Consider the following 144,179-nt stretch of genomic DNA (forward strand, 5'->3'; position numbering starts at 1 on the left):
AACATATTGGGGACAAATATGGACACTATATTTGTATATGACACATGCAGAAAATGGTAAATTGAATACGCATATTTGATACATAAACTATTTTTTTTTAGAAATCAACCAAATTATTCAGTAACTGGAAATACCCACGGTCTTCCGTTTTATGATTAAACCAAAAATTAAATGTACAATATAATGTATATTCAATATTGATCTAACAATTTAAAACGCGTGATGCCTTCGGCATATAATTTAAATGCATCGTAAGCTGTACACGACGTCTTTTAAACATCGTATGGCCATCGCGCCATCATCGTAATCCATCGTGTAGCCTTCGTGATCCGTCTTGTAGGCTTCGGCTGAGATATGAAGCTTAAATACCGTCTTCGGTTAACATTCGTATGTCCATCTTTTGCTATCGCATATACTTTCGGCACAATCGTATACACTTCGTTATTCATCGTACTTGCTTCGGTCACTTTGGGGTATTTTAACAAGATCGGGACCAACTTCGTACGAACTTACAATTTTCGCATTCGGGTGTCCATCGTATATAAAAAACGGGACAGTGCGACGCGGGCATAATAATTGTAATATAATCAACAAAAAGTAAGAAAACAATAGAAATAAAACAAAAATTCGGAACTTCAAGGTAAAATCAATAAAAGACCAAATTTCCAATGTTATCCTGCTTTACACGTTTTTTATCAAAATTTAAAGTTTGTCGAAGAAAGTGCTGATGTTAACCTTAAAATAAATTTTATGCATAATGGGAAAGGACTGTAGAATGTGCCAGTGCTCACAATGCAATTTTATAAAGAGTTTACATGGACATAACTCCTTGATCTGCGCTGATTTTTTACCCATCCTAAGTTAGCAACCTAATGTTCAGTAGTTGTCGTTTGTTGATGTGGTTTATAAATATTTCTCGTTTCTCACTTTTATATAGATTTGAGTCATCAGTAGACCGTTGGTTTTCCCGTTTGAATGGTTTTACACTTGTAATTTTCAAGCCATTATAAATTGCTGTTTGGTGTGAGCCAAGCCTCAGAGTTGAAGACCGTACTTTGATCTATAATTGTTCACTTTTACAAATTGTGACTTGGATGGAGAGTTTTCTCATTGTCATGCATACCACATACTCTTCTTACAACTAGTGTCTATCTGTTATCAGATTAACAAATACTTAAGTAGACGTTTTAGTCCAAAGCGTTACTACAGTTGCTCCGTACTGTTCGGATGGGCAGTTTACTTATTGTGATCAAGCACAGGCGGTTTAATTAAGTGCGGTTGCTACATATTCATATTACCAACAATAATTTGGAGAATGAATATCATAATATAGTAAATGATCAGTTTCAATTAACATGCTAATATTAAACAAACCCATATGTGATCAAATGGGGTTTATTTCAAGGGAAAGAGCAATTTGTTTATTACAGTAGAGATACATAGAGTGAAAAATAGCATACATGGAATACATATCATACATCATCGACCAATGTGTGAAAATTAATATAGTTGTAAGCAGCTGCATCTTCAATAATTACCTGTTTCGGGATTTATTATAGACAGAAATGTAGGCTCATCTGGAGTGGTTCTATAAGGAACAGGAAGTGCCGCCATGGGACCCTATTGTATAATAACTTATTCATTTTAGTTTGGTTAAGTTCAGTATTTTTGTGATTTTACCTTCTATTGTTAATGTAATCTTTAATATATGATAAGATGTTAAACTTTATTAACGTTTTTGATATTTTGTACAAACAGGTTACACATCTACAGAACTTAAACCTCCTAAAAAATATTTTAGCATCACTGATGAATACAATTATTGTAGAATTCATTATTACACATTAAATATATTTTAGCCTTGTTTAATATACCTTGTAAGTTTTTCTAATTTCCCCAATCAAAGACAACATGGTAGTAGGTCCTCTTCCACAGTTTAACCCTACAATATCAGCGCCTGCAGCGTACAACTTGTTCATCGCCTCACCAAACATTAATCCGTCTACTGTTTTGTCTTCGGCATGTGCTATCATTGTAACAACAGCAGGAACTATAAAATGTACAACGATCACGCTTTTATAAAAGGGTTTGACGTCGAACTTATGAATAAAAAAGATAGACAGCATACTTTCAAAATCTGGACATTTAGCAGTTTTAATATGCGGTAAAATAATGTTCATGGAGCATAACTACAATATAATTTCGTGAATGATTTTGTAATTTTGCGCATTGCTCACAAACTTTTACTGTGACAATGCGTTATCTACTGACGACGTAAAATTGTAATCGGTTGATGATACTTATACTTCAGAAAACAATATACACGAATACGCATCATATAAGTCACTCTTGTCGAGGAAGCTACTGATCAAAGATGTTTTGGAGGATGCCATTTATTTGTTTGACTGTTCAGGAATATATATGTCATAGTTGACTATGTTCCACACTTCGTAGTTAAGATCCCGTCCTCTTTTATGTGGTTGTAACACTACCGATGTTTACTCGCCATGAGCATACAGTGGTGTGTCACATGTGGATCAGAACTACTTTTCCTTTCCTTATTTTATTTTGTTAATTTCATGTTGTTTCTGTGTAGTATTTTGTGGGCTATTGTTTCCTCTTTTTCTTTTTGTGTTGTCCATGGTGATTTTTCTGTCTACGGTTTACGGTTTTTGATTGAACACTTCAGTATCCTTTTGCCCCTTTTTCGTTTACGATTGTATGAAAATACTATAACAGAATTTAGTACGGACAATCATAATCAACATTTCAAACAGTTACCTTTTCCGTATTCCTTTATACATTCTAGTGCTAAAGCTGCTTCCCCATATTCACTAAAACTTTCTGCCACAATGTAATCCACTCCTTCAGCTATAGCCCATTCTATTTGCTCCTTTAAGATACGAAGACAAATCGAAACACTTAAGAAAATCTATATGACAACTCGTGATGAGACACAACACAATAATGATTAAGGACCTGGTCATGTTTTTAGAAAAAGGTCAAATATACCAAAGAAATTTTCAAACTCATAAGTGGAAGACCAACAAGGTAAACTACGGAAAAGGACGAAAAAAACTCGATAACCACTGAAACCCAATTTCATGTTAACAGAAAAGGTTATCAGATCATGCAATTACAAAATCAGTGATACGTGTAAGTATCATTCGAAGAAAAGTTGGACAGTTGGAGCATGTTCGTCACCATCTTTAACGGTCCACGTGATATCTTCTGTACAAGTTAAGAAAGATTGTATTCAACTTGACCACTTATAATCCTAGAATTAGCAGATGCCTGATTTAGAAGCAGCAGTCTTTGAGGGAAATCATGATAGAAGACGCAAGCTCTGGAATATAATATAAACTTGATTGTTTTTATGAAGTTGAAATAATTTATTTGACGTTAAGTTTTGTTCTCAACCAAACATAATTATAGAGGTCAATTTCTACATGTAAGTCAAGATATGATGCAGACTTAGCCGTATCTGTGGTATCCTTTATTTCAAGTTTGATAGGATGGATTCGTTCAACATATTCTACAAACTATTTAGTGAGATAAGATTATCTTTGAGCGGAACGTAGAGTTTCATTCGTCATAATAAATTATAAAATAACAGTAAACACTTAAGTTCAGGCTAAAAAAGATATAACAAAACTCGGTTGGGAAAGGACTATATTTATGCTATTCAGTAGTCCAATGGAATTTACTATAAATCTAATAAACGGCGAAGGAGGGGTTGAGACTCCTTATATTCAATATTAACTCTTTCTGCTGAAGTTTGTCAGTGGTACGATTACTTGCAAGCTTTATATAGTGACACGTTTCAGTGTGATCGCTTCTGATATTTCTTTATTGTTCTATGATGTGTTTTATGTACTCTTGTTTGACTGTTACTTTTAAGAAACGGCGTTGTCAGTTAATTTTTTGATTTATGAGCTTGAATTTTCCTCTGGTTTCTTTTGCCCCTCTTTTATGAATAACTGAAAAAGAAATTTTAATATTTTACCTTAAAAATAGCTCTCGTTTTCTCTATAGCATCAGGACAATCTCTCTTGTATATAGTAGAATTGCAAATATTTCCCGCCAAAAGTGTGTTGGTACGATCTGCTACTTCCTTTGCTAGACGAAGAGCCTTTATATTCAAACTTTTAAGGTCGGCTTCTCTTCCAATAAGCTTGAGCTTCTCTCTGTGACCATAATACTAGAAAAGGATAAACAAAAATGTGAATTTAACAAATGTATTGCTTTCTTAATTCAAATGGTTTAATTCTATTGCTTCTTACGGTTATCAGCGGTTAGCTTCGATGTCATTTGAATTCTGATTGAATAGACTTTCAGTGGAAATGAAGGGTATGATGGGAAATTGGACCTTGTTGTATTAATAAATGGAAAAGTGAAAATTTTGACAGCAACACAACTAACACCTAACAATTATTTTAAGACTTGACAGGTCAACAAACGGTCTTCAATAAGTGTTTTGAAGTATGACTGACATGCTCCAAAATAGTAAGTTTGAATTTTATTTTAATAAATTGAATGGAAACTACATATATTCGTCCATGCTTTCCGAATTATTTTTTTATTGACCTTTATTGACCAGACATAACAACGTATTAAGATATATTTTTTACAATCAAGCGGATACCTTCACAGAACAAGCGCGCTAATTGCTGGAAGAGTACAGTCCATATTTCTAATCCACAGTTAATCCTTTCAAGGAAAGTCTGGCTTATTCTGACGCGATTTTAATTCTAATGCAATGTGATGAGTCTAATGTAGACGAAACGATCGTATTATAAGCCTGGTATCTTTTATCATAAGCTATTCAGGCTTATTGAAATCAGTATTTCTGTTTTAATATGCAATTATTAACTTAGCCCTGCGTATGTCATCTAAATTTATGACAGTACGTTTTCCCAAGATTCAAGAAGGCATGACGATTAATAAATGATTCAGTGGGTTGTGAACAACATTATAGTCACTATATATTGGATTTTTACGCTACAAGAGATCATCCGTGAAATAAAAGTTTTGAATATGTTGAGAAGATCTGCAATCTTCAGATTGTTTTAAAAATTTGTAAACACAATTATGAAAGCAACATTTTACAAATCCTACCAATTTATGTGACGGTAAATAACATGAAACACTATCATTGATTCATATTACAGGTAGTTTTAAATTTCGAACTATTTCATCAGTTTTGTCTTTGGTAACGATTAGTATCCATCTGGTCATCTCCCATTCCATAGTCCAAAAACTGACGTTAAAATTGACGAGCTGTTGAACGTGGCAATGCATTATTAGGGTGTTTCACCAGAAAATAATGATGTTCTTTTAACAATATTTAGTAAAATTATGTTATCGTCAAGGTAGGACAATTCCACATTTGTTTTTCTACCTCGCTCATTTTCTCCGTTTAAAGTACTAGTAATAAAAAGTAATAATAAACATAAATTACATATTGAATATTGACTATAACTTATTTACTGTAAACGCCAGCACAACATCACTCCCGGCATGTACGTATTCTTCATGCACGGCCTTTACTTGTTCTGGATGTTCTAACACAACTTCTGGAACAAAACACCCAGCACGTAAATATCCTCTTCTTTCGAATTCAAAAATATACCCTTCTGCAACTATGATATTATCGCCAGCTTGTATTCTCTCTTTTAACCCTTAAATAAACATGAATAAATGCATATTCAAGCCACTATTTTTGGGAAAACAACGCGATACTTAACAAAGCAAGATTAAGGAACAACAAAATATTGAACTGAATGCCCATATAAGCCTCTCTACTAAACTTGGACACTTGGTTATGAAGACTAAGTTTTATCATTTTGCCATTATAGTTTCAGTATTCAAGATAATAGAATAACCCTAAAAGTTATTACGTCTATGCATAAATAGATCAATGGTTTTGATGTTTTACCTCTTTGAATTTTGTCTTGCTGGTCACTTTTACAGTTCGCATTTTCAAGTTGTGAATAGTTAAAAATGGGGAGATATTTCATTTCATGACAGTTCTCATAAAAAAGGTGCGAAAGAAACCAGAGGGACAGTCAAACTCAAAAATCGAAACAAACTGACAACGCCATGGCTGAAAAATAAAAAAAAAAGACAAATAAGAGTACAAAAGACACAACATAGAAAAACTAAAGACTGCGCAACACGAATCCCATCAAAAACTGGGGGTGATCTCAGGTGCTCACTTTTCGAGCATCAAAACTATAAAAATCAAGTTGTCCTATTTGTAGTTCCGTACTATGAATCTTTTGTGCTTTGTTCAATGTCTGTATACAGACCGTATACCGGAGTTCAAATGATATACATCTATATATATGTTGTTCTTTAGCACACCATAGGAAAAATACCAACGGAAAATGGATAAATATCGTAATTTAAAGGTATTACTACTGAAAGGGGTTCACGATTTAAACAATATGTTTTGTTTGTAGATCTGGCAAAGTGTTGACCATTTTAGCTGTTTATTCTAATTTTCAAGGTAACAAGCGCAAACTCCAAATACAATGTATCATAATATCATTCTAGTTATTGCATGCATATTGTTTCTTTTTTTAAAGACAACTTTTTTTCTACGAAAAGTAAATAGCTTACCCTTTTTCGGCATTGTTCTTTGAAAGTATGCTGATTCTACTTTTTGGTCCTTCTCTATCTGTTTAAAACACGAACGAGTTATTATATACATATATTGAGAGAAAATAGAACAATTATTTTTCGCGGAGAAGGCCCCGTTGTGACTTGGAGACGAAGAACAGCAATTAAAGCATTGTTGTTGTGCGTTTTGTAAGTTATGTTTTTATTGTACTGATGTTATGTCATCGATAGATTCCACATGTCTTTTGTCTTTCTAAGTACTGTGCATCATTAATGTCAGCTTTGAACATTTTATGATTCATCGCTTTAATTATAGTACCATTTTTTGTTGTTGGCGCATGTGCTTTTCTGAACTTAATAGTAAATTTTAATATAATCCCGAATGAATGCAAGACTATTCTTGTAAATTTATATGTATTTCGTACCTTAACAATTTTACTTCCTTTAAAGAAGTAAACTCAACAAATATGATAAATGCGCTTTCTAAAAAATAAATGCACAATTTATTCGACGGATAATGTATTGTCTTTTATTGGTTGATTGATCGTTTTTTGCTTAAGGATGTCGCTCGTCATGCTTTTGAATCTTTGTCAGATTTTTTGGAATCCTCTGGTTTTATCCATTCGAATGCCTTAAAAAAATAAATTATAGTTTTGGAGAACTCAAACTTGTAAATGATAAAGCTATGAAAAGTTAAGAGAGAACATTTTCCCGCCAAAATTTCAATGGCTAATATCTCGAAAACCAGCACATTGACCTATATATTTTTTTTGCTCTTTTGATTCCTTTATTAATACTCTTTCAATACAAACTAGTGTTTTGAAAAGCTTATTATTTTGAAACTGAGAAGCGAACTCCCTTATCGTTAAGTGGTAAATATTTCATGCATATTTAAAATGAGGACAAATTCTACAAGTGTCCTACTACCAAAATAAACGCAATGAAACCTTTTAGACAAGTAAGTTTCGTTGATCTATGTTGTAAATTCACGTTATATTAACTCTACTGCTGTACCTTAGTTTATTTGTTTGTTTTTGTTGCGAATGGTTATAAATTATTTACATGTTATAGATATTTTGTTTTCTATAAATGTACTTACTTTCAGTCGCCTTTACTAGATTTGATTACGGCATGAACACACAAAAACGTGACTACTTTCGCTTAACGCATCAATGCAAATAGGTAGGTCAACCATGGTAAAAGACGATAAAAGTCGTAATATTATACTAATGCATTGTCACGAGTTTAAAGATTTGAAACTAATGAACTAAAATTTAGATCAAGGTGCATATATATATATATGTAATCGAATATGAATATGCATTTAGTGAGAATAAATATTTTTCATCAGCATAGAAAATTGAATTAAAGTAGGTTTCAAAATAACTGGAAATCCAGTTCAATCTTCCTGCCAGTATTGTCATTTAGCGGTTTAATTTTTGCATAAAATATAGTAATTTGTGTGATTTCTACACCGTCAAAGATTTTTTCGAGTGCATTTTATTTAATGGCATTGCCGTTAAAATCTAAAGTGGGCGGGCGTATTTGTAATATCTACCTGCAAGGTGTACATCATGACACTAAGAAATTTAGACGATAAATTATAAAGACATAACTTTACCTGAAGACAATTGTGGAAAGAGTAGTAAAATTGAGAATAGCAATGGGGAATGTGCCAAAGAGACAACAACCCGACCATAGACAAAAACAACAGCAGAAGGTCACCAACAGGTCTTCAGTGTAGCGAGAAATTCCCGCACCCGAAGACGTCCTTCAACTGGCCCCTAAACAATTATATACTAGTTCAGTGATAATGAACACCATACTAATTTCCAAATTGTACACAAGAAACTAAAATTAAAATATTACAAGACTAACAAAGGCCAGAGGCTCCTGACTTGGGACAGGCGCAAAAATGCGGCGGGGTTAAACATGTTTGTGAGATCTCAACCCTCCCCCTATACCTCTAGCCAATGTAGAAAAGTAAACGCATAACAATACGCACATTAAAATTCAGTTCAAGAGAAGTTCGAGTCTGATGTCAGAAGATGTAACCAAAGAAAATAAACAAAATGACAATAATACATAAATAACAACAGACTACTAGCAGTTAACTGACATGCCAGCTCCAGACTTCAATTAAACTGACTACTCTATTCTCACTTTTTTTTTCTGTGTGAACTATTTTAATAAAACACATTTGCATTCAAATTCAAGGTTTAAATTCTATTGAAAATTAATTGAGATATATTATTTCCTCCGGGTATGTTGTTAGAAGTGAAAAAATGAATTATAAAGGAATTTAAAATTGAGAATGGAAATGGGGAATGTGTCAAAGAGACAACAACCAGACCATATAGAAGACAACAGCAGAAGGTCACCAACAGGTCTTCAATGCAGCGAGAAATCCCCGCACTCGGAGGCGTCCCTCAGCTGGCCCCTAAACAAATATATATATACTAGTTCAGTGATAATGAACGCCATACTAAACTCCAAATTGTACACAAGAAACTAAAAATAAAAATAATACAATACTAACAAAGGTAAGAGGCTCCTGGCTTGGGACAGGCGCAAAAATGCGACGGGGTTAAACATGTTTATGAGATCTCAACCTCTAGCCAATGCAGAAGAGTAAACGCATACCAATACGCACATTAAAATTCAGTTCAAGAGAAGTCCGAGTCTGATGTCAGAAGATGTAACCGAAGAAAATAAACAAAATGGCAATAATACATAAATAACATCAGACTACTAGCAGTTAACTGACATGCCACCTCCAGACTTCAATTAAACTGATTGAAAGATTATGTCCCCATCATATGAATATCAGGTACAATCCTCCCCGTGAGGTGTTTAGTATCATACCATCATAACATATATGAGTAGAACATAACCCGTGTCATGCAAACAACTGGTTTTTAAATAGATGTGTTTAGTTCCGATGCAAAGACCCTATAAGTGAATCAATATTAACGCCAAAAATATGCAATCTTTAATGACCTGACAAGAGTATCGTAACTATATCCCTTCTTAATAAGTCTATTTAAAGGTTTTGTTAGCCTCTGAGGTGAATACTGACATTTGTGTGCTTTATAAAGAATATTTCCTAGTTGATGATTTTTTTAAACTTGCTTTGTCTATTTAATACCAATTTCATACTATTATGTTCCTAGTGAATGTTAATGAAAAAGCGATTCGGACGCACGAAAATATATATTAAGTAAAATGTTACATCTATCACTTGTTAGATTATTGTCAGTCCCTGGTGGTTTCTTCAGTTGATTAGTTAGTGCTATATTTTTTCTCTTTCCCCGTTGATAAATTTTACAAAAATTAAGATTCCAGTTGACTCAGATGACTTTGGCTTTTTTGTGTCTCTTTTTGTAATAAAGCTTCTCATGTTTGATATATAAAACAAAATACCGTGTTTGTATACATGTTCATCCAAAACAGCAAAACAAAAACACCATACCTTGCCCCGGGAACACAGTCATTTCGTTGTGCATATATTTTAGAAATCCATATTAAAAAAATCGAACCTGCTCTATCCCAAAGATTGAATTGGTACACACAATTGAAAATAGTAAATATCAAAGAAAACAGACTGAGATTTGAGGAAACATACCTTGTAAATCTCCAGAATTCTCTCTATTAATTTATACACAATTTGAAGAACGAGTTCCTAATAGTTGAAATAGTTGAATAATGTAATATTTTATGGATTCCAATATAGATTTGAATGTTTTCAGTTTGTTTAGTACAAAATAAAAAAGAAGCAAATGCATAATTGAAACCATTTGATATATATTATCAGTGTTAAGTTCAGTTGTTTATTGATTTCGTTCGATTAACGTTAAGCTTCAGGACGGAAAAAATAAACAATAAAATCAAACGGTACGTTCTGCAAAGGGAGTCGATCTACATAGAGAAAGGACAATAAGATTGCCGATTGAAAAAGAGTGAATGTCAGATATGGCGAAACTTTTCCTTGACCATTGATGAGCTGCTGGCCAAATAAGATGTAATTCTAGTCAGTAGTGCTGAATTAATGTTCGACTAACAGTGTCAAGTTAATTCTACCTGCTAAAAACTTGAAAATATTTCGTACCAGAAAATAGGTGTTTATTAGATTCGAAGAATGCTCAAATGGTTCAAGACATTACTTTCAAGCTGCGACCAAATAGGTTGTCATTCTGTTCAAAAGTATTTAAGAAAATGTGACAAAAAACTTTAAGTTCTCGCAACTTTCTGAAAATTCAAAGTTTCGCAACACAAGAATTAGGCGTCTGACAAATATGAAAAGTGCTCATACTATTCATCTCATTTAAATGTGAAACTTGTGAGTTTAAACATTTTATGGTATCTGTTAACTTGTGTTAGCTATTATTCGTGTGTTTCACTGTCCTATATGTTCTCCCATTTATTTATATTGTAGTCCTGTCATGTAATGCTGCCATTTTAATGTTATATTTAACATTTCCATAAAAGCGGGAGGTTTGGCATGCCATAAAACCAGGTTCAACCAACCATTTTTTCTTAAAATGTCCTGTACCAAGTCAGGAAAATGGCCATTGTTATATAATAGTTCGTTTCTGTGTGTGTTATATTGTAATGTTGTGTTTCTGTTGTGTCGTACTTCTCTCCTCTTATATTTGATGTGTTTCCCTCAGTTTTAGTTTGTAACCCGGATTTGTTTTCTCTTAGTCGATTTATGAACTTTGAACAGCGGTATACTACTGTTGCCTTTGTTAATCAATAATTTACGTTTTGATGTTTGAATATTTATTTGACAGCAACAGAATACTACTTCCTAATTTGATATTGTTAACATGTATTAAGTTTCTGTTATTATGGGGCAAACATCAATCTATATTCCAATTGGTAGCTGTCAAAGTTTTTATCACCCAAATAAAATGATGCAACATATCCGGAGAATAATTACGCAATAAAGACCAACAATACTGTTCTCTCAGTTCCTGTAACTCCTCTGCAAACTTCGGGAAAGACTTGTTTACCTAGAAAAAAATTATTGCAAATTTAATAAGCACCATTGTCACGCACAACTCTAAAGATTTTATAATTGAAATTTTGAGTTGCTTGTAGCAGATCGAAGTTTGATAGTCACAGTCGAGTTAATCCTTGATCCTTGATTTGATCCTAAATACGTTATCTAAAAAACAAAACATCTTAAATTCAGATCATCAAGATCTAAAGTTTTTGATTGACATTTTTATTTGTTTCGACTTACTATCGTCTTTCCTGTTCGAAAAAAATGGGCTTTATCGTCTACTTGTTTTTATTCATACAGGGGTTTATCGAAAACATTGAAAAACGTAACATAAACTTCTTAATTCTCCCTATGTTATGATATGCTACTGATTGATATGCTTTTTCATGAAACTAAAGTGCTGAAAAAAGTGTATAAAAATACCGAACTCCTTATATGTATTTTCTGATGACAATGGTTGGTTAAACCTTATTTGTATAGTTAGCTAAACCTACAACTTGTAAGCATTTGTTTATAGTTTCGTTATATTGACAAAAAAATGGAGGCAATTAAAATCATTAGTTGGAAGACAGATATATTTCAGAGTATAAACAAAAAAATGAATCACCACAACTAAAGAAATGACGAATACAAAATCCCATATATATAATCAGACATCATAGTTGTGGGTCCTCTTCCACAATTTAGCCCTACAATATCTGTTATGTTTCTGCAGCGTACAACTTGTTCATCGCATTACCAAACGTTAATCCATGTGAAATCTTATTGAGGGCAGATGCTAGCATTATAAAAATAGCAGGATCTAAAACTTGACAGTGCCATAAAAACCGCATGTTTAAATGATACAATGACCGTTTAATTGTATTATCCTTACTTTTTACTTAAAACATACTCAGCAAACATTATCAACGTTGATCATTTTTATGTTTGAGCTATTTTTCAGACATTTATCTTGTTGTCATTTCCACATTGATTTGCTTTTGTCATGATGACAATCACTTTTTTTATTCAATTTAGTATTTATACATACAAACTATTCATTGCAATTCGACTAACGTCTAATGTACAAAACATACATTTTCCATTTTCGTTATACATTCTAGTTTTAATGCTGCTTCTGCATACTCGCTGAAGTTTCTACCACAATATAATCAACTCTTTTAGATACAGCCCACTCTATTTGCTCCCTGAAATATTATTTTTTAAACTTGAACACTGCTCTGGTCGAGTTGTTGTCTCTTTGACACATTCCTTGTTTTCATTCTCTATTCTATATTTTATCCTCTTTCGTCCTTGTTGCTAACAAATAGTTACGTTCCCACCCTCTGGACATCACCATACTATAATTTGGTTGCTAACTTCGTCTATTCCATCCAAAACTTCTGGGAAAGTTAAAATATTGATCAGAAGCTTAAACAATAGCGCAGACCAGCCTATCACAAAGTGGTGGATAGGGAATGCCCTTGACTCGTATATAGTCAAGATTTATTACAGAAAGCTTTGACGTAGAACATTGATGGAGGATATATTTGCATGTTTTCGATGCAATAAATCTCTTATTTCTATTTTCTATCTCAACTTTAAGATTAAACCTTTTCCTTTTCATGTAGTTTCCCTTTCTTAATAATCGTCACTTCATATTCATTTATATCATTGATTCAAAGTACATCTCCTTTCTTATGGTGCTGGTACTGAAAATAAAAACAATCACTCAATCAGTCAAACAAAAATTTAGATTGGAAACAGGTCACTCTATTGAAAGATATTCGAGCTGTTGTCAAGGTCTTAAATCACTACCGTAGCATTTTCTTAAACTTGTTTTCAATTTATGTCTCGTTGTTTTATTTAGCAAGTGCCGGTCTTATTACATGTTGGAAGGGGTCTAGGTAGACATACTTCTTTGCATCCCATAGTTGAATAAGAATATGTTCTGTTCTATTCCTATCGAAGGTCGGTGGTATTCTCCGGGCACTCCGGCTTCCTCAAACAAAAAAAAAATCAATTTGTTCTAATCAGAATAAAATTTTAAAATGATCTTACACATGTTGCATGTATGTTGTAATAAGAGTTACCAAAGTCGTTGTTTTTTTCATGCGATGACGTAGGTTTTACATACATGTTATCATTCGATTATATGCAGTACATTTGTACAATTATTAAATGGTTGTCTTTGATTTTTGTTATGATATAATAAAGTTTCATATTAAAAGCAGCAGGATTTAATATTTACCTTTGCAGATTACTTAATTCAACATCATAAAATTTGACTTACCTGGTTCAAGTATTTACGTTTTTGTATAAGAGTCTTCGGTTTCATTGGTATACTATAAAGTAAATGCTGTTTGATATTATTTAATGAATAGTATTGTATTGATAATCATATACATGTACTACATGTAAACATCAATTCATTAATATTTCCCCACATCCGTTGTAACAAAGAAAATACATCAACCGATTAAAATATTATTTTGACAAATACTTTAAACAGTATAAAAATGGCGACGTACACTGAAGTCAGTACAGGTCAGTACAAACTATAAGAAAGAATACTTCTTATTTATATTATATCATATATTTCGTATCTTTAATAGAAAATAATATATATCTTATAAAAAGAATAGATACATGGTGATTTTGTTAAATGATGCAATCCATGATTAAAGACGAATCAGTGCATCAGATTAAAAAATATGTTCACTGTTCCATTGCGATAAATAAGAAGTTGAAACAAATTCTTCTGTAAATATTTCAAGTAATGTTGGAATCCAAATGATGCAACAGAACTAAGTTCTCTTCGCATGATTCACACAATTGGATATAAGGAATTTTAGCAATCTCCATATACAATGTGTGGTCTTATAGCTTGGAGTTTTGCAATATTGCTAATCATCACGTTTTTGTTTTTGTATTATCTGCGTTAAAATAAAATGGGGTTATTTTAAGGTTTGGATAAAGGAAATAAAGTAAACAGTAGTGTTTTTTTTATTATTCAACAACAGTTTTACACACGCTGTTAACAATTACTCCACTGACACATAAATCTCAGTGAGGGTCCCTGTTTCGTTAATTTAGGCAACAGTAGCATACTGCTGTTAAAAAAGTCATGAATCGATTGAGAGAAAACAAATCCGGGTTACAGACTAAAACCGAGGGAAACTTTAAGAGGAAAACTATTTATTTTCCATTCATGCTTTCTACATTAAATCCATTCATAATATCTACATTAAAAAATAAAAAGATGTGGTATGGTAACTTATAAGACAGCTATCCACAAAGATGGAAACATTTGAGGGTCACTTTACCGACTATTACAATGGTTTCGTGTAGTAAGCAAGTATGTAGCGTCCTTCTCACAAAATGTGATACAATGCCAATGAGAACCGCACATGGTTTATACTACAGTTATTTTAATATAGATTAATTAGCAACTTTTAATATTACAATGAGTTTTGTAGATGTTTGAGTTTGTCATACTCGAGTGCTCAAACACATATTCATAACATAACTATATGTTACATGTAATTGTAACAAAGCTTACAAATAAATGCATCCGTTCCTTATTTTCATAAAAATGAAATTTAAATGCTTTCCTATTGGAAAACCAAATGTTTGGATAAAATCATGCCATTTGCTACTAAAAAGGATATTTAAATAATTTGATTTATACCCTTATCTGTGGTAAAGGGAGCATTGAGTACAAACTACTTACAGAAGAACTTATGGTCCAACAAACATACGAATTTACTTAAAGATAGACATACAAGGCTGCATCAGTAGACCGGAAATAAATTAAAAAATCATATTCAATAGAGTATAGTGCATTTTCATGATAATATTCGTGAAGTTACACTCTTATCGTTCATTTCAACTGGAAAAATGTAAATGGATTTAAAATGTTAAATCCATGTTTGATTTCAATAGTAAAAAGTGTGTTAAAAAGACAAAACAATTAATATCCAGTTTTACTTTATTGGTTTATTCAAATAGAAAAGCTATTCATGAGGTGTATTTTCTTTCGAATAAACACAGGAACAAATCTTGAGACAGGATTTATATAGCAAACTCAGAAACTCCAATAAAACAAAATCCCATAGAATGTAGATTTTTTATCAAATTATGAACGAATTTACATCACGACTTATAGTGTTCGTCATGTTGAAATTTGCAAAACACTTTGCAAATAAATACTGTACTTGTAGAAAACTTATCTCGAACGGAATAGCACTTCCTTAATTTTACGACGATGTTGTCAACCGAGCCTGGAAATTTAGATACGATCCGGATAAATTTATCAATCCTTTAATCAAACTTATTTTAAAAGGTTACCAATTTAACACTGTAAATAGATCATAGAATATTGTTTAATTGGTATAAATATTGATTTGTTATCAGTTTATACACATGATACTAAATATTTCACATGTACTTTCACGATACGTATATTTTGGCATTGCACAAGTTTGTGTTTTTGTCTGACCGTTAATATCCCCATTGTCCTAAATCCCTTGAATGTTGATGTGTACTGATTGCTTTTTTTTGTTTTAGATCCATGATCTTTTTATTAGTTGATTATGGGTTTGAACTAACTGTGAGTAACTGCGAGTACTCTCAGATCTGTATTTAGTGTATATTCTGTTGTTAGGGATAAGGGGTGGATATATTCCCTGCCACGCCCTGCCTGTGTTTTTGTTTGATGTTTTACATTGTACCGATCATAAGAGTTAAGCTTTTTCAACTGATGTTTATAGTGTGTTCTAATGTTGTGCTGTTACATCACTGTCCCAGATTAGAGGAGGGTTGAGCAGCCACAAACGTGTTTAACCCGCGCCATATTCTCTATGTACCTTTCCCAAGCCAGGAGCCTGTTGTGCAGTGTTTGTCGTTGGTTCATTTTTGTCATATTTGTTTTTCGTTCATTATTTTACTATAAATTATGCTGCTAGTTTTCTCAATTGAATTATTTCATAATGTTCATATCGTTGGTTTTTTAGCCGACTATACGTTATTGGGTTTTCTCATGGTTGTAGGCTTTACGGTTGCCTATACTGAGTTACATCCACTTCATTTTACCTTTTGTGGATAGTTGTCTCATGTGCAAATGTTTTACCGCATCTCTTTTTTTAAAATTTTATTCGATAGTTAAATTTTTCATTGATATGTAAAGAAACAATTTGCCGTGTGTTACAATCATTTCAATTATGATTTTATTGACAAGTGTGCTTATAAGTGTATGTTATGTACTCTTGTACACTTATTTGTATGAAGTTTGAAAATAAGATGGTATCTGTTGGATTCTTTCTTATGTGTTAAAATGAGATAATAATAAAAATATAATAACACTTATTATTATAGTAAGCCCAATAAATTATAAACATGTACACAAAAGAGATTGAGACATGTATTGTCGAAATGCGCATCTGGTGCAAGAAAATTAGTACCGTCAATTTTATTATCCTGCCTAACTGACTTTAAATAAAGCCAATACTAGCAATGAACACTGTCCTGTCCTGGATCTTGATATTTATATCTTAAACTGGAAACCTAATACCAAAATTTATAATAAAAGAGATGTTTTTTCATCTTTTTTTTAGGGAAATTGCAATCCAAATTCCGAGAGTTCTCATTTTTTTTTAATGTCTCACAAGACTCTACACAAAGACATAATAAAACCAAATTCATATTTTTAGTGTAAAGTTATTCAATTAATAATGTTTATGGAGAAACGAATAGATGTATATTTAAAAGAATTAGAAGCATGTTGATTACCTAGAATAATATGTACTTATTGGAAGTCATTCCTCCAATGTTTAAAATTTCTATCTTCGATAATGGTTTTTGTGAACAGCCATTTTTCAATTGAAACTTTGGTAGCTCTTTTAATTTATTTATTAAAAATATTACATCTCTTAAGACTTTAACTTTCAACAGCCCCCGGAACAATTTATTTTTGTGATGCTGTCTCACTGGCTTGTTCCCAAAATCTCTTTTTATGCATGATATAGAAAATCTTAAAATGTTACTAAGGGGACGACCATTTGATATTCTGGAGGGGGAGGAGGATTTTGAAAATAAATAACTCAGCCTTGATAATCACAAAAATAAATGTTTTGTTCTGTGGTAGTTTGAAAATAAATTACCTGACTTGCAATGTATAGAAAATAAATAACTCAGCAGGTCTAATCGAAAGTATGAGATGGCACCAGATTCTTCATAAATTCATCTTTTTTCCCCAAAAAATCGGGAAACACTTCCCAAATTTTTTAATAACAAAATTATAAATATTATTAAAATATACTTTAAATGTCTGAAAATTGGTTTCATTTAACTTGAGGTATATTGTCTCAGGAAACATTACCTCACTTTTATTTTAATAGGGCCGTAACTACATGTAGGAAATTCAAAAACCAAACGCTTGTCTCCATATCAAATTGTGTTCACGGCCTTGCAAGAAGAAAGTTCTGTTTTCCCTCAGACTTATAGCCCTGATTTTTCGGGATCAATGTTTTTTTTTATTTATTTGTCTTTTGTTCATTGATTGCCCTTCTGTATTCTGTTAGTGTTGCATTCCTTTTGTAATCTAGTAATTTAGTTATGAGCCTGATCATGAGTTTAAAAAAAAACCAGCAGCCACAGGCTTAACTATGTGAATTCCATTTTTGCTTTATCATGCACATTGGCCTTTTGATGTTGTCCCTAGAAACTTCAGTCTTACACTGAATTTATACATTTTGCTTTGAGACCAAAATATTGTCAAAAAATTATTAAAACAAAACTTCATTTTCAGATTATGAAAGGGTCTTCGGAACACCCAGAAAGTATGATTTTGCATCATTTGTTCTTAGCTTCTTGGGCTTTCAGTGGCTCCAAAACCCTTCAAAAATATTTTTGCATCGCTCTGCTCGGCGTAGTATGTTTGCCAATAATCACTTGACTATACTATATGTATTATTTATAATAAATAAATCATTTAAAAAATTGTATGTTCGAATATCAAAAATATAGTTGTGAAAATGAATAATCAGTCCCTTGCTTTAATGAAAATGAAAAATCTTGCTTCAATAGTGCAGAAAATGAATAATCTGTCCTCTTAGTTTACAAAAATAAATAACCGTTCAAAAACAAATCCTCCTGTCCCCCCCCCCCCCCCCCCTCAGAATATCAAATGGTCGTCCCCTAAACGAAGTAGATGAAACATCTTTGTAACCTGAAATTAAAAATGGTTCGGGTTACTCAGTCTTTAGCTTTCGGTGTAGTGTTTTGTAGACTGTTGTTTGCTTTTGTCTTCTTTCGTGTTTTTGCTACGGCGTTGCAAGTTTCTTTTCGACTAAATTTTTTTGAACATCCTCTATATATCTCCCTCTTTTTTTACCAAAGCATTTGTTAAATTTTACAAATGTAAGAGATGTTCACTTTGATTTTCTTGATTTTAAGATATGAAAAACGAACATTACTATGGTATAGAGTTGTTTCAATGTAAACATATTGAGTATACATAAAAATATAAACTTGTAATTCAGGATATTTAGCGCTCTCGGTTGAGATTCCTTGATTTTTTAAAGTTTGGATTGGAGTATACGTACAGACGGATGTTATGTGTTCACATTACACTTACCAAATCATTCATTATGAATGAAAAGTTCTACAACAATTCGTAAACATGTTTGACCAAACCTCATCCTTTATATCTCTTTTACCAAGTAAGGATCCCGTTATTCAGTGGTTACCTTGCTCTCTGTAGGTTCTAATTTATACATCATGTGGGCAATACACATGTAGTTATGAAATTGTGTATTAAAGATGGCCATTGAAATTGATACACAATAACAGAACAAGTGAAGGTATAGATAACCCTTAAAATCGATATTTCTGAACAGTGAAATGCGATATAAATCATTATACTGTGATGTGATTGGTTGTAATTGGTGAAATTGCGGACGTAGGAACAGCCAGTAATTCACTATATGTACAATGATATAACCATGAACTTTCCGTTTTTTGAGGTACTGGGAACTATTGAAAGATAATGTAAACAAGCCATCAATTTCAGATAAGAGAAAGCAATTTTGAAAGTTTTCTTTAAACCAGTTCAAAACAAAAAAATAACTCAACAAAGGGTACTGTCAAATGTTGTAACATGTATGAATCTATGGAAGTTACTAGAAAACAACAAAAATGATTTTGACGATATTAATAATCCAAATGAGTAACAACTAAAGCTAAAAGCTATGAAACTGTTAAGATACACAAGATATAAAATATCCCTGCGTTTATGACATGTGTTTATAAAAATAAACAAATACAATAACACACTTATCAATATCGCATACATTTATCAGCAAGTGAAGAATTAATAATTCATTTAAATGAAACATCAGTGATTTAGTCTTATCGATTTAAAAAAAAAAGAAAATATTAAAACTGTTTTGATATGGGCATCTTGTGCACATGATACCACTTTACGTTGAGTCTAGGATTGTGTCTCGTGAATATGTTTTTTTTCCACGTGAAATTACATCGACTTAATCCAACTAATTCTCGTCAATCAGATTACATTTTGGAGTACAAACGAAGCACAATTTCCTTCTTTTTCACTTAAAATTCAGCTTTTATTTGGTCATGGTTAGTTATATATTCCCAAGCAGAAAACCCTAGCCGTATTTGGCACAACCTTTTTGAACTTTTGATCCTCAGTGCTGTACAACTTCGTACTTTTTTTTTACTTTCGAACTTTTATATCTGGGCGTCACTGGTGAGTCTTGTGTTGACTAGGCGCGTTTCTGGCGTATTGAATTTTAAACCTGATGCCTTTTGTAAGCTATTATTCATGTGATTCTTTGTCTAATATGTTCTCCTAATTATTTGTATTGTAGTACTGTAATATTATGTTGTCATTTCAATGTTTATTTAACATTGCCATTAAAGTGCGAGGTTTGGCATGCCACAAACCCAGGTTCAACCCACCATTGTTTTCTTTAAAAATGTCTTGTACCAAGTCAGGAATATGGCTATTGTTATATTATAGTTCGTTTCTGTGTGTGTTACATTTAAACGTAGTGTTTCCGTTGTGTCGCTTGTTTCCTCTTATATTTGAGTGTTTATTCACAGTACTATAAGACGTGTCACGGCACTTTTCTATCCCAAATTCATGTATTTGGTTTTGATGTTATATTTGTTATTCTCATCGGATTTTGTCTAATGCTTAGTCCGTTTCTGTGTGTGTTACATTTTAATGTTGTGTCGTTGTTCTCCTCTTATATTTAATGCGTTTCCCTCAGTTTTAGTTTGTTACCCCGATTTTGTTTTTTGTCCATAGATTTACGAGTTTTGAACAGCGGTATACTACTGTTGCCTTTATTTATATATCAACAGAAATATAGTAGTTAAAACGTCTAACTTTTCAAAATATTTCAAAATTTGTTCGGGCGATACCGTTTAACGAGGCTGTTTTCCTGGTGAGCAAAGCTTTTTAAATACAATTTATTCCGAAAGCTTATAAGATACATATATATAGATGATAATAATTTCAGATGCACTAATTAAAATAAGATATACCAAATCATACTTCAATTCCAGAATATATAACATATAAAGTGTACATGAAATACAATTTACTAGTTATACATCTACAAAATTCGAGCGGAGAAAGATTCACTTTAGTAAACACAATATGTGAGAACAAATATATAATATTGACGAGAAACAACTGGATAAGTTTGTATACGGATATATTTTTTCAATGAATACCTTTTAATATACTTTTGACGGTTTTGTCTGTATTTGTGACAATTTCAAAGTATAAAGTGGTATTCATCTTTAATAGAGTGTATGTAACAGTTTGTACATATTACTCTTTTATCTTTAACAACATGCTTATCGTATATCGTCAGATTATCGGAATTCCAATGGGGACTAACTGTGCACCACTTATTGCGGACCTGTTTTTGTATTGCTATGAGTTACAATGTATGACAAAAATAAGCAAAGACCCATCGAAACAACATCTGATAAACAAATTTAATAATACTTTTAGATATTTTGGCTCTCAATAATGACGACTTCAGTATGTATATTAAAGAAATTTATCCTGTTGAACTTACTTTAAATAAAGCTAATACTAACAATAACCACTGCCCTTTCCTCGATGATATCTATATTATTAACGAAAAGCTGTATACTAAAATTTATGATAAAAGAGATGATTTTTCATTTCCTATCGTTAATTATCAATTTTTAGATGGTGACGTTCCCTTGTCACCATCTTACGGTGTTTATATATCTCAACTTGTACGATTCGCTCGTGTATGTAACAATGTTTTAGATTTTAACGAGAGAAATTTATGTATTACTGAAAAACTATTACACTAGGGTTTTCGATATCACAAACTAGTCAAAACATTTACTAAATTTTATCATCGGGACAACATTCGTAAATATAGCTCAACATGCAGACTTCTTATACATTCAGGTATTTCACATCCGATTTTTTATGGAAATATTCTTTATAAAGCACAAAGGTGTCAGTATTCACCTCAAAAACTAACAAAACCTTTGAATAGGCTTATTAAGAAGGGATATAGTTACGATACTGTTGTCAGGTCATTAAAGATCGCATATTTTGGCGTTAATATTGATTCACTTATAGGGTCTTTGCATCGGAACTAAACACATTTATTCAAAAACCAGTTGTTGGCATGACACGGGTTATGATCTTCTCATATATGTTATGATGGTATGATACTAAACCCCTAACGGGAAGGATTGTGCCTGATGTTCATATGATGAAATCATAATCTTTCAGTCAGTTTAATTGAAGTCTGGAGCTGGCATGTCAGTTAACTGCCAGTAGTCTGTTGTTATTAATGTATTATTGTTATTTTGTTTATTTTCTTTGGTAACATCTTCTGACATCAGACTCGGACTTCTCTTGAACTGAATTTTAATGTGCGTATTGTTATGTGTTTACTTTTCTACATTGGCTAGAGGTATAGGGGGAGGGTTGAGATCTCACAAACATGTTTAACCCCGCCGCATTTTTGCGCCTCTCCTAAGTCAGGAGCCTGTGGCCTTTGTTAGTCTTGTATTATTTTTAATTTTAGTTTCTTGTGTACAATTTGGAAATTAGTATGGCGTTCATTATCACTGAACTAGCATATATGTGTTTAGGGGCCAGCTGAAGGACGCCTCTGGGTGCGGGAATTTCTCGCTACATTGAAGACCTGTTGGTGACCTTCTGCTGTTGTTTTTTTCTATGGTCGGGTTGTTGTCTCTTTGGCATATTCCCCATTTCCATTCTCAATTTTATTTCATGAAACCAAACTCGTAGCAAATAATGTTGACGATGTTAATAGATTCTGTGACCAAAAATTACACGCGAAAAAAAACCTATAGAAAGCACTCTAACAAACAACTAAAAAAACGAATCAATCTGATAACTATACCTTCTGTATTCATTATTATAAAAACTTTATCTTGTTTCTCAATAATGTTTTTAACATGATACATTCCATTTTCTGGATTTCTACACCCGAGGTGTGGACGAGGTCTGGTTAGTATTTTTTCTTTGTTTAATATTGAAGCGACAAAGCAATTCAAAAAAGCGTTCCCTAAAAAGCTTTGACATAGCAATATATACCCAAACATTAACGAGGTATGATACAGCCATAAACATATTAAGGAACCAAATACCCATTGTAGAACGTAACCAGGTATACGTGTTCGGGAAAAAACTGGCATATACTGAGTAGAGAGTACCTGGAAACTCGCCAACTACGAAAATGAACATGATCATCAACAACATGATTGTTGTTCTTGTTTTACTTCGTTGGTCTGATGAGTGCCCTGTTTCTAATTTACGCCGGTTGATTGTTATCAAGATAACAACCATACAAAAAGTTATTATAATTGCGGGTGCCAAACTGAGAACAAATAATCCATATTGATTATACACAATGTAGAATTTAGACATGCTATTTTCACCAAGAACATAATTTGTTTTGCATTTGAAGGCTGTTGTATTTTCTATAGTTGTTATTTCAAAATGTTCAATGTTGCGGATCATCAAATCAGGCAGTGCCGGAATCAGGGCTACGATAAAAAAGGCGATCGCAAATATTTTGGTTGATTTCATTCCGCACATTCGTGGACCAGCGAAAGGAAATGCGCATACCACACATCGTTGTACTGCTAAAAATGTGGTCGACAATATAGACATGGAATGCCATATGAAAGCCAACTCCATCGAAATCCTTGTTAAATAGCAATAGGCTGGTATCAGGGTTTTGCCCCCAAAGTAATCGGAAACTGTGAAGATTGTTCCACAAAAAAAAGTCAGCAAGTCACACACTGCTATTGTAGACAAAACAACTGTTATAGGCGATCTGACTTTCGGAGACATCCATATAGATACCACAAAGGTATTTGAAATAAGAACAGCAACGAATACTGGTACCTTGATAATGACAGATACCACAGGTGTCCCAAGCATCATTTTCTGTAATTTGTAAAATGAAAATACTCTATTAATTAAATGATTTGAGCAAATCAGCCCTAATACGGATAAATCACCATGTACCATACTAGTTACGTTGTCCTGTCGATATAATCAGGAGTTAATATTGCTTTTCGAACAGGACCAATACGGAAAAAGCCGTATTGACCAATGGACTATTCACCTCCTTTTTTACGCCTAAGCTTACTTAACAGTTACCTTAGAAATATTATTATGCATGAACTACATTTGTATTAACTTTAACTTAAAATCATAAAAAAATGATGTTTATTGTTTTGTAACGTCTTGAAACAGCAATATTTCTCAGCCTTTTTTAGTACAACTTCCGAACTACCGTTTCATTTCCGTTAATTCAGAACGCAGACGATTATAGAGCAAGAATGTCAAACTGTCTGATTTATTCTTCCCAGCTTTTTTACATATGCTAGATAAATTGAATTGTATTGTAATAGCATAAAATTAAGAACTTGGACAAGAAATCAGAAATTTCATCTGCCAATGTTCAACTTCAGGCTTTTCTGTTTTAAATTCTAAACTGCGTGATTAAAATATTAAGCTTATGATTCGAGCGTCATAGTCGAATCTTTTATAGACGAAACGCGCGTCAGATGGCAAACCAATGTTTAGCCATGGCGTTGTTAGTTTATTTTCGATGTACGAGTATGACTGTCCCTCTGGTATCTTTCGCCCCTCTTTTATAGATAAACAAGATATCGTGTATTGTTACCTAAATCTAACCGGCAACTAACTTCTTCATGTTAAATTGCCAAAAGAGTGTTACATACTTTCTATAGTATCTGTCTGTGTTACCAATGTGTTTCCCTCAGTTTAGTTTTTAACCCGGATATTTTTTAATCAATCGATTGATGAATTGCAAATAGCGGTATACTACTGTTGCCTTTATTTGCCAAAAGTAAAACGTCACTGTTCCCTATGTCTTTACACATACAAAGAGGGTATAACACACTTTCTATAGTATTTGTCGGTGTTGCCAAAAGTAAAACTGCACCGTACTCAAACTTTTATACATACAAAGAGGGTAAAACTTACCTTGTAATGTATCATATTTTTAAAGCAATAGTCAACGACCCTGCAGCATTTTCGACGTCTCCACACTTGCATATGAGATATAACTTACATTGTACTGTATTCAATCTAGCAATAAAATACTAAGCCTACACAGCCTATGATATTTTACCCATTCCCTACTTACTTTGTACTGTATGTGTTACTTCTTAACACTTCTCTCCTCACAATGAATACAAAGTGAGTTATTAAGGATTAAATGTGTTCAGATATTCGCATTTTGCACCAATCAAAGTGACTTCCGGGAAGAAATTATATAAAAAAATTTGAATGATATGGCTGCTTTTGAAATTTTGTATGTTAGCAAATCAAAGAGTAAGCGTTTAAGTATTATTCCTATGCTTATTATTTTATAACCAACGTCATCAAAGAGATTTCCTGGAAGAAATTATATTAAAATGATTGAATGATAGGTGACTGCTTTTGAATATTAGCAAATCAGAGAGTAAGCGTTTAAGTATTCTTCCTATGTAATGTTAAGTTGCTTATTATCTTATAACCAACGTCATGTATACGAGTATTAATTTATCACAATATTTTTAAAGCATTTGTTTAGAAGGTTACCTCTGCTTGGCAATAATCTAACCTCAGGTTTGTGGTCCTTTTTCAGGTTTAATAATGACTTTATTCAATTTCATAATAAACCATAGTTTAGATAACCTTTTTGTAAATAAATCTTTAAGTTATTTTAAATAGAAACGTTTGATGTTTGCTGTCCTAAGGTATACTAGTTTTTCAAATACGATTTATTTTTACGGACCTTGACAGCTACTTTTTAAAACATTTGAATGCCAACAACAATAATTTGCACAGTTATTGATATAAATAAATATACAATAACATTTGCTACTGCAACAAACGTCTTTATATTAATGATCGATACCAAAATATTTACAAATTAGAAGCTTAAATATGTACAAATAAAAGCAAACAAAGACAAAAGATAGAGAAAGCAATCTTAGTTTTGTATAGGGGAATATGTATTAATAGATTTCTAACATTCAAAATAATAAGAATCAGTGCGCTACTATCAAATCACGATGGCATCATCACTCCTGGTCAACAATAACCAACCCCCATTCGATAGAAAAAGCTATAAGATGCAATAGGGATTACAAAATGATGGGGAAAACAAACGCACTGGTGTATGCGTAATACAATTTGAACAAATATGGCAGACAGCAAACAACGAAAATCACTCCTGGCTTAAGCCATGTACATGGTTTTGCACTCGTTCGTATCTTCTCCATGACCCGTAACAGTGCTTGAAGATTATAGCAACCCGTAAAAGCGCGTCTTGTTTGTGCAAAGTTGTTATTGCAAAATGTTTTGTTTAAATCCTGACACTCTTCAATGATATCTACACCACATAAACGACGCTTGCTCGTCTTTTCGGCATTACAAGCAATAACGTTTCCATTATTATAATTTTCATGCATAGAATTTAAAAAAATTAACGGCAAAAATATATCAATTTAGTTCTAGCAGAATTAAAGTTGATATCCTTTTGAGAAAAAAATAAATCTTTATAAGGTACCATATTAATTAGAGGGTATTACGTAAATCACAGATCAAACGATAAAATGCATAATCATGCATTTATTTGAACAAATGAACACATGTTTCAACGATTTTATTAAAATTATATCAAATTATTCGTCGTTATCATCTTTGAAATTTTCAAATATATGAAATGATCATCATTAGGGAGAAAAGATTAAAGTTTAAAAGTGACTATCGTGAAGTAGTAAATGGTTATGACACCCTTTAATAATCTAAGAAATTAAATTCAGCTGAAAATTACAATTTTGTCTGGCATTTACAGAATAATGCGCAGCACGTAATACTCAAAGCAATTTCATATCTCTAATACAGGTCGGTCAATCAATTATCTTAAGCTAAATGTAGAAAATCATGCACGAATTAAAATAAAATTAAAAATAAAAGTTGTTTTAAAATTTCAGAAATTCAGGGATTGAAAAAAAGAAGGTTTTATTGTATTCATCGGTCATATAAAACATAATCAGGCATTAAATGCACCCAGAGAAAAGATATTGGACATATATCAGATTATATCTTTTTACTAAAAAATCATTTTTATATAGGTAAACACGTTGATAATAAAATTGAGAATAGAAATGAGGAACGTGTCAAAAATACAAAAACCCATCCAAACAGCAGAAAAATATTTCCCGAATGGGATGGATTGTGCTAGATTTTCATATGATGAGGACATAATCTTTAATCAGTTCAATTGTGGTCTGGAGCTGGTATGTCAGTAACTTCCAGTAGTCCTTTGTTAATTTATGCATTGTCTTTTTGCGTAGTTTCTTCTGTTACCTATTCTGACATCGTACTCGGACTTCTTTTAAACTGAGCTTTACTGTGCGTATTGATATGTGCTTCTTTATTCTACATTGGCTATTGGAGTTGAGATCGCACAGAACATGTTTGCGCCTGTTCCAAATCAGCAGCCTCTAGCATTTGTTAGTCTTGTATGTTTTTTTTAAATTTTAGTTCATTTATATGTTTTGGAGTTGGCGTCCATTATCACTAAATTAGTACACATTTTTATTTAAGGGTTAAGCTTAGGCTCACTTCCGGGAGCAGGATTTTCTCGCTGTGCTGGACCTATTTTTCGCCTTCGACTGTTATCTTCTCTTTGGTCGGGTTGTTTGTCCCTTTGACATATTCTCCATTTCCATTCTCAATTTCATGATGATGTTTTCTTAATAAACATCCAATTGTTTTGGATTGGGTTCCATTAACATATTCTCTTAAACTACAGATTAAAGAAACCTCAGATACAGCATCTTTCGCGTCATTTTTAGACATATACATTGATGCTATCGTCCTACAACTTTAACAAACCATCTGATATGATATTAGTGTCAGAATTCGTCGAAAAGTTCTTTTTGACATCATGAGGGCAATGTACAACTGAATTGAGAAACTAGAAAGAAAATTGCAAAATTTTCACTTATTCTTTTGTTCATATAAAAATACACAATATATATAAATTGTTACAACAATATAATTATGAATGAAAAACATAACAATACAATAATAACATATCACAAAGCATATTACATAAAACAATAGCTTGGCATAGAAAAAGGGTGAACTAAGCCAAGCCAAAAATGTCATAATTAGCTAAATCAAATCACCTAGTATATACAAAAAAAAAAAAACACTTCTTCTAAGTTTAAAGAAAAAAAGTTGAAAAAAGGGAACTGAGGGAGGGAAATTGCCTACAACAGTCACTCGTAGAAGAATCTTGGACACGAGGGAAGATTTCAATTTTGAAATCATAAATTTTCCTCTATTTCTCAGCAATATACTTACATCAATCGCGCACAGAAACATTAACGAGAAAGAGTTTGGCAAATACAGTATCTTCCTTTGCTCTCAATACGTTTATAGGAAAGTACCAAGACCTAAGTATGATAAATAGTCGGTGTCTACTTCGCAAATGATTCTAGATTCTAGGTGCTGAAGTTGTCTATCTTTCTTTTAAATTACAGTTTTCCTTTTATTTACATATGTGATATTATGTACCTCTTTTTGTGTCGTACGTCTCTTAGCGTGACTTTGGTATTTATGAATCTAGCTATCAGGCTATGTTTTGCCTTGGACGTTCAAGATCCAGAGACAAATGAAAGGTTTAAACCAGGATGAATCCACTAGTTTCTTCGGAAGCTGTCTGCACCAAGGCAATTGTATTGCTGGTTGATAAAGCAGTTGGATTTTGTAAGTTTTGATGGACTTCCCCTTTTTTGAAATTAACATAGAAGTTCAATATTTTTGTTAATGGCCGAAAGTTAGTAAATGTACAATCATGATGATGATGTAACCACGAGGCCTGTAAAGTTTTCTCGTGTTCAGGATAACTTAGTTGAAGAGGAACGAACAAACTTTGAATTTAACGGCGTTGATTTTTCTTCATTGTAAATGTAAAATCCTAATGTTAAATCTTTTTTGAACAGTTTGAAACTCTAAAATTACGTTTAAAATATTGGCATTTGTAATTAAAGAATATTACAAACAAAAATTAATTGTTATTAGATTTATACGCTGTATTGTATAATTTATAAGCAAACAGTTCGTACCTGTCTAATATTTAAGTCTGGATGAAAGTCGTTCGTATTTTATAAATACCACTGTTTACTTTTAACTACCAAATATATTGGGAATTAGTTAAAAATATTTGATATTTGTTTTTTCGACGTCATCATAAGGCTTACAAAAGATTCTCACATTCATGTTCTCATTTGAATAATGGTTAAGGTCCGCAGTTTGAATAATACATTAGCGTTCTGTTGTTTGTTTGTTATTCCACATTGGCTAGAGGTATAGGGTGAGGTTTAATATCTAACAAAATACGTTTAACCTCGGCACAATTTTGCACCTGTCCCTAGTCAGAAACCTCTAGCCTTTATGAGTCTAGAGCGTTTTATTTTTTTTTAAATTTTGGGTTCATTTGTATGTTTCGGAGTTTTGTTTGGGATCTATTATGCTGATCTAGAACACATTCAAGTTAAAAAGCCGGTTGAAGGCCGACTGCGGGTGCGGTATTTTTTCTATGCTATTTAATAATTTGATTTGATTTTTGGTGTTTTAACGCCACTTTTAAGCACCGCATTTAGGCTATTTCGTGGCGACCAGTTTTTATTGGTGGAGGAAGCCAGAGTGCCCGGAGAGAATCTATATGTATATTTGATAGGCCCTTTTTCTTTGAGAAACGGATAGGGATAATTTACATGGCATGCAGACGAATTGAAAATCGTTTTTCATAACACGATGTTGCTTGCTGTCTTTGTTATAGCCACATGTCGTCATTTATATGATGTCAGAACAAAGACAAATATCACATCGTCTTTACATAACATACTATATAATGTTTTCAGAGAAAGTAGTAGTGTAAATGTTTTCACCCAACCAAGTAAAAAATATCGACAAAAGTACTAAGATTATTATCAAACTTTATTACATATGTGTAAACTAGCTTGAAGAAAATATAATGCACACATTTTTTTAAATTTTAATGAAAAAGAACGACAAAAGCTTGAAGCTTACAATAAATAAATTATGTACATCTATGAGGCAGTTAGGGCATACGATACAGTTTTGAACCTGTATTTACAAGTTGATGAAAATTTGCATATAGGCTATTTTTTTACCTGATTAAATCAAAAATGTAATAAAAAATATACCTTCATGTACTACTTTTTGAGTAAAATGAGGTCGAAATTTTGTATATTTGCTCAAAATTCAGATTTGTGTCCCTATTTTCTTTTTCGAAAGAAAGACATAACTTTTTTGTTTTGAAAGATAAGCACAAATTGTTTTTTGTTTAATAATCGTTAATTTCTGTATTTTATGAGTATCATAAAAAAATATGCAATTTTTATTCCGAAATAACTCTATATTTATCAAATGTTCATGAATAGAGGAAAAAACGTAATTTTTTGCTGCATGTTTATCAAAATTAAAAAATTGCGCTATTTTCAGTTTTATAAAATTTGGGTCACATAATCTCCTTGCAAAATGAAACAAATTGCTGTTTTAAAAAATAGGGGTCCATGCACTCGTTTTCAAATTACATCAGTTTGAATGATAAAAATCAGTCGAAAAATGCATCTTTTCCCGATATGTCATAGTTTGACGTCGCGAAAATAACATTTTACGTTAGCAACGTCATTCCCTTCCCTGTAACTGTATCGTATGCCCTTCAGCTGAAAACGGCATAACTTGATATTTATCAACATCGTTTATCTAAGATAGTCTTTTAGATCAGAAATAACTTACATTATAATGAAAACAATTAAAAAGTAAAATAACAAAAAAAAAACGAACTCCGTGGAAAATTCTAAACGGAAAATCTACGTAAATGGAAAGATCGAAAGCTCAAATACTTATTAAAGGTACCAGGCTTATAATCAAATCAATCAAACAAATGGATTACAACTTTCGTATTAACATTCTCTACAACTACAATTAGCAGCTACTACATGTACATGTATGATCATGACACTACACACTCAATCAAAGCAGAAAACACAATCTACATTATACATGGAAATAAATTTATTTCCTTTGTATGGTCATAATACGTACACAATGACCACAGTAGATAATTGCCCTATTGAGATTGTGTTTGTCGGATTGGTCAGACTTTTTTTAAAGATGAGACCAGAAACCGTGGAAAATTAAAATGCAATCTATTCTTTTTTATTAAGAATATATCAGTATCATTCATGATCGACAAACAATTGTTTTGAACAAATAAAGTTTTCAGCGGAATCGAAGTATAGTTTCCTTTTCTTTCATTCTAAATTAAGCTATATACGTTAGACGATGTTTTAAATGTCTGGTATTTTTCAAATCGGGTCCGGGTTTTGAAAAGCAAATATAAACAAACAAATAATGCATTTACGGTCTCTAAAATAAACTATATTTCTAACATTGTGACTTATTGAAGAATACTTGAAATTAATGGTCGATTTTTTTTTTAGCGCCAAAAATAAACTAATTTGCGCCAAAACTTATTTGCGCCAATATGCTACTTTTGCGACAAGATAATATTCTCAAAATACACACAAAGACATTTACTTATTGTACGGTGGTGTGTTTATCAAGCCTGTTGATTTTGGCACGTTCAATGAAAACTAATTGATCCTTTGAAACATAAATTACTTAAGATTGTATATTCAACAAAGAATTAAAATATTTAAATATTGTTTTTATCGATATTAACTGTGATTTTGATTTGAAAAATTATGAGGTTAATATATATTGGTACATATGTACAATAATGAGAACTCTTGATCATACATTCTGCTTATCTTTATTTGCACAATGTGATGCGTTTTTTAAAAAGTTAATTGCAAAAATGATTGCCAAAATTACAACTCTCAACAATAGACCAACACGACACAGTACTTAACAACTATAGGTCACCGTATGTCCTTTTTAAAACAATTATTAAAGTTTATACCGCATAGTCAGCTATAAAAGGCCTCAACATGACAATTGTACAACAATTCAAAAAGTAAAATCACAAAAATACTGAACTCAGAGGAAAATCAATTCGGAAAGTCCATAATCACATGGCAAAATCAAATAACAAAACGCATCAAAAACGAATGGACAAGAACTGTCATATTCCTGACTTGGTACAGGCAAAAGAGATAACTAACGGCATAATTTATGTTCAAAATAATGAACGAAAAACAAATCTGTAACACATTCACAAACGACAACTACTGTACTACAGGTTCCAGACTTGGAATGCAGTTTAAGGATAAATCTTACTTCTGTAACTCAAAGTAATGTTTGATTAATAATAATAAACATGGAGACATTCGAAAAACCTGATCAAGTTACTCGAAATATCACGAAAATAACGGACTACTGTGATCTACGTTGAAAAATTGAATCTAAGTTCTTCCCGACGGTTCTTAATGCCCGCGTCACACTGTCCCGATTTTTACGCCGATGGCAACACGATAATGGAAATTTTCAAAATCGGGACTGATCGTATCCAGATCGGGCTATTCGTAGTGCCATCTTTGACCCTCGTAGAACCATTGGCTACTTTTTCTAGCCTTCGGGGACAACATGTTAAAAAATTCCCGAAGGTGCGACCGATGTTGAGGGTTCGTATTGAGTTCGTATTACCATCATCACCATCGTAATGTCACCGGGAATGCATCTTTGAACATCGTATTGCATTCGTGTTTCCATCGTTTCAATCGGGCAGTTTTGACATTACGATGTCTACACGAATGAATCACGAAGCTACCCGAAGGTCTTACGATAGCAACACGACTTCGTGAAGACCTCGTAATCCCGTCGTGTTGCCATCGACTAAAAGTACGAAGGCAACAAGATGGAACTACGACGGCAATAAATCCAGCTAAATGTAAGTTAATTTTCACGCTAAAATACATTTAACGTGCCATGCGCGATATACACTGGTCAGTCTAATACGACAGTTAAAAAAGACGTTCACAAAACATGGAGCTCATATCATATGATTCTATGAGAACAAAAAAGGCGACAGCGTTGTTTCTATTAATTCAAATGGAACAAGAAGATAGATATAGGAAGATGTGGTGTGAGTGCCAATGAGACAACTCTCCATACAAATAACAATTTAAAAAGTAAACCATTATAGGTTAAAGTACGGCCTTCAACACGGAGCCTTGGCTCACACCGAACAACAAGCTATAAAGGGCCCCAAAATTACTAGTGTAAAACCATTCAAACGGGAAAACCAAAGCAGCTATTACAGGCTCAGGATTTACTTTTACAAGTACAATATTATTTTTTTGTCAATTTTTCATATCAAGTAACATAATGAAAATTATAAACGCGCCTCGTACACCAACACTGAAGGTACACGTATATAGGGAAACCAACTTTTTCTTCATTATTCTGATTTTTAATATATCGTCTGAGTTGTTGTCACACGAATGTTTACTCCATAACCATTTTGTTTTCTATATGTCATATTTTGACGCATTTGTTGCTTTCCCCATATCCTTCCTTTTGTCTATATTATTATGATATTCTCCTGGAAAGAGCTCTTTTTGAATAAAAGGGATCAATGAACCCATTACCTTACCTTTAAGATAGATCGGTAAACATGGGTATAATTATGGGTGATTATTCAGACTAGTGCACACATTTTACAGTTCAAACAAGGCAATGCAGAGCGTCATATAATTTAAATGCATCGTAAGCTGTACACGACGTCTTTAGACATCGTATGGCCATCGCGCCATCATCGTAATCCATCGTGTAGCCTTCGTGATCCATCGTGTAGGCTTCGGCTGAGATATGAAGCTTAAATATCCGTCTTCGGTTAACCTTCGTATGTCCATCTTTTGCTATCGTATATAATTTCGGCACCATCGTATAGTCTTCGTTATTCATCGTACTTGCTTCGGTCACTTTTTGGTATTTTAACGAGATCGGGACCAACTTCGTACGAACTTACAATTTTCGCATTCGGGTGTCCATCGTATATAAAAATCGGGACAGTGCGACGCGGGCATTAGAAAAAAATCAATTTACAGTATATACTAAAAGGACCGAGGTGTGCTCATCGTCTGACTGGTACTTGTTCTCCGTTTGACCTTTAAGCGGAAAACTAATTCAAAAAAGCGTTTCCTAAATTCCTTTGACATAGCAATATATACCCAAATATTAACGAGGTATGATATGACCATAAACATATTTAGAAACCAAACTCCAGTTTTAGTACGTAACCAGGTATACGTGTTCGGGAAAAAAGCATGCATATAGCCAGTATATAGTACCTGGACACTCCCCAACAACGAAAATGAACATGATCATTACCAACATAATTGTTGTTTTCATTTTACTTCTTTGGTTTGACGATTGCCCTGTTACTATATTCCGCCGGTTGATTGTTATCACTATAACAATCATACAAAAAGTTATAATAACTGCCGGACCTAAACTGAGAACAAATAAACGATACTCATCATATACCATGTAGATTTTGGACATTACATTTTCACCTACAACATAATTTGGTGTGCATTTTAAGGCTGTCATGTTTTCAGTAGTTGTTATTTCAAAATGATCAATGTCGCGGATCATCAAATCAGGCAGTGCTTGAAGCAAGGCTACGATAAAAAAGGAGAATGCAAAGATTTTGGTTGATTTCATTCCGCACATTCGTGGGCCAGCAAAAGGAAATGCGCATACCATACATCGTTGTACTGCTAAAAATGTGGTCAAAAATATAGAATTTGAATGCCATATAAATGCAAACTCCATCGTGATCTTCGCTACGTAGCAACAGACTGGGCTCAGCGTTTTGCCTCCAATATACTGCGAAACTGTGATAGTTGTTCCACAAAAAATAATCAACAAGTCACACACTGCAATTATAGACAAAACAACTGATATTGGTGATCTGGCTTTTGGAGACATCCATATACTTATTACAAAGGCATTTGAAATGAGAACCGCAATAAGTACGGGTACCTTGACAATCACAGACTCTACAGGGTTTCCAAGTATCATTTTGCCTTGAACTTATTTAAAATAAAATAATACTTTTATGGAATGAGAGAAACATTCGTCTCTTAAATGAAATTAAAGTGGCAAGAAATGTTACAATTGTTTGTATTTAAAATCTTTGACTAACATTATTGAACACACAAAAAGGAAGACAGTAATGTCTTTGTGTTCCGGTCACACAATAGCTGGTTTCATCTTATTAAGCTAACTGTAAGAAACAAAAACATAAATTGTATGCAAACAATATCATGGATATGAACATAATTATTGATTAACTGTTTACAAAACTTTAAACTTTTCTTAATGTTAAAGGATCTTCCACCCAGGAAAAAGTAAAATAACAAAAAAACAATACTAAACGAGGAGGAAAATTCAAACTGGAGAGTCCCTAATCAAATGGCAGAATCGAATTGTAATTGTTATATTACACAATAACCATAATTAAAAACCTGATTTGGAACTAAATAAAAAAATTAGAGGTTTCCCTGTGAAATCACTTTTGTAGCGTTATCATCGTGTGACAATGCATGTTTTTGTGCTGTTTTATGTGCTGTCCTAGTGAGTTTTACGTGTTCGTTTTTATTCTATGGTTAGTTATTACTTCGGTGTTGACATGAACATCAATTATATAGTCATTTTTATAGTACTGTCATGTAGTGTTATCGTTTTAGTGTTATATTTTGACATTGCCATAAAAGCGCGAGATTTGGCTAGCCGCAAAACCAGGTTCAACCCACCATTTTCTTAAAATTTCCTGTGCCAAGTCAGAAAAATGACAGTTGTTATCTTATAGTTCGTTTCTCTGAGTGTTGCATTGTCAGGGTTTTTTTTGGTGCACTTCAGTGTTTCTGTTGTTTCGTTGTTTTCCTCTTATAGTTGATGTGTTTACCTCAGTTTTAGTTTGTAACCCTGATTTGTTTTCTCTTAATCAATTTATGACTTTCGAACAGCGGTATACTACTGTTGCTTTCATTTGGGTTGACGTGTTCGTTTTTATTCTATGGTTAGTTACCAGTTCGATGTTGACATGAACATCAATTATATAGTCATTTTTATAGAACTGTTTTCCAAAATACGAACTATTGGATGCTGGGGATTTTCTTTTCCCAGTCATAATAACATTAGCCGTATTTGGCCTAACTTTTTGAAATTTTGGGTCATCAGTGCTCTTTAACTTTGTATTTTTTTGGCTTTATTTAGTTTTTTTCATCTGAGCGTCACTGGTCAGTCGTATGTTGACTAAACGCGCGTATGGTGTATTAGATTATAGGCCTTGTGCTTTTGTAACCCGGATTTGTTTTCTCTCAATCAATTGATGACTTTCGAACAGCGGTATACTATTGTTGCTTGTATTTGGGCAACGTATTTTCACGTAATTTTGAGATTGAGTTTGGTTTTTATTATTTTCTTCCGATGTCGATCAGCCTAAAGCTGTATAAATGTATTAGTTGATTTAATATTGAGCAGTGTTTTAAGTTGAAATTGTATCTTCAATGGTATTTATCTAAAAAAGGAAATTTAAATATTTTAAACTCTGACACATTCTGTAAGAACCTGTTCGAAGTCCGGAGCCTGTAAATGAGTTGTCGTTTGAAGTGTTACAAGCATTTGCCATTCTGGATCTTTTATAGCTTACCACACGGTATGGGTTTCATTCATTGTACGGTGACCTACAATTGTTATTTTCTATGTCATTTGGTCTTTGGTGGTGAAAATTGTCTCAATGGCAATCATTTTTGATGTAACTGGTTTATTAGCACAATTTAACACTAGTAAAAAGTAATAATTGATTTTCTTATTTGATTTTACACTTAAAACTGCATACAATAAAATCAACGGTACCAATTTTGTTGCACCAGATGCGCATTTCGACAAAATATGTCTCTTCAGTGATGCTCGTGGTCAAAATATTTGAAATCCAAAGCTTATATAAAAGATGAAGAGCTATAATCCAAAAGGTCCAAAAAGTATAGTCAAATTCGTGAAAGGAAACAGAGCTTTGCATGAGGGAGATACATTCTTTAATTTATAATAATTTATAATATTTTGTAACAGCAAATTTAAATAACACAAAAAAACCGTATTTTCATGCCAGTACCGAAGTACTGGCTACTGGGCTGGTGATACCCTCGGGGACTAATAGTCCACCAGCAGAGGCATCGACCCAGTGATAGTAATTAAATCAACGGTACCAATTTTGTTGCACCAGATGCGCATTTCGACAAAATATGTCTCTTCAGTGATGCTCGTGGTCAAAATATTTGAAATCCAAAGCTTATATAAAAGATGAAGAGCTATAATCCAAAAGGTCCAAAAAGTATAGTCAAATTCGTGAAAGGAAACAGAGCTTTGCATGAGGGAGATACATTCTTTAATTTATAATAATTTATAATATTTTGTAACAGCAAATTTAAATAACACAAAAAAATCCGTATTTTCATGCCACTACCGAAGTACTGGCTACTGGGCTGGTGATACCCTCGGGGACTAATAGTCCACCAGCAGAGGCATCGACCCAGTGGTAGTAATAAAATCAACGGTACCAATTTTGTTGCACCAGATGCGCATTTCGACAAAATATGTCTCTTCAGTGATGCTTGTGGCCAAAATATTTGAAATCCAAAGCTTATATAAAAGATGAAGAGCTATAATCCAAAAGGTCCAAAAAGTATAGTCAAATTCGTGAAAGGAAAGAGCTTTGCATGAGGGAGATACATTCCTTAATTTATAATAATTTATAATATTTTGTAACAGCAAATTTAAATAACATAAAAAATCCGTATTTTCATGCCAGTACCGAAGTACTGGCTACTGGGCTGGTGATACCCTTGGGGACTAATAGTCCACCAGCAGAGGCATCGACCCAGTGGTAGTAATAAAATCAACGGTACCAATTTTGTTGCACCAGATGCGCATTTCGACAAAATATGTCTCTTCAGTGATGCTCGTGGCCAAAATATTTGAAATCCAAAGCTTATATAAAAGATGAAGAGCTATAATCCAAAAGGTCCAAAAAGTATAGTCAAATTCGTGAAAGGAATCAGAGCTTTGCATGAGGGAGATACATTCCTTAATTTATAATAATTTATAATATTTTGTAACAGCAAATTTAAATAACACAAAAAATCCGTATTTTCATGCCAGTACCGAAGTACTGGCTACTGGGCTGGTGATACCCTCGGGGACTAATAGTCCAACAGCAGAGGCATCGACCCAGTGGTAGTAATAAAATCAACGGTACCAATTTTGTTGCACCAGATGCGCATTTCGACAAAATATGTCTCTTCAGTGATGCTCATGGCCAAAATATTTGAAATCCAAAGCTTATATAAAAGATGAAGAGCTATAATCCAAAAGGTCTAAACGTATAGTCAAATTCGTGAAAGGAATCAGAGCTTTGCATGAGGAAGATACATTCCTTAATTTATAATAATTTATAATATTTTGTAACAGCAAATTTAAATAACACAAAAAATCCGTATTTTCATGCAAATACCGAAGTACTGGCTACTGGGCTGGTGATACCCTCGGGGACTAATAGTCCACCAGCAAAGGCATCGACCCAGTGGTAGTAATAAAATCAACAAATGTCATCTCTTTTGCATACAAACAAATGTCATTCGAATACATTATATTTTCGGGGCAACAACCTTGGAACGAAATATATTTCGAGAATTTGTTGCATGTTATGGAAATACAATTTATTTTGTGAAATTTGTGTATTCGTTCTTGTCTTCGGCCGGACATTGTTAGTTTCAAATATTTGTTTTATTTGTTTATTTTTTTTCGACCTTGTCAAACGGATTAAAACGACAATACTAATCAAAATAATAATTTAACGACTTTTGTCTAGTAAATTATAAGCGTTCATAAGTTATAAGTATAACAACAACTTCAGGCTATTCGAATTTCATTTCTATACGGTTTAATTTTGGAAGTAAGGATATATAGATAAGTGAAAATACGTGTTATGTTTCCAAAATTAAATTGCAACGCAAGTCTCACTTTACACTTGCAATAAGAGGGTATAACTTAGCTCTTTATATTTCTAATGAGCTTTGGATTTTAAATATTTTGACCTCGAGTTTCACTGAGGAGACATTGATTGTTGAAATGCACATCTGCTGCAGATAAATTGGGTACCGTTTGTGTTATAAGCTTATTCGTACCCTTTTTTTCGTTACCAAAATTAACCCTGCACATATACCCGATGTCTTTTCAAATACAAAGAGGGTATAACTAACTTTATACTGTACCCGTTTAAAACAAAGCTGACGATCCTGCTGTGTCCCAGTTAGATGTCTTTGCAAAGAAGATATTTCTTACCTCGTTATGTATAGCGTCTAACAATGCGAACAGTATCTCTGCACAGCACATGACCTCTTTAACCTTGCTATACATACCTTGTACTGTATTTGTTTCTTCCTTAGTCTATTTTGCAATGATGAATGAAAAAAGCAGCTAAGGATAATATATATATTTAAATGTACGCGTTTTAACCAATCAAAAAAATCAAGGAAAAAGAAAATTAATAATTGAAAGATAGGTAATTTCTTCTGAAAAGTAGCAAGTCAGATTTTTCATGCTAACAAAATGTAACGACAAATTGTTTATAATGTTACATCTAACGTCGTATATTGAAGAAAATGTTAAGTATCATTATAATGTTTTCTCTTTTCTTTAATTTCATGTTTTATGAATTTTATTTCTAATTTACAATAAGTTTTCTTTAAATGTGTGTAAATCACATTATATGAACTGCTAGATAAATGAATTCATATCTGACAAACATAAAATTGAAAATGGAAATGGGGAATGTGTCAAAGAGACAATAACCGAAAGCCACCAATTCCGGGCTTTAAAATTAGGTGTCTTCCCGATTGTCCCACTTTTTGAAATTACAGGTAAAAAAGTAATGAAGTTTTGTGTGGGACAATCGGGAAGATGTTTGTGGGACAATTGGGAAGTTTAAATGTGGGACAATCGGGAAGTGTTTTGATAGTGATTGACTTGTGTGTAAAGTTGTGTGTAGCAGTTAATTACAGGTTACAAGACTAATCAATGTCACTTATAAAATATGAAAAAAACATGAAAAAAATAAAATATTTACATATTTTATTTTGTACATTGTATGTACATTTAAAGCATCAACAAACACAGAGTATGCTATGAAGTCATATAATTGTAGTCTTAGATGCATGTTTTTTTAATTAGTTTTTATTGACTTTGAACTAGCTGTCAGTAACTACAAGTACTCTAAGATCTTTTCTTATAAAATTGAGAATGGAAATGGGGAATGTGTCAAAGAGACAACAACCCGACCAAATAAAAAACAACAGCAGTCTTTTTTGTGGGGAAAGCATAAGTATCAGTCCAGGTGCACTCTGTGTTTATTGTAAGGCTGATCTGGCACTATTCCAGACAGCAACTTCGTTGTCAATAAAGAAAGTTGTAGGGTTCAGATGAATCTGACGTTCGGCCAGTGTTAGCAGTCTTCAATAGTGCAGAGAATGTTGTATAAGTGTCCCCTGACTTCCCTAGTAAAATTACAAAGACTAGTGGAAACATTTCTCCATCAACTAATTTGTGTTAAGTGTGAAATTTAAATGAGTTTAACACATGACATGGGTAAAATCTCTTTGTTCTTACTGTGCTATAATCTGACTGAGTAACGCTTGGCTAAGGTGTGCATTAACTACCTCAGATATACTGCACAGTTCAAATCTGTCTTTACCTTTAGGGGCGTTTCCTGGATTCTGAAAGAGGTGTAACATGTATTCTATGAAATTAAAATATATTTACGATTGTAGCGAGACTAAAACTTTACGTTGTCCAGTTCAATGGTAAACAACCAATTTGCCCCCCCCCCCCCGAAAAAAAAACAAATTAAAAACGAATCCGCCATCTGACTTCAAGTTACTAAAAAGTTGATTAATTAAACACTTTGTACAGACATCGTAGTTTCAAAAAATAAAAAAATAATATGGATTGATTGTTGGTGTTTAAACGTCACTTTTAAGAGCCACATTTCGGCTATTTCGTGCCGCCAAGTTTTTATTGGTAGAGGTAGCCGGAGTGCCCGGAGAAAACCACCCACCTTTGATAGGAAAAATGACAGCTAATCAACTAATATTGGAGTACAAAAAACGCACGGGCGGAGTTCGCCCTCAATCCCTCAGTGTTGACAAGGCCCCTGATGAAAAAAGAAAGGTTTCTCCTTCCTTTTTTATTTTTTAAACTGGGACATATGTTATTTTATTTTGTGTACACTCAAAATATAAGTTCAGTGTTTTAAAGTCAGAACAGATAATACCGAATTTCGGGTCGGGGGGTGAGGGGGGGGGGGGGGGGGGGGGTGAGGTAAAGATTAGAAAGAGAACCGTTGTTTCTGTTAATTGAACATTTTAAATTTATGTACTAATATCTCCCTCGGTTTATCTTTCTCTAAGCATATCATTAAGGAAAGAAAAGCAATCAAAATTACTCAATAACACCGATTTGAAAGTACAATAAATATAACAGAAACAATAGAAAAGCCTGTGCATAAAAAAAATGTTTAAAACGTACCAACCTCATACTACATAAAGGCTCATTGGATTTCCCCCCTTTCTTTACTCTACAAGGAATTTCCTAGGAGCCGTGGATTGCGGGATATCGTTTGTATATTTCTAAAACGTTCACGTAAATTGATGGCGTCATGTGTTAAAACAGCCATTGGCCAATAAAATGGGTATATTGGATTTAATCTGCACGTTTTGTGTGACCCCTTAACCCGAACTTCTACGTCGTTCGGGTTAATCAGGATCACCCAACCCGTGCAGATTAAATCCAATATACCGACTTGCTTGGTCAATAACTATAACTGATATCTTTTTTTTTAATTACATGCTTATTTCTAAATTTATTTACAAACTTCATAAAGAAAATGAAATTAAAATTACAGTATTGACTTTTTTTTTAAATAACTTAACAATTCATAAATCAGAAATATTATATTTTTTTATTTAAAAAACATTTATAAAATTAATATTAAATGTGCAATAATTAATTCTTGTTTATTTAGCAAAACAAACAACAGTTACCTTGTTTATTTAACAACATTTCACTTTATAAAATAATGTGGGACAATCAGAACTTTTCATGTGGAATCAGAACTCTAAAATTTTAAAAAGTGGGACAATCGGGAATAAACCTAAAATTATTGTGAAACAATCTATTCTAGAGGTTGCGTGAATCAAATCTTTAAGAATACATACAATGTAAGACTCTTCATCTTGCAATAGTATTAAATCATTTGACGTTTCTACACTTCACAAAAGTGTTCCCCGGACCCCCTCCGTTGAATTAAATTGAGAATGGAAATTGGGAATGTGTCAAAGAGACAACAACCTGCTTAAAGTGCAAAAGAAATCAGCCGAAACTCACCACTGAGTCTTCCACAGAGTGATAAAACCCTGGAGGCGTGCTTCAGTTGGCCCTTAATAAAAATGTGTACTAGTTCAGTGAAAACGTCACACTTAACTCCAAAATATTCTGTTAAAACAACACAATTCATGTATAATGCACATTAAGAGACAGATTGGTTTTATAAATAATCTGCAAATGTTCGATATTTATTTTAATGCACCAGCAACCAGTTTTTATGTGTAAAATTAAAGTATAGTATAAAACAATTTGGGTGACTCGACAAAAGATAACCCTCTTAACATTCAGTTTTATTGGGTTTCAAAAAGAAAACATGGCACGGACACAGGGACTTCAAATTATTTCTACACACGAGAAGTCTTGTAAAGCGCATTATCCTTATTCTAGTCGCCAGAAATTACATTTCCACTATATAACTTTCCATACAAAGACCCTTGCATAATTGTCCGGAAAAAATCATGCTTCTGCTAGCCTAATCTTTCATTATACCATATTGATAACAGAGTTTAGAACGTATATCATGATAATAGAAAGGTAAAATGCACTAATGAGACAATTAACACACGAGTGTACCATTTAATTAATATATATATATTTGATTCTCCGTCGTCATTATCTTTGATAATTTTCAAAATTCTGACGCCACGACAAAGCATTATCATTATTAAAAAGAAAATTATAGGGTGGTGGCAGCAGCAGATAAATGGTATAGAACCCTTTGAAAATCTTAAGAATTTAATGATCAATTGGAGTAAAAATGATGGCAATTATTTCTGAAATATAAAAGGAAGTTCCCAGGATGGAATAATCAAAATAGTATCTCTCCAGGTCTGTGTAATAATCAGCTTAGGGATGAGGGATGGATAAATACCCTGCCGATCTAATGAGTTAAGCCTTTTCTTACTGATTTTAATAGTTATTTCTTAATGTCGTGCTGTTACAAATCTGTCCCAGGTTAAGGGAGGGTTTAGTGCTCATTATCATGCTTAACGAGCTACATTCCTTATATCCCTGTTCAAAGCCAGGATCCTGTAGGCCAGTGGTAGTCGTTGGTTCATGTATTTCATATTGCTTTTTCGTAAAATGTGTTGTTGATAATTAGCGCGTAAGTTTTCTCAATTGATGTTTTTCATATTTCGCATTTTTATATCCGGGCCTTTTATTGCTAACCTTACGGTATGGGTTTTTCTCATTGTTAATTATCGCACGGTTGCCTATTATTGCCTTCATTTATTTCATTTGAACTTTGATGGATAGTTGTTTCACTGACTATCATACTGTATCTATTAACTTTAAATTAAGGTATTTATATAAAAACATCAATGAAGTAAAAAAAAGAAAAAAAAAAGATGTATGTGTTTTTGTCTAGCCTGCGAGATTTATGTCGTGTTAGCAAGACATAGCGTTTCTGGATTCAATCGTGATCGAGGGCTAGTACATTAAGATTTTATATGAAATTTGGACAGACTTGTTCATTACGGAAGGACACGTCGAGCGCAAAATGTGTTCCGTATTTCACTTTGACCTCAATAGTTTTAGTCTACGGTTAAGATCGGTTAGCATTGATAAATGTCGGAAGGAAAATTTTGAAAAAATCTTTCATAAATTTATTTTTCAGTCTTCGTGTTAAGAAATTTGGACAAGAGCTAATCTTTAAGATCAAGAAAAAGCATATAAAGATACAGTTTCGTTTTTCTTTAAATTCTGTATTTTACTGGACTAGCTTTTTACAATCGACATTGCTCATTTACTCTGATATTGAACAATCACAGTCGAGACAAAGACTTTAACGGAATCCTTTTTTTACAGTATCTGTCATATACAACATGTAAAAACAATCAAATGTTACAAACAATGTTGATTTCATTGACTTATATTAAGAAAAAAATAGTTAAACCCTACTACACATTCATGAGCATGTCCAAAGATAGATACCTCGATGAAGGTTATCTTGTGTCATATCACTTATTTTTTATTTGAAAATGTTTGTGTCGACATGGTTGATGGCTTATTTATTATATAGTAGATTTTATTTATTCTCAACTTTTTAGATTATCCAGAGCTTCAAATTTAATGTACATACACCTGCCAACTGTCCATTTAAAAAAAATATTTAAAAGGAGATTTTGTATGATTGCTTATGAGACAATAACAGAAAATCATATATGAAACCTTCAACAATGAGCAAACACCATACCTTATAGTACGCTATTGATTGCATATTGCTATCTGTTTCCGCTGGAAACTGAAGATGATGAGCAAAATTTCACCAAAGCCATGAATTGCTACTTGTTTCTCAGATCAAAAACCATAATGGTTGTAACCACAATCAAAGCTAAAAGACAAATTGGAAGAGTTGGTATTGCTTTGCTTCATAAAAAAGAATGGCCAACGTAGATACAAGTATCTTGTCTTAGGGAGGGATAAATCCTACTTTGTAAAGGATCACTCTGATTCAAACAAAACATTCTCTGAAACTGACATTATCAAGATGCTTGATTTCTTGATTGACAACATATTTGTTACGTTCGGAGGACGTGTTTTTCAACAGACTGTCGGCATTCCAATGGGAACAAATTGTGACACTCTACACTTGCCGATTTGTATCTTTATCATTATGAGGCTGACTTTATGCAGGAACTTCTTAGGAAGAAAGATAAGAAGTTAGCAATATCCTTTAACTCTACTTTCCGCTATATAGATGATGTTCTTTCAATAAATAATTCAAAATTTGGTGACTATGTGGAACACATCTATCCCATCGAACTAGAGATAAAGGATACTACAGATACAGTGACGTCGGCCTCATATCTTGACTTACATCTAGAAATAGACAATGAGGGTCGGTTGAAACCTAAACTTTACGACAAAAGAGATGATTTCAGCTTTCCAATTGTGAACTTTCCATTTCTTAGTAGCAACATTCCAGCAGCACCTGCATACGGGGTATATATCTCCCAATTGATACGATATTCCCGTGCTTGCAGTGTCTATCATGATTTTCTTGATAGAGGGTTGCTGCTCACAAGGAAGTTATTAAACCAAGAGTTCCAAATGGTGAAGTTGAAATCATCCCTTCGTAAATTTTACGGACGCCATCACGAGTTGGTTGACCGTTATGGAATAACCGTTTCACAATTGAAATCGGATATGTTCCTTATGTTGTCACAACAATTCTCTTCCCTTTCATAAATGTGACCTAATGGAATAAGACTATTTACCGGATTTGTTATCACACAAGCAACACGACGGGTGCCACATGTGGAGCAGGATCTGCTTACCCTTCCGGAGCACCTGATATCACCCCTAGTTTTTGGTAGGGTTCGTGTTGCTTATTCTTTAGTTTTCTATGTTGTGTCATGTGTTCTATTGTTTGTTTGTCTTCTTTCATTTTTAGCCAGGCATTGTCAGTTTATTTATGATTTATGAGTTTGACTGTCCCTTTGGTATCTTTCGTCCCTCTTTTGTAAAATATGTGCTAAAAATGCATTTGTTGAACTAATTGATAATCTAGACTTTCAAGATAACCAGTTGCTAGTGGGTTATAATGTTACTACAGTAACACCTCTGTAATTTTTTACTTAGAGGATAGATCTCAAAAGTACGTTAATTATTATGTGAATTGACGTACTGATAATCTTTATAGTAACAGCTGTCTGCAAATGTAAACGTAATAATTTTATTGCTATTTGATAAAATATAAAATGTTCACTCTCCTTTTATCAAAGTGATATTTCTTTAATTTATGATATACGAATACAAGTGATCTATCTACTTAGAAGTTTAATAACACGCCATTTTGTATATTGAATTGCGTAATGAGATTAGTTTGACTTTTTAAGGTAGGATGATAATTATGTTGTATATAATTTTACAATATCTAAATGAATCCTTGGAGGATAACTTTTTGTAATCTAAATTCATTCAATAAAACCCCAAAATTTGGAACCATTGATGTATAAATTCTTTAACACATGTGTATCTATGACCATAAGGGACATACGAGAATTATAGTCAAACCCTGTTATTTGTGGTTGATATTAGCGCGAAAATTCTACAGTCGTTTAAGGTAGCTAAAGAGTCTTCCTCTATCTCGGATTTTGAAATAGCAGATAACAATTGGTCTAGATCGTTAATGAATTGTGCAGAGTACTACATGTATGCAATTCATGTGTAAGACTTGCTGATCTAGAAAATTATGTGTTTTATTGTTTTTACGGCTTCATTTTTAAAAGATCAGAATATTTTTGTTTGATTCGTATGTTGCACTTTGCAACACAAAGAGAGATAACTGACGACGGATTAAGTAACTTTAATAATAGAATGTGTTGGGAATTTACCTATTTCATTATGAAACAAGATTAGAAAACGAGTGACTCCAATTTTTTTCTTTTTCTGATCTAAAAGCATAATATTAGAGCTATCTACTTATATTTTATCTTAACATAGCATATAGACATGCATTCTGAATTATAATACAAAAGACATACGTGTGTGTATTTTCTATTTTTCTATTAGAACATACTCACCCCTTCTCGTCCAATGAAAAGTCAGTTTTTTGCCCTCTAATTTTCATAGTGCATGGTTTTCCATGCACTATGAAATGCTGTACATGAATGACTTTTCATTGTCAGTTAATTATGAAAGTGAACTCTTAACAGCTGCACTAACGAATTGTACAATCCCCTTAGGCATTTTGCTTGGGGAAAAAGCCTACTGATTAAAGATGAAAGAGCAAAGATTAAAATAAAAACATTTTGAATTTTGCAAAATTGCATGCATTTTCTAATGGTACACATATATAGAATACACACAAAAAAATGGTAAGGATAAATAAAATGATATTTATTTAAATTATATACCTTACATTAGAGGGAATTATTTTCTTTTTCTTTCTAAAAACACAATGTCAGACTGCTGATATATAAAGCAAAGAATTGTTTTCGGAGAAACACAATACATTTCAATTTCTCAATAAAAAGTAAGCATTTAATGTTAAATGGTCTGAATTCAAATATTCATACAGAGTTTTATATTTATAAAAAAAAATCAAATTTCATAAAGGGGATTTATACAACATTGTGTTGCTTTTTAAAATAAAAAAATGTAATAAAGGATATATATAAAGTATTAAATTTTACCTGAAGTAGAAGAAAAACAATTTATCCTTCACAAACTATGTGCTATTTCATTTCATCCATTGAAATGATCATTATCTATGTTTTATATTTAGTGCATTATAAAAAGTGAACTCTTATTCAGGTTTGAATATTACAATGGGAAAGGATTGTCTTGTAAGGTCACTCGAAAGTGTGAATATGTTCTAAATTGGTCAGACAATACTTGGTAATGTTTTATGAAGATTTAAGCCCTCGGCTTCGCCTTGGGCTTAAATCTTCATAAAACATGACCAAGTATTGTCTAACCTATAAATGTGTTTGAAATGCATGTGTTTCCAGTTTTCATGTGATTACGGTTCATGTTTTGTCATTTTTTTTATCAATTGAATATTTTGTATGCTACCTGTGAAATAAAATTCGGTCATCAAGGACGACGTATTTACCATAACAGGTAACAGTCTGACAACTTAAATATTTTGAAGAGGATATTTATTTCAAATACATTTAAAATACAACGATCAGTAAGACTTAGTGCAAACATTAAAAGAGAATGACCTGGTCATTTAACAATAATGATCTTTTATGGGTGACCAAACATTGGCTTATAAGTCTGTGATTGTATGCGGTTAATAACTTTAAGATAATTTGTAAACAATCATACATTTGTAAAAGGCTAGAATTTACAACATAAGGTAAGAAAGATGAAACGCATTTGAAAATTCTATTTAAACAATTTATAAATATACATGTATATATAAAGTAATCGGGAAAGTATATGCATTGCAATAAAAGCTTAAAAGCGCTTTTAAATTTTGGACATGTTTTATGACATTTATATGTAAATGGAGTTTTGTATGACGTTCATTTTCACTAAACTAGAACATATTTTGTTTAGGGGTCAGTTGAAGCTCGCCGACGGGTTTTTAAAGACTCAGTGTTTGGCTGTTTTCTGCCATTTGGTGGGGTTGTTGTTTCTTTTACACATATTCTGAATTTAATTAGACTAAGTTTCCATTAAACCAGCCGATTGGGATTTTGTCAGCTTTAAGATAAGGGGCATAACGGAATCTTTATCTTATGATAATAACAATATAATACAAATTTAACTCATTTGATTCAATTAATGTTTGAACGCAATATGCTTAAGAGGTTTGTCTATTTGGCAGTGCGGATTAAATTCATTTGCAAGCACGTCCAGTCCAAATATGTTCTTTACATCAATGCCTCAGGTTGGGAGAGTGGTTAGCTCTATGTCTGCTACATTAACATTTTCAGCGGCTAGGCAGAGGTATGTAGCAATGCGAAAACTATCAAACATGCCTTCTAGATTCGGTAGTAGTCTTAATACCACATCTTCTTTTTTATATTAATTGTTCGCCTTTCACAAAATGTATTGTTCATGTGTTTTTGTCCTCAAATAGGCATATAATGGTTTACTTTCATATATTGTTGTTTGGATGGAGAGTTGTCTCATTGGCACTCATACCACATCTTCATATATCTATATAGGTATTAAGCAATATTAACAACAATCAATCAACTGTACTATGTAATTAAAGGACATACATTACTTTACTGTCTAAATTCCATTTAACTACCTTACCGTTATATTGATGATCTTTTTTCGTTAAACAAACACGAATTATCTATTTATAAGTTGTTATCGATGGCATTGGCTTGGAACTAGCTTTTAGTAACGACGAGTACTCCCACATCTGTACTTAAGTAGGTTTTGTTGTTGTTGTTTGGAAGTAAAAGTACCCCTCCGAGTCCACTCTGTGTGATAGATGTACTTTTATTGTTTTCAATCTGATCAACTGATCTTTATAGTTTGTTCTTATGTTGTATAGTACACCTCTGTCCCAGGTTAAAAGAGAGTTTGTGACCTCAAACCCCACCACATTCTGCTCTGTATGTGCCTGTCTCAAGTAGGGATCCTGCAATTGAGTAGTTATTGTTTATTGCTGTGTTATATATTTGTTTTATCGTTCATTATTTTGATCACAAATTAGGCCTTTGATTTCTCGTTTGAATTATTCTATATTTGTCATTCGGGGCTTTTTATAGCTGACTATGTGGTAATGGCTTTCCTCATTGCCGAAGGAAGCATGATTACCTATAGTTGTTAATTTATGTGTCTTTTGATCTCTTGTGGAGAGTTCTCATTTATGCACTGTCTGTTGTGTTTTCGTTAGTTATTTTTCTTTATCTATCTGCTTACATGTAGCTCAGCCCGTTTAAACTGATTTATATAGTTTGGTCTTGTGTTGTTTATTTACACTACTGACTCATGTTGAGGAGAGGGTGAGGCGCCCGCAAACTTGTTTAACTCCGATATAATTGTATGTGCCTGTTCGAAGTCAAGAGCCTGTAGTTCAGTAGTTGTTATCTGTTGATGTATATCACATTTGTTAATGATTGTTGTAATGTACATAAATAGGGCCGTTGGTTTTGCTTGTTGGGATTGTACGGTATTGGGCTGTCTCATATTTGAAGGTCATGCAATTACCTACAGTTGCTTATTCTACGTCATTTGGTCTATGGTGGAGAATTGTCTCATTGGCATCATACCACATCTTTTTATTTTTAAAGTGTTTTCACAACACTTTACTAGGAACGCAGCATCTATGAACTGACATAACTTGATCAGGATACACCTTTTTTTATTATTATCTGCTCATAGCTGACCATCGACTAACTGTTGCGTCAATGACAAATCCATAATGCTTTCACAAATCTAAAGCCTCGGTCACACCTTACCGGATAACACGAACGGACGCCTAACGGATGAAAATAAAAGTTGTCCGATAACAAAATTGTTATTTGTTGGGAGTCCGTTGATGTACTGACCGAATAAAACGGACGTGTGACGAATGCATAACGGACACATTAAAGGTGACAATAATAATACACGAAAATCGCATAAATATTCAAAATGTTTCTGTGTAACTGGTTTTGGTTTGTTCTTCAAAATGCCGCCAAAGGGCAGTGTCTGGCCTGAATAAGAGCTGCTTGATTGTGAAGACGTGCTTTTACTCTAAGATCGATTATGAATAATAAGAATTCAAGAACCTTAAGATATCTTACATACCAATTATTTGCATTTCTGATGCGAAATTTTCAATTGGCATTTATCCGTTTCAGATCCGTTCATCATCCGTTTTAACCGTTATAGGTCCGGTAGAAGTTCGTATCTCATTCGTTCAACATCCGTTTAATCTGTTAAACTTCTGGTAGAAATCCGTTGATGAATTTGTCTTCCAGACCTCCAACGGATGTATAACGGACACTTAACGGATACAAAACGGAAACGAAACGTATGAGTACCGTACAAAACGGACGTCTAACGGACGATCAACGGACATTTTATCCGTTGGACGTCCGTTCAAAGTTTTGAACATGCTAAAAATTTTCCACCGGACAGAACGGACGTCGACGGATAAAACGTACGCTTTTAACGGACATTCAACGGATATGGACGGACGTCTAATGGACATGAACGGATTGAATAAAAGTTATCCGTTAGGCGTCCGCTCGAGCTATCTGGTAAGGTGTGACCGAGGCTTTAGCTTTTACATTATTTGTGTACTACCTGTAATACTGTAAGAAGGGCGGATGATTATATGAACACATTGAGAGATACAGTTAACTATACAAATACTTGAAGACATGATTATAAATCTGATAGACTATTTTATATATGAGATATGCACTTGCTAGTAAAAGTAAATTTATATCGGGTTTTTTTAAAGTAAGAAGAGTAGTATCCCTGTATCATGTGTCATGTATTATCACAACGAATTTCGACCATTAACTCAGCTGTCAATTATAATGAATGGCAATTTTCTTTAATGATGTTTTATTTATGAGGTACGTGCCAATGTGATTTTTTGTGTAATGCCGATATAAGACAGTGATTTCTCCTTTTTTTAATTTTGTTTGTTTAACACTTTATTATCTTTATAAATAAAAATGTACAAATATAGACATTGATAATGAATTCATGGATTTTCCTAACTTGTCACCATTTTGAAAGCTTTCCTTTACTTATTTGATGAATATTTACAAACATGTTATAGTAAACAAATGCCTTGCGGTAAATTATTTATCTTAATTGTATGCGGATAACATTAAACAAGGAGTGAAGGGTTTTCCATCTCATAAATTGACGGATTTAACCGACTTTCTTTGGTTGATAAGTAAAAAACAAACCTAAGGTAAGAATGTATAAACATTTTGTTTTATCTACAATGTTAAATAGTACAAATATGTTTAATGTAGGATTTCTACAACTTTTTTCTTTAAAAGATGTCCTCTGAATTAACTGATAGGCTTCTACTTTTATAACATGGTCCTTATTTTTAAAATCTGAAATGTACAGAGGTTACACTATGTAGCTTACTTTATAATACATATATATATATCTAGCTCATTTGTAACTTTTTGTGTAGATGTTTTAGTGCCAAATGTGTGAATGTGGTTAATTTAGCAAATTTGAATTTGTAGTAACAAAGAATAAAAAATATAAAAAAATGTCTGTTTAATACCCTTCTATATTGACTTTTAAATTTAAAAAAAAACTTCTAGGGTAAAGATAGATTTTGAAGATTTTGTATAATTGCAAATGAGACAACTCACCATCAGAGACCAGATGACATAGGAGTAACTAACTAAAGGTCACCGTTAAGCCTTCAAAAATGAGCAAAATCCATACTGCATAGTTATTGTCCCAAATGGCAAATGTAAAACAATTTAAACCTGAAAAAAAAAAGAAAGAAAGAAAAAAAAAATGATTCACAGCAAAAAACAACCACTGAATTACAAGCTCCTTTCTTGTGAGAGACACACACAGAAGATGTGCTAGAGCCAAACCCTCCCCTAACCTGGTATAAAATAACAACATGAGAACACACTATCAAAATCAATTAAAAATGGATATATCATCAGATTGATACCAAGCAAAACATATAACAAACAAACCTGACGTGGCCGAGTATTTATACATCACCACAACAAAAATAAACACTTAGTGCAAATCTGAGAGTACTCCCTGTTAATGACATTTAGTTCAAAGTAACGATTGATAAAACAATGGTGCATCTGAAATATCAACCAGTAAACACAAAACATCCAATAGATGTCAACCAGTAAACACCCAAAATCCAATGGATGTTAACCAGTAAACACCCAACGTCCAATGGATGTCAACCTGTAAACACCCAACATCCAATGGATGTCAACCAGTAAACACTCAACAACCAATGGATGTCAACCAGTAAACACCCAACATCCAATGGATGTCAACCAGTAAACACCCAACATCTAATGGATGTCTACCAGTAAACACCCAACATCCATTGGATGTCAACCAGTAAACACTCAACAACCAATGGATGTCAACCAGTAAACACCCAACATCCAATGGATGTTAACCAGTAAACACCCAACATCCATTGGATGTCAACCAGTAAACACTCAACAACCAATGGATGTCAACCAGTAAACACCCAACATCCAATGGATGTTAACCAGTAAACACCCAACATCCAATGGATGTCAACCTGTAAACACCCAACATCCAATGGATGTCAACCAGTAAACACTCAACAACCAATGGATGTCAACCAGTAAACACCAAACATCCAATGGATGTCAACCAGTAAACACCCAACATCCAATGGATGTCAACCAGTAAACACCCAACATCCAATGGATGTCAACCAGTAAACACCCAACATCCAATGGATGTTTTGTTGCCTTTTTGTGGTTTTCAATTTTTTTCCCACTGAATAGTCCTTTTCTGTAAAAAAATGTTTAACATTATTAAGACGAAAAGTTTCAATATATGTACTAGATAAGTATTGACATATCTAGAAAAACTTTACGTTGAAAACTAAAAAAGAATTCATCGAATCGTGTGTCAATTACATGCACAACAATTGCAAGAAACTTGATTATATTGTCTAAAAAAGTTTGTATAAGTAAATGTTGTGTTTTGGTTCAACTTCTTTAATTTACCAAACCGTTATCTCAGAAAGTTAGACATAGAGTCTTTCAGTGCATAAACTAGTTACAATTTAAAACAAGTACAAGTATTATATTAATAGAATGTATAACTCTGCATTTATATTAAACTTTCATAAGCTATCTGTTTATTGTTTTTTCTTCCACTGACCAACATGCAAATATAGGTGCAGTCTCGTGTATATCGAGTTCTTAAATTTTAAAGCATTTTAACTGGGCTTCGTTGCCGATTAACTTTATCTTTAAAATAAGGTAAACCCATTATGACACACAAAAACTATCTCTTGATATAGAACTCGTATATGCATATGAATATTGATATAATACACACTAAATTTACGATGTTCTAAATTTGTTTTATTAATTATAGTAGAATATTTAAAAAAAAATCATTCTTCATTGGCAACGACAAAGGAGAGACGGATTTGTATTAGCTCAAATTTCAAAATTCCTTCGTATATATAAATGTTACTGCCCTTATATTTGTTAGTCATGTTTTCCAAATAAAACATGTTTAAACTAAATGTAGTTATGTTGCTTACTAAAAATGTGGTGTTAAATAAGACAATTTACCTACAGAAAACTTTAAAACATTCGTTAAATACATTGTAATATGTGTCATATAATATAAATAAAAATGAATTAACTCCTCACAACATTACAAGCAATATAAACCGAAAGACAAAAGTACATGTGTATGATTGTACGAGTGGTGTTTGATTGCTTGTTATTCAGGGGCAAATATTTTATGCATATTTAGGACGAGCCAACTGTAGAATACATCAAACAGATAGGTTTCTACACAATGTGAAGATCGGAATACAAGATATGTGATATTTTGTGTTGTATCCATTCCGACCAGACGTGAATGTGTATTTATACATCCCACTTAGTCAAACGGACGCGCCTCTACAACCTTAATTCTTTCGTTTTTATATCTTCTTATTATCAGAGAACTTTTAATTTGTATTCCAGTTATTACAATGGAGAACGAACCAGAACAGAAAGTTCCAAACCGAAAAGGAAGGGTTAAAGCAATCATTCTTGACAATCTGCTGATTATTCTTATGATCCTAGCTGTAGCCATAGGAATCGGACTTGGTATTGGATTAAGAGAAATATGGTCACCAAATGAGAAAAGAAAGTTACACTATTTACGATTTCCTGGAGATTTACTAATGAACATGCTTAAAATGTTAATTCTCCCTCTCATCATTTCAAGCTTGGTATCTTCATTAGCATTTCTGGACGCCAAGGCATCAGGAAGAATGGGATTACGTGCCGTTGTATATTACATGCTAACAACCCTGTTTGCTGTCATCCTTGGGATTATAATGGTGCTTGCTATTTCCCCAGGGACAAAAGGTTCAACGATAGATAAGTCTGGTGCGGCTAAGAAGAGTGAACCACTGGATGCACTTTTTGACCTAATAAGGTAAATTGAATGTTTATCATGCATTTTCTATTTGTGAATATTTATACATGTTCCAACGTATTAGCGTTTTAATGATTATCCGATCAGGATGTATAAAGTTATACTTTTTTCTATTTGTAATTATACGCTGTTTCCTTAATTAATGTGCACCGATTTCTTTCGTCTTCTTTAATAAAACCGAACAATCAAATATCATTTTGGAATAAATCATACTCAAAAGTCTGTATGGCGAACCTTGATGGTTACATTGTAGCTGTTTGCTTTTCAACAAAAAATACCAAATTTACAAATTCAAAAGTACATCAGCTATTTTAAAATTTTAAAACAAAAAACAGCCACAGGAGAGAAAGACACATAAGATTACATGTACGACGTCCACAACAGAAAATCGTATTAGGCAAGAATAATTTGTTTGTCTCGCAACAGTTTACCTATGAAATCTTCTGGAGGGTTATAGCTACATGTGTAGCCACCGAAAACAAGACATTCTTACAACAGATTTCTTTAATTTAACTTTTTGTGCATCCCGCACCGCTAAATTGATTTCTCAATTCTGCACTGGTCTGACTGCCGCGCGGAGTTTAATTATTATTGAAATAAAGGGCTTGCTTTTTAGAGAATTTATTTGAAGTCTTTGATATCCCTGTTGTGTAAGGAAATGGATGAAGCAATGGATGTAAAGTTGTCTCATTTTTGTCTTTTAGAAATTGTTTTCCGGACAATTTAATAGAGGCATGTTTCAAACGGGTAAGACTCTTTCAAAATTGCCAAGAAAAAATATATAAATACAGATATTTGATAAAATGATATTAATTGCTAATCAATTAACAAAATAAAGAGATGTTTTTACTGTTGTATAATTGCCAATGAGAAAACCATCTACCAGAGTCAAAATTATTTGACGTAAACAAATATAGGTCAACGTAAGATCTTCGACAACGACCGAAAGATATGTAAGCAAAATATATTGAATATGCCAAGCAGACAACTGTAATGTTATCCGAATTTCCGAAAGCAACAAATCATTTCCAGCCGAATATTTTATACGATTATATATGCATCCGACGTGTTACTTAAGCGACGATTGTATGATGCCTGTATTGCTTGTTGAAATAAATCATTTAACTTGGTGTTATTTACTTAAAGTATAATAAATGTTTACGTAGATCAAAAAAGAAGAAGAAATATTTACTAAGAACATACATGTTTATGAAATAATTCTTAGCAATTGCATAGACATATAAAATCAAATTGACAGGACAAGGGCAAATCACACAAAAGACGTTACAAACTACTCGGGACAAAATATGATTCAAATAAAGGAGAACTGGTGTTCAAACAAGCCTGTAATCATAACGAAATCATCCCGTTGGAATCGTGCTAAGTCGTTGAAAGGACAATAGTTAACCAATATGATATAAAAAAATGTGCAAATGAAAATAATTTGTGATACATTTAATGAACAAATGACGTTTTCATAAATCAAATTCACATTCCCCGTTTCCATTCTCTATACTACATCATGATACCATGCTACACGTTATATACATATCTTTTTTTTTCTTTTATTCAGAAATGCAGATTTTTTCCGTAAATATAAGAGACTGTTGAGAACAAATATATGTATCCATTTGGAAATTTATAAATCACATGTGGAACAGGATCTGCTCACCCGTCCAAATTACGTCAAGTTCTTGTTGCTCAGTATTCATTTTATGTTGTGTTTTGTAAAAATAAAGGCAACAGTAGTATATCGCTGTTCGAAATTCATTAATTGTATAGGTTTCTCTTTTTATTTTAATTGTTTTACCATGGCGTTTTCAGTTTACTATCGACTTGTGACTTTGAATGTTCATTTGGTATCTATTTGCTTCTCGTCTTTCACTAATTCTATACTATATATGAAGATATGTCTTGTAAAGAAACATACACGTTATTCAGTGAAAGTTCAGAGGTAAATCTGGTAGTATTTGGTGCGTTCCAACGTTGTTCTTTATTTCTACTTACAGCAACAGACTGATATTGAAAAGCTAGAAGTAAATGAAACATTTGTCAATAAAACTTCAGAAAATCGTAGGTATTTTCACATTTAACATGCTTAGTAAATAAATAACGTTCGAATGTTTTGTAGTATTTGATTGTAGTATAATGGTAAATAGAAACTAATAAAAAGTATACTAAATCACAGAGACAAGTTAACTTAAAGTAATTAACATTTAGTAGTGATTAACCATGATCGAGTATGGTTTGAAATTTGGAACAAATGCGCATTTCAAATGGCAACATATCAATTCTTGTGTATCCTTTTTAATTCCACTGAAAGTGAAAATCATTAATCATTGGATACAATTTTTAATGCCAGGAGAAACCCACCATTTTTAGGCGGACAGGATCTTATATACTTAATTGTTGCCTTATCATTTTTTTTTCTGCAGATACCGAATACACTGTCACAATGACTGTTGACAACCCAAAAGTAAATAAGGCTGATGGCATGAATATTTTAGGATTAGTTGTATTTTCAATCTTTTTTGGATGTACTCTATCTAAGATGGGCAAAACAGGAAAACCATTGGCTGATTTCTTTGAATGTATGCACTTGGCCACGATGAAACTCGTAACACTGGTTATTTGGTGAGTTTTACAGGCAAGGTGTTTAAAGTTAAGAGTAAAACTCTATGCTGTTTTCGTTACATAATCACTTGACAAATTAGGAGATCATTCTTATACAAAAATAAGTGGGATAAGAAAACATATGTTCCCTGACTTATGCATTATTTTATTGATACTTGTAGCTGACAAAAAAAACAGTTTTGTATTGTAAGCAATATTTTACAAACTGCTTTTAAAAGGCAACAGTATGGGAACTAATATAAAACTGCATGACTTATTGATACACCACAGTGTTAGAAATAACTTAATTTGTTACACTATTGAAAGACCAAATTTACATTAAGAATTTTAAAGAAAGCATGATTGCGTCAAATATTTTTTTCTATTGTTTGTTATAATTGCAGGTTTTCTCCAATTGGTATAATATTCCTTATTGCTGTGAAGCTGGTCGAGATGGAAAATTTAGGCACCGTGTTTACACAGCTTGGTTATTACATGGCGACTGTATTATCTGGATTAGCTTTACATGCTATAATTACTCTGCCGTTGATATATTTTATTGGTGTTCGGAAGAATCCATTCATTTATATGTTCAACATGCTTAAGGCGTTACTTACAGCATGGGGAACGGCATCAAGGTGAATTACTAATTTAGCTGAAGGGAAGATAATACGAATGAAAATAGTACCCAAAATATGGCCTATTGCAGAAAGTGCAAGTTTATTAAATCACAAATTTAATATTAGAAACATGTATTGTATCAGGCAGATGTGTGTTTGTTTTTGTCGAGGAAGCCGTTATACCAGGAGAGACGAGACAAATAGCAATCGTTGTCAATTAAAATCAAGAGTCGAACAAATATAGTGATGATATATCAGGAATGTTAAAAGAGAACTAGAATTAATTGCATAACAGTGTGGTCGACAGTAAAACGTTTGTAGGTTGTAACTTGTTTGTCAACGGCTATGATTTTATGCTCACCCAGTCTGTCAGAGGCCTTCCAGTGGGGATTGAAATTCACTTGTTACACATTCCGATACATAAAATGAAACTTTCTTTTTACAAAGCTTGAAAGGAATTTGTTTTAAATATTTATTATAATCATCACATACAACCGTGTCATTTATAAGAATAATAATGTTAAGAGATGATATTATTTAATAATAATAAAAAAAATTAGGTTTATCCATTGTAAAAAAAAATATTAAGTTGATGGGGTTAATTCACAAAATATCTCATTGATTAAGAGCACAACTACTTCTACGGTGTGATCATTTAAGAATGGCCTACTATTTATTCAATGCGTATACATGTGGGTTTTGTTTGTGAAGAGTTCTGGATAATTAAAAAAACATTTGATTTCTTTGTTTAATACCATAAAACGATTCATTCTTTCAGATATTTGTCACTTTGCCTTATCTTCAAGTCCAACACAATTTCTCACGTTTCTCACAAAACTTATATTCTTGTGATGTATTCTTTTGTTGAAAAAAAAAATGTATAGATATAGATAGATATAGGAAGATGTGGTATGAGTGCCAATGAGACAACTCTCCTCCCAAGTAATAATTCATAAAAGTAAACCATTATAGGTCAAGGTACGACCTGCAACACGGAGCCTTGACTCACACCGAACAGCAAGTTATAGAGGGCCCCAAAACTTCTAAGTGTAAAACCATTCAAACGGAAAAACCAACGAGAAACGAAAAACACATATGAACTACATAAACAGACGACATCATGCATTGTAACTTTTAAAGCCAATTAAGTAAAAAAAATAATCTGAAAGAACGTGCGATATCATATTAGGAAAATTGATGGTCAAACCATAACAAAAAATCAAGTAAAGAATTTTAAGTATTCAACCTTTATAGCTTGCTGTTCGGTGTGAGCCAAGACTACGTGTTGAAGGCCATTTTTATTTATTTTCAAATTACAAAGGTTATTCCTGATTAGTATTTTTAATTATTTTATTTAGGCGTTTAGAACCTTTGGTGACCTCACAGTTTAAATTTCTATGATAAGTACGTCGTGAGCAGTGGGCATTACAGACGAACGTTCACCTAATTTCCCCCAGTCAATGAATGGCCATAGCTACACTGTTATGAATTTCATTCTATCACAATTGAATAAGTATATTATAAAACAAGGAAATAGAAATAAGATGTGGTATGAGTGCCAATAAGAAAACTCTTCTTCCAAGCAAATACTCTGTCTGTATGAATGTTAAAAATGTTTTGGAATGCACCTTTCTGTTAATGGTAATTAGATAAATTAATACATTCGAGCATGTGTTTGTCTCTTTTAAGATGTAACACTTGATTAGATTTCAAACATCATACAAAAATAAATCAATGATATTATTAACTTTGAAAACGTTTAATTTAATTTCATTGTTTTTTTTTCTTTAGCTCTGCTACATTACCTGTCACCATGGAGTGCCTGGAAGTGAACAATAAAATTGATGAACGTGTTATCAAGTTTGTCACACCAATAGGTGCTACGATAAACATGGATGGCACCGCTTTGTATGAAGCTGTAGCTGCCATTTTTATAGCACAACACTTGGGAATCACTTTAAGTATTGGAGAGGTTATTGTCGTCAGGTATGTTTAAATTCAGTGTTTCTGTTGTTTCGTTGTTTTCCTCTTATATTTGATGTGGTTCCCTCGGTTTTAGTTTGTAACCCGGATTTGTTTACTCTCAAACGATTTATGACTTTTGAACAGCGATACGTATACTACTGTTACATACAAATTGAATGTATATGTAATTGTCCCATGAGAAACTTTATATGTTTATAAGCAGACCGAAACTATAGAACAATAAAGTTTTATGTAATAATAAAGAATCAAAGAAGAAAATAATAAATTAAACGCCTCGTTACCTGTAATATTGTATCAATTAATCAATAATGAATATTAAAAAAAGAGGGGCGAAATATACCAGAGGAACAGTCAAACTCATAGATCGAAAATAAACTGACAATCCAATGGCTATGAAAGAAAAAGAAAAACAGACAAATAATAGTAAACAAGAAACAAAATACAAAACTAAAGACTAAGCAACACGAACCCCAAAAAAACAAAAAAATCGTGTGATCGCAGGTGCTCCGGAGTAAAAATGAAAGCTGCTATTAAAGTTTATTTATTAGCAACATTTCTTAAAAAATTGGTATTTCATATATGCAAACTTTGGAAACCTCGTATCTAATGTTATTTGAATTCATATTCAGTCTGACAGCCACAGCTGCAGCTATTGGTGCAGCAGGTATTCCACAAGCTGGTCTTGTTACCATGGCGATAGTCTTGACTGCTGTTGGGCTTCCAATTGATGAAATAACGCTAATTTTACCAATTGATTGGTTTTTGTAAGTACTCCTAAACAATTTTTTTCAGGGTGATAAAAATAGTCATGACAGCTGAGTTTTAACAAAACGATATAACTACATCTATCTGTACCATAAAAGTGATCTTTCTATTGCAAAACGGTTTAACCTATCGAAATTTTGGGTCCTTAGTGATCTTTAACTTCCTACTTTACTTTTTTTTTTGTTTTTTGTTGTTTTTTTTTTAACTTTTTTGATTGGACCGTTACTGATGAGTCTTTTTTAAACGAAACGCGTACATAATTTTAGTCTTGGTATCTAAATTGAGTTTATTTGATATAATGGAAATATGGACTCACGCGGCAAGTACATGTATGATACGTCTGAACGAGTCCAAATAACAATTTATAAAAGTAAACCATTATAGGAATATTTTGTGTGAACGAGTAGCGAATAGCATGTTTTGTCTGCACGTGTAGCGAACAGAATGTTTTCTCTGGACGAGTAACGACAGCATGTTTTTTTTTAAACGAATAAAAACAGAATGTTTTGAATTAACAAATATCGAACCGCTCGTGTTCAATTAACGAATAACGAACAGTGGGTTTTGAATCAACAAGTAACAACAGCATGTTTTGAATCAACAAGTAAAAACAGCATGTTTTGACAGAACAAGTAACAACAGCATGTTTTGACAGAACAAGTAACGAACAGTATGTTTTGTTTGAACGAGTAACGAACAGCATGTGTTAGCAACATATGAATCGCTATATTTTTGTGGGATATTTATTTGCACTTATCATTGATTTGATTATGTTTTTTCGTTCATATTATAGAGATAGATTTAGGACAGCAATTAATGTATTGGGTGATGCGTATGGTGCAGGCCTTGTAGCGCATATGTCTAAGGCAGATTTAGAAGAAATGGACAGACGTGAAGCTAAAGAAAATGGAAATGGACTTCATATAATGAATGGAGATATTGATAGTCCACAAGTTTTGACAAAACTATAAACAAAGAACTTTTTTGTTAAGTACATATCAATATATATGAGGAAAAATACACTCAGGACACGTTTATCTATTTTGTGAGCTATGCATTGAGATCTGACTTTTTTACGATTAAAGTTATTTTTTTATTATTATTGTTTTTTTTTGCGCATTCCTGTGAATTTTATGACCACAATTGGCGTCTTTCTGATGTTGAGCAATTTAAATATTGAACAGTGACAACATTATTAACCGGTTTAGCTAATGGCAAATGGTTATTGATTTGAGATATTGTGAAAGGCTGGTCAATTATTCGCGCATGCTCTGAATGGCGATGACGTATTATTTTTTGACAAGACAACAAATGTAAAAACACGGATTTCAAATACTCTTTTAGTTGGTCAACACTTATCCTAGTTCGGCTTTTTATACGCCCGTCAAAATTTTGACGGGACGTATTATGGTGTACAAATGTCCGGTGTCCGTCCGTCCGTCCGTCTGTCCGTCTGTCCGGCGTAAACATGTCGCACCGTAACTTGAGAACGACTTATCCAAATTTCATGAAACTTTATATAGTTGTTTCTTATGATGGTCAAATGATCTGTATACTTTTTGGTGAAAATAAGATTTAAACTTTTTGAGTTACGGCACTTTGTAACTAAAACAGGGGTGTGTTTTTTTTCATATGTCGCACTGTATCTCAAAAACTTTTCTTGATTATTGCTTAAAACTTTACACACTTCTTAGTTATAATAATCTTAATATCTGTATACTTTTTGGTGATGATTCAAAATTTCATTTTTGAGTTTTTGAGTATTTTGTAAAAAAGGGGGAGGGTTTTTTTACATGTCGCGCCGTATCTCAAAAACGATTTATGATTTTTGCTTAAAACTTTACACACTTCTTTGTTATATTAATCTAAAGATTTGTATACTTTTTGGTGATTATTCAAAATTTCATTTTTGAGTTATTGAGTATTTTGTAAAAAAGGGGGAGGTTTTTTTTACATGTCGTGCCGTATCTCAAAAACGATTTATGATTATTGCTTAAAACTTTACACACTTCTTTGTTATATTAATCTAAAGATCTGTATACTTTTTGGTGATGACTCAACATTTTATTTTTGAGTAATGAGTATTTTGTAAAAAAGGGGAGGGTTTTTTTTTACATGTCGCGCCGTATCTCAAAAACAATTTATGATTATTGCTTGAAACTGTACACACTTTTTTGTTATACTAATTTAAAGATCTGTATACTTTTTGGTTTGATTCAAAATTTTATTTTAATGATATTTGTAAAAAAAAAACAGGGTGGGGGGGGGGGGGGGGGGGTTCACATGTCCCGCCGTGTCGCAAAAACAATAAATGGTTATTGCTTAAAACTTCCTCAGAAACTATTTATGATTATTGCATAAAACTTCCACACAAGACGTCGGGCGTATCATGCGCTCATGGCGCAGCTGTTTATTTTTATTCAGATACGAGAGATCGAAGTACAAAACCTTGGATGTCATTGAATAATCCGGGAGAGCGGCACAACAGTACAATACAGTGTAACCGGAGAGCACGAATTTCATTACTAAATTGCTTGTCTCCACCGGGACTCGAACCCGGGACCTCTGTGTTACAAGGCAGCGCACTAACCGACTGAGCGCTAAAGTACTTCCTTAACTCAACCGCTTACGGCTGACTAAGTATCTACTAAGTTTTTCTAAGGGAAGCAATCCCGTCACACTTCCCCCACATCAAGAGTCATTATACTCTATAATGATGATATTTTCATCTTTTTTATATTTATATTTTAACCAGGCTAGGTAATTCTTCTAACCGTGGATTATTATTGTTAGGCGCCAATGTAACCGGAGAGCACGAATTTCATTACAAAATTGCTTGTCTCCACCGGGACCCTCTATGTTATAAGGCAGCGCGCTAACCGACTGAGCTAAAGAAGTACTTCCTGAGCTCAACCGCTTACGGCTGACTAAGTATCTACTAAGTTTTTCTAAGGAAAGCAATCCCGCCACAACAGGAACAAAGTATAAAACAATAAAGGAAAAATGAATATAATATACATCAATATGATATTGCTACTGACAGGCACCCACAAAGTGTGACGGAATTAAACATGTTTGCGAACCCTCTCGTAGCTAGTATGGGACAGTGGTGTAACAGCTTAACATAAAAACGTCAAATGAAAATCAGCTGTAAAGAACTTAACCCGACACATTGATATGAAGCACAAACACACTAAAGACACAAAGTACAAATCGAGTTTTTGCAACCACTGTGTCGATTGCTGTTTGACGTCCGTCCCCAGGACCCGAGGTTATCATCAACAAAGTCAGAACTATTTGTTGACATGACATATCAACGTTACGATTATTTTATAAATTTACTGTTTGCAAAAGTATGATTTTTTCAAAACACATATGGATTTTCTTAACCCAGGCATGACAGATGACCTTATTATTATTTTGCACAACACTCATCTTTTGGGAATTTTGAGTCCTCAATGCTCTTGACTTCAAGTTCATACTTTTTTGGCTTTCTTACGTTTTTTATCTGAATGTCAATGTGGAGTCTAATGTAGAGGAAACGAGCGTACGGCGTATTAAATTATAAGCCTGGTACCTTTGATAACTATTATATAAATTACATCGAAATATTTCAAACATTTTTTTCGCATTTGATTTGGCCTTCCAACTGGTTTAAATCCATCCCCGCTGTTGATGTTTATTTTATAGACAAACCGATTGTCTGATGTAACAACTTATATACAAAAGCCGTTAGGTATTCATCACATTCGCACGAAACTTTATTCATTATCCCTTTCAAAACTTCATTATTCGTTCAATTTATGTTTGGAAACCACTGTTACAAACCCCTCATTCAAACCAATACAAACTTACAGCTATAATTTCGGATATTGCCAGTCACAGACTTTTCAAACCAGTCCGCATTGGAGAACATGAGAAAGAGAAAAGATCTTTTCTAAATCTTTCCTTTGCCAACAAAGGTCTCGATGGCATAAACTTAGGCAATATCCTTCATCATAAATTAGTTCAATCGAAAATACCTCCTTATCTCAATATTTACGACTTCAAGTCGCAACCTCCTGATTGTACTTGTGCTAGTTTCCAATTCACAAATAATCCGGCTGGCCACGTTATTACCGGTAACCTCAACATTGTCAATTCAGTCGAGGGTTATGCCAGACAATGGACTAAGTGCGAGAAGGAAGACATAGACACTCTTTCCGAAAGGATTAGACGGTGAAGTCGTTGATAAAAATCTGAATTAATGGCCTATCAATGCCCATGCTACATCAATCTTTAAAGACCCAAATGTCGCAAAACACTTATCCTACCTCTATGACAAATATGGTGTTGTCCCCGCAGATAAATCCCCAAACAACATCGTTTTTGTGTGTAATACAGATTACATTAACTGCTTAATAAACGAATTCGATATTGACAATTCACTTAGAAACACAACATATACCCTCACGACACTTACCAAAGAGGAAATCCTGGATAATCATAGGTCTGTTCTATGTTCCTTTGGAATTTCAAGACGAAGAACTGGATCTTCCATCACTAACACTGTATTGGATACCTTATACAATTGCTCAACGAAACCTCTTTCTAAATTATAAACATCTATTTTATCAGCAATCAAAGACGGGCTTCAAAGTTATTGTAAAACTACCTATTCAAGAGGTGGCGTGAATCAGATGTGGATACTTAAAAATTCCAAAGATCTTTTAGAGTACATACAATCTAACTCTCGTTCATCTTGCAATAGTATTAAAACATTTGACTTTTCTATACTTTACACAAGTATTCCACATTCCAAACTAAAACACAAATTGAAAGAGTTGGTATTGCTTTGTTTCAATGGCAAACGAAGATACAAGTATCTTGTCTTAGGGAGGGATAAATCTTACTTTGTAAAGGATCAGTCTGATTCAAACAAAAAATTCTCTGAAACTGACATTATCAAGATGCTTGATTTCTTAATTGACAACATATTTGTCAGCTCGGATTACGTGTTTTTTCAACAGACTGTCGGCATTCCAATGGGAACAAATTGTGCCCCTCTTCTTTCCGACTTGTTTCTTTATTATTATGAGGCTGATTTCATATAGGACCTTCTTAGGAAGAAAGATAAGAATTTAACACTATCCTTTAACTCTACTTCCCGCTATATAGATGATGTTCTTTCACTAAATAATTCAAAATTTGGTGACTATGTTGAACACATCTATTCCATCGAATTAGAGATAAAGGATACAACAGACACAGTTAAGTCGGCCTCATATCTTGACTTACATCTAGAAATTGACAATGAGGGTCGGTTGAAAATAAAACTTTACGACAAAAGAGGTGATTTCAGCTTTCCAATTGTGAACTTTCTATTTCTAAAAGATCTGCTTACCCTTCCGGAGCACCTGAGATCACCCCTTGTATTTGGTGGGGTTCGTGTTGCTTATTCTTTAGTTTTCAATTTTGTGTCATGTGTACTATTGTTTGTCTGTTTGTCTTTTTCATTTTTAGTCATGGCGTTGTCAGTTTATTTTCGATTTATGACTTTGAATGTCCCTCTGGTATCTTTCGTTCCTCTTTTTATTCTATGACACTCGGGACAAAGGGATCTCCGTAGTATCCGATTGATAAGAAATTATAGACTGCTTCTACACAAAATGACTAAAGCATACTGGTCAAATTTATGTTATTGCTATACAAATTGAGTTATATGTTGTTGGTTTTTTTTTCATTCAGGTAAAGGAATAAACAAATTGCAAGACCATCAATGATAGTTTTGTCAAGAATATTAATAACTGTAAACCATTAACATCGTAATCTTTTGGGTATCATAAAAACTTCGACAGATATTGTCTTGAATTAGAATGAAACTCAAAACAGTGTGGCTGTGGCCATTGATTGACACATTAAATTCATCCATTGACTGGGACAATTTAGGTGAACGTTTGTATGTAACGAGAAATGTGCATGAAACGGGAAATTCGATTTGAAAAAATCGCTAAGATGACCGTAAATCATTATCAAAATATTTTCAAGATGACCGTAACATATAACGAGGATGACCGTGATTGGTAAACAGATGACCGTAACTTGTAAAGGATGATCGTAATTTGTAAAGGTTGACTGTAATTTATAAAGAATGACTGTAACTTTTAAAGGATGGCCTTCAATTCTAAGAAATATCCGTAGCTTTTTGTTGAGGTTGTCTCAATAGGGGCTCGGTTATATATAGCGGATATAAATATTTTTCATAAATTTCTTTTTAACTTTTTGCCGTAAGTTGGGACAATGATATTAAATTGAATATTTTTCGTAAACAATGAAATATTTATTAAAACGACGTTAAAATTTTAATACAAATTGACAGCGATACGACGAAAAGTTGAAGAAACAAGGATGTGTCCCTAGTACACGGTAGTCCTATAATATATGACTTTGGAGTTTGATATCACTTACATTCAACGTATTTTTATCAGATAATTTTTTACTATTATCGTTCAAACTTTTGAACGATGATAGTAAAAACGAATATCCGATAAAAAAAAAACGTTGAATGACTTTTGAACGGTGAATTAAAAAAAAATATCCGATAAAAAACGTTGAATGTAAATAATATCAAACTCCAAAGTCATATATTATAGGACTATAGTACACGGATGCGTCATCTACACTATCATTTCTGTGTTCAGTGGACCGTGAAAATGGGATAAAACTGTAATTTGACATTACAATTAGAAAGATAATATCATAGGGAAAATGTGTACTAAGTTTTAAGTTGATTGGACTTCAACGTTATCAAAAACTTCCTCGACCAAAAACTTTAACCTGAAGTTGGACAGACGGACAAACGAACGGACGAACGGACGAACGGACGCACAGAGCAGAAAACATGTGTATGGTTCCAGAGGAAGAAGATTAAAATCTTAATTTGTCTTGAGATATGAATGACATTTCTGTATATATACAAATTGACAAGGTTCCCCCTTATGATACGCTATTCTTACAAGACTATTTTAAGGATCTATTTTGCTGGAGCTCACCTTCACTCGTTTGGTCGTATTATTTTTAAAAAAAAATCTATTTTATTTGCAAGACAAAGTGGAAGACCAATCAAAGACGATATAATATCAATGGGTGTACATGTATTGACATTTTTAAAACGGTGTATTTATTAATGTCATTAAAAGGAATCCCAGAAATAAAAACAAAATCTTTTGACTTGTAATTGGAGGCTGTGCATCGCATTTGTTTTTAAATTTTACTTGTAAGGTGTCATTTTATTGCTTTTTTGTTGCATTTTTTTTTCACTTGTTCATGTGCATGTCTTTGTTGCAAATTCAGTTTAAAAATTAAGCCCTCTACTGAAAAAAAATTACATATGGTGAACTATGTATTTGAAACACGTCTAATTTTCTTTTACCTATAGGATAATATTCTCATATAAATAAGTAAATTTATACCAACACGATTAATCATTTGATACAAAAAAGTAGTATAAATATAAATACGGATATTTCTTAGAATTGACGGTCATTCTTTAAAAGTTACGGTCATCATTTACAAATTACGGTCATCTTAAAACCAATTACGGTCACCCTTGTTATGAAATGCTGATTCTGTTACGGTCATCTAGATTGTGATTTACGGTCATCTGAGCGATTTTTTCAAATCGAAATTCCTATTTCATGCACATTTCTCGGTAGTAATTAATGACTTCAGTGTGAATCTTTTATAAATTTACATCGTATCAAGGTATGTTTTGTAAAGAAAATGATATAGAAACACTTTAACAGATACTGACCTAAATTTTCATCCGACATCTTGGGATGACCGTGAATGCAGTTACGGCCCTGTACAAAGTACTTGCGTGGACATCAATAAGTGGTAAACGGAAAAAAAGTCACAGGAAAAAAAGTCACGGGAAAAAAAGTCACAAAATCACTAGGAAAAAAAGTCACAGGAAAAAAAGTCACAAGAAAAAAAGTCACGGGAAAAAAAGTCACAATATTTTTTAGTAAAATTATTTATCAGAAGTATGTTGGAATGCACATGAAAAGGTAACTATGTACATGTATGCAATAAATGATTCAACTGAAGTTTTTGAATGCATAGAAAAAAGCCATTATATACTTGTATCAGATTACTTACTCTTAGTGGTAAAGTTTAATCTTTAAAAACCATAAAGGAATTATATATAAACTAATAAAAGCGTAATTTAATATGTGGTTTTTTTTTCAAAATTGACTTTTTATCAAACAGGGAAAGCTGATTGTTTCCTTTCATTTAATATTGAGCTTAAGTTGTATTTCATTGGTATGACTTCATATACGAAGACAGGAAGTGGCAGGTCTACAAAAGGGGGAAGGTGTTACAAGAAGCCACACATTAATTAAAAAATGTCCATTTCCATACAAAATATTTATTGGGAATGTTTTCCAATATATTCATATATATGTGCGACCATATGACCATTTCCATAAAAAAATATATATATTTGGAAAGTTTCTCCTATCAATACATGTATGTGCAGACCCTATGACTATTTCATACAAAAAATACATATTGTGACTTTTTTTCCTGTGACTTTCTTTCCTGTGACCTTTTTTCCTGTGACTTTTTTTCCATGACTTTTTTTCCGTGACTTTTTTTCCTGTGACTTTTTTTCCTACATTCCAATAAGTACGCCATTGAGATCGTCTCAAGATGATCATATTTTTAATGAATTTAGAATCATATTCAAAACAGTGTAGCTGTGGCCATCACTACAAACCATTAAAGTCTGAAATGGCCTATATCTGTACTCGACTGTACTGATTTTTACTCGACCAGTCTGAATTGGTCTGACTTTTACTTAATATTAATTTACTCGACCCCAGTATGAACCATACTCGACCGTACTGAATCGTACTTGACCCTTATCTTTGCCGTTGAAAATAGTCTGAACGTTTACTCGACCAGTCTGAAACATTCTTAACCCATTCTCGACCAGTACTCGACCTATTTTTCCAGTCTAAACCATACTTAACCAAAGGTCTGAACAATACTCGACCAGTCTGAACCATACTAGACCAAATAACCTCTACTTTTTTAACTGTCAAAATAAATTTCTTTTTAACTGACATATATAACAACAGCCAACAATATTTATAAATTGTTAAACCTTATATTAGAATTATATCTATTATTATATTTAGGATAAAAAAAAAATACATTATATATAATTTATATCAAAAAGGGATAAAATTAAATAAATAAATAAAATTGATTAGTAGTGAAATATAAAGTATCATCTCTGATTTGGGCAAACTCATAAATAAGATCACACCTGTTCAGAGGTATTAAATTCTAAATAACATTTATTCAAAATTGCAACATCCTGTTTAACTTAAATAACAAGGCTTTTCGAATATACTAAGTAATACGCAAATTTAAGAAAATAGGTATTTCTTTTTACCTGTAAAACACACATGTACTGAGGTAATAAGACCACATTTAAGTGCTCTGTGTATGCCATGTCTTTAATTTGACAAAAGTTCCTGAAACTAATTTAAATATTTTTTTTACTGTTACTAATATTCATAAAATTTTGAATAATATTGAAAATATTAGTCACAATTCATTTTTTAGATTATTTGATCAGCTCACCTTTTTTTATTCATATTTTAAAGTTGATATATATTATTATGTTTAAGTGTTGATTAATATTGTGTTGAAGTTATATTATGATTGATTATTGTGAAATTTTAATACTATATTGAATACATTTTTAATTTCTTTTTTATAAAAAATATTTTCTAAACTGATAAAATTCAGTTGATAAATACAAAGAATAGGTCTAGCTTGGTTAATACTTGGTCGAGTATTGTTCAGACTAGGTCGAGTGCGGTTCAGACTAGGTCGAGTAAGGTTCAGACTAGGTCTAGTACGGTTCAGACGGTAAACGGACAGAAAGTCACAGGACAAAAAGTCACAGGACATAAAGTCACAAATTTGATGGGACAAAAAGTCACAGGACAAAAAGTCACAAATATTTTTTTCAACAATTGTTGGAATATATAAGAGAAATATCTTGAAATATTTACTTTTTAATACATATATTCATATTAAAGTTATTGGAATTTATCATTTTACTTGAAAAATGAAGATTTATTTTATTTTAATCATGCAAAGGTCATATTTCTTAGCACCATGAAGCCATTTGAGTGCCACTCTGCTTTGACATTTTGTTTTCTTAACAATTATTTGATCATCTTTGATATTTTTTTGATAAATTTTGCTTACAAAGTTGGTTAATATACAATACATCAAGAAAAATACAAAAATATTTTTGTAAAAATAAGCATTTTTTATTCAAAGAAAATAATCAGAAAAAATGAATTGTGACTTTTTGTCCTGTGACTTTTTGTCCGTGACTTTTTGTCTGTGACTTTTTGTCCTGTGACTTTCTGTCCTACATTCGGTTCAGACTAGGTCGAGTATGTTCAGACTAGGTCGTGTATGGTTCAGACTAGGTCGAGTATGGTTCAGACTGGTATAAAATGGTTAACTACTGGTCAAGTAGAAATTCAGACAGTTAAGTGTCATGGTTCAGACTACATTCGAGTATTATCAAGTAAATTTCAGACCAATTCAGACTGGTCGAGTAAAAATCAGTACAGTCGAGTACAGATATAGGCCATTTCAGACTTTTATTGGTTTGTAGTGCGTTGATTGACGACCTTAAATTATCCCATTGACTGGGGCAGATTATGTGAAAATTTAAAACAACACGTTTAATAATTTATTGCGTCCGAAGCGCTTTTCTGGATTTACCTTCATCAGGAACGCTCAAAGCCAAACATTTGAAATCCAAAGATGTATAAGTACCGAAAATCGTTGAAGAGCTATATGTTAAAAATACCTAAAATAAATAGCCAAATTCATCTAAAGCCAACTTTGCCTGAGGGAGTTGAAACCTTAGTTTCATAATAATTTCAAAATTTATCAACGGACAATTTTAGTAAAGTTTGTTTAATCATGTCGGTACCGAAGCACTGACTACTGAGCTGATGATACCCTCGGGGACTGATAGTCCACGTTTGTCTGTAACGACCGCTACTCACTATGTACTTGTTAAAGACACTTAAACTGTGGGGTCACAAAAGGTTCTCAACACCTAAATGAAGAAATTAGAAAAAAACAATCAGGAATAACACGATGTTTTGATTTATATCAATAATATAAATCAAAACATAGAGTTATTCCTAATTAACTTTTCGAATATTTTAATATCAAAGGAGTTAAGAACTTTTGGTGACCCCACAGTTTAAATTCTATAATAAGTAAGTAGTGAGCAGTTGTCGTTACAGACACACGTTCACCTAATCTGTCCCAGTCAATGGAATAATTTAAGGTCGTCAATCAATGGCCACAGCTCGCTGTTTTGAATATGATTCTAATACAAATTGACTCCTTGTTCCTATCTGTTTGACTACTCAATAAATAATGTGATTTTTCAACACAAAAAAAAAAGACTAGTAAGTAAATGTACTTACAAAACTAATTATAGATTCTAATATTCAGTCGAGTGTTCAAATATTACAAGAGAGACGCGGAAAATATTTCTGTTATCACACTGTGCAACCCTGAGGCTCCTCTTTTAACTTTACATACTATTACATACGTTCATTTTTACATAGCTAGTGCACATATTGTTTAAGGTCCAGCTGAAGTCCGGGTGCGATATTTTCTTGTTGTACTGAATATCCTTGGTGGCCTTGGGCTGTTTTCTGTCCTCTTGTCAGTTTATTGTCACTTTGACACATTCCCCGTTTCCATTCTCAATTTTATTAGCCTAAGTTGTACCGAAAATAAAAACTTTCCGGAATAATGGCCTAGAAATTTCAAGTTTCTGCTTACTTTCAGTTAGAAAATAATCTACAAAGAGAGATAACCTAAAACTTTTCTTTATAATCATTTTGATTTTTAAATGCGGGATTTTCGAAATAGTGGCCGTTTCAACAACGAGGTTGAAAAAAGTCGGTTTATTCACGTGACATTTGTTAAGAGAACAGAGTATAAATATAGTCTTTCTCACAGGCGAATCAAACAAATGGTGTGATCCACTTAAAATGTTCGACTGATGTTCTATTTTTACCCTATTATCCTGCTGTAATCGCATGGCCAAGGACATTAAATAGACACACATACTGACATAATTTCTACTTAAAAAAGTTTAACAACACAACTTCTGACTAAAAAAGTAAAAAAAAAACTTAAAACAACGGTGTTCTCAATCTTCAGTCATTTGTGTATTCCAAAGTACTACGGTTATGTTAGTGACATATTTGACAGCTACCCTGTTTGCAAACTTTGAGGTTAATGGGTCAAAATTGGAAGTCACAATTTTAACATTTGTTTGAACATGGTCTACTTACAAAATAAATTCAACGAACAAAATTCACGGAGTGGCAAACTTCATTGCATTATGCATTGCATATGAACAGATGCATGTAGTGACCATGTACTACATTTTACACGGGGAAAAAATGAGAAAAAAAATCAGAAGGGCACTTTAATATACCTCCTAAATTGTATCATTTTTTTCTCTACACTAATCAGGTCAACGTTCTTTAAGAATACTGTTAATTTCAGATAATTTTAAGCATTTTCTTCAAAGATTTGAGCCCTGACTTCATTAATCTCGAACTTTCTGTGTATAGTATTATATATATATATTGGTAAATTAGCCTGGTTGTAAAATGACTGAATAAATAGTCAACGATTAATCTTACAGGGGATGGATTATGTAATATGATTCTGCACACTTCAAAATATAATATATAACAAGTCAAAAAGGGTACGACAACACCATTAAATAACTATAAAATGAACAAATATTGGATATTTCGGATAACAGATATCCTTCTTCGGTAATAGCACGATGTCAAATGAATCATCGTGCTATTATATATATATATATTTATATACAACTCGGAAACATCAACCCAACAATGTGAGATCTGTAAATTTGCTTCCAACCATACCTTTTTGTAACTTTCTGACTAGTAAAATGAGCTTGATTCAAGAGAATGAGACTACTAGTACCTCGATCAGGTATAACATTATCATCATACTGTATCTATAATCAAGAAGGTTGCAAAGTTAGGCATTTTTACTAACGTAAATATAAGAAAAAGGTGTAGATTCAAGATTGCTCAATTTGTTGTGTTTTGTTTTTCTTTCCACAACAGTCGGTTGACAGAAAAATCCATTTTCATTTTAAGCGCCCAATTCTACCTGACCAAACCAAAAAGCATAATTTCTAATCGGCAAGGGTATTTTACTTGTCCGTATCTAAATATGTTTAATTATTTGACAAATCGTTTACTGGTTTCATAGTAATTTACTTTATATAATCAAGCTTTCCATACATTTTCATTAGAGTACTTTATTGACACATTGTTATGATTAGTTATCAGTTGACCGGTACGATTTGACAATCTACAAGTTGACAGAGGAGGACTAAGATGTCTAAAAGAGGTAAGAACAAATAATATTCATATGCACACATGGAGTTTATTAGTATTACATGCATCAGTACTTTTTTGCAAAATAAACTACACATGTATGCATATGTATAGTGTTTAAATACTTCTAGTTTTTTTATTTAAAAATTATCACAATAAGAAAGTTTGCATACGTACGTAACCTGTCCTGATTTCTGAACTCAACACGTTTAAATGGTCACACTGACACATAAAGAACCATATAAATGTATAATTTACAACAGCGACTAATTATTAATATATTATGCTACAGTACATTCTTTAAAACAAAACAAGTATTTTTTTTATGTTTTTATGTTCACCAACGAAACTTAACAAAGCCTTACTTAAAGGTAATAGTATGAAATTCAAAACAGTGTAGCTGTGGCCATTGATTGACACATTAAAATCATTCATTGACTGGGACAATTTAGGTGAACGTTTGTATGTAACGACCAATGCTCACTATGTACTTTTTAAAGACACTTAAACTATGGGGTCACCAAAGGTTCTCAACACCTAAATAAAGTAATTCGAAAAATTAATCAGAAATAACACGATATTTTGATTTATATCAATTATATAAATCAAAACACAAAGGTTATTCCTGATTAATTTTTCGAATTATTTTATAATTAAAGGCGTTAAGAAACCTTTGTTGACCCCACAGTTTAAATGTCTATCGTAGGTACGTCATGAACAGTGGTTGTTACAGACAAACGTTCACGTAAATTGTCCCAGTCAATGGATGATTTTGATGGGTCAATCAATGGCCACAGCTACACTGTTTTGAATTTCATACTATTAGTTATTAAAATAAAAAAACTAGTTTGCAGAACAAAATAAATCATGCCAAAAAACAAAGTTTATCAACTCGAGGGGAAAGATATCTATCTCAGCCTATCGCATCTGAAATTTAGTTTCAGTTTTTACATGTAATATATCCTTGTTTACACCTCATCAAAACACTTTGTTTGTTGATTGTTTATAGGCTTTAATATTTAAAAATAGATGTTTAAGATTGCTAACCGATAAAACAGACACGTCAATACAAGAGGGACGAAAGATACCAAAGGGACAGTCAAACTCATAAATCTAAAACAAACTGACAACGCCATGGCTAAAAATAAAAAAGACAAACAAAAAACAATAGTACACACGACACAACATAGAAAACTAAAGAATAAACAAAAGTACACATTTACCGGAAGTGAACATTTGACCTTCAACAGTGTGTAAATGTTCATATCATGCATTTACAAGTTGATTGTCATCACAAAATTTTGATCAGTTTGAAGATCACCCGGCCTGAAGGGCAATGTGAGCTCTAGTCATCACTTTCCATCCGTCGCCCGACGTCTGTAAAGTGGCTTTTCTTTACAAAAATCTATTCCTCTGAAACTTTACAATACAATTAAAACTGTGTGTTTGCCTTATCTATTAATGTCGACTATAACGTTTGTGATTTTCGTCTCGGTTGACTAATCAACGTGACCGTCGTGTATCAATTTACTACAGAGGTGTCAGTTCTGGTAATATCTTCGACTTGCTACAATTTCCTTTCTTTTATTTCTTTCTTTCTTTCTTACTTTTCATTGTTTCAAAATCTATAGCAGCTAGGTTAAAAGTGTAAATTGCAAAAATGATCAGCATGACAAGATGATTCCCCCTTGAAAATTGGAGTAATATCTAAATACTTGTTTTGGAGTTTTCGCACTTTAGCTGTTATTTTTAAAACTAAAGGCGCTACATACGGGTACAAGAGTTAACGGTAAGTAAGATCAGTCATGACAAGATCGTGTTGATTTTTGCTGTAGCAGTTTGACTGTTTCCTCAAAACTGATAGAAGCTAGGCTTCTATGCTTGACATGTAAATTGCAAAAATGATCAGCATCACAAACGAGTAACTATAGAATCAATCTAATTCAAATTAAAGTCATGTATTACTCCCGTTCTGATGTGTCGCGCATCAAGGACCTCGTCTTTTCTTTGATTTAGATGAAAGAAGAAAAGTTTTCTATTTTTTTCATTTTTGCTAGGCTTTTTTTTGTATCAAATTTCTATTACAGAAAATGTATATATAAGTATCTGATGTTCATATGATGAAATCATAATCTTTCAGTCAGTTTAATTGAAGTCTGGAGCTGGCATGTCAGTTAACTGCTAGTAGTCTGTTGTTATTTATGTATTATTGTCATTTTGTTTATTTTCTTTGGTTACATCTTCTGACATCAGACTCGGACTTCTCTTGAACTGAATTTTAATGTGCGTATTGTTATGCGTTTACTTTTCTACATTGGCTAGAGGTATAGGGGGAGGGGTGAGATCTCACAAACATGTTTAACCCCGCCGCATTTTTGCGCCTGTTCCAAGTCAGGAGCCTCTGGCCTTTGTTAGTCTTGTATTATTTTAAGTTTAGTTTCTTGTGTACAATTTGGAAATTAGTATGGCGTTCATTATCACTGAACTAGTATATATTTGTTTAGGGGCCAGTTGAAGGACGCCTCCGGGTGCGGGAATTTCTCGCTACATTGAAGACCTGTTGGTGACCTTCTGCTGTTGTTTTTTTCTATGGTCGGGTTGTTGTCTCTTTGGCACATTCCCCATTTCCATTCTCAATTTTATTTTTTACAGAGTTTGTCTTTAGTGCCGTGTGGAGGCAGTAGAGTGCCTCCCCGTGCTTCAGGTTTATGCTCTTATAATATACTAGATTATGGAGTGTGTGTCCGAGCGAGAACTGCTCTAGTTCATTACTTTAGGAATATTTATCAAAAAGTAGTATTTCAATATTCAGCCCCATTCTACTATTTAGTCAGCCATCCGATATACCCTATCTTTTTCGGGTAATTAATACTGATAGCGTTTGACATTTTTAGCCGAACAGATTTATCAATTTTACATAACTTAAATTATTGTATGCTGGTTCATATTCTGGACGCCAGTCTTTGCTCCTTTATAATATAATTCACTAACAAAAAACAATTATGAAGCTTAGAAATGGAAAAATATTAAATACTAAACTTGTTCAAAGGGTATCTACACGTCTCAATCTTCAAAATCGGTTATCTAAAAATACTACCATCGCTAACATTTTTAACAATAAAAATCGTGGTTACCCTTCTATCGATAAGTGTCATGCCAAAAAATGACTTACATGTCCCCGTCTTTCCACCAACAATACGGTTAGGTCCACGTTTAATGGTCGCATATGTTCTTTGAAATTTGAAACTGATATAACTTGAAAAACAAACAGTATTATTTATTTACTCACATGAAACAAACAGGGATGTGGTAAGGCGGTATTCAATACGTAGGAGAAACTGGACGATATTTATCTAAACGCACTCAAGAACACCTGTATCGTTTTAAAAGACCCAATAAATTCAAAAGTATCATTTACCAACACCTTAAGAAGCACAACCATCCTTCTAAATATTTAGCAGTTCAACCTTTAGAAGTAGTAAATAAGCAGCCTGGTGAATCTCATTCAAAGTTTGTACGATCACGGAAAATAATTGAATTAAATTGGATTAAAAATTACAGACAGTCTACCCTCTCGGTCTTAATGATAATATCATGGGAATTGGTAATATTTTGGATATAGTTTCTAAAACTGTTCGTAAAAACCGTTCTCACGGTCGTAGGACAAATCGCAATCAAAGAAAATTTCGGACCAATCATAGCAATATTTCGGACCTAATTTCTATTTCAAAAACCAACGGCAGACATTATCTGTTAACAAAACTCTGTTCATTACCGGTTAATAAGTTAAATAAAATTTTGGAGGATTGCAACACAATTTCATATAGCAGTCCTAAGTATGAAATTGTTCAAATTATTATGGCATATTGTTATTCTAAACTATTTCCCAAAATTGATCGCCCTGAAGATCATAAAAAACATTTTATTAAAATAAAGTATGTCAATAAAGGTTTTGATTTTGTAAATATTGCCGGTATATTTAACGACCATTCTGTTAAAGAACAAATTCCTGGATATTTTGACAATACTGAGCTACCTTTTATTTGTTATATTTACAAGAAATCTACCCGGAAATTTGTGTTTAATTATAGTCAACTGTGTAAAGATGTTAATATCAGTGAAAATACACCTACTTCATGTAATTGTAGTACCTCCGAATATAGTTATGGACCCATTTCCCATGTTATAACAGGAGATCTTAACATCGTTCAAGACCGAGAGTTAAAATCATTCCTCAGTAAAGGACCTAAATATCGTCCCCCGTCAATTATTAATTGGAATGAGTGTCGTAATATCATCCACGACTCACTCCGTACTTACTGTATGAAATGGATAAAACGGGAAAAAGCTGACAAAAAATCTTTGGACTCTTTTTTTAATTCAGTAATGAAGATAGTTGATATACGTATTCAACATTTTAAAGAACATTTTACTATTAACAATAACCACAAAAAACCTATTTCTCGTATCAAACATAAACTAAAAGAACTAGCCAAGAAATTTGTTTTTGTCCCGGCCGATAAAGCTGGTAATAATATTATTATTGTTTGACGTAAATTTTACATTGAGGTTCTGAAAAAAGAAATCACCAATTCACCAACATTCCAACTGACTCCATTTTCAGAAAACGACATCTGTAACAAACATAAACTTTTAGCTACCGCTTTACAAGCAGAGCCAAATACAATGAAAGTCCCAACTATGTACTGGCTTCCGAAGCTACACAAAACACCTTACAAATATAGATTTTTTTCGTCTTCAAGCCATTGTTCCACTACTAAATTGTCTATTCTTCTTACCAGCACACTTGGTACAATTAAAAACCTGATGATAAATTGTTCAAATAAGGCCTTCGAAAATAGTGGAATTAATTACTTTTGGAGTGTCAAGAACTCGTTGGAAGTACTTGATAAATTGCATGCTTATATTGGTGATGTTAAATCTGTTCAAAGTTTTGATTTTTCTACCCTGTATACCACATTGCCTCACATTCTCATTAAGAAAAAATTCACACACCTAATTAAATGGCCATTTAAAAAGTCAGAATGTGAATATATATGTTCAAACTCTTTTAGGTCATTTTTTAGTAGCAATAAACAAAAAACTATGTCAATTGAACATGCTTTGATACTATATATACCCTTGAATTTTTACTAGATAACATTTGTGTTCGCTTTGGGGATTCCGTATATCGTCGGATTATCGGAATTCCAATGGGGACTAACTGTGCACCACTTATTGCGGACCTGTTTTTGTATTGCTATGAGTTACAATTTATGACAAAAATAAGCAAAGACCCATCGAAACAACATCTGATAAACAAATTTAATAATACTTTTAGATATTTGGATGATATTTTGGCTCTCAATAATGACGACTTCAGTATGTATATTAAAGAAATTTATCCTGTTGAACTTACTTTAAATAAAGCTAATACTAACAATGACCACTGCCCTTTCCTCGATCTTGATATCTATATCACTAACGGAAAGCTGAATACTAAAATTTTTGATAAAAGAGATGATTTTTCATTTCCTATCGTTAATTATCCATTTTTAGATGGTGACGTTCCCTTGTCACCATCTTACGGTGTTTATATATCTCAACTTGTACGATTCGCTCGTGTATGTAACAATGTTTAAGATTTTAACGAGAGAAATTTATGTATTACTGAAAAATTATTACACCAGGGTTTTCGATATCACAAACTAGTCAAAACATTTACTAAATTTTATCATCGGTATAAGGACATCATTCGTAAATATAGCTCAACATGCAGACTTCTTATACGTTCAGGTATTTCACATCCAATTTTTTTATGGAAATATTCTTTATAAAGCACAAAGGTGTCAGTATTCACCTCAAAAACTAACTAAACCTTTGAATAGACTTAGAATGAAATTCATAACAGTGTAGCTATGGCCATTCATTGACTGGGGAAAATTAGGTGAACGTTCGTCTGTAATGCCCACTGCTCACGACGTACTTATCATAGAAATTTAAACTGTGAGGTCACCAAAGGTTCTAAACGCCTAAATAAAATAATTAAAAATACTAATCAGGAATAACCTTTGTAATTTGAAAATAAATAAAAATGGCCTTCAACACGGAGTCTTGGCTCACACATGAACAGCAAGCTATAAAGGTTGAATACTTAAAATTCTTTACTTGATTTTTTGTTATGGTTTGACCATCAATTTTCCTAATATGATATCGCACGTTCTTTCAGATTATTTGTTTTATTTATTGGCTTTAAAAGTTACAATGCATGATGTCGTCTGTTTATGTAGTTCATATGTGTTTTTCGTTTCTCGTTGGTTTTCCCGTTTGAATGGTTTTACACTAGTAGTTTTGTGGCCCTCTATAACTTGCTGTTCGGTGTGAGCCAAGGCTCCGTGTTGCAGGTCGTACCTTGACCTATAATGGTTTACTTTTATGAATTATTACTTGGGAGGAGAATTGTCTCATTGGCACTCATACCACATCTTCCTATATCTATCTATATCTATACATTTTTTTTTCAACAAAAGAATACATCTCAAGAATATAAGTTTTGTAAGAAACGTGAGAAATTGTGTTGGACTTGAAGATAAGGCAAAGTGACAAATATTTGAAAGAATGAATCGTTTTATGGTATTAAACAAAGAAATCAAATGATTTTTTAATTATCCAGAACTCTTCACAAACAAAACCCACATGTATACGCATTGAATAAATAGTAGGCAATTCTTAAATGATCACACCGTAGAAGTAGTTGTGCTCTTAATCAATGAGATATTTTGTGAATTAACCCCATCAACTTAATAGTTTTTTTTTACAATGGATAAACCTATTTTTTTTTATTATTATTAAATAATATCATCTCTGAACATTATTATTCTTATAAATGAAACGGTTGTATGTGATGATTATAATAAATATTTAAAACAAATTCCTTTCAAGCTTTGTAAAAAGAAAGTTTCATTTTATGTATCGGAATGTGTAACAATTAAGTGAATATTTCAATCCCCACTGGAAGGCCTTTAACAGACTGGGTGAGCATAAAATCATAGCCGTTGACAAACAAGTTACAACCTACAAACGTTTTACTGTGGACCACACTGTTATGCAATTAATTCTATTAAGAAGGGATATAGTTACGATACTGTTGTCAGGTCATTAAAGATTGCATATTTTGGCGTTAATATTGATTCACTTATAGGGTCTTTGCATCGGAACTAAACACATTTATTAAAAAAACAGTTGTTGGCATGACACGGGTTATGTTCTTCTCATATATGTTATGATGGTATGATACTAAACCCCTAACGGGAAGGATTGTGCCAGATGTTCATATGATGAAATCATAATCTTTCAGTCAGTCTAATTGAAGTCTGGAGCTGGCATGTCAGTTAACTGCTAGTAGTCTGTTATTATTTATGTATTATTGTCATTTTGTTTATTTTCTTTGGTTACATCTTCTGACATCAGACTCGGACTTCTCTTGAACTGAATTTTAATGTGCGTATTGTTATGCGTTTACTTTTCTACATTGGCTAGAGGTATAGGGGGAGGGTTGAGATCTCACAAACATGTTTAACCCCGCCGCATTATTGCGCCTGTCCCAAGTCAGGAGCCTCTGGCCTTTGTTAGTCTTGTATTATTTTAATTTTAGTTTCTTGTGTACAATTTGGAAATTAGTATGGCGTTCATTATCACTGAACTAGTATATATTTGTTTAGGGGCCAGTTGAAGGACGCCTCCGGGTGCGGGAATTTCTCGCTACATTGAAGACCTGTTGGTGACCTTCTTCTGTTGTTTTTTTCTATGGTCGGGTTGTTGTCTCTTTGGCACATTCCCCATTTCCATTCTCAATTTTATTGTGCATACTATAAATAAATTAAGAAATTTTATTTTTAAGGGTTTCGAGAACGTCTTGCTGCAGGGGAAACCATTGTTATTGCTGAGGGTTATTTATTTGAGTTTGAAAGGAGAGGTTACGTGCGTGCTGGATGTTTTGTTCCTGAAGTAGTATTGGAATTTCCAGAACAACTTAGAGCTTTACACGAAGAGTTCGTACATGCTGGAAGTGACGTTGTCGAAGCATATACGGTTTGATTTAATTCTCGTCCTTTCCCCTTTATATAGTCTAATTCACTAGCAGTTTCTGCATCGGCCCTGGTTGCCTCGCATCACGGTGCGGAGCTATTAGTTTCAGTAGAAATACACGCCATCTTGAATAAATTACTTATCCGTATAGATTCTGATTGGTTGCATTATAATGAGGCTGAGATACAGCAACAGCTATTGGCTTTAATGAGACAAAGATTTACAGACTTTTCTCGTCCAGGATAAGACATCAAATGCCGGAAAATTAACTATGTGTATTTTAGTTCCGATCAACTGTCATTAATTCATGTTCGTTTTATTATGCATGATACATTTCACAGATAAATTCAAAATTGAAATATCAATTATTAATACGTGTTTAATTGCTTTGTTACTCTGCAATTTGCACGATTTGCTTTCCTAAACAATGTTCCTATACAATGTTTACAATAATGCATTATCTGTATTTTATAACTTCTGACAATATAGGCACACCTCTAGAAAGGCACACATCAAGAGTGGTGTTTAAAATTGGTTTAATTTTCAACAAGGATTTAAAAAAAAAAGAATAGGTGTAAAACGCACATTCTTAAAGTACATCCATTTTATATCAATAAATATCTAAAAACACCACATTTCCAATACTAATTTAACAACCAAATACACACATATAACCTTAAATTAGTGTAGAGCGAAGCAGTCCATCTTTTTTTTAGAAAGCTAAAACTTGTATAGGTTTTAGGTTAGCTGTAGTGGCACGAAATGTGGATGATCAACACACATTATTCTTCTTCTTCTTTAGTTTCAGAAAAACCATCAATATACTGATGTTTACTTTCCGGCGCATTTGGAATTTTGGGTCCTAATGGCGCTTCAATTTTGTACATGTTTGGCTTTATAACTTTTTTTTATCTGAGCGTCACTGGTAAGTCTTATGTAGACGAAACACGCGTCTGGCGTATTAACAATTATAAGCATGGTACCTCTGATAACTTATTTGACATTTTATAATAAGATATCAATAATGTGAATTGTCAATTTTTTGTATTTACAGTACTATGGTCACCGAGCAAAACTACGAGTTGTTGGCAGGGAAGATGAACTTGAAACATTGAACTTTAAAGCATTAGATATAGCTAAAGAGGTAGCAGACAAACATGGTAAATTACTGGCTGGAGGTATATCTAACACAACTATCTTTAACAGACACGATCCAAAAACTATAGAGGAAGCTAGAAGTATATTTAAGGTAATTTAACCTACTACCTTCAATAGTCATAGTTTTGATTCAGTGAACTATCTTTCTTAAACGATATTTCTCAAATCTCAAATGTATAAGGGACGACATCAAAAGATCAATGTACGATAAAAAAAACTTAATTCATATAGTTTGGGGTATAGGGGTTTGGGGAGGGGGGGGTTGAACTGCTGCAAGATTTGGTTTTCCGACATTGATTTTTACATATATCCATATGGGTCAATCAATTTTTCCCAAATTAAGTTAAGAGGGTGGTAGGGGGGTCAGTGAAAAAAATATGTGAATTAAGTTTTTTATCCTTCATTGAACTTTTGATGTCGTCCCTAATACAACACAAATTTCACAAATTAAAATCAGATCGGCCAGATTCTAGAATTCTAGTCCACTCCTTTTCGAATGAAGGCTTAAGCAGCCCTCATAAACCAATCGATGGAGAAAAAAGTTAAATTAACAAAATTAACAAACTCCAAGGAAACTTCAAAGTGGAACCTCCCCTATCGAATGTTAAAATAAAAAACAAACACATCAAACGAATGGAAAATACTTATCATAATCCTGACTTGGTACAGGCATTTCCTTATGCATAAAATGTGCACTACTCCAATGGAAATGGTTCGACACACACATGTAGAAAAATACCGTATGGAACTTTTTAAATGGCTTTAGTAATATGTCACTACGTCTCCTTCATCAATAGAGTCTAACCTGTTGTGTCAATAAAAATTAAAGGGACAACAAACACATTGAAAACAATGTTCGTCTGACATTACATCAACATTTTAGGAACAAATTGAATGGGCCGTGACGAGAGATGTTGACTTTATTATTGGTGAGACGTTTCCAGACTTTGCAGAGGCTCTTTTAGCTTTAGAGTGTATTAAAGAATATGGAAAAGGTATTATCTAAAACAATGTAGTCAGCACTTATGATCGTTGATATTGTCATAATTAACAATTAGCTGTTTATAAAACTTTGAATTTTTTAAAATACTATGGATTTTCTACCCCGTGAATAGAATGCCCTAATTGGCAAAGCTTTTAGGAAATTTGGTTCTCTAAATGCTCTTATATTTCTTTTTTTGTTTAGCTTTTTAGACTTTTTTATTTGGGCGTCAATAATGGATCTTTTTGAACAAAACGCGTGTCTTGCGTACGGATTTTCAATCCTGGTGTCTATAATGATTTATTTGATTGATAAAGTTAGAGACGCATAATGCATCACATGGGACATTTGCTTTGCCATATAAAAAAGAAGATGTGGTATGATTGCCAATGAGACAACTATCCACAAAAGACCAAAATGACACAGACATTAACAACTATAGGTCACCGTACGGCCTTCAACAATGAGCAAAGCCCATACCGCATAGTCAGCTATAAAAGGCCCCGATAAGACAATGTAAAACAATTATATGCGAAATATAAAAATCTGCTGTTCGTTTTATCCGAGTTCACGCGAAAATAAGATTTCCACGCTTTATTGTCGTAATAATAAACAATCCAGGAAAAACAGGACAAAAACACCGAACTCCAATGAAATTCAAAATGCAATGTCCCTAATCAAATGGAAAATTCAAAAGCTCATGCACATCGAACGAATGGATACCTGGCTAATTTTTCATTTGTGTTTCATAGATTTAAAAGTTTCTATTCCATCCTCAACAACTATGCATACAACCAAAAATTACGTAACATGTTAATACAATATTTTCGTTGAACTAAATATATCAGCGGTCAATAAAAAAATTATATGAATCATAAATACTCCAATTCATAAGAGTAATTATTTGTTTATTATTTTTATCTCGCTTTAGTTCCAGCCGTTATTACATTCTGTTCTACCGAAACAAATATGACACACGATGGTGTGCCGATACCTGAAGCATGTAGAAAGCTGGAGGAGGCTGGAGCCGATGTAGTGGGAGTGAACTGTAGCAGAGGGCCGGTTACAATGATGCCTCTTGTCAAAGAAATCAAGAAGGTTTGCAAGGTAATATATTGGTTTATCTGTAAGATGGCATAAGTCAGGTTTCATTTTACTGGAAATGATGGTGCCACTTTAATAGTGTAAAACCCTTCTTCGTGGCCGAATTTTAAGAATACTGCTTTAAACTGAAAGTTACAATCTTAATTAAATAATCGTTGATCTTGATATATTAATCTATCTAGAAATTTGAATACAATTATAATCTTTGAAAAGATTATTGCAATGTTAGAATTTAGATATAATACCTTTAAAGTTGATATTGACGAAGCAGTTACTAAGGCCAAAAAAAAACTGTTGATATATACTATATTCACCAAAGATGTTCGCATTGATTTTATATAGCAAGGAAAACATATGAATGAATTGAATGTATATACTATAATTTTAATATTTTGTTGAAGAGTTCCTTATGACGGTAAATCCAGATAATCGCTTCGGACGCAAAAAAAATGTATAGTGTTCTTTTCTACACTAGTAATCGATCGACATAACTGCTTGAGCATTGTAAACCCTAGTGTGACATCAGACAGCCCAGCGGACAATGCTTCGTTACTTACATGATCTATAGAATATCATTTTTCGAAATTCCATTATTGTATATATTATTTTGTATATAGATGCATCTTCGTGTACATGTTTTGTACTTTCTCTGTACCTATGTATCTACCATGGTTATGAGAATAAAGATAAAGATTAAGAAATGATTAGAAACTATGGTTCCAACACCCTCTAGCTTAGCTTGTTCTAGATGAGTTTGACTAATACTTAAGTTTAGTTCCCTTTTGATCAAATAGCACCAACTATGCTTATGTACTTTCATCCCTGGATTTTGGTTTGAGCGCTCCTAATGAATTTAATTCCAAAAAAGCGATTCAAACGCGCGGAATTTATTTTGCTTTGTTTTAATTAATGGAATATAGGCTGACATTAATTTAACCAAATAAATTCCTTTACCTGATGTAGTTATTTAATGTATGTCTGCATTAGAATTTATTATAATAAAATTAAAAGATCACAAGGTAATAGTAAATTAGAAAATTATTTCAACCTCAAGACTGACTTTGTAAAGGAGGCTTATTTATCATTTAAAGATTTTAGTATAAGAAGAGCTACATGTATATGTAAAATGAGAATAAATGCTCATGATCTTAGAATTGAGAAAGATAGATATTTATTATAGTAAAAAATACATAGAGAGAACTCAACGTCTATGTCACCACTGCTTATCACATGGATCAAATTCTATTGAAGATGAGACCCATTTTACAGTAAATTGTCCGTTATATAATGAACAGAGGAAATTATTATTTGATAAAGTTATCACTTTTTGTACTAATTTTAAAGAACTACCTAATGATAAGAAATATTTCTGGCTGTTCACAAATGAGCATTTACCAACTCTCATGTGCCTAGGAAATTACATTATTAAAGGTTTAGAAATAAGATCCAGATGTAAACAAAATATATGAAATAATATAATATTTCATTGTTATAAGATTTAATATAATAGTTATATAAAACACATGTTGTGTTAGGCTCTGATCCTGTCCATAATGTTATTGTATGGTATTAGTTTTCTGTTTTGCTTTGTCCAATCATATTGTGTTGTAAACTGATGCCCTTTATGGGTTCTTGATTAGATTAATAAAATTCTTATCTTATCTTATCTTATTTGAATATCTTTTTAGGGCCCAGTGGCAATGTTACCTGTGGTTTACTCTACGTCGGACAAAGAACCAACAATGCAGGCTTTAACTATACCAGGAACAGGTACCTCTAACGTCTTTTAAAATGTTCAAATATGTTCTACTGTTGTGTCAACTAGCATAAAAGACTAATGTAATCTTTTGCAAACTACTTTATTCTTTTACAAATGTGTCATTTGAAAACCAATTTATCGAAAGGCTGAAATGTTACTGGTTGCCACTGATGCAGTAGAAATTAAATTGCTAGCCTTCCTTATGTTTATGTCCTAAGTCTGGAGCCTGTAGTCATGTTGGTCAGAATTGTTTTTTTGTAATTTGTAATGAATTAAGCCGTAATTTTTCTCGTTTTAATTATTTCATGTTTTTCCAGTCGGGGACTTTTATAGCAGACTTGACAATCTCGATTTTTCTCGTTGTTGAAGGCCCTACGGTGGTATGTAATTGCTTTCATTCCATTCATTTGCAACTCTGTTTACAGGTAAACCAGCATTTCCAGTAGACTTGCCAGGAGTTGCATGTACTAGAACAGAAATAAAAGAATTTGCTGAAGAAGCAAAAGCCCTAGGAATACAGTATATTGGTTTATGCTGTGGGAACGCTTCTCACTACATGCGTATTTTAGCAGATGTATATGGGAAGGATCCACCAGCAAACAAATTCTCTCCAAATATGGATCAGCATTATTCATTCGGTGATGATAAACATAGGAACGATTATTATAATGATCTCTTTGAAACAAAGCTTAAAGATAACAAGGCTAAATAATTTAGCACGAACAAGCTTGACATTTTCTTATATTGAATAAACGACAAAATGTTTAAATTTTTATTCATTTCGTATGTCACTGATGATTTTTTGGTCTTCTTTTGCAATGCAAACCTTAATTTATTTTCGTATAAGAATTGTCTTTGCAAAAATGTTGATTGTTTGAATATTTAACAATCTAAGCTGTAGTCTACATGTTCATTCATTTCGAATGCATATCAATGTTGGTAGAGTAGAACTTAAAGTTACAGCCATAAGTTTACCGAATTCACACGCCGAACAGATTTCTTGTTCAAACTATCTTCATCAAAATATCGTCACACATTTTCATTGAGATGCTTGTTAATCCTCCCTTTTCGATTGCAAAAAGAAGTTACCATCATGGCAGTTAACAATACTAAGGCACATACAAGAATTATTAAAACGAGTTCGCTATGCCTGAAAAAAAATTAAACAAAGGAAAATGAACAAATAAATACTAATAGCATACATATCGAGATTTATATCACAGTGTTTTGTATTTTTTTATTAAAGTTTAAAAAGAGGGTCGAGCATCCAAAGGAAGCAATTAAACAAACCAATTACTTGTTAAATGAAAGAGATAAACTTTTTATAATGCAATCCAAAAATTATAACTATTCTGCAAGAAATTCAATATGGTTGGTTGTCTTTGACTTTGGAATGTTTGACTATTTGACCACTCAGTCTGGGTCAGTTTCCCGAGAATTTCACTAACGCGATTGTCAGTGCTATAGTCCTGGCATAACATTTTATTCATATGATATTTTTATCTGTAAATTAACTGTTCATAAAATATAATAGTCCTTCGAAACGCTCATGGTTTTCTACCCGCTGTCGAAAATTGACGAAGCCAGGATAAGAAATAAGATTTGTTTTGATTTTGTTTTTGTTTTTAAAGTTCATCTTCATGTCGTTTAGTTTGTATTACACTTCTGTCATATTCGAGCGACACTGCATAGTGAGTTTTATGTAGACAAAACGAGTCTGGCATACTAAAATACATGACTTAAATATGATCCATTATCTGTAATGATTTTTTGCAGGTTAATTAAAAATAATATGACGTAAGCATTCAAATGACGAATTATTAAACATAGGGAACACTAGGTCGTTGTATACGAGTATATAATAATTAGAACACATCATAGGAATAACGCTTTTATGGTACTCGTTGTTTTGAAATATTTTGATCTGAGCAACAGTCCTACCGAAAAAGGTGATTTGTTACGATAGGTCTTATAAACAAATATAATTGATACATTTGTAAGTTTGAATTTTATATCCATTTATATATTGACCTTGTAACTTATGATTGAGATATGACATGTTAAACATTAGATATGAAGGCTGTTATCATTAATACATACCAATCAAACAAAACACGTAACTGTGATCTTTGACCTGGTTGTATCGTTAAACTGTTGCTCACTTTGTTGAGTACACCTATAATATATAAAAATAACTTTTTTTAATTTAAAAAAAACAAAAAAAACAGAATAAGTAAAACAAGGTTCATATAGCCGTTGAAGGTATATAAAACATGCATCGTCTAAACATAACTAATGCAAAATTGTTTCTTAACTATTTGTTCTTTATGTCGCGATTTGGCGTTTCACGCTGGCTCGTCATCAAGCCGTTTATCCATTTAATCGATCCTTTTTTCCCCGTTCATTTCAATTGTCTTGAAACTCTCTCCACGTCCATTGAGGAAGCGACACGATAACGATTACAAGAAAATGCGATACAATTTTTGACTAAATCCAGATATTGATTTGTACTTTTTTATTATCATCATTTGTAAAGGTATATAAAAGGATAGCAAATGGTAAATATAAAACATAAACAATAATTGTATTTCTAATGCAGTTCGAAAACGTTTTTGATTAATATAATCATGTTTTAGACATACATGCAAGAGTGTCGGTATTAAAGTACGAAATTCAAACATAAGTACGATTAAAGATACGATTTAATTTTTGCAACGATGCCAACCAATTTTTTAGGGTGCAGTTTAAAATGTTTCTCTAGCGGCATTTTATGGCCTGTAAATTTCTAAATTTGAATGGTATATGATGTTCATTCAATTTGGTTATATTTTATATTTGCATGTTGATTTCCATAGAAAAGTCGATTATTGGTGGTTGTTCTTTATATTTGTATTTTGTAATTTTTGTTATCTTTATTAATGTTTTAAAGATAATTATATTCCCGCTCCAAATAAATGAAAAGAAAATTGTGTTTATATCTGACCATTCTTCCTACAGTTCGTGTTTCCGTCTGTCCATCTTATAACGTTTTGGGGCTTTTGTACTCAGTAACAGCAAATCTGAGCTTTCTAAAAAGTTGAATCAAGCTCCAGATTGACATTATTTTCTGTTTTGTGCATTTTGAGACTCATCGATCATCAAATTCCTTTCAACTGAATAATTGTATGTTTGTTTTTTTTTTACATAAAATGGAAATGTATTAAAATTTTGCATGTGGAAGATTTCTCGAGGCAATTGTTTTACCACCACTTGTGTTTTTAACTTACGATTGTAAATAAAAACATGGTGGCCTCCTGTTGCAGCCCATATATATCAAATTGACAATGCATAATCAAAAGTAGGGCTATTGGCATGAAATATTTAAGTTATTTACTGATTGAATTTCATTTTGATTTCTGTCACATAGCTATCAAGCCGCCTTACAGTTTTATGTTGTGATAACCTGTGGGAGGTGGTTTGATATATTCATTTTGAAAGAGGCCTCTCCAATAACACAAACGTAAGACTTTCCCTCCACATTGTTTTTTCTTCTTTCCTTAATGGTAATAATCCGTTGGCTACTTATAAAGGATTAATATAAAAAATAAAGCCGGATCCTAATTAAAAAATATTGCATATTTTGTCAAATATATTAACAAGATAATATATTTCAAGGAGCTGCATAATCAAAATATATAAAATCATAAAAAGGTAGTTAAATTCACTACAGTAGGCCAATGACAGCTTCTAGTGCGTACTTCAATGATGTTTTCGAAAAATCATCTCTAAATATGTATCAAACTGTAATATCTTCCAACTCCTATAACAATTCACTCTTGACTTTTAAGGATTTCCATCAATGTAAAATTTTGCAAATGCATGTTTTTTATTTGTCATTTACAGTATTGGCTTTGCTCATTGTTGAAGGCCGTACATTGATATATGATTGTTAATTTCTAAATCATTCGGTTTCTTTTGGAGAGTTGTCTCATTTGCAATCAAACCAATCTTCTTTTTAATATTTAAACATTTGCAGCATTGAATCCCAGTTTTCTTCAAAACAAACCAGCGTTTAAAAACGAAATGGAAAAACAACAATTGAGATCAAAGCGTTCATAAGTTTGAGTTTCTGTGGTAATTAACAAATGTTTAAAAGGTTGACGGAATATTTACCTCTGAGTCTGAGAAAAATTAGAAAATCTACTACCCACATAGCAGTATATAATTCACTAATGTCCGACAGTACGTATACATAAGTCTAAATATTGGTAATAATTGAATAAACTTAATACAAGTACTAGTATATCGGAAAGACCTTCTTAATTTTCTAAAGGAAATTGGGGAGATCAGTGTTAATGAGTCAAGTAAAATCAATCTTTATAGCGTATCCTGTACATTTGATCTTTTACGGATTAAAATTAACCCTCAAGTTCGTTTTTAAAGATGGGTCGACCCATCGCCCTCTGATGTTAAAAAATATTGCCAAAGTAAGAAATGACTTGATATTTTCAAATTTTCAAACCAGAAGCAGGAAGTAGAAAATCGTTGCATAGAAGTGTTTGAATGCTTCATGAACACAACTTCATATCATTTTTGAATATCATTATAATAAAAGTATATTTTTCAACCCTTCAAGGTCAAGATCATGAAAATTTTATCAAAACATAAGTAGGGTACAATAGGTCCATTAAGTGCAGCAGTGCAAACATGTCATCCTTTACAAAAAGACAAATGGCCATGTTATTCATTGGGACTGCATATATCAAATATGAGCACTGTTATGTGTTACCATAAAATGCATCTCCGTATAAGACGTTTTGTAATTATACATTTTTTTATAGCTTTAAAAATGCTGCTTACATCTAAATATAGATCTCAAATGAGGCTATTTTGGTACAAAATGTAGCTTTTGACGTTTTTTTTTTTCTTAAGTTGAAACTCTTCAACAAGTTGCATCTCTGCAGAATTTTGAAGGCATTGACCAAAGAGTTCAGATGAAATTATAAGATTATGAGTTCTGATATTTGTCAGACTGTCTTGTATACAAGGAGTGTGTAATTTGAGAAATCAGAATAGGTTTAAAAATAGTTTTGTAAAAAATGTACGTAAACTATTTCTGAATCTCATATCATATCATTTGTTTGTGTTATAGTGATTAAGATGATAACACAATGTTGATTGCTGTACCTGTATTTTTGACATTTTCACCTATTGTGTCTGGGTTTTTTCACGCAATGTTGTCAATATAATGGAATTTGGTGCGATTGTCATACAAGTGAGAGGATTAGCTAGCTATAAAACTGCCAGGTTCATTCCACCATTTTATACATAAATAAATGCCTGTAACAAGTCAGAAATATGACAGTTGTTATCCATTCATTTCATGTGTTTGAGCTTTTGATTTTGCCATTTGATTAGGGACTTTCCTTTTTGACTTTCGGAGATCATTATTTTTGTGATTATACTTTTTCTCCGTTCAAGATACCATGCTACAAATTTTGTTACATATATGTGTATCTTAGTTTGATATCTTTTTAGGAGATGCTGTTTGTAATTTTTTTTTTTTTTTTTAGATCAATTGAGGAATGTTTATTATGTTGCAGTGACCATAAACTTTCTGGACAAAAATTACCAGACGATGTTATCTTTTTTTTGCAGTTATGAATTCATTTAATTTTAAGAATTTTATCATTTTTCTGAAACGATTTCATACGGAAAATATGGTCCTTTAATACAACTCCCTGTTCCATAACGCAGTGTGCCATATGCATTCGTAAGTCAGTATGTCTTTACTGTGATCCCACCGACATTTTGAAAATTTGCGTGGTTGATTCTGACGAAAAAAATTACAACGTATCTTACACTGCTATGACTCCAATGTTTCTGATAATTTTGATGTGTATAGATTAAATGAAAAATTAGAAAAAAGTTAAAAATTATCAATTCAGATATTATAAAATAATGTTTAGTCCAATAGAATCTGGAGCCATTACTAATTACATTTTGTGGTTTGAAAGACTGAAGGTACTGCCTCTACTATGGACTTCATCAAACTTGAACGACTGTCAGATATAATTTTACAATTGTCTTTGTCCAGACTTGAAAACTGGACACTTGGTATCGAAGTTTCTGAATCTTCCGATACGATAACAGTTGGAACACTTGCATTATCTAATGGGCTATGAACCAAATTGGTGTCTTGTTGTTCATGAATGTTGGTTTCATTGCTGGGTATAATTTCAGTTTCTGAGGTTTGTTCTCGAGAAGATTCACCCGAATTAACACCATGTCTTGCTGACCACCGCAAACTACTGTTCCTAAAAAAAGATCCAAATGAGCTTATTAAGCTTCGTCTAGCTTCTGATCCTGTTCCACTCGTTCGTGTGTTATCCGTGGCAGAACGAGGATGTGGATATAAATCACTGTATCTTGGTGGCATTTGAGCCTGGTCACTAGAAGTTCCATTTGTTATCGCTGAACTATTGTTTTGTGTGTTGCTAGTCTCTTCCATCCACCCAGCTGTAAGTAAATAATGTATATAATAATAATACAAATAAGAAAAAAGACATGGTAAAAGATTACGAAAACTATCGCTCTTTTAAAAATAATATAGCTAACCCATACAAAATGACATTAATTAAATGCGTACAAGAAAATGCCCGCGAAACAAAGAGTGTGGACACAGTAATAAGGTGGATACAGTAAGGATTTTGACACGGTTAATGCATTGACATGAAAATGAGGAACATAATGTAAAAGACCCTATACATCTGGTTGGATAATAAAAATATTGAATACAGAAAAGTGTGGCAAAGTGTGGGTTTCAGTAGTTTTTCCCATTTTAACTCAATAACCGCATAAGGTACGTATAATTGACACTACTCTTCCTTAATTAAAATTAGAATATATAACAAAGTAATTAAGCAAACCTTAACAAAATTAATTGACACTTACATAATCTTCTCTGTAGCCTAGCATGTCCGGTTGAGTTTCTTCTAGAACGTCTTCTTTCAGCACAGCATATAATGGTTAGGATAAGGAGTAGTAATAATGATACAAACACTCCAATCACTATGGCAATGATAGACCCGGAGTCTCTAAAATATATATATGTGTATACATTATACATCACGTATAAATGGAAACAAAAGACATTTTCGTTTGGATTCATCTTTGTTTTTGGTTCGAAAGTTTTAATTAAAAAAAATCAAGTGTGCGTTTTACTGATAGATTGAAAGTTTGAAATGGTATTTTATCATAGAAATGTATATAAAACATTGGTCACAACTTATACATAATTTATCACTGTTATAGTTTTTTATAAATGGAATATATGGGAATGACATCAATGAAATAGTAACCCTAAGACAAAAACATACAAGTATGGTTCCACTTGTAGGAAATACTTTAACCAAGCACATTCCAGACCAATGCTATTCCAAATACACTTAAAGTCGGGGATGATATGATTTACAATTAACAACAATAAAATAGTCTATAAAGCCAACTTGCCCATACGAAGGTTTACAAATCTAGTTTACATATTGCATGATAGTTTAATTGTTAAGACATTGTGTGGGGTATTTTTGTATGATTACTGAATATGTACAGATTATATTTGCCACTGGACTCTAATCAATCAATCTAAAACGTTAGGTTTGAACACGACTTCAAGTAAGAAGGTTTTCATTATAGCTCCCAATGTTTCTTTATGTGTTACAACCGATACAAAATGGTGGATTTCAACAATCAAAAGTGGACAGAGGGCTTTAGTAATTTGAATTTATGCTATGGAGCAACATGTTGAATTGTTGAATATAAGCTGTTACACAGTGTATATAGAAAAAGGAAAGAAAGAGAATTAATTCTCAACAAAAAAACATTCTAGTTAATACCCACCACAAGACACAAGCGTCCTCTTCAAATATACTTCTTATTCATCAGTCATTAACATGTGTGTATAGAAATACACGCATTTATTCTGAAACCAGTTGTTGACATGATACGGGTTTTTTTCTACTCATATATTTTATTATGGTATGATACTAAACCTCTAACGGGAGGAATTTTACTTGATTTTCATATGAAAAGACATACTCTTTCAACATGTGTGTATAGAAATACACGCATTTATTCTGAAACCAGTTGTTGACATGATACGGGTTATTTTCTACTCATATATTTTATTATGGTATGATACTAAACCTCTAACGGGAGGGATTGTACTTGATTTTCATATGATGAAGACATACTCTTTCAATAAGTTTAATTGAGGTCTGGAGCTGGCATGTCAACAACTGCTAGTACCTTTTTTAATTTATGCATCGTTATCATTTTGCTTAGTTTTATTTGTTACCTATTCAGACATCGAACTTGGACTTCTTTTAAACTGTGTTTTACTGTGCGTATATTGTAATGTGTTTCTTTATTCATCATTGGCTTGAGGTACATGTACATGTATTGGGGAGGGTTGAGATCTCACAAAACATGTTTAACCCCGTCGCATTTTGGCGCCCGTACCAAGTTTTGAGCCTCTGGCCTTTGTTATCTTGTATCTTTTTTAATTTTAGTTAATTTATATGTTGGAGTTAAGTGTGACTTCCATATTCACTGATCATCTAGTACACATTTTATTTAGCTTAGGACCACCTCCGGGTGCGGGATTTTCTCGCTGCGTTGATGACTCATTGGCGGTCTTCTGCTGTTGTCTGCTCTATGGTCGGGTTGTTGTCTCTTTGGCATATTCCCAATTTCCATTCTCAACTTTGTACATTATATATTCCTTAATATAATGTGTAATTTCATATTGTCAAACTTACACACAGCAAGGGTCTATTCCTGTTCCACAACATGTACCAGGACACAAAGAACTCACTTCAAAACCTGTCACGTCCGTGTAATAACATACGTCACAATGTGCACTTGAAACTAAAATACGAGAGAATCTAATAGGATTGGAAATATTTAATCTACAACTCGTTAATAAACGATCATGGTGTACAAGAAATATGACTGTTAAATAGTTAACTTTTCATTACATATTTACAGTTATTGTCTTTAAGACGTAATAAATAAAATGATACAAATCAAACACAGAAATATAGAATCTACACATGAATATTTTTTACATTTATTTGAGTTTTATTAATAAATATTCATTCCGTTATAAAAAAATATATTTAGAACAAAAAATACCAAAAAAATATATCTAAATATTATTTTTACAGATTAAAGAAAATACCAGATATTAAGAGAACCAAATTCAGTATTTAAATCCACACAAGAGGAAAAATAAAAGAACAAAACATAACCCTTGATATTATGCTCGGAAACCTACCAAAAGTTAGAAATGTCAGATATGTATAAATTTCCACCATTTTCAATGTAATATTTATTATTTAATACGATTATTATATCCTTTTCAGATATTAAGAAAATGCCATTTATATGAAGGATGTTCATTTCCTGTTGTCATGAAACACACATTTACACAAATGTATTTACTCATCATTATTTTTAATATTCTATAAATATTATTATTTGTTATTATTATAATTTAGAATACGTTTTGTAAATGCATGTCTTAATTTATGTCATAATTGAAATGTAATGAATATACAATAAAAATATCTCTCAATGAATACGAAAATAAACGAAATTAACGGATTTTTACATAAATAGACAAATATCTATAAGTTCGAATGCAATATTTGATGACATACAAGTATCATATGACATATCATTTATCGTCCTCCTCGACAGAACGTCCATGTTGTTCATCCTTTGAACAATTGACTATAGATTATTTCACATGAACTGCATTATGTGAAATAGTTGTAAATTCGTGTCTTTAGTTTAAAAAAGTACATATGTAAAATAATACATAGTAACTACAAGAATGCATAACTACTCCGCACATGACATTAGTTAAGTAATATGTAGTTCGTAGATTTGTTTCGAAAATGCACAGTCAAGCTCTTTTTGTCAAGACATATTTCTTGAGAAAAAATCGCGTAACAATCTTGCGACAGTGAAAGATACATCACATATTTTATTTCAGTATTGAATATTTTCTTTTGAACATTTTACTGGAAGAATATTAAAATCACAAACATGTATAACAAATAAAGCGTCCAAAGTTATTTTTTATCACTTTCGAACACGTTAGGTAAAGTTTCCACAATCGATGTCATAAAACTTGAACGTGCAGTATCATTTGAATTTCCTACTGCTAAATTATCTTCTCTGGGTGTGTCATTATTTTCACATTTTCTAGAATTTTCAGAAACAAGAACGGCGGAGCTCTGTTCATGGTCTTCGTTTGTTTTATTATCACTCTCCTGTAACGTTGGAGATGGTGCATTGTTTTGATTTGATTCTGTCGAAGAATTTTCAGTTTGAGTAGCCGATCCAGAATTCCTTCCACGTCTCAAAGGCCTTCGTAGATCACTATTTCTATTGATTGAACTTAAGCTTCGGTTTCCTACAGAATTCTGTCTGAATCTATCTATAGAGTTCTGATCTGATGAACTAGGAACGGGATACAGTTCACTATAGCGAGGTGGCACATCAAGTTGCCCATTCTCAGTTGTATTAAATTCATGGAATTGATTGCTGACTGTTTGAATTTGTGCTGTCAAATAAAGGTATAATGGATTATTATATAGTTACAATCTGAAATATCTAGTATACTCTTAGTTAAACCTCTGTCATAATGACAGGCAAGTTAGTTCATATTTCGGTATTTGACCTGAATCGAACCTGACAAAAAAAATTATAGTGATATATCACGTTTGATTGCAATACAACCAAAGTATATATGGCTGTTTAAAGAATCAAAATTATTTCCAATTTATTTCCAATTTAAAGATACTAATAGAGGTTTAGTATAACTTTGTGAGACTCAACGCATTAAACATATAATTAAATTGAATAACCACATAGGCACACTCTGCTCCGCCCAATCTGTGTTTTTCTTACAGCCGTTTTCGTTGAATGTGTTCAGCAACCAAGCTAACCAAAGATATTACCTTTGCCTACACACTCAATGCATTGAGCTGTAAATGTAATTCTGCTTTGTATCTATCTGACGAGTTAAGTCCTTCTCAAATGATTTTTATAGTTTGTTCTTATCTTGTACTGTTAACACTACTGTTTCAGGTTAGGGATAGGGTTGGTGCCTTCAAACTAGTTTAACCCCGCCATGTTCATTTTGTTCCTGTCTCAACCCAGGAGCCTGTAATTCAGTGGTTGTTGCTTGTTGCTCTTTATCATTTCCTTTTTTTCGTTTATTGTTTTGTATAGTGTGTTTTTGTTTTGTACATTTGATTGGGGACTTAACGTTTTGAGTTTTCCTCGTAGTTCGGTTTTTTCATTATTTTAGTTTTTGACACACTGTTCCAGGTCAGAGGGAAGGTTTGGTGCCATCTATAACAAGTTTAATCCCGCCTAATTCTGTATTTGACTGTCCCAATTCAGGAGACTGTATTTCAGTGGTTGTCGTTTTTTGCTTGTATCATATTTATTTTCCGTTCATTATTTTGTACATAAAATCAGGCCGTTAGTTTTTTCGTTTGGATTGTTTTCCGTTGGGAGGAATGATAATGTTGTGAAACATCTACCCTGAAATTAGTTGTATATATATGATTTTATAAACTTATTTAGAAATTAAAGTTGTTTCTTTTATTTTAAATGATATAGAAAGACTATCTCCGTGAGAAGCGTTTCTGCAAATAAATGAAGCTAACATACAGAGAATGAAGACAATTGTCTTTTTGAAAACGGTCATTCGGGCTTTATTATGTCCGACTATGCGGTATGGATTTTGCTCATTGTTGAAGGTCGCACGGTGATCTTTAGCTGTTAATTTCTGTGTCATTTGGTCTCTTGTGAAGAGCTGGCTCATTGGCAATAATACCATATCTTCTTAAGCTTAACATAGATAAAAATAAAAAGGGACAAAGGCGTTTGTAGTCTCCGGTGACACCCAGTAAACCGACGGAATGTACCACACGAGAAGAAGTTTATTTTTAAAATGCTTCACCCAATTTTTGATGAAGAGTCGAATTTAAAGCTTTGTCCATTCACTTTTAAATATCAAGTGTAATACATAAATAGTTTTACTGCCTCTGGTGTGCTAGTGCTAACGTTTAATTCCGAAATCGATGAAAAAAGTTTGTTAACTGAAATAAGATGAATTATGGTATTTTTTTAAAAATCCCTATCTATATAGTACCAGTTTTACTATAACAAGACCAGAAATAATTTTGTTCTTGATGTGTTGTTGTTTCTAATAATTATTGGTAACTTTAAATGGAATTAAACAATAATACATACGTATTCCTCTCTGATGTGTTGGTAAGTTCCGTCTTTTGTTCTGATATTTTTGTATACAACATACTACAACACATACAAATACCAATACTGCACATATGATAGCTCCCGTTGCAACAGCAATCACGGACCCAGAATCACTAAAATTATAGTCCAATCGTGAAATAAATCTCATTAATTCAAGTAAGTTACAGAGTCAGACGTTTATGATTTTGGAAATATCGTTCTAATGTATTTTATTTGTAGCAATATATATTATTGTTTCATTGCTGAATGAAATCAGCAGGTTTCATTATTTTTTCGTATTAGTTAGATAGAGTTAACAAAAGTCATGGTTAAAGCAGTGTTTTGTTAATTCAAAGCACGATAGTTTAGAATTGAAAGACCCACAGCAATACCACACAATTGAAACCATTGTTCGACATCTTAAATGATGATTGTTTATTACCACAAGACACAGATTATGTTCGAATTAGGGTGAAGTCACTTGTACTGTTCTAAAGTTATGCAATTTATATATGGAAATATTGTTGGATTTTTCGTTTCCGTCATCTAACTTTCTTTAGATTGCCTCAACCAAATGCTATGAAACTTTTACACAATGCTTACTAGTACTACTATAAAACAGCGAACAGGTTCGGATTTGGATTGCGTCCCTTTCACAGTTTTCTATATATGTTACATATACGCATTCTCCATTTATTTTCCTGATATTTTGTTGACAAAAAATTTACAAATAGGCAAATAAAGAAATACAAATCATTTTATTGGTCTTTGATATTGTAATGGCTGCATATGGACGGCTATTAGGTTTCCATATGATAGCGAATTTTACGTACAATCTAAGTAAAGAAATCCGAAGCCGGTCACAAAAGGAGTTTAAAGACACGTTAAAGTTTGTCCCCACGCGACATATCAGAAACAGGAGCGATGAGAGATCGGTTTTTAATTAGATTGCAGTTTGTGAAGAGGGCTTTGTAGAAAATGATTGTACATAGCTGCATCTTTATTACCGTGTAAATAAAATAAGTTACTTCGTGTTTTTTTTTTATATGCACAACTAAATTTCTCTTATTGTCAAGGCATGTTAAAAAATACATTAAAAATAAAACATACATAATGCGATCGGAAGATGACGGTTTATGTTAGTCAAATCACTACTAGTAACCTTGTTTTCAGCGAAATATCAAATCTTTAGACATACAATCGTTTTAACTTACACACAACATGGATCTATGCTCGTCCCACAGCATGAACCAGGGCATAGCATGAAATCTCCATATCTTGAACCGTCTTCATAGAAACACCTTTCACCAACAGCGATGCTCACTGAAAAAGACAGTTATGATATGAAACAGAAATAAACTTTCTTTCCGTTGATTAGTTGATGTGCACTGAAGTTTTAATTTCGTTTATTAAGCATTGATTAAGTTTTTTCTAGCAACAATTTGAAAGACAAAATAAAAAAAATAAAATTCAATTCAATTCAATTGAACTTTATTGCGTTGGTATATAATTTTCTTTGAATATCAGAATATGTGACAATAAAAGTGAGGGTTTCTCTTAATTTATTAAACATCGAAAGAGAAAAAAGGGTTGTCAGCATTTATTGAGAAAACGAATTAATTCAAATTTTCCTTTATATTTGATGTAAGTCGATTTTTACGCCAATGTCAAAATGTTTGCCAAAAGTATATATTTAGAGGAAACTTTGTGAATATGAGCTCTATATAGCTGAACCCATTCTACATGTTTTTCATCAGTCGTCCTGTGTTATTTTTTTTTCTTATATTTTGTATTGGCTAACCTCCCCATACCTGAATTCGAAATGTGAAAGTTTTGTAATCTGAAGAAGATTTGGTCCCAAAGGAACGTTCCGCATACATGTATATGCTCATATCTTTTTAGTTTATAAACTGTCGAAGATTTGCGTGTACAAATCGTATACTTAAAAGTGGCGTCATACAAGGTTTCGTTATGGGGTTTTCTCGTAATAAAATATATGGGGCATAACAACAAACATATTATAAGAATTCAAAAACAAATTTTCGTCTCACATCCAGGGTAAAATGATTAAATGTACATTTTATGACGGAAAGACAGATTGCACAAAAAGTGGATCCTTAACACCACACATAATCGACATGTCGAGATATTGGAAGATAACAAGTATTGCTATAAATGCAATTTTCGATCCATTTTTTGAACTTCATATTGGTTCAAGCGCAATTGTTACATTGTAACACAAAAACGAAAGTGCAATTTCGACATTTATTTTATGAAAAAGAACCTTAATTTTCACTAAATCCTTACCTCCAAATATTAAAAAAATAAACTTCATCAAGTCCACCATTTTAATAATTTGACCTTTTCTACAGTTTTAATAGGATTAGATATATACATCCTTAAGTATCAAAACAATATATAATTCATGATGTCATGAACATGTATATGTAGGAAGCTTTTATCCTTATATGCATTTATTTTATGTATTTTAGCTGTTAGTTGGTAAAAATACTCACATATAATGTTAAATACAGACAACATATATTATATCTAGTAGCTACGAAACTGCAAAGTATGAAAAAATATCTGTTGGCAAAATTCTAAAAGGGAAAATTCAAATTCAGATAGCTACTAGTAATCAAATAAAAACAACCATCAAAGGAATATTAAATCTAATTTTAAATCTAAAAACTGCAAAAAAACAGAAAACAAATCAGTTGAAAACAAAAGTTGTTCATCAATCGAAAAATATTTGAATGTTAGAAAATAAATGAGTCACAGTCCCTTAAACCAGCTAACAAATCTGTGTTTAAAATATGGGAGCAAATTAACGGGAAAGAAACATTGACAGATTCAATATTTTATTAGAGTCTCACCACTTGTAATACATATAATACAATCATCATATTGTTATGCGTTTACTTTTCTACATTGGTTAGAGGTATAGGGGGAGGGTTGAGATCTCACAAACATGTTTAACCCCGCCGCATTTTTGCGCCTGTCCCAAGTCAGGAGCCTCTGGCCTTTGTTAGTCTTGTATTATTTTAATTTTAGTTTCTTGTGTACAATTTGGAAATTAGTATGGCGTTCATTATCACTGGCCTAGTATATATTTGTTTAGGGGCCAGCTGAAGGACGCCTCCGGGTGCGGGAATTTCTCGCTACATTGAAGACCTGTTGGTGACCCTCTGCTGTTGTTTTTTATTTGGTAGGGTTGTTGTCTCTTTGACACATTCCCCATTTCCATTCTCAATTTTATCATAATAAACATTGAATAAAACAGTAATTTTATAAATTAAAATGCAAGTGCCATTCTATAAAGAATTATGAGAGACTATAGAAATCAATATAAATTATAACTATATATTTAACATGTCTATAAAACATTTCCATTATGTAAAACTATATAACTACATTTATCATGTCTAAAAAATATTTCAGGTCTGTAAAAACATAATTATCAATTAAGCATATAAAAAACTATTTTTTCTACTTAAAATATTACAATAGGTCTAAAGCCAAGTTGAATGTATATGCATCGACACGTATTTAATGTTGAAGATGTATTGTTATCATATATCATATGAAGGCCGTGCTTTAACCTATAATGGTTTACTTTTTAAATTGTTATTTGTATGGAGAGTTGTCTCATTGGCACTCACACCACATCTTCCTATATCTATCTGTATTAGTTTTACTTATTTTGCGTCTGGTTGTTATCTCATAAACAATTCCGACATCCCAAATCTCCATTAATAAATATATTAATAATTGGAGTGTTTATAATTCTTCTTAGAGACAACACAAATCAAGACAATACATAGATTGGATATGGTATTCAACAATTAAAGGGACGAGATGTATAAACAATGAAATAGTTTTTTTATTCAATCATTAATTAAAGTGAAATAGTGAAAAGTTAATTTGCTTTTAGCAGCCAGTTTAGTTCAAATTTTGTTAAAAAAAAAAGCGAAGAAACATCGACCTCATTGAATCCGTATTCATGTGACCTTCAAATTAACCCTTTGTAAAAAAAATGTTTACGCAAGTGTTAGGTGTGTCCAATCATTAAATGTCAACATTGAAAGTGAAACAAAGGTGAACCATTTCGTAGAATGATTCGATTCACAAATAAGCATTCTTATACAGGTTAACACAATGATTAACTTACTTTTTAATCTATAACATGAAATCAAACAAACCTAGAAAAATACAATTGCATGTGCTCTCTATCTATCTATATTTATGTTTATATGTTATGTGACCCTCGGCAGTCTTCAGATGTCATATCGATTACCATTGTTAAGTAGATGGCGTCTAGACTAAAATGCACACTAAAATACACAAGAAATGCTGATATATTATTAAACCATATTTCAAGCTCGATATGTAGAAGTTTCTAGTAATATTTCGTATTTTAACAAACTTCAAATGACAAATCATAATTCTGTTCATGACGTCTTTACACTAAATCCAATGGAGTTGTACTGCTTGATAAATTAGCCCTAGATGGATGATTTTTTTATTAGTTGTTAGGGACTTTGAACTAGCTTTACTCGGACTTCTCTTGAACTGAATTTTAATGTGCGTATTGTTATTCTTTTACTTTTCTACATTGGCTAGAGGTATAGGGGAAGGGTTGAGATCTCATAAACATGTTTAACCCCGCCGCAATTTTGCGCCTGTCCCAAGTCAGGAGCCTCTGGCCTTTGTTAGTCTTGTATGATTTTAAATTTTAGTTTCTTGTGTATAATTCGGAGTTTAGTATGACGTCCATTATCACTGTACTATTATGCATATTTTAGGGGCCAGCTGAAGGACACCTACGGGTGCGGGAATTCTCGCTACATTGAAGACCCATTGGTTGCCTTCGGCTGTTGTTTGCTCTATGGTCGGGTGGTTGTCGCTTTGACATATTCACCATTTCCTTTCTCAATTTTATTCAATAACTGCGAGTACTCTCAGATCAGTAATTAGTGTTTTTTGTTGTTGTTGGGATATACAAATACCCGGCCACGTAACTGATATTTATAGTTCGTTCTTATGTCGTACTGTTACACCACTGTCCTAAATTAAGTGGAAGGGTTGGGATCCCGCTAACATGTTTAACCCCACCACATTCTAAATGTATGTGTCTGTCCCAAGTCAGGAGCCTGAATTTCAGTGGTTGTCGTTTGTTGGTATGTTACATTTTTTTTTCGTTTATTTTTTGTATCTAAATACGGCCGTTAAATTTCTTGTTTTACATTTGTCATTTCGGGGTCTTATATAGCTGACTATGCGGTATGGGCTTTGGTCACTATTGAAAGCCGTTATAGTGACCTATAGTTGTTATTTTTTGTGTCCTTTATCTCTTGTGGAGAGTTGTCTTAATGTCAATCATACCATATCTTTTTTTTATATGCATACGTATGTTGCCTTTTTTTACTTTTTGAATCGAGTGTCAGTGGTATTTTGTATCTACGAAACCCGCGTCTGCTGTACAAAGTTAACGGTATCTGGACGTTTCGTCCCCGAGGGTATCACCAGCCAAGTAGTCAGCACTTCGGTATATCAATTATGTGGTCATTTTTATAAATTTCCTGTTACAAAACTTTGAATTTTTCGAAAAACTAATGATTTTCTTATCCCAGGAATACTTTAGCCGTATTTGGCACAACTTTTTTGAATTTTGGGTCCTCAATGCTCTTCAACTTTGTACTTGTTTGGCTTTACAACTATGTTGATCTGAGCGTCACTGATGAGTCTTCTGTAGACGAAACGCGCGTCTGGCGTATTAAATTATAACCCTTGTATCTTTGATAACGATTTGATCATTTGGTTGATATTAAAAATAAACAGCTGCGCCATGAGCGCATGATACGCCCGTCGTCTTGTGTGAAAGTTTTATGCAATAATCATAAATAGTTTCTGAGAAAGTTTTAAGCAATAACTATATATTGTTTTTGAGATACGGAGGGACATAAAAAAAACTAGATATCACTAAAATAAAATTTTGAATCAAAACCAAAAAGTATGCAGATCTTTAGATTAATATAACAAAGAAGTGTGTAAAGTTTTAAGCAATAATCATAAATTGTTTTTGAGATACGGCGCGACATGTAAAAAAACCCTCCCCCTTTTTTTACAAAATACTATATAACTGGAAAATAAAATTTTGAATCATCACCAAAAAGTATACAGATGTTAAGTTTAATATAACAAAGAAGTGTGTAAAGTTTTAAGCAATAATGATAAATCGTTTTTGAGATACGGCGCGACACGTAAAAACCCCCTCCCCCTTTTTTTTACAAAATACTCAATAACTCAAAAATGAAATTTTGAATCATCACCAAAAAGAATACAGATCTTAAGATTAATATAACTAAGAATTGTGTAAAGTTTAAAGCCATAATCAAAATTCGTTTTTGATATACGGTGCGACATGTGAACCCCCCCCCCCCCCTGTTTTAGTTACAAAGTGCCGTAACTCAAAAAGTTTTAATCTTATTTTCACCAAAAAGTATACAGACCATTTGACCACCATAAGAAACAACTTAATAAGTTTCATGAAATTTGGATAAGTCGTTCTCAAGTTACGGTGCGACATGTTTCCGCCGGACTGACGGATAGACGGACAGACGGATAGACGGGCAGACGGATAGACGGACAGACGGACGGACACCGGACATTTGTCTTACATAATTCGTCCCGTAAAAATCTTTCAGAATCGGTGAATACTGTTTTCATCTAACTTTTTTACTTTTTCTTCCCTCACATTTTTTTCGCTTCGTACAACCTCATTGCGATTGCCGAATTTTTAATGAGGGGTGTCATTCATACGGAAAAATTATCGGCGAATTAAAATACAGAAAGATAATTCAAACGCAGTACTTTTTGATAAGTGACTTCCGTTTAGAATTGACCTTGGAATTCTGTATTTTTGTTATTTTATTTTTAATCTGATGACTTTGATAAAAAAAAAAAGGATTTTCTTTTAAAAGAACGTACATGTATTTTGTGTACAAATTAGCGATACAGTCCTATAAACATGTTCACATCTTTTTTACTTTTTAATTAGAAGTTTCATGAATTAAAAAATAATTGAAATGGTCCTTTACAGAGTTTTACTATTAACTGTTGTCTTCATCTTATGGTATCCAGCTATCCATAAGAATTTTGATGATTACTAACTGCTGCGCATGCGTAGGATAATAATAAATAAATATTTACAAAAGAAAAGTGCCAAAAATAAACAAATACTAATATGACATGTGGTTTAAACTATTTACATCACTACTAAGGTTTATTGTTTTATATTGAAGAGAGCAGTAGGTGTCAACTGTTCTCTAAAAATATTTAGAGTGGGGGAAAGTAGTTTGGAGGTAGTAAATTCCATTGTGTAATAGTAAACGAAAAAAAAATGAATATTTGTCAGGTGTCTGTAAGTTTGTGGATGAATTGTCGTGTTATATTGTATGTTCGTATACGTAATTCTGATGGTCTACGTTGTTGTAAGGTAGGCCAGTTTAGTACTAGTGTATACTTATTGACTGGGTATGAGTGGAATAGTAAGTTTATTGTCTCCGAGGTGCAACTATTGCCCTGAGCCTGCTTCTGTCTTGTCTATATTCTATCTATATCGATTGAACACCCCGTTTTTTATTAGCTATTTATTGTACAAATGCATAAATGTGTGACGTTGTTATATATCAGGAATTACTGTAATATTTTTTCTGTCTATAAAGAAATAACATCAAAAATGTGGTGCACACTAAATAAATGTTGTTTTCAAGTGTGCACCACATCTTTTATGTTATTTCGAATAGACAGAAAAAAATCTCAGACATTTCTTATAAATTAATTCTAAAATCCATTTTAAACCGGTGTAAACCATGACAAAACGTTGATGACGTCACGGTCACATGACAAAATTAAGTCTATGAGCTGATAAACATAACAACGTCATCCAATCAGAAGATGCGTTACATCCACATTATTAGTAATTGTGTAAGTTTTTAAGTGATAGACAGGTAGCACTTTTTGTCAGCAACCACTTGCATACTGTTAACAATAATAATGATGAAAATACCCCTAAGGGACTTCCCGTTTTGAATTATCCTCGGAGTTCAGTATTTTTATGAATTGACTTTTTTCATACATTTTGACAAGCTGACTTTGATTGTTATTCTAGCATAAACATTTATAAAAGAGAACGATAATGAAGTTAGGTACGATTCACATTTATACATCGCATATACGTTTCGAGGACTTTAAAGAACTTAAACGAGCTTTTTCTCTTCATACGGATTCTATTATAAGCTGTGTTATGCTCTTTAAAATCGTTTATTTATGATATCGAACGTAATAGAAGATCGTTGGATATCATTATCATTACTATTGTCAACATTTTTTGTAAAAATGATATTTCGATTCCGTTTTGTATGACGATAGATACCAAGTCATGTCAACAGCTCATATGACATTAAAGATGAGTTAACGAATGGTAAGCATGATTTTTCCCATACTGTATTAACATTTTACATTTCTGAAGGACTAAACAAAGAAGGAAGTGATGCAGCAATTGAAGACATTAAACTAGATCGTTCTGGATGATAGTTTGTATGTGTCGTGCTATGTCTCCTCGTTTGATTGAAAGAGTTATCAGATGCCAAAGGTTTATTGTCTGATACTTTATCATTAGATTTGATAAATTTTTGAGTTGATTTAATAGACAGATTTTTTTCGAATGAGGCAGGGTCTGTTACTTGTCCACGTCTAAAAGCATTTCTTATATTGCTGCTCCGAAATAATGATCCATAAAGGGATGAACTTCTTGTTGAGTCATTTCTCCTTAAACTAGCCTTATCAGCTGACGTGCTTGTTGACAACTCTGACTGAGGATAGATGTCGCTATAACGAGGTGGCAATTCAAGCTTTGTGTTCTGTTTCCCGCTGAATACAACAATATGGTACTCTTTACTTGCCTGTCGCAGTTCCACTGTCAATTGAAAAAGATAAAAACAAAATTAGAATATATATGAATTTGTTCACTAAAGTTGTAACACGACGGGAGTCACGCATGAAGCAAGATTTTCTTACCATTCTGGAGCACCTGAGGCCACATCCGTTACTGTTTGATGCTTTTCATGTAGTTCTTACTGTAGGTTTGATTGTTTTACTTTTTAAAAATTGTTGAATACCTGTGTTGTTAATACGGTTGACACTCTTGTCTATTCTTTGTCAAAAATATCGTTTCATTACCAATAGTTTGCTATTGTCTTGTGATAAGCCACAAATCGATTAATAATAAAAAAAAAAAAAAAAAAAAAAAGCATTATGCAAAACACAACATAGAAACCCTAAGACTGGGAGATATATAATACTTTATATGCAGACGCTGCTACATGTACATAGAAATGGGAGGTTTATTTTGGGAAGCTAAAACCAATCATTTGGCATAAAGTATTGTTCGAAACCGACTCTCATTGTTAATCTCTTGATACAAGTCCAGCTATGAGATAGAATTTTACTGTATCTACTGTATTTTTTTATTTTACGTTCAATGGAATAAATATGTTCAACATAGCCCCCAAAAACTTGGAATTATTTTGTGAGAAGACACCATCCACATATACAGGGTAAAGTAAAGTAAAATGACAATACTAGCTGTTTTTCGTTCTTCCTAAGGACCTCCTGTGTTTAGTAAGCCTCGTATCAATAAAGGATCATGTCGATAAGACGAGGAACACAATTGATTCCTATAAAAATGCTGATTGCTTGTTGAAAAACAAGCCCTTCAAACGTAACAAATATGTCAGTCAAAAAATCAAGCATCTCGATATCGTCTAGATAATGATGTATTCTTGTCTTTCGTATTGATAATGTGCTTTGTCTAAATGCTTTTTTGTTTTTCTTTGATGACATATTTGCTTGTTTCGTAGATTATAACCCAAATTTGACTTCTGTGCCCCTTATTTTTGACATTTTTGTTTACAGTGGATGACCGTTAGGGCATTTCAGTGTTATGTTGCCAAAGACATTTCTATTCGCGTGACTTGCGTTTTTGACTAATAACCGAACGTATAATTACGCGGATATTATCAAGTGCAAGAAAGCATTAATTTGTAATTTGTAATATATTAAATTCAATATTAAATATTCATGAAAACAATTTTTATGAACATAGATAAATGATATGAAAATGTTTTGGCATGAGAAATATATCAATCTAATTAAAAACCGATCTCTCATCGCTCCTGTTTCTGATATGTCGCGTGGGAGATCTAACGAAACCCGCTTTGAGGTCACATGTGAGTGACCTCGTAGGTGTGTCTTTTTCGACCAATGAAATTGAGTCTTCCACGATCTTGGAAGTTTAACGTAAGGCAAAGGGATGTAACTCATTTTATTTACGACGAAATCGTCAGTCAAAATAATTCATAAACTTTTTTGATTGGCTTATTAATAGGTCGCCAAATCATTTGCATATCTTTATAAATTCATAACTTTTAGTTCACTCACATGTGACCTCAAAGCCGGTTTCGTTAGATCTCCCACGCGACATATCAGAAACAGGAGCGATGAGAGATCGGTTTTTAATTAGATTGGAAATATATCAGTAACAAATGATCAGATGATAACATACCGATAGTTTGTGTTAAGGCATGCGGGAAGTATCTCAGGTACTTGAGATATTTGAATGCCTACTCAAATCCAATCTATTAGGAAAACGAATTATTAGTTTCTACGTTGGTCATTTTTTTTTATGAAACTTTAACTTAAGACTTCTCTCTTTTGAACAACTCATGACGTAGTGAAGAAGCACCATGAACACATCAAAGTTTGATTTCTTTTCATATTTATACGTAACCATTTAGTGACTTATGAAGGCCTTATACCGCGGTGTAGTAATCCAGAAATATCTTCCAAGAAGTCTATGTTTAGTATGTGGTCATTAAGATAATTTATTACATGACTATGCACAGGTTTCAAATGAGTTTTACCACGGTACACTGTTTCAACTGCTTTATGCTAAGTTAACTGTTAACGTTTAGGTTTATAAAGCTATCTTTTGCTCTATTTCAAACATGATTGTCAGTGAAATCTTTAATATTTGAACCATGTTTATTCTTCAACGACAGTTTTCAAAAGGTATGGTACTTATACTCAAAAATATATAGGCGAATGAAAAATATATTTTCTTGACTTTCCAATTACAATACATATTTATTTTAATCAAAACATTCCTGAAAATTAACATCTTGATGAAATGTTTTTACAACACTGCATTTTTCTATGATATAATTTAAATATGTTTCCTATTTGGTCAGAAATTTAACACACACCAGTGTTGCGTTTTTTTGTTGTTTTTGTTTTGTTTTTCAATTCGTATTTCTGTAATGATATATTCGTAGATAAATGAATTAACTTTATATTCTAGTATTATTATGCTGTAGGTTTGTTTAGCTTATGAAATGGTATTTCATTCTTTAAAGTTTTTCGACATTGTGCGATAGATTAAAATACGATTTTGTTTAGTAACTAAACCTCATAGTAGTGCATATATACTCCTAATATATATTACACTATTTGCTTTAACTATGCATACTCACATAATTGTTGTTCCTGGTTTTCTTGAGGTAAGAGTAGAGGTCTTGTGTATGCTCTTGTATGTGCTCTATAAACACAACAAACGATCAAACATACCAACAACAATGCTACAGACACAATAGCTCCTACGACATATGGGAGTCTGGTGTAAGATTCTCTGAAAACACAAATATTGTAAGATTAGAACTATCCATATTTTGTATGTTATCGTGTAGTAAAGAATTGACAAAAAAGTTATTTTTATATGGAAGATATTTTTTTGATTTATCCTGTTTTATTCGTTTTTGGTATATTTTTATATAATGAATGAACTTTTTTATTGTATTTGTTATAATTTTACCTATTTCTAGTTTTGTCTGTTTGCTTCCTTTTTCGAGAGGGAAGAGTGTATTATATGGCATTCCACATTATTATATGAACCTTCTCATTTAAGTTTTGTGTGATGCACTACGTCCTCTACCTGACCTTAAGAGTTATAATTTGGCGAAATATATCTTCGGATAATAAGAAATAGGTTTCCGAGAATAACAGTGGTTTTGGTTATTTTAATTTTTGAAACGAAATACACAAACTTATTATGTCATTGAGGATGAAAATGGAAGAATTCATAATTGTCAAGATATTTTAAATTTAAATAGATCAGGATTTTTTTCTAGATTATTATTCATGACCGCAATTGACAGACCTTGCCAATGTTATTTTGGCATATTATTCAGAATAATAATTGATTAGTTGTCTGTAAGAGTGAGGCGAACAATATAAAAGAGACATTCAAACTAAAAAGTCGAAAATACACAGACAACGTCATTGCTAAGAAAGAAAATGTCAAACAACAGTACACAATATAGAAAACTACACAAACACCACTAAAAACTAAGGGAGATCTTAGATCGACCAGAAGGCTAAGCAAATCCTGCTCTACATGTGGCACCCGTCGTATAGCTGATGTTAGTTTAAACCCGATACTAAGTCTTATTCGGTAAGTCACATTCGGGGATGATAAGGGGACATGGTTTTTGTTGTGATAATTCAAACATATCAGCTATAATCTGAGAAACGGATTTTAAATTACGGTCACCCAACTCGTGATGGCTTCCGTAAAATTTAAGAAGAGATAAGTTCAACTTCCCCACTCGGAACTCTTGGTTTAAAAACTTCCTTGTTAATATTTAACAACAAAAAAATCAATCTGTAACTTTATATTAATTACTTTTGTTTATTATATTATGACACAACCGTTTATTGTAAAGTAGGTTTATTTCACAACTTGGGAATCATTGAAAGGAAATTCGTGTAAAGTATATAGGAGAGACTTTAAAGAAAAAATTATTGTAATTTCGATTGCATTTTTGTCTACTTAATTGTGAACCAAAAATGGTTCCACTCAACATTCATCCTTCATATTCAATTCAAATCAGGCTAATAATTTAATTTATACTATCTAAATCATAGACTTACACACAACATGGATTTTTGCCTGTTCCACAACAAGTTGCAGGGCACCCAATGATTTGTCCATAATGTGATCCGTCGTCATAGTAACAAACATCACCAACAATGCCACCAACTGTAATATTTCAGTTAAGTTGCATTATAAGAGAGAACATAACACATATTGTGTTTAATGGTTCACATTATTTTAGAATAAAAATTTCAAATTAAATTCAATTAGTTTCAAGATTAACAGTTACATAAATAAGAAAAGTTCAGATGATAAAGTTTACAGATATGGTAGTTGTTATTTTTAAATAGTTCGGGTTTTTTTGTTGTTGTTGCACTTCGGTGTTCTGATATTTCGTTGTTTTCCTTTTATGGGTGATGTGTTTCCCTCGGTTTCAGTTTGTTACCTGTATTTGTTTTCTCTCAATCGATTTATGAATTTTTAACAACGGTATACTACTGTTGCTTTATTAACAAAACAAAGACGTATACAAATAAAAGTATCGACATAGGTCTGTGCAGTTCAACACGGACGACCTACATGTAAAGCTCAAAATGTCTGTCTGCCTGTCAAGGTCTTATCACCTTTTAAAACTACAAAAAAGGCAATTTATTGCATTACTTTTTCAAACTATCTAAATATCATGAACATAGAATAGACTATAACTTCTAATCCAATGTATTTTAAATATGTTTTCAACGAACGTGTCGCGGAAAAATGTACGTAAGTTTTATCTATACATATGAATACAAAAAAATGTGCAATTCTCTTTCCTCATATATGTACGTGTTGGTTATAAACAGCAATTTGAGACATACCTGATGAAAGTAATAGAATGCATTTACATATTTCCAACATTATTTTGTTTACAAAGCAATTGTGATATACCCGTGTATTAAAATATAATATTAATAGGATTATTTTCCTACATCCTTTTTAAATTTAAGTATGTAAAACAAAAACATTACGTATATCACGATTAACTTTATTTGACTCACTACTTTCTTTCTGCTAGACAAGGATACAGCAGACAATACATAAGTGGAAAAGGAAAAATAAAAAGTAAACAAAACATTATCATGAGTATTTCACCACAAGTATACATGTACATGTATCTGTTATTAATTTCCCGTGAGAATATTAGTGTGAATTTCGCAAAGAGGACAATTATAAATACATCTATGAATGTTAATGTGGTTGGTTTGTTTTTAAACACCAAACTGCAGACATCACTGTATTTGCTCTTTATACCCTTTTATATCTGAAACAAGAAATAATAATTATAATCACAACATTAACCACATACACTCATTATAAAAAAAAACTGATCAAGGATACATACTTATAAAGTACTCTTATATAATAGTACATATAAAATACATACATACATACATACAGTAGAACATATAAAATACATACATACATACAGTAGAACATATCAAATACATACATACAATGGTACATACAATTAGATATCACCAAACATGTAGACACTTATAAGGTACACTCGTTCGCTATGACCGTGCCTGTTGTGATGTTTTGAATTTTAATGAACGCGATCTATATATTACTGGTAAATTATAAAGTCAGGGATTTCGTTACCACACAATACTTTAATTGACAGAACTCTTCCGTAGATATATAGATTTGGTTTTATAGGTCAGTTGTTCCTGTAGAAAACTTTATTTCTAACGGGATAAAACATCCTCATTTTTCCTTATTCTAAAAGGTTACCAGTTCAGCACTGTAAATAGATCTTTGAATCTTTGAATCTTGTTCTTATTGGTATTGATATGGATTTTGATATTTAAATCAAACTTAATATTGTTGTTATATACATAGGAAAAATAATGGGTCTACAATCTGTCGATACATGAATTTTGACATTGTAGAATGTCGTGTTTTTTTCTCGGACTGCTTTTGACGTCTTTTAAAACACTAACTTCAATGGTTGTTGGATGTGTACTGACTGGTAATTTAGTGTTATATGCATTATTTTTATTAGTTGTTATTGGCTTGGAACCATCTGTCAGTAACAGCGATTTCTCTTAGATCTTTACTTAATGTCCTTTTGTTGTTATTCCACATCAACTCTGGTTTTTTTGTCAGTTGTATTTGTTTTGTGTTCATCTGATGACGAGTTATGACTTTGTTGTACTACTGTCCCATTTTAGGAAGCGGGTTGGCGCCCTCTAGTTAGTTTACATCCGCCACATTATGTATGTGCCTGTCCGAAGTCAGGAGCTTGTACATTTTGGAATTCAGTGGTTGTCGTTTGTTGTTGTATTTGTCCCTTTAATTATATTGTACATGAATTAGGCCTTCAGTTTTCTCGGTGGAATTGTTTTACATCTGTCATTTCGGGGCCTTTTATAGCTGACTTTATGGTATGGGCTTTGATCATTGTTGAATGCCTTACAGTGACCTATAATTTTAATGTGGAGAGTTGTGTCTTTGGCAACAATACCCTATTTTCTTTTTCATATATTTACAGACAATAGTATTTAAGATGAAATAATATTATAACATGTTGAAAGCAAGTCGATTGTACTTGTTATTAAACATATTTACTGAAATTCATTGTCTCTATCAAAGGAAAAATACAAGGAGCAAACTATATTAACAGTTACATAGACGCCATATCTAGAAAATATCTATTGCATTTGCGACCATTTTAGAAGAAACCCGAACCTAGTTCTCTCACAAAAACATAACATAAATAACTTGAAAGGTTGGAAGTTAAAGGTAGGTTTAAATATGGCTGACAAACTAGTCTAGTTTCACAAAATTGACTTGAAAACGACATTCATAAAAGGTTAAAAATGAAATTTGTTTTGCACTGATTCTGGATAGGAGAAATCTTTATAGAGCCGATTATTTACTCCTTGTTTCTAAAGCCGAGACAAATAAATCTCATATCTTCTGGCAGTGTATGTATTATATTTATGTATAGGTTGTACAAAAAGGAAATGCATTGCTTGATTTTCTTACTTTTCCCCTTCGAATGAATTATAGATTGCTCAAATCTCAATCCATTTGTATGGTATTAAAACTAATGAATGTTATTACAAAAAAAATATGTGTATTTAATCACGGGTTCTAGACCCTGTTACACTCAATGGTATCATCTTCCCGACAGTTAGTATACTTCGGTATTGGCAAATTAAAAATTAAAAGTAACATTTTGTCAGTTAATTTCCAGTGATAAATTATATAATTGTTCTACAACTAAACTAAAGGTTGCGTCTTTTCAAAGTTAACTTTAAAAAGGTTTTTACTGTACCATTGAGCCTTATAATAAAGTCAGATCTCAAAACAACTATATACAATTGGATTTTGAGTTCTCAACATGTTATTTTAGACGAGATTAGCCTACTTCCAGGAACTGCTAATGATTCATCTTTTCAACATCCGACTGAAATCTTTGAGCTAAAGCAAATTGAAAACACATTTACTCTTCTTTTGATAGGCTACTTAGCTTTCTGTCAGTTTTTCATTTCGCGTCGTTGCAAATGTAACTTATGAAAAGTACCTTTCAAATATTCGAATTTAAGTCAATTGAGTTTTCTTGTAATTCTTACAAGAGATTACTGTCTATTATTGGGAGGAATTAGTATTTTATGGGACATTTATACGCTTAAATTAATTTTCTAGATATAATATTATAAGCTGATTAAGAAATTCCATTTTTTTTATAATAATTAAAATTGCAAGACTATCTGCGGGAATAGCGTTTCCTCAAATAAATGAAGCTAAAATAGTCAATGGGATAATTTAGGTCGTCAATCAATGGCCACAGCCACACTGTTTTGAATATGATTCTACAAAGAATGCAGACACTTGTCTTGTGGAAAACGAACATGAATAAATTCAACCGGTTTATATATATTCCATGGTTTTACTTTGTAACCCGGATTTGTTTTCTCTCAACCGATTTATGACTTTTGAACACTGGTATACTACTGTTGCCTTTATTTATCATATTCCCTTGCTTAATCAAATATATGACTGTCTACTATGAAATTAAAAGTTAAGTCAAAATATTATTTTTTATTATGTTATTTTTTACGGTGGCTAGATCCAAAGTATTGTCTAGCTTTTTCACCGTATCAAAACAATGCTTTGTTAAACTAGTTTCCTACGGTCAATTTTGCCTTACCACCATCGACATTCCTTGCAAGCAAGACACAACTTAAACAGAAGAATACTTAATAATCACTTTAAAAAATAGGAGACTCTCTGAAGATTGCTTTTAAAAAAATTGGTCGTCTTTTCTATCTTCTACATTTTGTTTTAAAATCCATTAAAGTCCAAGTGATCTTTTATTGTCCAAGATTTTTCCAGATTTCACATGTTATATCAATTTTTATTTCATCATCAACATGATTCTGGCACGTAATATTTTTTTTATTTTGAACAATTGAGAATATGTTTTTATAATATTTGATATTGATGATGAATCCCTATAAAATTTATCATAATTATATTAGTTTGGGTGTATTATCTTCAAATTTTTCATGGTTCACCCGATAAATATGCCATAATATTTTAATAATTGTTTATAATTGATATAAAATCATTGTAATTATATTTGGAATTATATCTGAAATTGACTAAAAATGTATCTTATTCAATCTAGAAACTAATTGTTTGAAATCATACGTAATATCGCTAACAACAATACCCCACATAGCACAAAGTGCATGGATCCACACGATTTTACGATTAGTGAAAAACGCAATAATAAAAACTACATTTCACATTTCAGTTCACTGCTTAGCAAATACGGCTACCTACTAATTACATTTAATCATTTTGAAAGGCCATTACTGTTGTTATTGATCTAATAACATTACGTATAAGTGATTCCTTTTGTAAAGAAGATCAGTCTGATAACTTTTTTTTTCGTCCAAGTCGCTTTTATTTTCATTTTAATTTCTGGCAGTTAAAACGGTGGAACTGACATGATGATGAGCTATTACAAGTATATCATGTTAACAGTATGTTCCTTTGCCTTCTGGATAACAAATGGGAACTTAATTTTGATAAATAAATATGTGAAACAGAGCGGTTTCAGTGATCTGTTGTGTACTGAGGGCAAGGTTTCAAGTAAAATTAATACTAAAACAGTATTCACATGTGCTAAATATTGTGCGTTAACCTCAAGCTGTGTTTCATTTTTCTACAACCAGAATGGACCTTGTCAACTACATAATATAAGCTTGTATAATACTTCATTATGTATCGGACATTTGGATACATCTTATTATGTACGAAAAGGTTAGTATTGTGAAGACCATCAGTTATAAATGTGAAGATGGATGGAAAGTTACTGTTTCTGTTTGGTAAGGTTTTCTCAACAAAAAAATTCCTGGAATTAAATTCAGACAGCAAGGATTCTTTAATCAGATTCCAAGCCAAATACGTGCATTGAATTTTAAATTACAGTCATATGAATGTTTTCTCCCTATCAGTTTTGTCCATTGCTTTTATGAGAATATCCTATTGCTATTAATACACTCTTTTATATGATTTTTGGCAGTTATTTCCTAATATAAAGCTTAAGGTAAAGAGAGCCTTTACAGAAGTTAGACATGGAAATTGGTCTTTGTTTGCTGATTATTTTTTTTAAAGAACGAGTTTCAAACTTCTACATTGCATTTCCACGGAAGCAAGGCAGTGACGGATTCAGAACTTTTCATGAGGGGGACCTGCTGACTGACGTAAAGGGGTGAGGCGCTCCAGCCAAGTTTCAGTGATACCCTATATAGTCAACCAAATTTTTCCCACTAAAAGAGGGGAGGCGGGGCCCGCCCCCTGGATTCGTCTATACAAGGAAGGAAAAAAGCAATACAAATAGTTTCTGTTATGGTTTCTGTTGAATAATATGTTATGTCGTATCTTATGTTGTCCAAATATTTTTAAAATTGCCTTTCAATACAGTCATTGTCATATTCCCGAATATGGCCGTTATACTGAGTGTGAATTTGTACTGTTGTGCGGCGTGTCTCGGTGTTTTGTACATTCAACTACCATGTATTTATTTTTGATGTTTTTGTTATGATTTCGTCTGGATAGTCTGTTATGTCTTATTGTTTGCAGTCCAAATAACTATAAAATTGTCTTTTCATACCATTGTCATGAAAGTTGTGAAAATAATTGTATAAAGTGAGAGATTGCATGTTTCGTAAGTATCACTGATTTTGATATTCTGTGATGTGTGTCAATGATGGAATATGTTCATTGTGGTTCTGCGAATGGCATGTTGTGTCGACTATTTAATTTACATTATTTGTTTGTGCATTTCAGTGTTAGGAATGTTTTTGCATGTGTGTGTGCTGTATTTCTGTCAGGTAGTGTTCTAGCGATCTTTTTTTTAACATTGTCATACAGCGGGCGGTTTAGCTAGCCTTTAAACTAGACTTAACCCACTAAGTTAATCTTAAAATGTTCTGTACTAAGTCAGGAATATAACAGTTGTTATCAAATAGTTAGTTTCTAAGTGTGTTGGTGTTTGTTTTTGTTGCACTTCGGTGCTACTATAAAGTTGATGGGTTTCCCTCGGCTTTGGTTGGTTACCCAGATTTGTTTTCTCTCTTTACCTTTGAACACCGGTAAACTACTTGTGCCTTTATTTAAAGAAACTATTGATGCTAATATTTTCCAAGTTACGAACCATCTATGACAATTTGAAAGTTCGACATAAACCAATCAAAAATCTCTGACCATGTTATATTTTCAAACACAACACATATTGAATTATGATCAAATCAAATCAACAGTGTGATACACGTCAAGGTAACATAGACATCAAATATCTCTTATCAACGAGGTTCATAAAAAGATTAAAACCAATTTGAGCATTGTGATATTACAAACAAACAACAATCATTGACATATATTGTCTCTGCACTTTTCTGAAATGTAACATTCATTAGATCTATGAAGGCTAAACTTTATTTTTTTTATTTTTTGCTGTTAACTAGCTAGGGGGAGAATGGGGTAAGTGAACACATTAAGCGTATACACACGTTTCCGCTCGCTGGGACATGGATGATATTTTCCACCTCCGTTCCAATAAATTATGTGTAGACCTTTCTTCATATTTTTAGGCATTTTTTTCAGTTCCTACCACGGGCTTGTTGGAAATCAAGGACTAGATCAAACAGCGAAAAAGGACCACTTACCCCATGTATTGGGGTAACTGGTCATATACGAGTTAATGTAAAAGAAGTGCTCTAAGTCCATTTTCTTGGGTTAATCGCCTCGATTCCACCTTTTATTCCTACCTCCGAACTCTGTCAGATTGATTGATCATAAAAAAAAATGTATTTACGCCCAACTTCCGACTGCCAACTGCATGATGCTAATATTAGCCAATATATTAGCTTTTCATACACCATGTTACGTTTTATCAGTTCAGTGTCTATCTCTCCCTTTCAGAAATGTTCTGCAAATTTAGCAAGAAGAAATTCAGAAATTTTGCTTTCACATTTCAGTCATTGTCGGTTTTTTTGAAAGGGTATGTGTGGGATGATTTTCGAATATTGCAAATTTTGATTGGTTTGGGAATTTTTTTTGTGTGTTTTGGATGGAAATTTAATCATGGTTATTTTTGTTTTTTTGTGACTTCTTGAAATATCCCAATGGGAACAATGGTTTCGTCATGATTGCTGCGTTCTAAAATCGACCAAACTCTTCCCTTTTAATGGTATGCTATTCTGTTCAATTTAATTTGTGTTTTCGTCCTGATTATGCATGACACGTTTGTAACTAGATGTCAATCAATCAATCTTACAAATACATGTATGTATAGTTACAAGGGAAAATTTAAAGCCCTTCTAGAGCACCTGAAGTCGCCTATTAAAGTGTTTTCGGGTCCGTGTTTCTCATTTGTTTTTAGTTTCGATGTTATATGTTGTTGTTTGTCCTTGTGTGTCTTGTCTTATTTGTTCCCGGGTTTGTCTGTTTAGTGTTATTCACTTTTTTTGGATAGTGCTTCAGAACTTCTTTTTTTTTTATGAATGTATTGATTTGGTAAATCTCTTAATTAATATTCAATGATATTAAGAGGATATAACATATTTAATGATTATGATAACTATTGACAACACAATCCACTATAATAATTGGTCATATTTTGAAACATGTCAAGGTTTGTTACACACGAAGTGTGAAAGTTCATGCCCAAACTTTCCAGTACACGACTCGTGATACCCATCGCTACATCTCGTACATTCAACCCAGTCTTCATCGTCAGAGTTGTCATCCATGTAGTTCCCGTTACAATAAGTACAGGTGGAGTCAGACTGGTCTTTTGCTAGTGAACTGTCATTCTCCTTGTTTTTAGCCAAACGCTTCTTTGTAATCTTATTTGCCTTAATTCTCTTCTTCAATGTTTGATCCAGTTCTTTTTTCTTTTTCTTTTCCTCCCTCTCCATTTTCCATTGATCCTTTCCCTCTTGAACTCTGTTTTCTCTTCTTCTTTTCGTTTCAGTTCATTTAAAAATTCTCTTTCTGTTAGACATCTAGCCTCTGTTACTCGTCTGGTCTTTTTCTCCGTTCTTTGTTTGACGACTTCAGGGGTTCTTAGAATTTCTCTCAAATAAGTTTTTTCGGATGAAGTTGATGGAACTTGCGGGTTTACGGCAGAGACAGATTGCTCTTCATTGGCGGTTGTAGTTAGTCGCGACTGGTTCTGGTCTTTGCTAACATCATGGCCATTCTCTATTGATGCTTCAACCTCGACATTGAGCACAGACGTCTTTGATGGTCCATATGCCTCTATTGGGATAGCATTCGGTTTAAATGGAAATATCCCAGTAGCTCTGAAGCCACTGAATATATTCACTAGATTTTTTCATTAAAGGCTTGCTTGAATAAGCCACAAAAATCGTAGCGCGTGACTATTCTTCCTGGATTCTGCCTAAGAAATGCCTCACAGCATAGATTGTACGACCTTTTCAGCGGTCCAAATACGTTTCTATCGAGTGGCTGTGTCCAGTGCGTTGTATGGAGAGGAAGACAGAACATTTCTATCTGATTGGATACGGCTGTTTCCAACAGATTCACTGTTATGTGTGAAGAATGTCCATCCAGTATGAGCAGCACAGGTCTATGAGGAGGGAGATTAGGTATAAACAGCTTTTTAAACCAATTATTGAATAAATCTGAATCAATAAATGAACTCTTACTGCATGCAAATAATGTGTTTGCTGGTGCATTGCCCATCAATGCTTGGCTTACTCTTTGTCCCTTAAAGATGAGCATTGGTGGTAGAACTCTTGCCTCTGCGTTCACACAGCATAACGCGGTTACATTTTCGCCTCGTTCTCCGCTTGTTTTGGAATGCACACTCTTTTTGCCTCTTTTCCCTACAACCTTTGATGGATCATGTACGGTACTCACGCCAGTCTCATCCGCATTGAAAATTTGCTGGGGCTTATCCTTAATGTTCAGTTTATCCATAAAAATTCCAAGCTTTTGAAAGTAAGCTGAAATGACTTTTGGATTCAGCATTGAACTTCGTGCTGCGCTTAGACCCTCTGGTATGCGTACAGATAAACATGGATGTCGATCTCTAAACCCTTGCCACCAATCATAACCGGCACTTTTCTTATCATTGTTAAAACTGTTTTCTCCCCGACCTTACGGCTATCTCGTAGGCTAGCTTTCGGACATCTGTGATAGTTAAACCAAACCCTCTTTCCTCCATTCTTAGTATATGCCCAACCAAAGCTTCTTCATCCTTTATGGCAAGTACTGTGGGTTTTGTTACTGGTGAATCCAGATCCATAGTTTTCAGTCTCCGAAGTAGTGTTGTTCTTGGTATATTATACAACTTTGATGCTTTCAATTTAGACATGCCCCCACTCTTTACATGGCGAACCGCTTCTTTCAGACCCTCTTTTGACCACTTTCCTTGCTTTGGAGGAGTCCATCCTTTTTTCTTTCTAGCCATTTTGCTGAAATAAAAGAGATGTAGGTTGTATTGCTTTATATGAGTGTTTTATACACTACTAGTATATATACATATTTAACAATTGAGACTGCCGTCGATATACAAAATTGCGGGAAACACATATTGTTTACAAACATTGGCTAGTATTTGTAACTTTTTATCAGATTCTCGAGCTCTTTGAGATGTATCCAATTAAACATGTTATTTACCCCCCCCCCCCCTTTTCTTTCTTTTATGATTTCTTCATATGTACCTACAAATCCTCTGGAAAACCTTTTATAACCTTTTTGTAAGTTTTCATAAATTTTGATGCACAATACAAAACAATAGAAAAGTAAAGACACATACCAAGTATGTTTATTTTTTAACAATACGAGTTGTCCACTTTCCCAATGGTAATGGGGTAAGTGGACACCTCGGTTGTTATCGTGTTTTTCAAGAAATGGAAACAAATTTATTCCTTGTCGACCATTTAAAGTGATACATTTTATTATGATGCATTTGTTGTGGCTATTGAATTATAACTAAGCATAAAGGGGGATTGTGTGCACTGATCTGCTTTAGGATATGTTTTATGCAAATTTTTGGCTTTTTTAATGAATGCTATGACGTCATATTGAAAGCTACTTGCAACACGGCACCGCTTCTTCTGTTTTACTCAAAGCAGCAATTTTCCGCACAGATAAATAAGTTTTTGGGTTTGAATCGTATTCCTTGGTATCCAAGTTAGATCAAGTAAAGTTATTTTCAACGGAATCCCACATACATTTATTGTAAAAGACAATTTAGAGAACGTACATATTCGGCGGGTATACGACATGTACGCCGCCATATTGCAGAAGCAGGATGTTTTTATTTAGCTAGTTGTGTATTTTTTTTATGTCATTGTACTATCAAAATAATCATTGAAAGTCTCATGTTAAGGCCATATTTGTCGTTTTAAGAATCTCAAGTATGCATTCACGAACGTTTGTCGCCGAACCAGCAAAAAAAATAATATGCCTGAATATTTACTGCTAATGTGCATTGACCTTCAATTTACCTTTTAACTTTTCTTTGACTTTCTCCGTTGTGTTGATTAGCTACGTGTCCGACGGGAGACAACTCGCATTAAGACAGCTACCGGAAATAACTAACGCGGTGACCACTTACCCCACATGTCCACTCACCCCAATCTCCCCTATATAAAAAGATTATATTTTTTTGGATTCGAGCGTCACTGATGAGTCTTTTGTAGACGAAACGCGCGTCTGGCGTATATACAAAATTAAGTCCTGGTATCTATGCTGAGTTTATTTAATACTCCAGACGCGTATTTCTACTCTTTATTTTAATATCTAAGTGTTATGTTTAAAGTGTTGAGCGCCTTGTGAAAAATATGAACTTTCAATCTGTTTCCAAATTTTAACAGTATAGTTTAAAAGATTAAAATATCTTAAAAGACACAAAATTTTGACGGTTGAAGTTATCTTTGGATAAATTATAACAGTTATAAATTTTTCAATTTAGATTTAGTACCTGAAACCACAACAACGATACTAACAACACGCTCCTTGTCACTTATCGAAACAACGACCTTAACAATACAAACATCAAGCGGACAATTATCATGTGACCACGACTGGTTGTCGATTGGCACAGGTTGTTATCTGATATCACCTCCAGATGCTACACGACAGACATGGCAAAATGCGACGGTAAGATGCATGTAGTTGCCAACAACCCCAAGCTCCAAATCATTCTATTATTTTCATTATTTTCTTGATATTGTCAAAATTGCAAAAAAAGTTCTATCAAAAGAATTGGAAATTTTCATTGATTTATTTTTAAACCTAGATATACCGACAATGTTCGGATCATTTGCTTTTGCATATATACGTTAAATATAATTACAGGTTCTTTTATTTTATTTTCAAGATTGCGAGCACTATGGCCAAATCAAAACGACTTATTGTATTTACCGATTTTTATATGCAGTATTCAGAAACACATACTATCTCCCCGGTTTTCATGTGGATTCGTTTCGCTCAGTTTTCAGTTCGCTGTAGTGTTTTGTGTACTCTTGTTTGTCCTTATTAGTGATGGAAGGCAAATTGTTCTCATGAACTTGTTTTATATTTACCAGGTATCTAAGCAATCATCTAACATGTATTAGCAATTATCGCGCAATCAACAATCCGGCATCTAGTATTATTAGAATTCAAAATGCATTGCTGTTTTGTAAATAAAACAAATTCAGTCAACAGAAGAAACGGATATTAAGTATCATTTTACGTATCTGATTAGCAAATTCTTCATTTGTTGTGAATGTATTAAATTCGGTTGTATAAAACAAAATCTATACAATAACATGTAACTTTAACATTCAGTTGCATGACTAAAATAGAATAAAATGAAACAAATTTTTATTTAAGTAAAACCTAAGACTCCATAGACAACAGCTTTTAAACGATGTAATGTAAGAGTAATTAAATAACTTAACAGTTTGAAGTGCGTCCATCTATATTGTAAAATCGGTGAATGACGCAATAACTGTCCTTTATTGTTTCCACGATTACCTCTGATTATATGTGTTAAAGACCATTGTGCATATTTCTGTTAATTCACCCATTAATATGCTACATTTAGCATCTGAGCACGTTTTATTTTCAAAACATGTCCGGTTTTTTGTTTTGTTTTATAATAATTTGTAACTCGCAAGTTTTCCTATTTTCATTGTAAATTTTTTTAATGTTTAGCAAAATATATTATTTTAAAAACATGTCATTCAACTGTACGATGAAGAAGAAATTAATGAACTGAGCAAAACCTGTAGCGCGAGACTTTCCCGAGTATTGCTTGTAAAATACATTACTTGTTTGTTTTCGAAAACTGTCAGTGAAGATTTAATCTTGATGGATTAACGAAAGCTCCTTCAATTTGCTGTTTATGAAGGTATTGGTTATCTGCATCAAATAGAATGGATTGTCGCTGTAATTCTATAGTTATGTCTATTCTTTTTGATGTTTCTAATTCTATTTATTTCATTCTTCTAATCCAAAAATTTTGCAGCGTTTTTATGAAATACTTCTATTCACCTAAGTGATGGATGCCTCTAAGTATTCTTATTGACATTACTGCTTTCTTGTATTTTAGCTTATGAATTATAATATTTTAGAGAGATAATGCTCTCTAATATTCGTGCAGAAAAAAAACCTTGTGAGACAAACGACAGAGTCTGACATCAATTCAGTTTAAAGTAGTATTGAGATGAAAGGTCAGTTCATGCGTAAGCCGCCTTTTCGCTCGTCTGATCTTTAAGATTTCGTTTTAGTGACGTTCAAAGGACAAGAAAGAACAATCGGAGTTTGTAAGAATTAATCAACGGATATTATCTACCCCTTGTATTATAAATAAGTATTGTATAATACCAAAAAAAACATTTGAATGCTTTAAAATAGGGTGCAATAGTTCTAAATATTACGTATATCAAGATGACAATGACTTTATATTCACCAAACACAATCTATATTTAAAATCAAGTTAAAGCGAAAACCATCTTTCGTAACAACTTCTGTTTTCTTAATTATAGTATTATTCTACCAGTCAACGCAATCCAATTTTTTAAATTAATTTTTTGTTATCTTTGTGGACTTTTTCAAGTGTACTCTATTTAAACAAATAAACATTTATTGAAGTTATAAGTTTACTGAAAGCACCACTGTCTATGTATTCGATTATTTCAGTCCTGTACGTTATGAAATTGATATAGTGTCAGATTTTTCGAAAAACGAGAAGGTTTTTTTAAAGGAAAAATTAGTTAAAAAGACTATGATTGATTAAAACAACACAAATTGAAAAAATCGAAAGTGAAATGTTAACATCGCAAAAGATTAAAAGTACACAAGATTTAATATAAAAACTTGGGGATGAAATCAGGCATGTGAAAGATAGGCAGGTAAGTCAATTCCGGTCATAAAGCATTTCAGTTGAATCTTAACAATCAACAACAAAATATTGAACGCTGAACGGTCGCATCAAACCATGTCAAGCACTAAAAAAAAATCACCATTTATATTTAAAATTGTTTTAACAGACACATTAAATGATTTCATTTAATGAAAGTACTCATTTTATTTTATGTTAAAGCAACTAACTTATTTCTACACATTTTATAATTAATTTCTTGACAGGAAATTTGTAAAAATAGAGATGGTTACCTAGCGGCCATAGAAACTGCAGAAGAAAATCAACTGTTGAAAGAATACATAGGATCCTTAGGTAAATGAATTGATAACACATATGACATTTAAATATAACCTACAAAATAAACTCATCATAGATACTAGACCAAACTTGAAATAATTATGATCGGAAGTCAATCACAGGACATAATAAAAAAAAAACGGGGTTTCAATACCCAAAGTGTCAGTGAGTAAGAGCTTTTCATTTAAGGTTCTTGAAGTAATTTTCTAAGTTGACACGTCGTGTTTCGTAAGAAACCAATTATATTGATAATCTAATCACACTTTTACTATATTTTAAACTAAAGAGTTAAATTGTTTTTATTTGAATGATAACATATGATTTAAATAAGTCATTAACAGTAAAAGTAACTTAAACGTTTGTCATGACCATACGATTATAGCAGAAATACTCACATGGTCCAGACCACTATTAACCTATGGAATCATACCGATTTGTCCCTTTGAAAATCAGACTCTATAGCAAAGTAAAAATCCAATTATTCGAATTTATCAAAAGGTCTGAGAGATTTCTTGTTATGTAGAAAATGTATTTACGGTACATCCACGTCATCATCATCATCATCAACGTTTTCAATGTTTACATCTATTTCTGTTTCATTTGTTTTTTTCTCAATTGATAGACTCGTAAAATATTGTTTATTTTGATATAGCATGCTCATATTAATATTGTATTGTAAATTATTGTCATTCGGAGCGGACTTCATAAGTATGGCTTACTTGTGTCCAATCCATTTTACTTTGAGTTAATAAAATATGTTTAAACTAAACCATCAAATTCACACATGAAACATCTAATTCCACAATAAACTTCCTTGATACATCTAGCACCCTCTCTGTAGGTATAATAAACACACATATATACTCTAAACCTACAGATACTCATCAATACTTGTCGCCTGAAAGTTGCCATCCTCCACACTGCACGAAAAGCATTCCATGCAGCCAAGCTCTCAGAATAAGGCGAATCTGCGCCTCTGAAGACACTGCAAAACAACGTCTGGGGCAGCTCAAAGGACATTTGAAAAAAAGGGATATCAACACAAAAACATCAAAAATATTTTTCGAAAAGCGCAATCCATTCCAAGATTGATTGATTGATTGTTGGTTGCTTAACGTCCAGTGGCAAATATTTCATGCATATTCAGGACGAGAACAAGTTCACAATAAATACAATAGGTAGGTTGATACGATAGAGGCCATCTGGGATGATGGTCGGGGAAATTTGGACTGCCACTGGAAAATGAGGGTATCTTGGATAGGGACAGACATTTTGCCTTACAACAGGCCACCTACGGACCCCTCAAAAGAGTTGTTGCAAGGGTTCTTAACGTGCAAAGAGCGTGGCACTCTCTTTACACGAGGCATCGGATTTAACGTCCCCTTCTGACCGGACGTGACTGCGAACTTGATACATCCCGCACAGCCAAACGGACGCCCCACTTCGGCAAGCGTTTTACTGCCGGTCGGAAGAAGACCAAGTGACTATATTTCTATACCCCAGTCACCCTTGGGGATTCCATTCCAAGAAGCAGTCTGCTAACTTACAAAGAAAAAATAAAGTAAAAGAATCCCACGTGTGCTCACTTACCCGAGAAATAGTTTCAAGATCATTCGTGTTCATTGGACAGCAATCGAGAAACATTATAAGTTATCCAAAATCTTTCCTGAGCCTCCCATGAATGCCTTCAAACAACCTAACAGCCTGAGAAATATACTTGTCCGTGCTAGCCTTTCCAAACCTAACCATACTGTAGGTAATTGCCAGCCTTGTGGGGATAAGCAACATTCATCAACATTTCACAGTAAGACCACAGAAAAGACATACAAGATTTTCTGCAATGTCAACTGCAAAAGCTCAAACGTGATTTATGTTCTTGAGTGTCCTATATGTGGTCTCCAATATGTTGGTGAATCTATGCAGCCATTTCACAAACGCCTTAATGGCCACAGGAGTGACCTCACAAAAAAACCCGTATATTCCTGTCAGCCAACACTTCAGGTTACCAGACCATAATCTGAAAGATTTTGTTCACATGAAGATCCTTGTGATTGTACGCAAAGAATGAATCGGGAGAAGTTTTGGATAAAAGAACTGGTTGTCCTCCATCCAGATGGAATCAATAGAAAGAAATAATTAAATTTAGTCTAATGTTAATATTATGATATTCAGGATTTTGGATTAAAATCAATCGACCAAAACTTACCTGTTTTATTACTGATCTATTTTTAAACCTTATTCATTATGTATCAGTATTGTTAAAACTTATAATACTGAGGAAGGCCATTTGTTGAGCCGAAATATCGGTATTGTTACACACTCTTTTAGACTCGTATATTTTTTTTTTGTTTGTGTAGTATTGTCAATTTTGATGATCCAATACCTATTGAGTTTACTGGTTGGTAGATTCTTATAGACTCTATAATATATATATATATATATATATATATATATATATATATATATATATATATATATATTATTAATATCAACTTCACTTGTTTAAAACATTTATCATGCATTATGTTTCTTGTCACTTTTGTATACAATGTACTTTGTTTACATTCTAACCCGCCAGGGTTTCATGTTTTTTGCAATAAAGATTTATATTAAAACATCAGAAGAAGAAATGCAATTTATATTACAAATATACGATGTTCAATTTTAGGTGCAACTTCAAAAGATTATTTCATCGGAGGTTCTGATCTACAAATCGATGGCACCTTTGTATGGGAGCACAGCGGTGACGTGATCAATTTACATGGTAGTGGTTTCCACGACTGGATGTCAATAACTCAGCCAGATAATACCGATGATCACCATTGTATGGTACTTTATGGACAAGCCAGTCATATGTGGAATGATGTTTCGTGTACATATGCTAGGGAATTCATTTGTGAAAAAGACCCACTATGACGTCATATAGAAATATAATATCATGATATTACCATTTCAATGTAAATAGAATGCATACAAGCTAAATGGAGGTATTATTTCGGTGATTTTTAAAGTTTTCTTCAAATTTTTAATCAGCAAATCTTCAAAATGCGTCTGTTTAATTAATACAGGATCAATAAGAAATATTAAATATAAAGAAGTAAAACATGAACATGATGAAAGCAACTTTGTTACTTTCATGTGTTCGAGGCGCTTTTCTATATTTACCTCTATCGGGAACACTCGCAGCCGAATATCTGAAAAAGCACAAGATGAAAAAAAACAATAAATGTTGAAGTGCTTTATGAACAAAAGAAATCAATTGGATGTTGGATGTGAACGGATTGATAATTTAGTCTTAGGTGTAATATTTTTTTATTTGTTGTTAGAGGCCTTTGTTATATATCAGTATACACATGTATGGTCAGATTATGTTTCTGTTTATAAGAGAGAATTGTTCCCCTTTTGTCAGTATTTTGTATTAATGTTTGTGACGTCATCGTTGTCCGATTAAAATGTAGAAATGGAAGCTGACGTGTTTTTATATGTCCGTATGCAATCGCCTCCATCCTTGCTACCAGAGCTGTCCCCCTAGTCTGTAATATGGCAGAGACCCGAAACGATCGATGGATAAAGTATAAATTTTATTGGAGTTTAATTTTTCATGGATTTTGGACTTATTGCCTCTGAAGTTGACCGACCGTTCCTGATGAATTCTGATATGCCGCCATGATGCTGAACACTTTTCAGTGTTTTCAAAAGGTTATAGCTGACCTTTTATTATAATACCAACATTTAAATTGTATTTTTGAACTGAAAAACAGACCAGGTCTCGTCTCATGTACTGTCTTTGTGATGTATTAGTGAATGTCTACATGTATTCCATTTTCAACCAGAAAGCACGTGAGATTTATTTCATCGCGTCATACATTATCTTATTTCTGTAACATTTGGATCCTGTTAATATTGCTATTTTAAAATGAGTAATTAATTGACATTATTCAACTTGTATCGGTGATAACTGTATCGCCATGCATACTCAAGTTCCGATTTCATCCAAAGAACCATTTTTTACTGTTGACCCAGATTTATATTTATCCGTTGAACTACACGTGTTATGTGTATTGCTTATGTTGACTGTATTGCTGTTGTGTTTCATTCCGCCGTAACCTATATTTGACTCTTTAAAAACGTAATTATATTTAGGGAGCTACCATATGATTTTTAGGGGGGGGGGGGGTAGGATGAAAAATTTTGTCCTGCATGTTTTTTAGCTGTAATCTCTGTCCTGCCTTTTTATTTTTCACTCTGTTTGGTCCTGCTGTATTTTTTTAGTTTATCCTGACTTTTTTTTACCTAAATTGTCGTCCTGACTTTTTTTTTGGCAATTGTCTCATCCTGCCTTTTTTTTTCTCTCAAAACTCCTGTCCTGCCTATTTTTTTTAAATTTCATCCTAGCCCCCCCCCCCCCCCCCCCCCCCCCCAAATAAAAATCAAATGATAGCTCCCTTACTGTACTGTGTTTTGGTGATAACTGTATGGTTTCGAAGAGTTCCAAGAAGACCTAATTGTAAGAAAAGCTGATGAATTTATTCTGTACGAGAACATTTTATTTTTAACTACATGTATGTTGATTTTATGAATTTAGATACTTTTCATGCTAATTTTGTACTGCGTTATTTGTTTACTTTGAATTTAAGCTGATGTGAATGTGTTTATCATTTAGCGGTGTGATATTTATCATAAATAAAACCTTATTAAATGTAAGAGTTTAAGGTCTTTAATGATACTATCAAATTTGTATTCAGCTATTTATAATAACAGTTTGTCTAGTAGGAAATGCCATTAATATCACAGGCACTTGTCTCAGAAAAAAAAATTTCTGTATACCTTAATATAACACAAGGAACTTAACTAAATTTTTTGAAAAAATGTCCCGAATTTCCGTTATTTTTCGATTTCTCGGTTTTCAAACCTACTTAAAACTTATTATGCCGTAAATCTTAGTTAAATACCTTGTGTTATATTATGGTATATAGGGGGGGGGGGGGGAATACTGAGACAAGTGCCTGTGAATAATATATGTGTATCACTGTAATTGTGTGAAAGTAATGCGTGCCTAAGGTCATCCGAGGGAGGAGTCCGAGATGCCACATTTTCGGTTTTGCAGCGTTGATACGTTTGTTTTAAAATGGTTACCAGAGTGTCGAGAGATGAACTTTATTCATGTGAACTTTCAATTTTGGAAATTATATTGTATTTTTTTATAACACATAAACATATTGACCATTGTAAAAACTTAGTAAATTTTTGTTTCATGGGCGAGATGTATTTTGTATTTATTTTTGTGACGTCATCGTTGTCCGATTAAAATGTAGAAATGGAAGCTGACGTGTTTTTATATGTCCGTATGTAATCGCCTCCATCCATGCTACAAGAGCTATTCCCCTAGTCTGTAATACTTTGAACTAATTGTCAGTAACTGCGAGTACTCTCAGATCTGAACAAGTGTCTTTTTGTTGTTGGGATGTACAAGTACCCGCCCACGTCCACTTAAATTTTAACCAGAAATCCATTTGATGTGAACGGATTGATAATTTAGTCTTAGGTGTAATATTTTTTTATTAGTTGTTAGAGGCTTTGAACTAGCTGTCAGTAACTGCGAGTACTCTCAGATGGGTCAATATCTTTAAGTGTTTTTACATAGGCGGTAATGGTAACGTTTTTTCCTGTAGCTCAGTCCATATCGTAAACTTGGATATGTAAGATAGCTCGTTTCGAAGCTGACATTTTCACATATGTGGTTAAATTTTTGGGGTACGAAGTGAGAACTTTTCCCGTAAATTAGCATACCCCGAACATCCTTTCGTGATGCGGCTCCTTGTGTTAAAATATCCCCTTTTTAACACAATAAGTTCTTTGCAAATTTAATACTTTGAACACATTTAATAGCTCCGTAGTTTTTACACATTTATTCTATGTTCCACTACTTTCCTAATCATCACAAATGGTTAAGCTCAGTCATTTGTAAAAAACAAAGAAACATGTCCAATATCACTACACAGAGATTTTTTCTTCACACGTGACTTTTGAGTTCCTCATTTCGAGGCGTATTAGGGATGTTGTCCCAGATATGTGTACTTAGTGTCTTTTTGTTGTTGGGATATACCCGCCCACGTCCACTCGAATTTTATCCATTTGAAAAGCCTTTTTTAACTGATTTTCATAGTTCGTTCTTATGTAGTACTGTTACACCACTGTCCCAGGTTAGGGGGTCCCTCACTTGTTTAACCCCGCCACATTCTAATCTTTTTAATTTTTTTTTGTACATAAATTAGGCCGTTAGTTTTCTCGTTTCAATTGTTTTACAATGTCATTTCGGTGCCTTTTATAGCTGACTATGCGGTATGGGCTTTGCTCCTTGTTAAATGCCGCACGATGGCCCATATTTGTTAGTTTCTGTGTAATTTTGGTCTCTTGTGGAGAGTTGTCTCATTGGCAATTATACCACATCTATTTTTTTATACTATCTATCAACTTTGAGTGTTTTTTTCTCGTATATTTCAAAAGTATAAGATCTGATTACTCTCTGGAAAAACAATAAGCAATTAACACATAACGGAGAATTAAGCCTATATATCTAACCTATAGTTTCAAAAGATAAAGTAGAAACCTCACTTTCAAACGAAATGAGAGAATTTGTCCACTTTGTAAAGCTTGTCTTGGGGATGTGTACCACTATATATGTATATGTACCAATTATAAAGTAAAAGATTTAAGGGGGAAGTTCATACCTCCATATTATTTAAAATATCCAAACGTTAAAAAAGTACTGGGCATGCTTAAATATTGTAATAATAATGTGCTGTCTAAGCTGTCAATTTTTATTCAAAAGGTAGAAAAGATGCTTATCTGATTTAAAACTGCAATAAACAAAGATTTATCTCTGAAGATGTATAATTTAAAAATGTATACTGTATGTATTATGAAATATGTTGTGATTTATATTGTGCATAAAATGCTCCTGTTACGCAGTCTTCTGCGGCTGAGTTTTCTTTAATAAACTATGAAACTATGAAATACCATACGTCATCATCTATTTAGCGGATATTACCAAGTTGTTGTAAATCCCGATTAAATATTAGACACGATGACCAGCTATTAACAATAGCCATGTCCGTAGAAAACCTGGAGAAACTAATATCCCCTACTTTCACATTCATACCAATTTAAAAATGGCTTGCGACTGAAGAAACAACAGCGGATTAGGACCCTCTGCAAATGAAGCCCAAGCTTTCTGGAGGGGAAACATACCCCCATTAATTACAAGTCAATATCCCTAACCAGTACATGGAACATGTTGTTACCATTAAAATATTGTCTCACTTGGAAAACCCTTATTTGTCGTAAAAGTTTAGCATGGTTTCAAAAATCATGATTCAGATACCGCGTCAGGTTTGGAATCAGTCTGATTCTTATTATTAAATTTCAATACATTTATTAAAAATAACCTAAACAATAACACTTGTATGTATAATCATATCCTTTGCAATAGATTATTGAACCAGTTACATCTGCAAAATATCCTGGATTCAATGTCTTGTAGCCATGTTCACATGTGAAACGACGATTAAACAAGACGGACATATCCAAACTTTTAATATAGTTATACGCATAGGTGGTATGATTGCCAATGAGATAACTACCAACAAGCGATATCTAGCAACTAATAAATATCCATACGTCTTCGTCAATGGGGAATTTCCATACCGCAGTGCAAACTGATGAAACAAAGTCCCCGAAATGACAAACTTAAACCAATTCACACGAGAAAACTTAACGACATGACATGCTTTCAGTTACAGGCTCTTGGTTTCAGACAGGGGAATACTAAGTATATAGAATGTGTCGGGCTTCGACATTTTTCCGGTAGCTAGTCAAACTTTAATAAGAACTTTAAAAAATTAAATACCAGGTGAAGGATGAAAGACGAATAAACGTTTAAAATACGTCTCACCAAGTAAGCTTGACACACATTGTCAGTACTTAGGATGTTTTAACATTTCTAACATATAAACCTATTGCACTGAAAATATTTCTACTTGATATTTGTCGGGAAAATTAATTTTCCAGTGTTGCTTTTGTGTTGAAATATTAACAATCTTCTAAGATATCAAATTTGATTTTATTGCACCGTGCTGGTTTTTTTTCCAGCGGTGAATGAAACTATTCTATAGACATGTAGTATAATTGCATATGATTGATTTCATCAGATGTTCATCATTACTTTTACTGCTTTGAATTACTGATGTAAATATATTTGAGTACTTCTGCTATGTAGCAATCAATATAAAGAAATACTCTTGTATTTTTTTGTTTTGTTTCATTTTTTCATTTCAGTGTTTTATGGTGCATGCATAGTATGAAACGCGTATCTTGTCGATGCGTGCTTTGTCGCCCCTTTTGGTTTTCACGTACCCTTATTGGTCTCTTTTTGTCGAATTAGGAGATTTGAACATTGGCAAACTAAATGGCCTCTGCTGATCATTCATGGCAATTATACAATTTGGATTATTCAAAAATATTTTGGTTTGTATTACAGTATTTATAATTGTCTATTTCATTTGAAAATTAAATAAAAATTTCAATCTGATTAAGATGTTATTTGTTTTTATTTGATATTTTTCAAAGATATATTTTCTACGGAGAGCAAGCAACTGGTTGCCATTACAACAGGTCACATTATTCGTGATTTTTACAATGGAAAGGATAACAAAAATGGTTAAGCTTCTAGAAATTCAATATCAAGAAGATAAGAAATACGCATAGTTTAAGACAACTTCAAACGTGTCTTTTGAAGGGAGAGACTGGAATAACAATAAGCAAGACGCATAGAGCAATTGCTAAGAGTAGAAGGATAATAAAACTGTTGAAATAAACTATCAAAGGGAGATTTTCAGGTAAACAAGTCTGGTAAAAAACTATTTTTAAAAATAATAAACAATATAGCTGATACAGGATACCGAGTTGTCAACTTGGATTGTTTACAAAAATTGATTTTGAGATAACATGACACGCACGCTATATCAGGCGGAAACTCGGTTGAATAGAACAAAAGAATCGAAGCTCTTTGTTAGAGAACGCGGCAAATGCTTACTGTAATGTTTACTATAGTAACACAAAAATTAAAAGTTAATAGAAACAAATAAAATGACAATTTTCTTCTCAATAACGAAGTGTTATATATTAAAAACACCATTTGCATAAGGTTTCAATTTATCTATTACATAGTTAAGCAGAACAATTAGATATCAAGTCGATGATATGGGTATCTATCAAGTTGGATGTAGAAAATGCATAACTTCCGATTTTTTGGAAAAAATTAACATGCACGGACGGAGAACATATCAATCTATTAGTTCAGTTATTTTCGTGTCTGCCCTTTCATTATGTAACTCAAGAAAAAATTCTAAAAAATGGGTAACAATAGTATCAAAAGGAAAAAATCGAGTGCACCTCTTTATGTTAAGGCGTGTTTGAGTTGAATATTTTGTCTTGAAAACGTACAAAGCAAGAATATTTGATACATCATCTCTCTTCAGAATCTATCATTTTTATATATCAAAGCTACAGGTTGACTTTATAACATAAAAAATTCACAGTACTAAAAGATGAAATATAAGGGTCAAGTGAAATACCTATCGAATGAATCATAAAAACAGAGTAGGTGTGTTCATATAGCTGTCTTTTTACTAAAAGTACTTGAGGACAGTCTTTCAAGTTTGATGATGAAAATGCATATCTTCGAAAGAAAAAAAATTGTGTGTGATAACTAAGGTTTATAGTCTTCAACCACAAAACAAATCTAGTCTGCCCTTCGACGAATAAAATTTTTTTAAATGTTTATGAATTTTCAAAAATTCCGCCTGACAACCGATTAGACAATAGTTTTAAGTTGAATCAATGCAGACAGGATCACGAACTGATGCTCATTAGCTAGTACATGTAGATACATTTGTCTTTTAAAATACAACTGACATATAAAGATCGTAATAGTGCTATGTGAATACATTTATCGGTTTAAACTTTTCAAGAGCAAAATTGGCAGCGCGTCATCCCTTCAATGTCTTCCATTTCTACGATTGTGAAAATTAACTGGCGTAATAGGGAGATAATTTTGACGAAGTAGAATCCTGACTGATCTATAATAAAGTTCCGGGTCAAATCCAATACCGATATCAATAGTATATTCACCTGTTACCTATTATCTTGTCTGTACGTTCCGCATCCGACAGGCGCACCACCAAACGGTGTATTTAGGATTTTGCTATTTACACGGGTCAAAATCACAGGGTTGACACTACTAAATTCAATCATTGTCAAATTGTTCCCTATTGTAGTATTTTAAAATGGTTAGACTTTCTAAAATAACAATACGAATACTAACAATCTGGACTTAAAATAACGCGCGTAGGTACAGTTTTCAATTTGTTCGCGGGCATGACGTAAAACATTGAATAAAAGAATTAAACTTAATTTATAACTAATATAGGACAATGCTGTTGATTAAAAATTACTCCATGATTCCAGGACCTTTTGTTTTCCAAATAATTAATATTACCAATAATTGATACGTTCAAGGTCGACGGGTTCAAACAGAAAGATTTTGAAAGCAGAGAAAATCTATGTATCTTATTATCGGCATGACTTTATCAGATGACAATACCAATACTAAAATAATGCTTACGCAAAGTTATAGGCTTTAATTCAGTTCATATCACGGGTGTTTTCTAGTTTTGTACGAAAAAGACAAAGAAAAGTCTCTAGCAAGTGCGGTTCCAATTGTTTTGGAATCAATCGTTGCTCATTATGCCTGCGAAATGTACTCGGTGTGGAAAGAAACTTCATTTTGTATCGGTCCCAAAGTTGTTGGAGGAGTTGAGTTGGCACAAATCAAACAAATATCTTGCGCATAAGAATGAGATGAGATAGTAAATTCATGAATATTAGTTTTATATGCATCAGTACAGTTAATACAAATGAATAGTTAAAACGCTATGTTTCCAACACTAAATTATACAAAGGGCCACAATTGAAAGCATACATTTTCCCTGTAGAAATCAAAAGAAGATAATTTTAAATGTCTCAACTTGATTTTTTTTTTATATAAAAGTGGAAGTTTAATATGGGCGGTAAAAATAAATCTTCGACAATAATTGAGAAATCTATTAGCATAAATAAGCAGCGGTTACGCAGTGATAAATATACAGGAAGACCAAAATATAGATTGTCAAGCGTATTTCATCTTCAAAGTCTAGAAATATTTCTTTATGTGTAATATAGGCGAGTGATATGAGAGCCAAATTCACATTTTTAATGCACCTATCTAACACACGGCTAAATTATATATCACTGGAAAGCTAAGAATGTGTACTTTCTAAATATCCCGGTCGTCAAAAGAAATAATGGTGCATTTTTTTTTTAAATCGAGGTCAAAGGTTATGGGTGCAATTTCAATTCACGGATACTTCCAGTAGAAAAATCGAGTCAAAACAAATACAAAAATGAAACAATTTTATAGGAATGCTGTATTACTGTTGGGAAAATATATTTCTATCATAGTATTAATTATTTTTTGTTGATTTTATAAACGGTACCGCATGTTACGTAACGTTTTCTCTCGGAGTCTTTGAAAATCAACCATTAAGTCACACAAATGTATCTGTAGTCGCCCTTGGATTATCTAAATCTTACAATACCTCCATATCATTTGATTGCACGTATTTACAAACATATATCTGCAAATTTGATATAAATAATCCGAAACAAAATATTTGAAGCAAGGGGAAAATATAACAAATGACGTATTTTTAATTGTTTAGAAAGTCCCTGGTTGAGCTGTACATTAAAATTGAGGAAGCGTATGGTCTCCTGTTAGTTTGAAAGCCTACCAACCGCTTCAAGATCAGACAACCATAGGGCGGATTTTTTTTATTATTGTAGTGCAATATGTTGAGTCTGGATCATACCGCAATTTCATTTACATCACTAAATCAGATATGACAGACAAGAGTACTAACTAACATTACTAAAATGAGTAAAGTGCTACTAGTATATTTATATCAACAAATTGACAATTTTAATATAAAACATCAAAAGGAAAATATGACCACTCATTGTACGTTAAACTGTGTTTGATTTTACTTTAGTCGACCGCCGTGTATATTGAGATATCTTATTAATCAAACAACACTTGACAAAGGAGTTTGTACTTATTTTAAATTACGCTAGTGATGAACTTCGGCTACTTTGGCACTACGTATTACTTTTTTATATCTTGTTTCACCGCTTCAAACGGAGGACAAGGTTATCCTAATATTGAACCTTTTATTTGGCTTTCTTATGTTAAAATCCCGTTAGCGTATAATCTAAAAGATCGAAACGTCGGACCAATGGGTTGTAGGACCATTTAGGTGTCAAAATATTGCGCTATCGGAATATTATAGCTTCATTTTAACTTGTAATCTCATCATTCTTATCGGTCAAAATATCCATACAAAGACAACTTCCTTGTCATGGGCATATACCAGTACAGCAGAGGTTTTGCGCAAAGCGGACATAAGATCTACTATATACAGATTGAATTAAAAATTTGAAATGGACATGAGGGATTTGTCAAAGAGACACCAACCCGTTCAAAAAGCAGACAACGGCAGAAGACCATCAATGGGTCATCAATGCAGCAAGAAACTCCCAAACCCGGAGGCGTTCTTCAGCTGGCCCCTAAACAAAAGTGTACTAGTTAGAAATGATAATGGACGTCATACTAAGCTTCGAAATAAACTCAAGAAATTAAAACAAAAAATCATACAAAAATAAGAAAGGCCAGAGGCTCCTGAATTGGGACAGGCGCAAAATTGCGGCGGGGTTAAACGTGTTTTTGCAATCTCAATCCTCCCCCCTACGTGAACAGTTCAAATCTTGTAGAAAGTTGGATAACATCATACCAGACCGATATTGCCTTTTAACCAACCAAAGTCATACGGAGAACTTTTATTGTTTCTGTAGTTAGGTCGAAAATGTCTTGGATAAAATTTTGACCCCCAGAAGAAAAATAATGCCATGTAGAATGTATGCCCCATTTTCAATTTTTCTTATCTGTTGATCAGTCAAACTTGTTAATAGTTATCAAAGGTGTGTCCACAAATACGGTGCATTTGTAATGATAAATCTAAATGAAAAAAAGTTAAAAAGAATAAGACAAAATTTTAGAGCTACTGTATACAATATTGGATGTACCTTGGCCTTGTTGAGGCTTTATACATGTACATTGTAACTATAAATTGACCATATATTTTTAGTATTTGTTGAAGCTGATAATATGTTATTAAGTTTTCTCGGCGGCGATCCTCGGGCATAAATTAATTTATTAAAGTTGTTAACCAGAATACTTCCTTGTGCACAGGCACGTCATCTTTAATCGTCGAAATGTTAGTAAAAGCTGTTTTATGTTCAGAATAAAATAGCTCTTTACTTTCTGACTTCAAATTTTGTAGCATATATTTAGCGATGCAAGCTCGATGGTATACAGATTTAATAGTAAAATTATCATGAGTTATTTTGTAAATCAGATCATTACGTCCACTTGTATTTTTGTCCATCTGATGAGTTGAGCCTTTTTCAACTGATTTTTATAGTTCGTTCTTATGTTGTACTGTTATACCACTGTCCCAGGTTAGGGGAGGGTTGGGATCCCGCTAACATGTTTAACCCCGCCACATTATTTATGTATGTGCCTGTCCGAAGTTAGGAGCCTGTAATTCAGTGGTTGTCGTTTGTTTATGTGTTACATATTTGTTTTTCGTTCATTTTTTTTTACATAAATAAGGCCGTTAGTTTTCTCGTTTGAATTGTTTTACATTGTCTTATCCGGACCTTTTATAGCTGACTATGCGGTATGGGCTTTGCTCATTGTTGAAGGCCGTACGGTGACCTATAGTTGTTAATGTTTGTGTCATTTTGGTCTTTTGTGGATAGTTGTCTCATTGGCAATCATACCACATCTTCTTTTTTTATATATTGTAGGAGATATATGTATTAACACTCAATACAGCTTGGGTTTGCTACTCAGAGTTTACCTTATGAAGTTGCGTAACCTGCTTATAGGCTTTATACATTTGCAAAATATACAAACAGACAAATCAGAATGAGTTGTAGATCTACTGCCCTCGTTGATATATGAGAAGAGACTGGTCGGTAGAATTGGTACATGTAGTACAAAGTCTTTGTACAGACAAAACAGAAGATGATAGGTTGTACTTACTTTTGAAATATTCATAGCAACTCTTATGATATTTTGTATTTTCAAATAGGATGTTTTTATTTTTTTCATATTCATCGACCAGTCTGTAAACTTCATCTTTTCGTTTTCCCACTGCGGCAATACAACTGTATCTTCATTTAAGTGTTTAACTACATAGTTTCTATGTAGTAAATACATGACAGACTATGCATCTGTGTCAATGAATGGATAGTTTTTGCTCTTTAGCATAGGAAGGGTTTCATTGTGAACTGGACTGTGAAAATTTGACATGACTCGGAAGATTTTCTACAATTTTCCGATACGATTCCTTATTTAGAAATGGGTGAATTCTACAGAACTCAAAAACTATGTTTTACTTTGATTTGATCTTATTTTCGGACGATTTTATATATATTTAAGCTCCACTGAAGTTCAAGATAGAAATAGAACCGTTTAAATATGATTTATCGTACTCTAAAAGCACTATAAGTACACGGAAATCGACTAATATATTCAGTAAAAAAGGATAACGAAATAGATAAGGGATTCCGGAAACTATAGTGATGTTACCCAACATCATAAAATTACAGAAATTCGTGATTTTAAGAAATGTTGAGATAAAGTCTTGATCTTGAATGAAAAAACGATAGCTGATGAGTGATTTGGTGTGTTCTAAAACGGATAAAGTGCAAAAACACTAAATAAGAAATTTAATTGTAGATCCGAAAAGGTCAGGATTTTGAAAATTTTCGTACAAAATGTCAAATATTTAGAAGGAATGCAAAAGCATGCGGAGTTATAGTTGTAAATATTGTTTTTCATTTTTTTAAGAATCTAATTCACTTAATTATTCTGTCTAAAAGAAGAGATACGACTAATTTCTTTTGCTTGAAAAACATGTCGTATTTTTACAATTTTCAATTAATTTCTGAAATAAACGTCAATTTTACAAAAATTGCACCGTACGATTTTGTGACGACCGGGCAAAAATCAAAGTTAAATCATTATTCTTTCATTTAAAAAAGAAATTAGCCGTGTGTTAGGTGGGTGAATTAAAGTCCTTAACTAGACGTCTTTTTCTAATATTACACTCGCCTAATATCTCCAGTGGACAAAGCCACAATTATTTCAAGTAAAATTAAAAAAAATGCATCGCTGTAGTAGTATAAATATTCAAGTATTTAAGTACAATCTAGGCTTTGATTTTTTGGGAAATGGAAGTACACGCGGAAGATTATTCCTACGTGTCAAAAAGGCCAAATAAGAGCATGTAACACTTCTTTACCCATATGCCAGGTTCACTTATTCCAGGATATTTGTTGTAGCTTGGTGAAACTAAACCGGGAAGTAAAGCATTAGGGTAGAAAGCTGTTAGTTTAGGCATCATCTTGGTTTGCCTAAATCTATCCACGGAAAATTACATACATTCAATAAACCATGGCATTGAAAGTAATAGTTGTGGTTTGTTTTAAGTTTTAAATTGTTCGATATCTTTTCAAGACAATTTTTAATTTCAATAAGTCTTTTAGCATTGTTTTCTGTAACTATCATCAGGACTTCCTCCTAAAAATGTATGATCTTTGTCAATTACAAGTCTTGATTGTTCAACTTTGGTGTGTATATTTTCTTTCTGTTTAATATTTACATACTCAGTGATGGTAACTTTTTCCTCTGTTATTCTAATTCTTGTAGTTGTTTTGCCTTTGAACGTACTGTATAGGATTTGTTTTATCAATGGTGCTATTTTAATTTTGAATTTCTTTTTACAACTGAGCCAAAATTTTATGCTGTTATGCATGTTTTTCTTTCATTTTTCCAAACTTCAGAACATAGTTACAACGTCGTTTGTTTTTCATTTTTGATGATGTCAGCTTCAGGTATGTCTATGTTTTTATTCAAATAACTAATTTTTAATTTTTCTAACTCTTCCGACGTAAAATCTGTTTCAACCTGTACAGATTCTTTTCCTTAATGCTGTTTTGCTTTCCTTGTATTTAATTATTTTATAGAAGACATTTTTCTATTCCATCGATTTTGTTTTATACTACACTTGTCTTTGGTGGTATTGTTATTGTTGATACATTGTTTACGCTGTTCATAAGGCTTTTCAAAATATGCACCTAGTGTTGATTTAGTAGCTTACTCCCACACATTTGGAGTCCAAGTTGGGCCTTTGTTGAATCTTAATGCAGTGTCATAGCATCTTGTATGCCATGCTTCTCTATCACAGTGATTCAACATCTTTCAATCGTCAAATTTCGTTCGCATGTGTATCCAGCATGCGGCCAAATTAGTGATAAAGTTACCTAATAAAGATCTTGTCATACGGGCAACATTGTTGAGGAGAAAGCCAGATCATGTCTCATTCCAGATTGTTAATCTGATTTACATAGCATGTAGTACCTACCCTCTTGAATGCTCTTGAGCCTGTAATGATGTACCTCGAGTACCACATTTCTGATAGTTGAAGGAAATTTCATCATCACCACCATTGTCATCATCATAATCATCATCAAT

At 32.7% G+C, this 144,179-nt stretch overlaps 6 protein-coding genes across 12 annotated transcripts in view; 3 read left to right on the top strand and 3 right to left on the bottom strand.

The window, feature by feature from the left end:
* The window catches only part of LOC139498293 (betaine--homocysteine S-methyltransferase 1-like), a 10,896-nt gene extending 3,074 nt beyond the window's left edge, over window positions 1-7,822 (bottom strand). Inside the window, exons 1-7 of the mRNA XM_071286659.1 lie at window positions 7,724-7,822; window positions 6,625-6,682; window positions 5,491-5,681; window positions 4,007-4,201; window positions 2,782-2,893; window positions 1,875-2,050; window positions 1,539-1,620 (exon numbers count right to left, since the gene is read on the bottom strand). Of these exons, the coding sequence (XP_071142760.1) occupies window positions 1,539-1,620; window positions 1,875-2,050; window positions 2,782-2,893; window positions 4,007-4,201; window positions 5,491-5,681; window positions 6,625-6,637 (769 nt within the window). The 5' untranslated portion in view covers window positions 6,638-6,682; window positions 7,724-7,822. The remainder of the gene's footprint in view (window positions 1-1,538; window positions 1,621-1,874; window positions 2,051-2,781; window positions 2,894-4,006; window positions 4,202-5,490; window positions 5,682-6,624; window positions 6,683-7,723) is intronic.
* Window positions 7,823-14,031: 6,209 nt separating this feature from the next.
* LOC139498316 (excitatory amino acid transporter 1-like) lies at window positions 14,032-62,375 on the top strand. 7 transcript variants are annotated; one of them, XM_071286696.1, is made up of 9 exons: window positions 14,032-14,158; window positions 54,833-55,292; window positions 55,997-56,039; window positions 57,302-57,365; window positions 57,728-57,926; window positions 58,310-58,543; window positions 60,317-60,511; window positions 61,141-61,275; window positions 62,070-62,375. In XM_071286696.1, exons 1-9 carry the CDS (start codon window positions 14,131-14,133, stop codon window positions 62,245-62,247), a joined length of 1,536 nt encoding a protein of 511 aa, XP_071142797.1. In that variant the 5' UTR covers window positions 14,032-14,130; the 3' UTR covers window positions 62,248-62,375. The 7 variants fall into 7 exon arrangements, with proteins under 7 accessions (XP_071142797.1, XP_071142818.1, XP_071142833.1 ...); XM_071286717.1 differs by lacking the exon at window positions 14,032-14,158 and adding an exon at window positions 46,523-46,555; XM_071286732.1 differs by lacking the exon at window positions 14,032-14,158 and adding an exon at window positions 47,185-47,205.
* A 12,256-nt stretch (window positions 62,376-74,631) lies between these two features.
* Window positions 74,632-88,661, top strand: LOC139498354 (betaine--homocysteine S-methyltransferase 1-like). Its single transcript, XM_071286744.1, has 7 exons — window positions 74,632-74,788; window positions 82,676-82,866; window positions 83,918-84,112; window positions 84,905-85,016; window positions 85,935-86,110; window positions 87,796-87,877; window positions 88,292-88,661. The coding sequence occupies exons 1-7, from the start codon at window positions 74,776-74,778 to the stop codon at window positions 88,576-88,578; spliced, it is 1,056 nt and encodes a 351-aa protein (XP_071142845.1). The 5' UTR covers window positions 74,632-74,775; the 3' UTR covers window positions 88,579-88,661.
* Window positions 88,662-93,496: 4,835 nt separating this feature from the next.
* Window positions 93,497-101,496, bottom strand: LOC139498366 (uncharacterized). The gene is made up of 6 exons (XM_071286750.1): window positions 101,399-101,496; window positions 100,182-100,318; window positions 97,183-98,478; window positions 96,665-96,773; window positions 94,800-94,942; window positions 93,497-94,364 (listed from the first exon to the last, which is right to left on the bottom strand). Exons 3-6 carry the CDS (start codon window positions 97,220-97,222, stop codon window positions 93,838-93,840), a joined length of 819 nt encoding a protein of 272 aa, XP_071142851.1. The 5' UTR covers window positions 97,223-98,478; window positions 100,182-100,318; window positions 101,399-101,496; the 3' UTR covers window positions 93,497-93,837.
* Window positions 101,497-108,676: 7,180 nt separating this feature from the next.
* Window positions 108,677-114,174, bottom strand: LOC139520336 (uncharacterized). Its single transcript, XM_071312888.1, has 4 exons — window positions 114,036-114,174; window positions 113,235-113,343; window positions 111,779-111,933; window positions 108,677-109,164 (listed from the first exon to the last, which is right to left on the bottom strand). The coding sequence occupies exons 1-4, from the start codon at window positions 114,073-114,075 to the stop codon at window positions 108,704-108,706; spliced, it is 765 nt and encodes a 254-aa protein (XP_071168989.1). The 5' UTR covers window positions 114,076-114,174; the 3' UTR covers window positions 108,677-108,703.
* A 14,926-nt stretch (window positions 114,175-129,100) lies between these two features.
* On the top strand, window positions 129,101-130,339 carry LOC139494359 (perlucin-like). Its single transcript, XM_071282548.1, has 2 exons — window positions 129,101-129,227; window positions 130,092-130,339. The coding sequence occupies exons 1-2, from the start codon at window positions 129,101-129,103 to the stop codon at window positions 130,337-130,339; spliced, it is 375 nt and encodes a 124-aa protein (XP_071138649.1).
* The last annotated feature ends 13,840 nt before the right edge of the window (window positions 130,340-144,179 follow it).

Source organism: Mytilus edulis, chromosome 1 (assembly GCF_963676685.1).
Source record: "Mytilus edulis chromosome 1, xbMytEdul2.2, whole genome shotgun sequence".
NCBI classification, from domain to species: Eukaryota; Metazoa; Mollusca; class Bivalvia; order Mytilida; family Mytilidae; genus Mytilus; species Mytilus edulis.

Bases quoted from the DNA above. Each gene is read 5' to 3' on its own strand.
- LOC139498316 (XM_071286689.1), top strand. From the start codon at position 48,416: ATGGGTGACCAAACATTGGCTTATAAGTCTGTGATTGTATGCG. The intron at 48,459-54,832 runs GTTAATAACTTT...TTTGTATTCCAG, and splicing joins TAAGTCTGTGATTGTATGCG to TTATTACAATGGAGAACGAA. The intron at 58,544-60,316 runs GTGAATTACTAA...TTTTTTCTTTAG, and splicing joins GCATGGGGAACGGCATCAAG to CTCTGCTACATTACCTGTCA.
- LOC139498354 (XM_071286744.1), top strand. The intron at 82,867-83,917 runs GTTTGATTTAAT...TTGTATTTACAG, and splicing joins ACGTTGTCGAAGCATATACG to TACTATGGTCACCGAGCAAA. The intron at 84,113-84,904 runs GTAATTTAACCT...TCAACATTTTAG, and splicing joins AAGCTAGAAGTATATTTAAG to GAACAAATTGAATGGGCCGT.
- LOC139498366 (XM_071286750.1), bottom strand. From the start codon at position 97,222: ATGGTGGAAATTTATACATATCTGACATTTCTAACTTTTG. The intron at 96,774-97,182 runs GTAGGTTTCCGA...CTCGTATTTTAG, and splicing joins TCTGACATTTCTAACTTTTG to TTTCAAGTGCACATTGTGAC. The intron at 94,943-96,664 runs GTAAGTTTGACA...TATATATTTTAG, and splicing joins GGAATAGACCCTTGCTGTGT to AGACTCCGGGTCTATCATTG.
- LOC139520336 (XM_071312888.1), bottom strand. From the start codon at position 114,075: ATGTTGGAAATATGTAAATGCATTCTATTACTTTCATCAG. The intron at 111,934-113,234 runs GTAAGTCTATGA...TTGTGTTTTCAG, and splicing joins GGCAAAAATCCATGTTGTGT to AGAATCTTACACCAGACTCC. The intron at 109,165-111,778 runs GTGAGTATGCAT...TTCAATTGACAG, and splicing joins AAACCAGGAACAACAATTAT to TGGAACTGCGACAGGCAAGT.
- LOC139494359 (XM_071282548.1), top strand. From the start codon at position 129,101: ATGAATGCCTTCAAACAACCTAACAGCCTGAGAAATATACTTGTCCGT. The intron at 129,228-130,091 runs GTAAGACCACAG...GTTCAATTTTAG, and splicing joins ACATTCATCAACATTTCACA to GTGCAACTTCAAAAGATTAT.